At 39.8% G+C, this 144,179-nt stretch overlaps 1 protein-coding gene across 9 annotated transcripts; it reads right to left on the minus strand.

Moving 5' to 3' along the window:
* Positions 1–29,945: 29,945 nt before the first annotated feature.
* On the minus strand, positions 29,946–118,350 carry NETO1 (neuropilin and tolloid like 1). Of its 9 annotated transcripts, none has more exons than XR_008443742.1 (11): positions 117,457–118,350; positions 110,779–110,832; positions 108,060–108,200; positions 98,711–98,959; positions 63,808–63,849; positions 63,572–63,699; positions 55,076–55,304; positions 36,274–36,387; positions 32,940–33,498; positions 31,691–31,779; positions 29,946–30,462 (listed from the first exon to the last, which is right to left on the minus strand). XR_008443742.1 is itself a non-coding variant. In XM_054017178.1 (11 exons), the coding sequence occupies exons 1-10, from the start codon at positions 117,482–117,484 to the stop codon at positions 31,705–31,707; spliced, it is 1,602 nt and encodes a 533-aa protein (XP_053873153.1). In that variant the 5' UTR covers positions 117,485–118,350; the 3' UTR covers positions 29,946–30,887; positions 31,691–31,704. The 9 variants fall into 9 exon arrangements, 6 of the variants coding, with proteins under 6 accessions (XP_053873153.1, XP_053873154.1, XP_053873152.1 ...); XR_008443740.1 differs by having other exon boundaries at positions 29,946–30,887; XR_008443741.1 differs by having other exon boundaries at positions 29,946–30,920.
* Positions 118,351–144,179: the final 25,829 nt, after the last annotated feature.

Genomic DNA, 144,179 nt, shown 5'->3' on the forward strand with positions numbered 1-144,179 from the left:
ATATTTCTAAGCTTAGTGCAAAACCATTGGGGCATTCTACAAAATTTCATTCATGCTGATAATAAGGATATGTTGGACTGCAAAGGAATGGTCATAAGGGAGGAAGAAAAAACAGAAAAATAATGCTAGTAGAGAATGATTTTCTCAGAAATCAATCATTTGGATTATATTCCTTGGAAGTGCTTTTAAAAATTGCAGTCAACTATTTTTTATTTGCTTATCTTTTTAATAGTAGCAAAACCCACCTAAAAGACTTTGCCTCCTTTAATCATATCTCATTGGTACCAATCACCATCACTTTATATATATATATATATATATATATATATATATATATATATATATATATATATATATATATATATATCAATTTAGACAGTACTCAAATACAAGCTAGATCCTTTATAGAGCAAATAAGACAAGACACAGAGCTGGCCCAAATGCTGACCTATGTAATTAGCTTCACCACAGAAAGCAATCATCATGCTATTATTTTTGTAATCATTTTTCTGTGGAACTAAACCAATCTTATTAACCTATTTAGTAAGTAAACTTTCACATTCAGTCAACATGCTCTCAGTGCAAGGAGTTTCTTGGCACCCTGCCAGCCAGCACAGCATACTTCTCCCTGTGTGCCTGGCCAGCTTGTGGCGATATTAAAGAAGGTACTAACAGTGATTCCCCCAAGTGACAGTGACCCCCTCATAATTTGTCCCCCACACTTTAAAATCCAACAGTTTCACCAAGTACAAAAATCTCTTGTGTCTTCTGTTAAAACTTGTAAGCTACTGTCTGTAGAAACCATTGATTGTATCTGTCCTGTGAAAGATACTTTATTACTATGTAAAACTTACAAACAAATTAATTGACTTTGTTCTTGAAGTAATTGATACAATGTAAATGAACACTATAAACCGTTAAGTGACTTTCACTTCATAGTAACAGCAACGGCTTCTAGGAACAGACCCCCACCCTTTGTGATTAAAGGGCCGGGAGTCTCAAATGAATTTAGCACACACCCCGAAAGTGGTGGAGACAGTAAATTAAAATATGGTTAAGATATGGAATGTATGTTGATGAATGCTTGATGTACATAAATGGTTAGGGAGGTGCCAGCCTAGAAAGGAGTATCCATCGGCCGAAGAATGTGTCAAGTAGGACCACCAGACAACCCCCTGAGGGTAAACTGGGATCCACCCGATCACCTGGAAGGATGAGAAACACAAACTTTGGACAGTGTGGAGCCACCAGGAATCTGCCACTTTGGACAGGAATGTGCCATCTGCTGGTTGAGTCAGCAACAGCAGGATGAAACAGTTCCCATAGACTAACATAGGAATTAATTCCTATAAGAATGGACTCTAAAGACTGATGACTTTGAGTCTCTGGTTCTGCTGCCAACCCCCAGGAGCATCAGGTGCACCTGACACAGACTTGGCTCCATCCTCATGGCCAAGATACCTGGCCAGTAACTTGGTATGAGCAACTTCTAGGCTGGTAACTATAACACCTATACAGAACTTAAATGACTTAAATGAACGATTGTGTAAATGAATATATATATATATATATATGTATGTATGTATGTATATGTGTGTGTGTGTGTAAGGAATAAATAGTGATAGGAATAAGTAGTCAAACAACGTTGTTTACTTTTATCTTTTGCTTTATCATTATATTTACAATAAATGTGGCATCTTTGCCTTATCCCTCTTAATAAGATCCTGCTGGTTTTTATTCTATTGGTATAACAAGCTTGGCTAACTGATGCTGAGCTGAGTGGATCTATGGCCCTGTCTACACACAGTTCTCTTTAAGATGGCTGGCTCTCAAAGTGCTACAAGAATGGAGCAAGTCCTGCATCCCGGGGAGCGCTAGAAACATATTGTGCCCAATGACTGCAAATTTGCAGTAGTTGTGGGAAAAATCTTCTGGCACCCTTCTCTCCCGTGCTCTTTGTCTGAGCCGCTGGGCAAAATTTGGCCATATATTTAAAAGTTTATTTTGGATCTATTACTCTCAGAATGAGGAGCAGAACTTTAAGTTCCCCCCTCCCCCCCTAAAAAAACACCAAGACTCAGTATTGTGCAAGTTGCGAATATAAATAGATATGCTGCTGCCTGCAGCTGGTTTAGACACCAGGTGTGAAATATGGGCCCTACTGAAGTTAATGGCAAAACTCTCATTGACTTCATTAAAGCCAGAATTCCTGATGTATATAGGAAATTTGAAGAAAAGATTATGTACATTTTACAAAATAAATTATACAATTTACAATGCATATGACTTTCAGTGTAAGGTACATCACAATGTAGGCAACCAGCAGCTATGGTACTATACAGAGACAATCACAGTTTACTAGTGATTGCAAATTACATTGGGCCAGCAATGGAGTTGATACACAAATGAATGGTCTGACATGATTAACAGAGGTGATCAGATGAGATTAGGGGACCATCAATTAAGTGTCGCCATTCTACTCATCCTTTAAGTTTCACTGATTGGTCTATAATGACAGTTTTTATTTTAGTTAATGTTTAAATTTAGACTGAATAATCTACAATATTTGCAATGATTATGAGGTTATGTTTGAACATATATTATAGATATGTGGCCTAATTTTCATGCATGTTTGCTGCACAATTACCTTTATTACATAAACAAGCCAGATACCAAATGCACCTAATTAGCCATTTATACCAGATTTGGAAACAGAAGCTTTGAGACAACCTTATCCATGCTAAATACAAAGCTGCAGCTTACCAGTGACCACCAGTATAAAATACCCCAATCATACATTTGTAGCTCAATGATTGGTGCCTCAGAGATATCATTTGCCAATCTTGGATTTAAAGTATCATAGCATCCTAAACTTGCTGCCTTTGAGCCCAAATTCACTCGAGATGCTATTTCTTGGAGCTACCCTGGACAAAAAAGTGATCACTTCAAATTCAGTCAACTTTTAGGTGAAATACAGTAGCCATTCTGCAATACTATACCCATGGTTTTACAAAACAAAGTGAAGAATAATTTTTCCTGTTGAAACTGCAAAGGAGACTTTTAGATGCAGTACAATAGATTTAATACTTGGAAGTTATTCAGGATATCACAGTGAAAAAAACTCTTAATCTTGGGAAAAGCCTAATGTAGGATATAATTATCACAAGTTCTCAGGTCTCCAGATTAAGGGCTTATTTGAAAGATGGAGGAAAATCAAAATGAAGAGTAGTGGAGACCAAATAATAAAAAGATTACAGTGTAAAATAACTATTGTGTATAGTACAAAGCCATATATAGATGTGAATCGGGACAAATGTTCATTCATTGGGAGACAAATCAGTAGCTTCTTTATTATTTCTTTTTGTTGTGTAGAATAAAGGTATAGAATTTTATCTCTGTTATAACAGTGTTAGGATCTGAGAGCCATGTACATGCAAATAGGACTTGTTTGTCAGAGACGAAAAATGTTCTTGCAAGCAACTACCATGCTAATTAGAAGCCATCTGGGTTCATGAAATAACATAATACTTCCAAGATATACACAGGCCAAAAAGATGCATTTTTCGGTTACACCAATAGAAACACTTATGCCTATATATTAAAGCTCTGATAATTAATATACAAAATTAACTGCATCCTGTTGCATGTTCACTGGGCCTCTCAAGGAAAAGAAACAAATGAAAACTATTGACATGCTAGTGTCAAACTATAAAAGACTGTTCAAAATGAACAGCTACTCAACAAACACACATTTACCTGGCAAAATCACGTTGGCACGTTACATCTTTTATCTTCCATGCAGCTCTCTCTCTCATACACAGTAGGGCTTCTGAAAAGAAAATGCACTATATTGATGCTCATACTTATATAACACACACTTGCTAGTGGGTTAAAGTCCCCTCTGTGTCCAGTGTACAAAAGATGTGAATTTATTATACCCCTGTGACACTCTGCACCCCATATTCACCATAGGGGTATGATTATGAAATGCTTATGACATAATTATGATGCACGTTGTACAAAATGTGTCATGTAAGGTGTCAACGGAAAAGTTATGATTTGCTGAATATGATTATCCTATTTGTATGCCTGTATCATTTTGGTATCTGTAGTATGAATATTGACTATGCATCTGTATTTCAAATGTGCTTGCTCTGGGTAACACCCACAAAGCTTTACTTCTGGTCTGGCCAGCACATTGTGAAGGAACTATTCAAGTTGAATGGCCCATCAAAGAACACTTACCTCACAATGGATCATGGAAGAAGCCTATCCACACCTGATGGACCTTCCTGAGGATGTTCTAGCTAGAATATGAATATTGACCCCTGCTAGGAATCAGCAAAGCATGTAAGGGCATGGGACTAGACCACATGATACTGAACTCCATTTTGGTACCTGTATTTTTCCACAAACTAGGCTGGAAACTTAGCTTGGAATAAAGGGGTTCCCGCCCTATGGAAGAAACTATAAAAGGGATCTCACTCCCTCTACAACTCAACACCTGGCAACACCTTAGGAACAAAGACTGAACTGGGGGAAGTGCAGGTCCCAGGCAGGAAAGAAGACAGACCTGCGTGTGTATGAAACTACTTGTACGATCTAACAGGGTGAGACACTGCTTGATTCAAATCCTGTCTAGTGTATGAGACGTAAATTGTGATTTTTGCTTATTTATTAGGTAATGTTCTCATCTGTACGCTATTACTTATAATCACTTAAAATCTATCTTTCTGTAGTTAATAAATCTATTTATATGTTTTACCTAAAACAGTGTGGTTTGAGTGAAGTGTTTGGGGGAAAACCTCAGCTCAGTTTAGTGCATGTCCATTTTACCAGTCAGGCTTTTATGAGGGCAGGATGGTACAGATCTGCGGTCCGAAGGTGGGGAGCTGGGCATATTTTGGTTAGAGCCTCTCTATTGTTGGTTCATGCAGTGGCTGGCATAGAATTCATGAACACAGCTGGGTGTGCCCCTGCCTCTGGATGTTTGTGTGAGGGCAAGCTTGGAGGGCTTTGCAGCTTGTCACAATGTCACAGTGTGAGAGAGAACCCAGATTGATAAAACAGTGGGCTCAGCAGTACCCCAGTTCAAGGTTGTACCTGGGGGAGGGGGAGAGGGGACTGTTACAACCCCTAGCTATAAAGCTTTAGCCAGTTGATCCTTTTAGCTCTGAAGGTCCCATTTCAATCCCCAGTGTATCAGCAAGATGGCAGCTGTCCCATGTTCAATACTGATATTTGTTTGCAAATGTCAGTGGGGCTGATCAGACAGTAAATAGAAAAGAAGACAAGAAAAAAAACTACGATTTTTTTTTTTAAGGAAACATGTCAGAGAACAAAAGCTTTTAAAGTTACTTTACTTATAGTTACCACATTTCAGGACTATATAATTTGAGTTGACTTTTAAATATCTCCTTATAAAACTGTACTTTCAAAGTGTGATATACAGGGAAACTGAAACAATTTGTCTGACACATATCCCTCCTTAGTCCCTTGAATTTTCAAATTTTAAGGTAAAATAACCCTTTAAATGGAGTTGCTGTAGACTATCTAGAAAGCGATTATTAATCTACATTTCAACTAGTTTGTGATGAGACCATCACAAATAGCTTTGTTAGCCAAGGAACACAGCCTAAATCACGGTTGGTAGATTTCACCAGGGCCTGAGGAAATGCATCCTAGAATACTAAAGTTTCAGAGTTGTTAGGCTCTAAGGTGCCACAAGTACTCCTGTTCTTTTTTTAGAATACTCAAGGAGCTGACCGAGAAGATATCTGAGCCCTTTAGTGATTATTTTTAAGAAGTCATGGAAGATGGGAGAGATTCCAGAAGACTGGAAAAGTATAGTGCCCATCTATAAAAAGGGAAATAAGAAAAACCTAGGGAATTACAGAGCAGTAAGTAACTTCTGTACCCGGAAAGATAATGGAGCAAATAATTAAGCAATCAATTTGCAAATATCTAGAAAATAATAAGGTGATAAGTAACAGTCAGCCTGGATTTGTCAAAAACAAAATCATGTCAAACCAACCTGATAGTTTCTTTGACAGGGTAACAAGCCTTCTGGATGCAGGGAAGCGGTAGACGTGGTATATCTGGATTTTAGTAAAGCTTTTGATACTGTCCCTCAGGACCTTCTCATAAATAAACTAGCGAAATGCATCCTGGATGGAGCTACTATAAGGTGGGTGCAAAACTGGTTGGAAAACCATTTCCACAGAGTAGTTATCAGTGGTTCACAGTCACACTAAAAGTTGCATAACGAGTGGGGTCCCGCAGGGATCAGTTTTGAGTCTGGTTCTGTTCAATATCTTCATCAATGATTTAGATAATGGCATACAGAGTACACTTATAAAGTTTGTGGATGATACCAAGCTGAGAGGGGTTGTAAAATGATCTGGACAAACTGGAGAAATGGACTGAAGTAAATAGGATGAAATTCAATAATGACAAATGCAAAGTACTCTATTTAGGAAGGAACAATCAGTTGCACACACAAAATGGGAAATGACTGCCTAGGAAGGAGTACTGCAGAAAGGGATCTGTGGGTCATAGTGGACTACAAGCTACATATGAGTCAACAGTGTAACGCTGTTGCAAAAAAAGCGAACATCATTCTGGGATGTATTAGCAGGAGTGTTGTAAGCAAGACACGAGAAGTAATTTTTCCACTCTACTCCAAGCTGATTAGGTCTCAACTGGAGTATTGTGTCCAGTTCTGAGCACCATATTTCAGGAAGGATGTGGACAAATTGGAGATTGTCCAGAGAAGAACAATAAAAATGATTAAAGGTCTAGAAAACATGACGAATGAGAGAAGATTGAAAAAATGTCAGGAATGGTCTAGATAATTAGTCCTGCCACAAGTGCAGGGAACCTGACTAGGTGACCCCTCAAGGTCCCTTCCAGTTTTATGATTATTCTCTTTACGAAAAAAAAAAAGTATCCCTAAAACAACAACAAAAAGCTGCAATGTTGGAAAAGAATTTAAATGCTGAAGTCAGGAAATTATCAGAATTTGCACCTACAATATATAATTGTGCCTTTTTGGATTCACATCTACTTTTGCTGTATGAAATTCTTCAGCTCAGTTTCAGAGTTCACTTCTCAGTTGGTCAAAGAAAAAAACTTAAATGCAGTTTGAAGTTGTATTACTGATTTATTCTGGTTAACTGTAGTCTGCCCTTAGGGATTGAGAGAAAAGAGTTATTAAAATGTTTAATCACGATGACTCTTTGTAATTATCAGTAGGTGGTGACTTCTCTGGCTGGACAAAAGATCCAGTTCTCAATCTCGTATCCGGCCCAGGTGTTTCCAATTTGAGAGAAGTCATTTGCTGAAGGCATCAGACAATGTTTTTATTCAGTTTGGATGAAAGGCCCACTGACTCCTTTGGAAAAGTGGTTATGGACTTCTTCTTAGCATATGTGCAATGTGCCTAATGGGGCAAGTGACCAGTATTCATCATCAAATTTGGTCTTCTGGTTGGATCATTAGCTTCCCCAAGCTGGGATGGATACTGACGGGGAGTAAGATGTGAATGCTGATGTTATAGACTAAATCAGCATGGACTAAATAAACTTTCTAGGAAAAGTTAATGTGGTCCAGAGTACAAGCTGTCCTTTATATCTGACTTTTTCCATAATCCATTGAAGATACAGGGTATTTCTTTTGTATTTTTAAGTGATTATAATTACCATGAGTCTTACTTCCAGCTTTCACAATTTATAAATCTCCACATGCCAACCTCTCGGAATATCTCACCTCTGGAATTTTGACAAGTTTAAGCAACTGATAAACAAATTCAGCCTGTGTTCAGTTGGAGCTCCCTGTTTTGAAGTTATTCTGTTTGGTAGGGTGTAACCTCTTTGGCTGACATTGCAAAATTCTGCAATTCCTCTAATACACAAAGGTCCCTTGGGTACAAAGAGAATTGTGGAATTTTCTGGTCTTTATGTAAGACATTTCTACTCATTCAGTAACAGTTTTATAGTCTATGTAACTGCATTGCAATTGTGACAGACCCAGACCAGTGGGGTACAGGAGTCTGGTAGAGGACAAAGATACTGGTCACTGGATGAGTAGTTTTCTGTTCCCTGAGTGACCAGAGAAGGGGCTGCACTAGAGTAATCAGGAACCTGCTAGAACCAGTTCAGGCAGGCAGGCTAATTAGGACACCTGGACCCAATTAAGAAGCTGCTAGAATCAATTAAGGCAGGCTAATCAAGGCACCTGGGTTTTAAAAGGAGCTCACTTCAGTTTGTGGTGCGAGTGTGAGGAGCTGGGAGCAAGAGGCGCAAGGAGCTGAGAGTGAGAGGGTGTGCTGCTGGAGGACTGAGGAGCACAAGCATTATCAGACACCAGGAGGAAGGTCCTGTGGTGAGAATAAGGAAGGTGTTTGGAGGAGGCCATGGAGAAGTAGCCCAGGGAGTTGTAGCTGTCATGCAGCTGTTACAGGAGGCACTATAGACAGCTGCAGTCCACAGGGCCCTGGGCTGGAACCCGGAGTAGAGGGTGGGCCCGGGTTCCCCCCAAACCTCCCAATTGACCTGGACTGTGGGTTCTTCCAGAGGAGAAGGTCTCTGGGCTGTTCCCCAACCCACATAGTGAATCTCTGCGGCAAGAAAATCTGCCAATAAGTGCAGGACCCACCAAGATAGAGGAGGAACTTTGTCACACAATATAAAGGCATTTGAGTAATCTGTTTGCCCATTGGCTAAGCTTGGTTCAACACCAGCCAGATGTCATAGCTGAATAAATGATTAACTTTGGTTTCAGTTTCTATTTGTTCCCTTTCTTCATAGATGACATTGAATCACTTCTCCACGTACTTCTGATCCCCATGAATATTTACATCTTAATGAAGCAAATGACAAACCTTTAAAGCCATTAAGTTCCCTATGACATGTTTTGGCTGGGTTTACTTTGAAGATGTACACTTCACATTGACTTTTCAACATAATGTTTTACCCAACCTGAAATATAAAACAAATATACTGTCCACAGCCAACATTCATTACTGTGTTCATTATCTGTTATTCAATGCTATTTCAAATATGGAAAGATATATATTTTATGAGATATAGTCTCTTAGCTTCTGTTTAAAACTAACTCATTTTAAGGCTTGTGTGCAGAATGCTTTAAAATTTTAAATACTTAAGTCTCAATGTTTTAAATCCATCTAAAACTTCTGTACAATCATACTTTCTTAGTAATATTTAATTATTTCCATTCACCAACTGCATATGTTTTAAAAAAGTATTAAATTATTATTCCATATCTCTTAACAAGAGATTATGTGGGTAACTAAAATAAGACAAAAAGGAAGTTTAATGATAACCTTGCAGTTTAGCCAGTTATTTCTCGCTTTAAAATATCAGTGAATTTATGGTCAGATTGTGGCTAGCTCTGTTTAAATAGCCCAGGTGGCACAGAAAGCACAAGGACCCTTTACTTCCTCATTGTGCTCTGTGGAGAGGCAGCATTGCCATCAATTTCCCCAAAAATGCCAGGAAAGGGAGGTGTTAGATGGGCTGCTACGAAAGGGGGAGCATGCTGCATCCTTTCATGGGAGAATACAAGAAAGAGAATTACCATGGCCTTTCCTCAAGAGGAATTCTGGATAATGAGGTACCATTCATATTTAGACTCCCACTCCAGCAGGGCCCACCTACATACCCTGCAGTGTAAGCTGTGGATTTAAGAACATCTACTGTATTCTCTATTCCGAACTGGTCAAAAATATATGAATTTCCACACCACTTTTTGTCAAAATTTTGACCAGCTGTAGTCCCGCATTTTTTGCACCACAGAAGACTTGACACTTGTGTGGCGTTTACAATAATACTACAGATACAATGGTGATGCATACTATTAGTAAATAAAATGAACACTTCATCTCCACTGTGATCTAGCTAAAGCCCATTTTTAGAGTTAGCAAATGCAAAGGACTATTCCCCTTTATGATAGAAAAATCTAAGGATTTTATATTTCCACCCATCACTGTAGCATGAGAGGAATCATAAATCAAGAGGGTGTTTTTCTAGTGGGGTCATAAGAAAATAAAAACGGTCATACTGGGTCAGACCAAAGGTCCACCTAGCCCAGTATCCAGTTTTCCAACAGTGGTTAATGCCAGGTGCCCCAGAGGGAATGAACAGAACAGGTAATCATCAAGTGATCCAGGGTCCTGCAGAGCTCAGTTCTTGGCTCTATGCTATTTAACGTTTGTATCAATGACCTGGAGGAAATCATAACCGATACAGTTTGCAGATAAAACAAAAATAGGGGGAGTGGTAAACAATGAAGAGGACAGGTCACTGACACGGAGCAATCCGGATCATTTGCTAGCAAATAATAACCATTTTAATACAGATCAATGGATGTGTATATATCTAGGAACAAAACATGTAGGTCATACTTACACAGTGGAGAGGTTCAATCCTGGGAAGCAGTGACTCTGAAAAAGATTTGGGTGTCATGGAGAATAATCAGTTGAACATGAATTCCTAGTGCAATGCTATGGCCAAAAGAACTAATTCATCCTTGGCTGCATAAACAGGAGAATCTCAAGTAGGAGTAAAAAGGTTATTTTCCCTCTATATTTGGCACCGAGTGCGACTACTGCTAGAATACTATGTCCAGTGCTCGTGTTCACAATTCAAGAAAGATGTTTATAAATTGAAGAAGATTCACAGACGAGCCATGAGAATGATTAAAGGATTCATAAACAGGCCTTATAGAATAGAGTTGATAGGCTCAATCTATTTAGCTTAATAAAGAGAAGGTTAAGGGGTGACTCAGTTACGGTTTGTAAGCAACTGCATGAGGAACAAATATTTGATAATCATCTCTTCAATCTAGCAGAGAAAGGTATAGCATGGTCCAATGGATGAAAGCTGAAGCTAGACAAATTCAGACTGTAAATAAGGTGTACATTTTTAACAGTGAGGTTAATTAACCATTGGAACAATTTACCAAGGATTGTGGCAGGTTTCAGAGTAGCAGCCGTGTTAGTCTGTATCCGCAAAAAGAACAGGAGTACTTGTGGCACCTTAGAGACTAACAAATTTATTAGAGCATAAGCTTTCGTGGACTACAGCCCACTTCTTCGGATGCATACCAAGGATTGTGGGGGATTCTCAATCACTGACAATTTTAAAATTAAGATTGGATATGTTTTCTAAGAGATACACCCTAGGAATTATTTTGGGCACATTCTTTGGGCCTGTATTATACATGAAGTCAGACTAGATGTTAACAATGGCCCTTTACGGCCTTGGAATCTTTGAATCGATATAAAATCAATACCTGTCATAGACCAAATTGTAGATGGTCAGACCTAGTGGTCATAACAGTGGTGGTTAGGTCAGGAGTCAGTAGCCAGGAACTGGGGATAAGAGCCAAAGCCAGAGTCAGGAGTCAAGCCAATGGTCAGAGCCAGAGTCAATAGCCAGGGTGTAAAGTTTATTTATTGTCTATGCAGGGTTTATTTCTTTATGAGAGGCAGCCCATGTCCCGTTTATTTGCACTCGCGTTGTGAGCCAAGATCTATCACGGTTACTTACCTAAAAGACCATCTTCTATATCCAGATCCATGTTCCTCCTGTGTCCCACCAGAGCACAGTTGAAGGTCCGGATTTGACTGGTAGCTGTGGCAGATATAAGACACGTCCAGCTGTCTGTTCATCTCCAGCAGTGCACCAGAAATCATCTACCTATAAATAAAGTTCTGTCAGGAAGCTCACAGTTTGTTAAGGGTTTATAGTGGCTTCATTGCCTGTGAGAACAAACAATGAGCTGTTTTACAATTTCCTGTCATACTGTTAAATTTGTCTTGTCTCTTCCCAATAAATCCCTTTTAGGTTTTTACCTTAACATTGAGTTCGTATGTAGAGATACTATTCCTGAATCCAGAAAACAGCATTTCATTCCGTTTAATTTCCCTTGATAAGAAGGGATGGGGCATACAAGCAGGAACAAAAGAGGAACCAGAAACAGTACAGGAAGGCAGGACTCAGGAATCAGGTGAGAAGGCAGGGTCCAATGCAACAACCAGATACAGATTTATCTAGTTGCTCAGCAACTTCCTGTGCCTCCTTCTGGTTAAATAGTGAGTCTGAGCCTATTGGAGGGGCCAGCCAACTCCTCCAGTTTGGAGTTTCATGGGCAGGGCTATGGTGAGATGGAGTCCACCAGCCCATGCTCCTTGCGGATATCAGTGAGCTATCAGGTGATGGCTGCAATTTGAGGACTCCTGGGGACCTGGGTTGGAGACCAGTGCTCTCTTGCAATAGCAGCATCCCAAATATAATTCATGCTTCTGAATCCCAAGGAGACTCCTAGGAATTTTGGGCTCAGCAGATTTTCTCCCCAGAAATCTCCAGGCAGTGATAGAGAAATTCATCACCATTTCTCTTTCCCATGTATAAAGCTATTGTACAAGAAAAAAATCCAGCTTCTGGATTCATCATTCTCAGATTTTCAATTCTAGCCTGGTTGTCAAGATCATTCATTTTATACAGATATTTTCTCCTAAGCAATTAATTAAATATTTAGCTATATCCAACATGGAAAGTTGAAGCTATTTAGTTTTCAACATTTTGTAATATCTGGGGAAAGGATGCCATTTGTTTATGATGAACTTGCAAGGAGTCTATTATTTTTAGGAAGTAAATGCCTGATACAAACCACACTGAAGTCAAGGGAAAGACTTCCAATTGGCTCTGGATTAGGTCCTAAATCCATTCTCTTCATTAGAGCTTGTTTTAAACCCACCTGCCTTTCCCATAGCCCAGAGTACTTAAAATGGAGGCAGCTCTAACTGAAAGCTCTTTTTTTCCCATTATTATCTGTTTGAATTTGAAAAAAATGAAAAATAAAGACATTTTGGTGCCAGTTGAGTCTTATTTCCCAGTATTTGGCTAACCAGAGGCATTGAAATTCAATCATCCCCTCCATTTCCGTCACTGGCCTCAGGAACCCTGAAGAGAAAATAGCAACAAAGAGACAGAAGTTTCAGAGTAACAGCCGTGTTAGTCTGTATCCGCAAAAAGAAGAACAGGAGTACTTGTGGCACCTTAGAGACTAACAAATTTATTAGAGCATAAGCTTTCGTGGACTACAGCCCACTTCTTCGGATGCATATAGAATGGAACATATAATGAGGAGATATATATACACACATACAGAGAGCATAAACAGGTGGGAGTTGTCTTACTAACTCTGAGAGGCCAATTATTGGTTAGTAAGACAACTCCCACCTGTTTATGCTCTCTGTATGTGTGTATATATATCTCCTCATTATATGTTCCATTCTATATGCATCCGAAGAAGTGGGCTGTAGTCCACGAAAGCTTATGCTCTAATAAATTTGTTAGTCTCTAAAGAGACAGAAGGTACATCTACGTCCCAATGTATGCTTCCATAATCTGAATTTAAGCTCTGATCCTGGTAATTGATATATGTGAGTGGACCGTTTCATCCACAGAGAGTGCAATTCACTTTTATGGGACTCCAGCTAGGTGTAAGGTCCAACCACACAGATCAGATTGCAGGACTGGGGCATTAAAACATGTATTCATTAATAATTAAAATATCAATCCTTCATACGTTTACATGACAAGATATATGGATTTTCAAAGTTTTTCAATTGCCAGTTTTCTTTTCATATCAAAGTGACACAAATTCATAAATGATGTGAACTGGCAGGAAGATATTACTTGAAGCTTTAGAACTGCATACCATTGTTAAGCTTGACCCAAATTGATAGACATAATTGGCTCAAGAAGAAGGAGAGACTATATTTGTACTAATTTTCTATACTAGAAGATGGAATCTCTACTCAGCACTACGTAGAAAAGTAAAATATAACCTATAATGGCAGCCTAAGTTCTGTCTTTTCACTTGACTATCATTCCTTTGAAAAATGTAAATGTAAAAGGTTTCTTCATCCCCTTTTTTGGCTTAAAAACTAGAGACACCAGCAATCCTACAATATCCTTGGTTATACCCACTCATCATTGATCATCACCTGTACTTTACTGCTCATTTCATTTTCAATTGTTGATGCTCATTATTTCACAGTGGACATTCATCATACCTATTGCAAACAGAAAGTCACTCAATACTGGAGCATTTCTAAAAATCATGTTACCAATTATACTAGGAACTATAAATGGGAAATAACCTAATGCCAGTCATTGTAACTCATCTAGGGTGAAATTCTGGCACTGTCAAAGTCAATGGGAATTTTACCAATGATTTCAATAGGGCCAAGATTAATACACTTTCTTCATTCCAGCTTCAAATATTTAGGTTTTTTTTTTTTTTTTTTTTTTTGTGAATAGTAATTTGAATTAGCTATAACTGTGCAGATGAGAGCTACCTTAAAGCCCCAAATCAGAATATTTTGACATTTCATTCCCTGTAAATCAGACTTTATGTAATTAGCCTCTTACCAGCCAGCCAGCACCCAGGAGTCCCCGGTGTTCTGATTTTTCCAATGGTGTTCTCTTAAGAAGCTGTCAAAATGTATCTTGTTCAATAGATGAAGAGATGAATTTTCCTCTCAATGGAATATTTAATTATACTGGGGTGTTTTTCCTTTAAAAGAAAATATTATGAAGAAAATGGTATCTGACAAAGAAACATGGTACAGTAACTCCTCACTTAACGTTGTAGTTATATTCCTGAAAAATACAAATTTAAGCGAAACAATGTTAAGCAAATCCAATTTCCCCATAAGAATTAATGTAAATGAGGGGGTTAGGTTCCAGGGAAATTTGTTTCACTAGACAAAAGACTATATATATATATATATATATATATATACACACATACATACATACATACACACACACACACACACACACACACACACACACACACACAGAGAGTATAAGTTTTAAACAAACAATTTAATACTGGTGTTGCCGGCCCAAAAGGCCCGAGGGGGCAACAGGGTTCGTTGCCCGGTGTGCGTCGCACCAATAGACACACCAGGGTGGAGAAGCAAACCAAATTTGTTCAAGAGCTCTGAATAAGCACTAGGAGACCAGCATGTCTCAAATCAAGTGCAGCAAATACAAGCAAGTTTCCCATTTTATATTCCAAGCTGTTTGTGTGCAAGCTTTTGTTCTGTTCCCCCCCCCACACCTCCCTTCCCAACAGCAGTTACAGCAGGCATTACATTGTGGCGTGTTAGAAAAGTTCTCGTCCGCATGTTTATCTTTGGCCTTGCAAGATCTACATACTAGGCCTCTCCCTCCCCCTTCCCCCCTCGTTATCACTACTGCTTCTGCTAGTGTGAACGAAACTGCAGCTGTCTGCTAAAAAAAGCTGACCGTTACATATTCTGCTTCAGCATTTAGGCTGTTAGCATGGAGGCTGGTTAAAGTTCACAAGATGGAGTTACTGTGGCTCACTTAGACCCAGAGCAGGGGGGTTTCATCGGCACTTAGGGCCTTCCACCCCCCCCCCCCCGAGTTACCTGGTAGCTATGCCTAGTGACGCCAACAATTGTACACAGTGATGATGATTGTGAAGCTTGGTTGAGGTGGAGGAGTCAGAGGGTGGGATATTTTCCTTACTGCTAAATGATGAACTAGCAATTGGCTGAGAACTCAAGGGTTAACTCTCTCTCTACACAAGGCAGCAGGAATGGAGTGAGATATGCACATTTCCCTTAAGTACACTTCCTTGTTAATTAGATCAGCTTGCTGAGATGCAGCTACTGCAAGCTGCCTCCCTCCTGAGTCCTGTCTGTCCCCCCTGCTCTATGGAAGATGGGGTAAGTGGAGTGCAGGAGCAGGTGGGAGGGGGACACCCTGACATTAGCCCCCCTCTTCCTTCCCTTCCCTCTCCCCCTCGCTCAGCAAGCAGGAGTCTCGGGGAGCAGCTCCAAGGCAGAGGGCAGGAGCAGCACATGGCAGTGGGAGGAGGGGGACTGCTGAACTCCAGGCAGCTGCTGCACAGGGAACTTAGGGGGAGCGGGGAGTTGATAGGGGGCTGCTGATCCACCCTGGTTCCAAGCCCCCACCAGCTAGCTGCAACGGGCTGCTCTTCCTGCAAGCAGTAGACAAAGCAGGCGGCTGCCAAACGACATTAGAAGGGAGCATTACACAACTTTAAACGAGTATGTTCCCTAATTGATCAGCAACGTAACAATGAAACAATGTTAACCAGGATGACTTTAAGTGAGGAGTTACTGTATTACTTTTATGTACATTTTATATTATGTTATTACACACAAAAAAGGGTGTGGCATTGTTTTAATTAAAGTTTGCATCTGTTGTCATTTGGGATTATTTTGGGATAAATCAGGAGTGGTTTTGGCTCAAGATACCTTTTGTAGATTTCTCTCTCACATAGGTAGGGGTGTGTGTGTGTGTGTGTGTGTGTGTGTGTGTGTGTGTGTCTGGAGAGAGAGAGAGAGCACACACGCGAATATGAAGGCTACAAAGTTATCTTGCTCCCAGAAGCAAAATACCAGCCCTCCCACATACACACATGCTCATGCAGATGGTGACAAATTGCTGTAATGTGCTTCCTGAGGCTAATTCATCCAAACAGGCACACAGATTTATGCTGCACCAGCTGAAACCCAGCATCACCGAGTATACCACATAATTCAATCCACAGGCCACATAAGCATGAATAACTGTTTTGAGGCCCAGATCAGAGAAACATGGCCATATGTCTTATCATATGCATATGAAAAAAGGCATTTTTGGTCACTTATGCCATTTTAGCTTCCTGTGGTATATGAGAATACCAAACTGCAATCTTGCATCACAAATGAAGGGTAGGAACATTTTTTAAGACCCTTCCCTTAACATACGAGCATCACCTCATTCTTGCCTGAATTAAGATCTCACCATCTCTATCTCATCCCAGTTCAAGTTTCTGCAAAGCAGCGGGAAAACAAAAACCTCACACCATCTGGATCTGATGAAAACAAGACTGAGCTGTATGTAGTTTGCATACTGATCACTTGAATAGATACAGGTTCACATACCGTATATTTGCTTGAATAAAAGCCATTAATTTGCTTTGCTGTTGCTTACAGTTTTTTTTTCAATTTACAGGTTAAGGACATAGAAACAATTGGTGAGATCACTAGATTCAAGAGACTGCTTATTGAGCAAGGATTTAACAACTGTTTGCTTGAGGACTATCTATCATGACTAGTAAAATAATGTAGAGTTATTGGAAGACCTTAGGCTACCAACCCCACTTCTTTCTACTAGCCAAGTATTGTAAGATTCCAATTCCGATGTCACAAGGTTCCCCAGAAATCTAGAACCTCAATTTGTGACACTGCTTTAAATTCAGTCAGTCCAGACCAAATCCAGTCAGGTTTGTCCATGTAGCACAATAAATAGAAAACTTCTCCCAATCAGAATAGTCCAATATTTTTTCCAAATGGAAACAGTAAACATTTACCAAGCTGTCAGCTACCTGGAACAGTTCTGCTGGCAGGATTTCACAGACACATTGTTGTGTTTGAGAACTAGATGGTGTGGCAGAGGTTAAGAAAACTAGGAGCATAGGATTATAAATACTTGTCATGCCATAATTAATTTGAATTAGAGCATTATCCCTGAAGGATCATACTGAAGGACCAATGCCTCCATGAGTGTAGATGATCTGTCTCAATCTGTTATTTTAGGCTAATTTCAAAAATATCAATGTTAATAACAAATTTTACACTTTCAGAGCAATAACACTGGTCTACAATTTTTGAGAAGTTGTCTGTTTCAGAGATAAAATGTGCTATTTATTATGTATTTTGATGTGCTGAATTCAAATATGACAATTAAAACAACTGATTGGCTACTGTTTCTAAGATATTTAAGTTTTTACATTTTATGTCTATGTACATTGTGTAGATAGTAGAATTTTAATCATAAATTGTAAACCTAGGTCTTTTCATGTGTTTATGGTTGCTTTTCATGATAATATTTCACCTGTCCTGTTTATGTAACACTTTAAAAATCAGCAGAAGGGTTATATAAATAAAATTTATTATGAAACAAAAGGCAAAAAACTATTCTGTACATAGTTTAGTCCTATTCAGTGTCTATTCGGTGCTTCTTGGCTTGTCTCTTGTATTCATTCAATGGAGCATCTCTTGTCACTGTCCAGCAATAGTCTGCAAGCATTGATGGGCTCCATTTGCCCTGATAGCATTTCTCCATTGTTGCAATGTCCTGGTGAAATTGCTCGCCATGCTCGTCGCTCACTGCTCTGCAGTTCGGTGGAATAAAATCTAGATGAGAGTGCAAAAAATGTATCTTTAGTGACATGTTGCAACCAAGGCTTTTGTATGCCTTGAGGAGGTTTTCCACCAACAACCTGTAGTTGACTGCCTTGTTGTTTCCGAGAAAATTTATTGCCACTAACTGGAAGGCTTTCCATGCCATCTTTTCCTTGCCACGCAGTGCATGGTCAAATGCATCATCTCGAAAAAGTTCACAAATCTGAGGACCAACAAAGACACCTTCTTTTATCTTAGCTTCACTTAACCTTGGAAATTTTCCATGGAGGTTCTTGAAAGCTGCTTGTGTTTTGTCCATGGCCTTGACAAAGTTCTTCATCAGACCCAGCTTGATGTGTAAGGGTGGTAACAAAATCTTCCTTGATTCAACAAGTGGTGGATGCTGAACACTTTTCCTCCCAGGCTCCAATGACTGTCAGAGTGGCCAATCTTGCTTGATGTAGTGGGAATCTCTTGCACGACTATCCCATTCATAGAGAAAACAGCAGTACTTTGTGTATCCAATCTGCAGACCAAGCAAGAGAGCAACAACCTTCAAATCGCCATAAAGCTGCCACTGATGTTGGTGATAGTTTATGCACCTCAAAAGTTGTTTCATGTTGTCATAGGTTTCCTTCATATGGACTGCATGACCAACTGGAATTGATGGCAAAACATTGCCATTATGCAGTAATGACTCGTCTTCGATGAATCAATAAACAGTCTCCACTCATCTGGATCGTGAACAATGGTGAGGGCTGCCATCACACCATCGATGTTGTTACAGACTACAAGGTGACCTTCCATGAAGAAGAATGGGACAAGATCCTTTTGACAGTCACGGAACATGGAAACCCTAACATCACCTGCCAGGAGATTCCACTGCTGTAGTCTGGATCCCAACAGCTCTGCCTTTCTCTTGGGTAGTTCCAAATCCCTGACAAGGTCATTCAGTTCACCTTGTGTTATGAGGTGTGGTTCAGAGGAGGAGGATGGGAGAAAATGTGGGTCCTGTGACATTGATGGTTCAGGACCAGAAGTTTCATCCTCTTCCTCGTCTGACTCAAGTGAGAATGATTCTGGTGCATCAGGAACCGGCAGTCCTTCTCCGTGGGGTACTGGGCGTATAGCTGATGGAATGTTTGGATAATGCACAGTCCACTTTTTCTTCTTTGACACACCTTTCCCAACTGGATGCACCATGCAGAAGTAACAATTGCTGGTATGATCTGTTGGCTCTCTCCAAACCATTGGCACTGCAAAAGACATAGATTTTCTTTTCCTGTTCATGAGCCGCATGGTTGAATCTCCACCCCAGTGAAGGGACTGGACCTCAACTCCCCACCCTGGTGTACATTTTGTTCTCAATCTCTCCTGCTGAAGCTCTTCCGCTTTGCATAAGTATAGTCATATTAATTAGGTCCAAGAGAGAGAACGAGAGTGTTTTATAGCCTGGTGATTAAGGCACTCACCTGGGAGGCAGGGGATGGAAATTCAAATTTCAATTTTCAGGTGAGTGCCTTAATCAAAGGCCATACAGATGCTCTCACTCTCTTTCACGTTGTATAAATACTCTTTGGCTTCAACAGAAGTGACTGAGAGTAACTGAACCTACAACAGCTGGTAGTCTGGCATTTAGGATATGCACCTAAGAGGGGAAAGATCTGAGTTCAAGTCCCTGCTTGATTCAGACCTGGGTCTTCCACATGCTAGGCAAATATCCTGACATCTAAGCAAAAGGTTACAGGGGAATACACACTTCTCCAATTTGCCAAAAAAATCCAAATATTTTCTGAACCGAATATTTTTTCTAATTTGAGGGGTGAGGGGAGCATGGGTTTGCTGGTCAATCAATCAAACAAAAAAAAATCAACAATTCACGCAGCTCTATTCAGCAGTGTATATCTCAGTTTATAGTGGCATTGCCTATCTCAAGTTTGCACGGATGCATCTGTACCTGTGTTTTGTCACCAATGCCTGTAACCACAGCAAATCTCTAGAGTTAATAAGGACTAAGTGAAACTCAAAAGAATTCACTATTTCAATTATTATACTCGGTCATATTATGACATGTCAGTAGTAATCATGGATCTTATTCTATTACTGGCATCTTATGAAATAATATAAAAATAATATAAAATTGCGGGAGGGGCCGGGGAGACAAAATAAATGTTGAAACAAGAATTTAGAATCTCAAAATGATTTTTTAATCAAAATGATTTTTTTCCAGAAATTCTGCTTCAGAGGAAAGTTGGGAAATCTCTTTTCATTCCACTTCAACCTAATTTTGTTTCTCAAAATATTTGTTTCCTGTGAGCCAGAACTTCTGAGTTTTGATCAGTTGCTGCCCTGTTCAAGTGGCGTACCCAGCCTTGTAGGGATTCCCTATTGGCAAGAGGTAAGCTCAGACTCAATGGTTCAGGTCCTCAAAGTGATTAGCACCTTGCTTTGAGGATCTGGGCTAAGTCAAGGACATTTTTGAAGCACATGCAGAATTGTGCGGAGAGAGGGGAGACCATTTCATTGTGCTTGCAATCCCCACTGCCAATCGACCATCAACCTTTCACATGCCACAGATCCCACTAATTCCTGGCCCTCCAGCCACAAAGGGTATGTCTACACAGCAGAGAAAAACCCACAACCGGCCCATGCCAGCCGACAAGGGCTCACGGGGCTCAGGCTGTGGGGCTGTTTCATTCCTCTGTAGATGTCTGGGATCAGGCTGGAGCTAGAGCTCTGGAACCCTCCCACCCTGCAGGGTCCTGTATAGACTGTCCAAAGACTGACTGCCAGTATCTGTTCTTAACTCCTCCTCTCCAAGCAAGAGGAGCCACCTCTATGATACCTTCATTTGCCCTTCCCCAACAGAACTGTAGCATGCCCAGGGGTTCCCTGGTCCCTCTCCAACTGCTTCTTGTAATTTCTGAAGTGATGAGTCTCATGACTCAGTGATTTAAGTTTAATGGAGATGTGCTGCCTACACCTACTGTTACAGGTCAGTGCTGTGTTACCACCCCACTATCAGCCTTCCTAACTTATAGCTGGAGCTGTTGAAGGGTTTGTACTTCTTAGGAATGGCATAACTGACACAACTGATGCAGTGTTTGGAGCTACCTTAAATGGGGGATATGGCTTTACAGGAGTAGTGAGGGTTGGAAAATATTGCCACCTGAGCACTCATTTTTGTCCCAGTATTGCTTTGGGCATCCAGCACTTGGAGCAAATTTTCAGAGCTGAGCATCACCCATTTTTGGCTTTGAAAATTACCTTTTGGGTCTGAGCACCCAATATGTATGATGCCTCTGATTTTCAAAAGTGCTGAACAACCACAGAGCCTATGAACTTCAACTGGTGCTCTCTGTCTCTAATATCAAGTTCACTCTGCACACCCAAACAAGAAAATCCCCCTCCACTTAAATGTTTCTTGAAGCCATTCTCAATTGGCATCTGCTAGGTAGCTTTGCGTGACAGTTTTTATAATTAAGTGGAACTGGGTTAGAAAAACCAAAGCCAATGACAAAGGAAAATCAATGCTGATTGTATTTAATCTCAGTTTTGTATAACAAATGTTTTCTGAATATTATTGCATTGTAATTGGATAAGTTTTTTGTCTGAATGGAATGTGAACAATATCCTCAGCAAATGGACTGGTAAATCCTTTTAAGTTATGGTCTTTATCCCAGCAGATGAAATACATTTTGTAATGCCTAGTGTGAAATACCTGGAAATGGATGAAAGCCTTTGCATCTCTCTGTTCCAACTTCTGCGAGTAGTACCAATCCAATCACTTGCAGCACTGGCTTGGGAACACTTGAGGTTTTCAGTGAGTGGCTGACAGTTTATTGCTTTCTGGTGAATGCAAATCCATATTAAGGAACCCATGTGTCCTGGAGGCATGCATAGTGAGTGACAGAATATCAGGCTCCAATACTGGTGTGTCTCTGTAAAATTCCACTGGATAATACTTTCACTGATTGTAAACAGTATGTAACAGAACATGTGCCATGAAAGCTGACAAGTTCCACAGCACTAACATATGCCCCAGAATTTTTAAAGAGATTTCTACAGATTGAAGTGCATTAGCATCCACAGTATTTCCAGTACATGAATGCTATCTGGAGATCTTTGCTCAAACTTTAGTTTTGAACACAAAATCTTATTTTTAAAAATAAAAGTTGCTCTCTGCCTCACAATGGCATGTGCAAAATGGCTCAGCACGCTGTGCACTCAGCGCAGGGCCCAGGTGTCAGCTGCAGTGTGCATCTAACTATGACATGCGAGCCCACTAATTACAAGATCATTGTATGCACAGTCCATGTGTTCCTGCTTATATGTGGTCAGGCTATGACCAGTGTGCCTTGCCTTCCACCAGCCCAGCTTCACAGACTATGTGTTTGGGGATGCCAAAGATAGAAAGGTGGTAGAACTGACTTTCCCCCTTCTGAAATTATATTAATTATTGTGGGCATTGTGGTCACATCCAGGAGCCCCAGTGATGGCCTATGACCCTGTTGTGCTAGGCACTGTGCAAGCACAGAACAAATGGATGGTCCCTGCCCTAAAGTGCTTACAATCTAAACTAAGTTTATAGGAATCTGTTTGCTATATGGATGTAAGGGGGCTGCTTCTGTGAGGTGCTGAGAACACTTTAGAATGCTCAGCACTTTCAGAAGGTGTAGTCCACCTCACAGGATTGGGTTTAACAAAGCTAACTGGAGGGATTAGAAGCCAACTCACCATCTGGACCCAAATTTTTTCCCAATTCAATAGGAGTTTTGAAATGATTTCAACAGGCTCAGAAGCAGTTCCTTTGTGTCAACATATTGTAGAGTGTGTTCATTACTTACCACATTTTACTTTTTTTTCTTGTTCCAAGCCAATACAGTGCCTTTCTTCCTCATTCTTCTCTTAGGTTGTGCTACTATCTCTTCCTGCTTTGTTCCTGTAGCCTGGCATGATGGGGTTGTTTTCATACAGGAGAAATACATCTACAGAATAAGTCTAGCAGGTTGAAACTTCAGTATTTTTAGCTGTGTTGCTAAGATTGTGAATGCCCTGGCTGGACCATTTTCCATATTGGGAAGGAGCTTATTAATATATTAATATTCAACATGAAGGTTTACACCTTCCAGCCACATCCAGCAATTGTCACTGTCAGAGGTAGGGCCCAAACTAGATGGGTTAATTAACTATTTGCCATTGTGGCCACTGCGAATATCTGAGGTTCTGTGTATTCTTAAAAGTAAATGAAAATTCTATGAGGCGACTTTAAAGATGTTAAACTGCGTCTACATTAGATAGTAAGAGGAGTTCAAACTGGGTTAGCCATCTTGAGATACCCAATTCGATTTTTAATATCTTAGGAAGACCAGGCCTGATCAGGTCTGATTCTCCGTTACCCTACCCATTGTGCAGTCACCCACACATGTGCAAATTGGGTTTGAGTTACTAATGAATGGAAGTGGGTCTGGTCCTGGAAGATACCAAGCACTTTCTGAGGGCCTTCAACTCCACTGACATCAGTGGGAGTTTAGGGTGCTGAGCAGCTCACTGCATTAGGACAGAAGAGCCTGATCTTATGCCTGCTGAAGTCAGCTGAAGTCAATGGAAAGTCTCCTGTTTACTTCAGTGGGCACTGGATTCATTTTTAGTAAGTAACAGCTTAAGTTGGGTACCTCAATTTAGGGGAAATAAGTTGGGATAATAATCTTTGCATTTTGTCATTATGGTCTTTTACATTTTATTAGTGTCCACCTGCTAGTGATGCTATAGTTAAAGCTGCTAAACAATTTCTGGTATGACCCTCTGTTTTCACTTGCTCATAAAAGTTTTTAAAAAAATATTTGAGGGCTGAAATTTAACATGCTTTTTCCTCAACTGAAAAGGGTTAGTATGGCAGGTTCCACTGGACGGTGACTACACAAAGACCATCTGGCCATTTTTGAGAGACTGAAAGACTATGGATCTCCCAAATTCATTAAAAAAATTGCTAGACATTCCTGCTCCCTACTCCCTCAAGCCACTCCAAACAGACAAATATTTAAAACTTGAAATAAGATCTATAAGAAGCGCCTGTTGAGGTTTCTGTCAATCTTTTCATCAAAGCTGATTAGATGAAAAGGTTCTAAGTGAGAGAAAAATTATTTGGCATTTTCACAGTTCTATTCTGTTCTGCATAGGTTCCATACTATCTGAGACCAGATCCACATACAGACTTATATTGCTATAACTATGTCACTGAAGGGTGTGAAAAATGCACACCCCTGAGCAATGTAGTTACACTGCCCTAACCCCCAATGTAGACAGCGCTGTGTTGGTGAGAGCACTTCTCCTGTCAACATAGGGTAGGTGGCTTAACTATGATGATGGGAGAAGCTCTCTCATCGGCATAGAAGCATCTTCACTTAAGTGCTACAGTGGAACAGCTTCATCAGTACAGCTGCACTGATGCAGCATTTTAAGTGTAGACCTGCCCTGAGTAGCCCCATAACAAACATTTTAATTCCCCTCCTGAGTCTAAGGGACATAGGCTGCTAGAATGATTTGCAAAAGGGATATTTATCTTATAGAAATATACACAGCAGAAGTCTTCCTTAAAATAAAATAAAATTTAAAAGTGCTGACTGAACACGGGGAACGAAATCACAATTTTTAATTTTAGCACCTATCATTTTAAGGTCTCCACAATTACTACTACATTCTGCTATGTGATGAAATTTCTTCACTTCCTTCTTTCTCAACTGTCAAGATGCATCCATTGTAGGGCTTGTCTATAATAGAGTTGTTTTTAAGCTGATTGCCAATTAACTCAAATTAACTAATAGTTGTATGTGCTAGTTTGGATACTGCAACATCTCTAAAGCTAATAAGACTATTTCTGTGAGTAAAACCATATGGAAGTGCTTATAGAATCAGGGCCTAGACCAATGTTGTACATATCTATATAAAAGCAATCAGATTAGGCTTTGGGTACAAATTTATCTTGCAGACAAGTCTTCAATATATGAATTGTTTCATTACTGCCTAGATGCCAAATATGCCAAGAAATATCAGACAAAACACACCACTAGTGTGTTCCATTGAGATTTTAGCGGAACATCAGAACAAAGGAACATGAAAACAAAAATGCGGGAGAGCAACTAATAATGTCTCCCTTGGCACGTGAAACACACACAATGCAGTGGCCTTAGCGCTGAGAGTAAAGAAATTAAATTAATCCAATCAGCCAGAGAACTTCATTTGAGCTCAAATACTTAAACAGTAAGGGTAACCTCTTGTTCTGTGTAGCATCAAATTTCATTTTTAAGTATGGTCTATGGTGTGTGTGTGTGTGTGTGTGTGTGTGTGTAAGTAAATGTAGGACTGAGTACTTCCCTCAATCCACCTCAGAACCCTCTCTAATGTCAATAAGATATTTAAACAAAGATCTGGGGTAGAATATGGCTTTTATGCAGTAACTAAAACTTTCCATTGTTATCAGTATTTGTTCAGTATCTTACTGCTGCATTCAGTATCACTCAATGAGAAAATATGCTCCCCTTAAGATTACTGCTACCTCTGGTATTGGTCCTCTTCCTTCCCCATTCTCAGGGGAATAGCTAAGCAGGGGCTATGCCACTGAATTGGTGGTTTTACAAGTGAATGGAGAGAGTAGCTCAGTGATACGTTCCGTGACAGTTCAAAGTCCTTCGGTATGGAGCAAGGAAATCAAAAGAACAATGATGCTTCCTCACTCCCCAATATAAAATTATATTCTGCACCACACCAAGAGAAGCAAAACAAAGTCATTAACTTGTTTAATTTCTTTATGTCCAAACTCAAACATTCTTTTCATTATAAATATCATTGAACTCAAAACCACAGGATCCAGAGACCAGAGCTGGGTTTTTGTGGTACTCTTGTGCCAGGGCGTGTCATGGTTTGGAAGTGTTTTGGAAGTTTTTTTGTGTGCAATTGCAGCTGTTAGATTTGTTCTTCATTTACACAGTAGAATTTAGGGGCTGGAGCAAAAATTGGAAAGAACAGACGGTGCAGTTTACACTAAGATTCGTGGGTTAAGGAAACAAAAAGTTTCCCCTGCAACAATAATGGCAGCAACAATACTGCTGCTTTTCACTCATATCACAATAGTAAATCTAAACATTGATTTATAGCAGACAGAGGAAGCCCCCACAAACAGTCATGCATATGCACTGTCCCTTGTATGGGAGCTTAATAGATCTGACAAACAATATATTTAAGCAAGTGTTGCAGACATGGACATTGCCAGACTGCGTGGTATTGTTGACACATCTTCAATTACATCTGAGCCTTGAGCTGTCTGTGCACACACACACCAGGTCTTTTAACTCACCTGAGTGATTTTCCTAGCGACTTAAGTGTAGCACAGACAGCATACATAGTTGTGATGTCCCAGCCTCTGGAGCAGAGCAGGTCCTTGGGTGGTTTAAACCCTGACGTGATTGATTTCTGGTGCAAGGGAGGCCTACTGGGTGAGGGTGGCAGTTAGGGCTCCCCGCCCCCAAACTGGAATCTGAGGACTCCTTTCCCACTCTCTTTTTTCCCCAGATTTGGGCAAGTTGGCTTTCCTCTGCAGCTGCTGGTTCCAATTTGTTGGTGATGATTGTTTGGACATTAGAGGGAAGAGAGTTGGCTTCTCTATGACTTTGGTAGCTGAGGTTAACTGAACGGGTTCACTCCTAACGAAGCTGAGTGCTTCACGTTAACTGGGCTCCTCTTGCTGAGAAGCAAAATGGTGGGGTTTTCCCCCTCTCCTACCTCTGCAGAGAGAGCTGGGGGGAGAGGCTGCATCTCCTTCTGCTGCTGGAAGCTGACTCTCTTGCTTCCCCATCTCCCCTCCCAAGCACTGTGCTGATTTGGGCTAGCTGCCCAGGTTTGGATGTTCTTTACCTCGTGTAGGCTATTCTGGGTGTTAGGCTGATTGTTTAGGTATGTCCATCAGGCTCCTATCCCAGCAACAACTTCTCTCTTTCTCTGCTTCAGCTCCCACTGAGAGCCTGGGTCTCAATCACACAGGTTAGGCAGTTTCAGCTTCCCCAACCACTGACCCAGTGCTTCTGATATGGGAACTGCTTTTCTCAAGAATCTCCAATGGAAAGTGGGTTAACAAATAGGTTTACATTTATTATTATATATTGTGGTAGCCTCTGTGGGTCCCAGTTATGAATTGGTAGATGCAGTAACACATGTAATTAAAAAGACAGTCTGTGCCTCAAAGAACTTACTGTCTTAGAATATAATAGAGAAACAAGAGGTGGAAACAGAAACAGGGCAAAATTAACCATGATATTGTGATGTTTAGTACAATAAACAGCAGTCACAGCATCTCGATTCCCTAGTCATTCTCAATTGTTCTGTAGGCTTCCCATTAGAGGTGAGTTTTAAGAAAGGGAGTGAAGGAGATTAAGATGTTGGCTTTACAGACTTTTATGGGGAGCTACTGCCAAGTGCAAGGTGCAGTATGGGAGAAAGCATGAAGACACTTGTGGAAATATTTGTCTAATGGATGATGAAGACTGGCATCATGGGCCAAATGAAGATAAGGCCAGGGCAACAGCTTGATAATAAATTGCAGTTTATACACAGGGTAAGGTGGAGCAGCAGAATTTTGAAGTGACCCAAGAGGGTCAAAATTGCATTTGCTGAGTCAAGAAAGGAGGAGGTAGCAGTAGTCAAGATGCAAGATGGCAAAGTCATGAAGGCTTGGATAGCAAGGGAAGAAAGAGTGGAAATGAGAGCAATGCTGAAGGAGACAAGGTAATGGTCAGAAAGGGAATTCTATAGCAGCAGTGGAGAGTGGGCCGGAGAGCTGATCCCAGTTTGTAGGTTGTATGAGGAGGTGAGGGTGAGGAGATAGGCTTGGGGTCAGATGGGAAATTTCTTTGTACAAAGTTCGGAATTGCACAATTTTATAAGATCCGTGATAACTCAGAAAACTCTTCATTTTTGCTACATTAACTGGAAAGTTCTTGGGTGTCAACAGGGACCTATTATGTAAAGAGGGAGAGAGGCCAAGCAAACACAAAACTAAGAACTGATCCTTGTTTGCAAGACAGTGCTTCTGCAAAGCACAACAAAAGCAGATCTATACACAATTCTGAAATGTTCAGTATTTTGTTTTGTTTCCTTCGTGCTGGAGGGTTAGACAGCATCTTAACACAGTCACTGATGTGTTAACCAACTTATTACAGGAAGTGAGTGACACCTACACGTCTTCCCAACACCCTACAGTAGTTACCCAGCCTATCCTCCCTTCATTGTTACTCTGCTTGTTCCCCATATCTCCACCTTTCTTCCCTCTGCATTTCCTTTTCTCCGGCAACTCTCACTCCTACCCCACTAAAATAGTCAGCACTGAAATAATAATTTTTGACATTTAACACATCACTGTTAGGCTCTAGAGATAACACCCCAAAGATATTCATGGAGGATGAGATAAACAATCACTCTGAGAAGTGTGACTAAGTTGTCTGAAGAATCAGGGAATCAGATGGAATCCATTTACACCTTGCTTCTATTTGGATGGCTTACATTGCAACCATGAGTCCTAGAAACTTGCTTCTTTCATAGTGACTTATTTTATTTTAATGAAAGCTGAGATTCTGTGGACTTGGAACATGTTGTTTGCGCCAGGGAAATACAAGGGGTGATTGGTTGACACTATCACCTAAAAGGAAGTACAAAGCACTACAGCCAACAAAAACAAAACCCCCTCAACACTATTGTAATTCCACTTGGTACAAAAAAACCACCATGAGAAATAAGCAAGTTGGGTTGAAATCTTGTCTATATTAGAAAAATTGCACCGGGTTAACTAAATTGATTTAATTAAACTAGTGCAAACCTAAAATGTAAACACACATAAATCAGTTTAACTCTTGCTTATATCAGTATAGCTTACATCAGTAAGCTAGAGTTAAGTAAACTGATTTACCCAGAAGTTAAATCAGCTTAAGTGCATCTACATTAGGGTTTTACACCACTTTAACTAGATCAGTTTGAATTCAATTTAGTCAAACAGATGAAACTTTATTAATATAGTCCAGCCCTCAGTCTAGTTCTGAGAGGACAAGTTTCAAGTTCATAAATATCTCCAGTGCCACACTTAGCACCCTTGTAAGTATTAGCAGAGAAGCATAGGCAATCTTTCACTGCTCTTCTTTGTGTTGTACTTGTATTGTGGATGTTCTATATACAGCTGGTTGAAATGTTTAGACAGAAGTTTTCTGTCAAAAATAGGCAGTTTTGTCAAACATCAAAGGTTTTTGTGGGAATATACTGATTTTGATGAAACTTTTGAAGGGAAAAAGGTGAAACTTTTTGTTTTGGCAATGTCAAAATGTTTCATTTCATTTTTACTTTTACATAATATGAAAATATTTATTTCAATATACTATATCATATTTATATATTATATTTAATATTCCATGTATATAATAGAACCTTTTAATATATTATAAAGGGTGAAATGTTGGAGGGCAGGGGTGATTCTAAAGTATTTGTTTGCTTTGATTTTTAGTTCCTGAAAGTGGAATATTGAGTATAACCTTGTAGAAACAGGTTGGTAAATTTCTGTGTAAGGTTGTTTTGCTTCAGTAAATGAAAACATTTTCTTAAAACTCAAGGTAAGAAATTATTATACATTGTTTTATGTATCTTTATATAAAAAGTTACAAGTAGCAAGCATATGACACAAAGAAATGGAACAGTAACAACAGTAATTGTGAATGCATGCTTTTTACAATGTATCTAATAAAAGAGATTTTTTTTGCCAACTCAAATATTCAGTAACATACATGCAGATTATTTTCTCAGTGGTCAAATTCAGTCATTTTGCTAGATGCATATCCAACAAACATTTCTATTGAAGTGATTATGAATGGCTAAATACCTGATTTCAATAAATTGTTCCTGAAATTGGGTATCTTACTTCGTAATCAAATTTAAAGAGAGGAAAAAAAGAAAAAGAAAAATGACTAATAATGATAATATTTAGAGTCTTATTGCCATCTAATAATTTTACTCAGTACAGTTTGCTGAACTTTATCATATCATGATATCATGAGAAAAGGTGATCAGAGAGTCCATAAAACCTCTAGCTGGTGTTTCCATGGTCCATAGTTTCACATTTCATTGTAGCATGTTCAAAATCACTCAGGAGCGCACTATTCTCAAGCAGTCTATATAATGAAAACAATGTACATATAACAAAAGTTCAATGTATAATCATCTTCTTTCACGTATTACACAATAGACAAGCTGATAAAGACATAAATGTATTAACTGAAATAATACTAACATAAAAAGTAAAACTAGGATAGTTTCAGCCAGGAACTAATTTCTTCTTCAAGTTTCCAGTAAATCTCAAAATGTATTTAAAAACTAAGGAGCACTTTGTGGCCAGCAACGAAATTACAAAAGAAACATGTTATTATGCAATGGGAATATCTTGCTGAGGAAGTAAGAAACGTCTATAACTCTTAGGTTTGGATAAAGGCAGTGGAATGAAATTTAGAAATATATCCACTTTTTTTCCAGACAGTTGAAATAATTCACTATAGATTTTTCTTTTCACAGTCCCCATGTTTGTGTAAATAGTTCTTCTCTGAAAACAAAACACAGTTAAGACATTTTCTCCCTATAAAGGAAAACATAGGTACACAAATATATTTATCTATGTAAAAAACATTAAAGCATTTACACTTTCTCCCTACAAAATAGATATTTACACTTATAAACATCTGTATAATAATTGTATATATAACAATTGTGTATAGCCTATAATCTAGCTGTAACTTCATTATGAAAGTTGAGATGATATTTATTCAGATAAATGGTGGTGGTAATAAATTAATTTCCAATGAACAGCCTAATAAATGACAAGTAAAATGATCTGCAAATGGTAAATATTAAAATGACACCACTGACTCCCAAAACTAACAAAACTCTGCCTCACCACACTTGACTGTTGAATTATTCAAATGAATTGACATCAGGTAGCTTCATATCTTCATAACTAAAATAAGTTAGGCTGCCAGATTTTACATACTGTATCACATGACAGGACTTTTAAAATGTAATTTTCATAAATGAAACATGAAACACCACATCCATGCAAAGCATCTGTCTTTATAATGTGCTTAAAATGCAGATCATAGTTAGCAGTGGGATGTAACAAAGCTATCAAGTATAAGAATTTTAATAGATGTAATGTTTAGTTTATATCATTAAGCAGTCATCTGCAATTTTAAATTCTCTCTATATATACACATTAAAAACTGACTCTCTATATACAAAGATTTTACCTCGCTAGCATATATCTTAAAAACTATCAAACTTTTTCAAATAAAACAATATATAATGGAATGCAACAGATGGTGCACGTGGCATTCATGTATGTTTACTTACCTTGAATTTGTCTTTTAGACCCTAGTTGTGTTGTACTCAGACTCATGTTTGCTTAGAGACCCAATGAGGCAGAACCTGGAATGTTATGGCTATTTCATTCAACATAATAATGTTTGCATAGAAAAAAAGAAATATATGCATATATACACTTAATAAAAAATATATATCTTGATAATTTCATCAATTTGTACCAATAGCGTGAAGCGATTTACACTGGCATGCAACTAGATTAAAGTAACGGATGAGTTTTTAAGAGACGTAGATAGCTTAAATGTGCATGCGCAAACACACACACACACACACACACACACACACACACACCATGTAGGGCATATAAAACACAAAAGCACAACAATAATGTATGCAAGGCAAAACACAAATACATATAAAAAGTTTCTGAGTACTCTTTTCCAAATAAGTCATTCATAAGTGTTTCTGTTTTCCTTTTTCTTTACTTGTAAACTTTTAATCATTCTTATTTACAGGCATTCAAGATGCAATACACAGTAAAAATAGCTTCTGTATTTAAATAATGCCAGACTTTGCTTTTTTTCATTGATTAGAAAGACTCTTCTCAACAACATTTTTATATGTAAATATATAAGAATATTCTATAAGCATTGAAATGTCTCATTTTAAGTGGGTGTGAGAGAGAGATATTAATATGACAAGCAGCAATCTCCTGGTTAATAACAGAACAAGTATTGTAATTTTTCAAAATATTGTCATTCAATTTATAGAAAACAGTGTTTCATAAGAAAGTGGGTTTCCTTCTCTCTGAAGAGTGTTTTGCATTGGTCTGTCATGCACCAAAATAGGTCAAAATTCCCCTTTTTTACCCATTTGGATGTTACTCTTGGATTATGGACAGTACTCAAGGCCACCTCTTAGCTATAAGGAAACCACATGCATGTAGTTCTTTCAAAAAACTAGATTTTATCAAAAACTTCTTTGGTTTAGTAAACATTGTACCCACTCTTAGTTGAGAGGTAGGGGGTGTGTGTGTGAGAAAGAAAGAAAGAAAGAAAGAAAGAAAGAAAGAAAGAAAGAAAGAAAGAAAGGGGTGAGGGGCTTCAGGAAGGGAGAAAGTGGAGATAGAGAGAGGGGGGAAAAAAGAGAGAGAGGAGAAAATATAATGGCCTAACCTACAAATAAAAGAAACACATAAAAAAATGAGGAAAACAAGAATATTTTAGGGGCAATCAAGTCCTTATGCAATAGTCTTCATCAAAAATCTATTGATACTGACCGCTGGACAGATTTATCATGTCTTGACAGCCTGTGACTTGTAGTTGGTACCTCTTCAATTTCATCTATCTCAGACGCATCTGCAGCATCTTGTGAGTAGCTATGCTTCATGACAAGGATATTTCTCCTGTTCGTGGGCTGGATGAGGGGCTTTACAGGCTGGGGTTGTATTTCTGTCAAGATAGAAGCATCTCTTGTGCTGAGGTTACTACGGCTGCCCTTAGTGCTAGACAGTTGTGATCCACAGTGATGGTCATGAATGCATTTTGAAGATGATCGCCGCAGTTTATGATAATTTTCAAAGTCATCTGCAACATCTGCAAGGTCAGCTGCAGCCCCTGTCCCTCTAAGAGTACATAACTCATAATGAGGAGGTTCAAACACCTCCTGGAATACTGTTTGATCAAAGTCTGTTTTCCTTTGGACAAATTTTTTACGAGGTTGTTTGATCTGTACTATAACAGAGATAACAAGGAGGATGATCACAATGCAAGAGGTCACCCCAATTATAGTCCCACTGGTATTGGTAAGTTGGTCCAAAATGTTAGCCTTTCTTTTTTCTGTGTAAAGAAGAAAAGCACAGCATTAATATCCAATTTAAAAAGAAACACAGCCATCACAGTTTTGATGCTTAGCATAACGTTGTTTCTATTCTGTGTTTGAGTTTACAGAAGCAATTTTGTAAAAACAATTAAAATGTGGTATTAATAAAAGATAAAGCAATCATATAGAGATACCACAACCTTTCCCCTTTGCCAAGTGATAATCAGGATGTAACCAAACTCAAAGATATGAAAGGCTAATTTCGTTTTTAAACACTGTCTTCAGTTTCATCCCCAAATCCCCATTGTATTCCAAAACAAATCATGAGTCTGCTACACAACACTTCTGTTTTACTTCCATCTCCCCTCACTAGATATAGGAGATTGGGAAATGAGATCAATGAAAGCAGGAACAGTTTATGGGGATTTAAAAATAAATATTTATTTGCATTTGGAACTCATCTGAACTCCTAATATTAATGAGCTGAGCTGATGGTATTCAAAGATTGAGCTGAATCAGGAGAAAATGGAGGAGTTAATCAAAATAAGGTTTCCAGGAAAAATCCTCTATCAGCCATTATTTATTTTATTTCCTATAACCGGCTTAATGAGTATGAGCCTTCAGAACACCACTGGCCCCAACTCAAAGGTTGATCCTACACACTATCTGTACCTTACTATGGGCTGCCAAGTGCCTATCTGGCCCATTGTTACTATAGGGAAGAAAGAGAAATTCTCCCTGCCTGCTAAAATACCTGTCCCAGCATTCAGTGGACTCTCAGAGAGGGAATTTAATTTCATCTCCCTTTTCTATGTATTTCTCTGTGGTTTGCTTCCTAATTTACAGGTGCCTGGGTGGGCTGATGATGGAGCTCAATGGGAGTTGAAAGAGTTCAGCACCTCTCACTAACAGGAACTTTAGGTACATGACTTTCAGTGGGAAATAGTGAATAAGGTTTAACTTTTAATTCAGCCTCATGTCTACTGTTATGCATTGGTGTTACTTCAAAATCAAAAGCATTCACAATAAATCAGCAACACCCACTGCTTGGCCTGCAAGCACCTTTTCTTGTGGCCTTCATGGTATTTAAAGTGATGCTTCACTCCCCATTGGACTGCTACTGTAAATTGGTTCCAGGGTCCTCCAACCAAGTGAAGAAGACCTGGCAGCAGCACCAGATTCAAAAAGCAGAAGCACCACAATCAGCCTATTTGTTTGCTGGATCCAGCAAATCTACTTCTCTAGTAGTAAGAAATATAATGGGGAATAAATAAAAACATGAATTAGTGGTAACGGTACAGCTTCAGCATGGAACGTAGACAGTGGGAGATGAGATTCATTCTAGAAATTAAAGGGAGGAGTGGGTCTCCCCCCTCTTGTTTTTAACTTATGAAGAAAAAAGAAAAGCGATATAGCTTTTCCTCAACTGTAAGCCTAGCTTCTGCAAGGAATATTACTCATTTTAAGTGCCTCATTGTGTTCATTGCCGGTATGAGTTCATTTACATTTTATTTTCTTTCTTTGCTTGTCAGAGGATTTTACAGACTTCAGTGGACTTATAAGCTGACTGTTAAGCCACCCTCATTTTTTCCCCTTGATTGGTTCCTAAATTTGGCTTATCCCATGTTTCCAGGATCAAATCTGCAGTGACAGAATAAGCAAATGGTGTCCACAGCCTCAAAGGAGAGTTAGTTACATTATTTTTTCTGAAGAAAACAAATGCTGAATTTTTCAAAAGTAAAGGGAATCTGACATAGGCCACCTGGAAATCAATGCCACCACCTGATCAGGAGTGCCAATATCTCTCCATGACACAGACATCATGCCTGCTTTCCTGTATCTATTCTTTACATTTCAACTTGACTGTGAGATTATACATGGATTTGGCTACTTGATACAGAATTACTCCTGCTGCGCCTGGGGTTTCAGTGCTGCTGTTATTAGCAACAGGCATCACAACTGGAAAAACTGATTTCAAACATGATAAGGGATGCTTTTTCCCTACTTCCCCAGCCATCCACATTGATGTCAAAGTAGCTAGTGATAGCTTAAACCAGGGATTGGCAACGTTCGGCACGCGGCTCGCCAGGGTAAGCACCCTAGCGGGCCGGGCCAGTTTATTTACCTGCTGACGCGGCAGGTTCGGCCGATCGTGGCCCCCACTCGCCGCGGTTCGCTGTCCCTGGCCAATGGGGGCGGCGAGAAGCGGCGCGGGCCGAGGAATGTGCTGGCTGTGGCTTCCTGCCGCCCCCATTGGCCCGGGATGGTGAACTGCGGCCAGTGGGGGCCGCGATCAGCTGAACCTGCCGCGTCAGCAGGTAAATAAACTGGCCTGGCCCTCTAGGGTGCTTACGCTAGCAAGCCGCATGCCTAACGTCGCCGACCCCTGGCTTAAACCTTTCTTTCTCCTCCTAGCCCACTTCATAAAAGAGCAAATACACCTTTATGCCCCACCTCCTGCCCCCTACTGTAAAGGTATCTATGACATGGACTCCAAAGCTGAACAACAGACTTTAAACCTCACATATACATGAGAGACAGCCAATGGGTCACAACCTATATAACCAAGTTAAAAGCAAAGCAAAATGGCAACATTTTATGCAGGTTCACCAGTGTTTTCATCCCTTTACTTTTTCTTGGTTGCCTGCTGTAGACTGCCCCCTATTTGCCCTTGCTTGAAGCCTTAACCCATAGGTCTGGCACATAGGTTAATAAGTCACTGAGTATAATCATGCTGTTCCCTACATAGTTAAATATCTTGACAATTCCAGTTTTATATACCTATAAATTACCTTTACAGTGGTTCTCATCCCAAGGATACACACAGTTCTGGAGTCCATTGCAGACCAATGTATTATTAATACACATATTACTATGGCAAAAAAATGAGTTGGCTTCACAGGGGGCTAAAAACAAAAAGAAGGAAAACCAATATTAAGCAGTAAGTCACTCACCTTTCAATACTAAGAACACCTAGGAATGACGTAATCTTAAACAGCAATTAACTATATGACAGAGGTTCCTCAGAAGCAGTAATTCTTTATTATACTAGTTGTACCACTCAACTCTCAAATCATTCACAGCATACTAATCTGGGGCACAGGATTTCTCTCATGTTTAAGATGGATGGGATTACTGCCCAATTTTTTTTTATTCTAATAAATATTTCAGTTTAGAATGTGTAGAAACTCAGTTCTAGATAAAATACTGATATTAATGCTTTAAGAGATTGATCTACCGATGTACTTATTTGACTTATATTACCAGCATCTGAACATAGCCATTCCACAGGAGATAAAATACTCTGAATGATAAGAAAGGAGAACTACAATGCAAATTCGTCCTTCTGATAACACATGTACAAAGATTATAAAGCTCTATGAGCCGGGGTAGTGCATAGTTCCCCTAAGGTGCATAGGCTGGTGGGATCAAGTCAATAATACTACTAAAGTCTCAAGATGAAAGTTGTTCTGAAGGCCATATACTATCAGTTTGCACATGCAAAATCAGTGCCATCAACAGGAATTGTACATGCTTATACATGAACTATGCCGTTCAACTGCTGAAAGTCCTCGTGTATTAGGCTGGTAAGAATTCTCCTTCAAAATGCTTTAAAATGGTAAAATTAAAATATTTAATGCTACATATATAAAATGTCATTTCAGTAACATTTCTTTTATTAAAAGAAGAAATTCAAAGAATGTTTTAGCATTTTTAATGGCAATTGTTTAGTTATATCAGAGTAAAACCAATATAAACACATTAGTTTAAGCAAACGTTTGTGGTCATATAACACTGAAAGCATTTGCTTAAAAAAACTGAAAGTTGTTAAATGATCTAATCATGTTGATTAATCTGAAAGGATTGTGATGGTCACAATATTGACTTTAGAAGTCAACTGCTGTTCTCATGAGAGCATGTGTCCTATGCTTTTTTTAAGTAGGATTTATGGTCACACACATGCTTGGTATTGAGACAGACGTATTTTAGAACAGTTGCAGATTTACAGACTAAGAACAGTACAAAGGATTTATACTGTGGAACTTCATGACTTTCTATATCACATAAAAAGAAATCCACTTTTTAAAAAGTGCCTAACTGCAGATTTCCATAATTGACTGTAACGGCTTCTTCAGAGCTGTTACAGTCTGTTAAGCAAATAATAAATGTTATCAAAACTTGTACATTTCCCAAAAAAATACAGTCACCCAATAGAACATAACAGCTATAATCTGTATTTTCAATTTTAGCACATACACCAAAAGCGACTTAATTAGCCAAGCAGATTATAATGACTCCAATAAAGCAGGTATGCTCCATCAGCTAAATAATATGCCTTTTAAAAAAGCATAAATATGTATCTGTCTGATCATAAATATGTATTTCTGTGATATCACCTTAATGTTTTTAAAAGGTCTTTCATGTTTACCCTCAGACTCCCCCTCCCCCCGCTTGTTTTCATCATCGTGTTGCTCTTAAAAAAAGCCAACCCTATAAATTGGTACAGTAAAATGTACAATACTTGTCAAAGTACAGCTGGGTGAAAACTTGCCCTACTTGGCTTACATGGACTCCAGAGGTTGGGGGATCTATTCTTCTGTTTGAATCGTTGAAGGTTCCACCCCCATGACCATTTGAGTTTGGAATTTAAACACCACATTTCATAACCAAAGTTCAGCTAAACTGAAATGGCTGGATTTCACCTGGCTTCCACAGAAAACCAACAGACCAGAGCAGCTTTGCTAAAATTTTAGTCCAGTTTGTTCAAAAGGCTGGGAAAAACTTCCCAACCTTGCCATGGCCCCAGGCTGAGTTTTAAGTTTGTTACAAGGAGGTTGATATTCTAAATTAGACAGAAACACCACAATAGCTGATCATCAGGCTTGAGAGCAGTAAGAGAGAGAGACTGTGTTGCAGTAGCATATACCTGCTGGTAGGGATGCACACCTATCAGCAGATATGTGCTACTGCCGCAGTCTCTCTCTCTCTCTCTGCTGCTACTGTTGTGTGGAGCCACCTGGCGGTGAGGGCTGGTGGAGACACCATGTTATGTCAAAAAATTGCCTCCATCTGAGATATTATTGCATTTGTACATTATAGCATCAGTCAGAGATCCCAATCAAAATAAGGAGTCCTATTGTACTGGGAGCTATACACTGTATATATACAAAGACAGTCCCTGATTCTAAGAGCTGATGCTCCAAGGAAAAAAAATTCACACAGCCAGTCATGCTGAGGTATGTGGATATATGGCAAGGAGGAAGTAGAACACAGGGGAAGGGGACCAAAAAAGAATAGATTGGGAGAGAAGAAAACAGGAAGGGAAAGGAGAGACAGTAAGAAGTTTGAAACAACAAATTAGAGTAATCAAAACCTGTGGTGAGAAAAGAACAGCAAAGCTAGTCTCAGAGCATGGAGAGAAAGGTCTGAAGCAGCATTCTGTCCCTGAGAGTGTAGAAACACTTAGATGCCTATGTCTTGTTCTGGCCTTAGTAAATCCTAGCTGCTGTGGTCCTAAGCACCAGAGAGGAGACTAATGATGGAAAATCAACCCCAATAAGGGGAATTTGAGGAGTGGTTTGAGGGAAGAATGGGATGTCACAATGCACAGAAATAGAGGCAGATCCAAGTGTGAGAATGGAGGGGGGGGGGATAAAGAGTGCAAGGAGGAGATAAAAGCAGCATTAAGGAGAGAGAGAGGAGCATGGGGTACACCAGAAAAAAAGCTAGGCAGAAGTGACAGCTGAGATGTAGGCAGGGCTGGAAAGGGGATGACAAGAATTTTATATAGAATGAAACAGGAAATCATTGAAGAAATTCAAGGATGGGAGACAATATGGTGAGAGAAGCAGCAGAAGATAATTTCTAGCAGCAGAATTTTAAATAAACTAGAGCGAAAAGAGGTGAGAAACATGGAGGCTAGAAATTAATAGGTTACAGTTGTCAAGGGATAGACAAGACAAGCCTCAGTGTTTCAGGACAGGGGTTAGTCTATGGGGTTGAAGGTAACAGACAGATCTAGGAGGAGTACGTAGAAGAGACCTTTAAACTGGACAGGAAGGACATCATTAGTGATGCCCCTACTGATGGCAGTTTCAGAAAAGCAGCAAGGGTGAGGAACAGGTTAGAGGCTTTCAAAGTGAGAGTGGGACTTTAGTGTATTAAGAACCAGTATGTTAAGAAGCTTAAAAGTGAAATGGAGGAGGAGCTGAAAAAGGCAGAGGAAACAAGATCAAACTAAGGAAAAGAGAAAGGAGTAAGAGGTTGAGAATAAAAGAAAGAACAGCTGAGTGACGGAACTATGGAGCAAGGAGGAAGCAGGTGGAGGATAGGTCATGGGGTTAAATGTGTAGAAAAGAAGGACAGCCTCAGAGCCAGTCTAGATGAAGATGAACACAGTAACAGCAATCAGAAACCCAAATGTAACAAATTCATAAATCTAAAAAATAAGAATATACACCATGTTTCAGATGTTTAAAGTAGTCAGCTTCTCAATATGATGCCCTGAACTTTGGGAAAAGCGTAAAACAGTCAATTAATCTTTGGGATTTTTTGATTAGCAATTCTTCTGGGAGCAAAGGATGAGATCTAGCAACATTGAGGGTTTATCAGTCCCCCAGTACATAGGGGAATTTGCTCCAAAGTGACTTCTGCATTTTAAAGAGACAGAGCAGTGAAACTCAGCAGAGGAGTTTCTGAGCCTCACTACTCCAGAATGTGGGCATCTCAGTCACTCCAGAAAGTAAAAGAGAAGACTAGGGCTGACTGGGCCTGATATGGCATCCCCTGAATATAGTGAAGAGATTTAGCTGGTCATTAGGGTCCCCTGAAGAAGATGGCACAGAAGATAGAATGAAGATGGCATCAGGTAGAGTGAGATGGTTGATCATAGGGTTTGATGAGATGCCTGAAAGTTTCAGAAATTGACGGTGAAAAAGATCAGAGTTCAGGTTGTGTGTTACTAATGTTAGGGGAGATTTTAAATTCGGGGGTAGAGTTTTATTGCTCACAAAAAGTAGCTTTTTATATCACTAGCTACAGCTAAGTGCAATGTGAGAAAACATAGCACATGCTTCTCCACACAACTCTGCAAATGCTCCTGCAAAATGCTTGCTATTCCAGACTGGAACCTCTCACAGCAGACTTCCAAGTTAGGTGTGATTTCATTAGTTCCCAAATTAAACTTGAATAGTAGACTGACATACCCACACTCATTTTTCCCCTGCATCCCAGAAAAGACTGAGATAAAGATCCCAGAGGAGATTGGACTAGAAGTTCGTAATGTATACTCATTTAGCACAGTGATCAAATTATAACACAACCCATCATATTAGCTAACTTGCTCTATTTTTCTTTTGTAACTTTAAAACTTTACAATTTTAATTCAAAACATAAGAAAATTCTAGTTTTAAATAGTCCATATCAAACTAATGCACCAGTTAAAGGCAGTTTTAAAACCAATACTTTTCCCAACTGCCATTTGAATTGCTGCCCAGTCATTTAAGTATTATTTCACTGCAGTGCTACAGTGTATGCCATGTTACAAACACAGAGAATCTTTGCTTTCTGCTTGATTCACATCCTCTCAGCTATTGAAAATGTTGGACACAAGATGGTGCACTAGTATCAGAGGATCTAAAAACACATTCAACACTCAGCATATGAAGTAAATGGGTGACTTCGCAGAAAGAAAAAAAAATAAACTGTTTCTTCTTACAGCACTCGTTAGGGACAATAACTAAAACCCCAATATATAAAAGGTACAAAATGGCCTCTCCCCTGAAGGCCTAGTGTTTGGGGGCACTCATCTGCAAAGTTGGACACCCAAGTTCGAATCTCTGCTCCCAATCAGGCACCACCTCCTTCTGTTTTGTAAATCGAGCCTAAGTCCCCTTGTGAATCTACTCTGTTTTCCCCAAAAAACTATTCAGTAAATTTGTGTCAAATTATTAAATATTTTGGTCAACATCAAACCACACTTTTCAGCAAATAAACCAATCGTCCAAAATTTTTTGCACAGCTCTAATTGAGAGTCATTCCATATGCCCAGTTTACATAATACAAAACAAATTAAAGCAGTATTTTTTTATTTGTTCAAAGCCTAATTTGCTGCTTTTACCTCTAGATAAGGTAAAGTAAAGCAAACAGTCCTCTCAGAAAGAAACATTTTATATATAATTCAAGCAACTATGATTCAGGAATAGCCTAAACCTGTACTACAACCCAAAGAGTATATGATACACACACATTTATATGCAGTATATTTGATGTCTATGTAGAATGTGAGTGAAATATACTATTTACCTTCCCTTCACCAAACTTCTCTAAGTTTACATGGCTATTCTAAAAAACAAACACTGTTATACAGCAGTGTCAAAATATTTGTACAAGGTCAAATCCTGACTTGTCATTGAACAGGGGCGGCCAGAGCTTCACAACCGAGCTGAGCTCAGTTACCATGGAATGGGTAGTGAATTCTCAGAGGCTTAACCCTCTTCAGGAAAAGCAATGGAGCAGCTCGGCCTCATCCTCCCCGTGCCATATCTCTTCTCCTAGGATATTTCTTCACTGCACAGTTAACCCAGACTCTTACCTGTGTTCTAGCCCAAACCTCCCGCCTAACTATCCACACAAAAAAGCCTCTGACTCAGGTTTGGAGGTGCTTTAATACTGGGCCAGCTGGGGGTGTGGGTTAGAATCTGTGCTCTGCTTTAAACTCAGACTGGAACCCCCCACTTTGTGGTCAGGATGCAGGCTAAATAACTGTCCTCCAGCACTTTTACATAATTCTCCTGAAGGACAGACCAACTGGTTCTCTTGTAACTGATAGTTGACTGGAAAAGAATCAAAGTCTTAACACAAAGAACCATGAGATACGCCCTGAGACACAGCTGAATGTAGAAATAATGGTAGGGTTTTGCAATGGGATTCCTATACACAGGTGCTCAAACCAAGGTGCTGGTCACCAGGGTGATCTCTGCAGTGAAGATGAAAGCCCAGAAGCTGAGCTGGTGACTCTATCCCCCACTACAGCACATAGCATTGGGGGTGTTGGGAATCATGGAATATCAGGGTTGGAAGGGACCTCAGGAGGTCACCTAGTCCAACCCCCTGCTCAAAAGGCCAATCCCCAGACAGATTTTTTGCCCTAGAACCCTAACTAGCCCCCTCAAGGATTGAACTCACAACCCTGGATTTAGCAGGCCAATGCTCAACCCCCTGAGCTATCCCTCCCCCTGAAGTGAGTTCACATTTCACACAACCCCCCCCTTGAGCATCAAATAAGTCACAGCACCGTGCACAAGATATTTACATTTAACCAACAGCTCAATTGGGGCTGTTTATTCCCCACTCCTCCTTACTGGAGAAGGACGACTTTCTTTTTGCAAGATCATGAGAAGAAAAATCTTTCAGGTATTCTTTCCACCATCCTTGAAACAGTGAGTTAAGGTTTTTCCTTCATACTCCGGAGAAAAAATGCTATACATCTTCCACTTCATTTATGCCATTCAAATTGTTAAAATAGCACACACTACAATACACTTGTTTTTAATCATGAAGGTGATATAACCTGTACTTTCCTTTCCTAACATTAATGACAGCATACTACCAAAAAAAAAAAAAAAAACCCCAAAAAAACACAACCCAACACCTTCATTGCCCTTAGGAACTTGTCAATAATAATATTTTACTTAATGCAAATCTGTCTTGTTTATGGCCACCCTGAAGCACCTTTAGTCAGTTTACATATTATTTTATTATTGGTTTTATAGTACTCAAAGCCCCAGTCAGGGACAAGGACCCCATTATGCTAAGTAACGTACAAATACAGGACAGAAATACTGTGTTTGCCCCAAAGACTTTACAATTTAAGTAAAAGGGAATTTTGCTAAGGGTTAGCAGTAGATATACATCAGTGCTTAGGGTTTTTTTTAATTTAATTTAATTTGTAACTGTTTGATTAACATTAAATAATGTGGATTATGGTCAAGATTCGGCACTCTTACATGATAGGTCAGGTATCAATTTTGATGGCATAAATAGGCCCAAAGAGTCAAAGGTGTTAACATGATTCTGTCCAACACTTTTAAATAAGAATCACGGTTTGGTATACGAAGGCCTCAGCCTGCTTAGTGCCATGGCAAACACATCATGACAAATCCTTTTAACCCTTTAATAAAGATACTGAAAAAGAAGGAAAAACAGTTCAAACCATTGTAATGTCAAGTATTAACTAAGGTTTTCATTTTAACAACACCCCTTATTCCCTTTCCCTCCTGTTATGGAGAGATTTTAGAAGGAAATCCTTATAATAGTTTGAGATGGTGTTAAAGGTGATAACTTTATTTTTTTGCGTGGGAGGAAAGATGAAGTTATTGGAGATGGGATGGAGATGTTGTTATTCATGCTGCTGTTAAAGTTCAGTCCCAGTTTCTAGAAGACAAAACAAAACAAATACAAAGGGAAGGGAAAAGACAGTAAATGCAGCTTTTGTCTCTGGTGTTGACCTATTTTCAACCTTACTACTGGAAAGCCAGAGGCACAGCACTCAGCCTTAAGAGCCACTCCAGGGCCTGGGAAACTTGTACCAGACTCAGGCTATTTAGAACATTGCTTTTAGCTACCTCTTTTTCTTTACAGGCGTCCAGAAATGTTGCAAAATATACAGTCATGGCTGGCTAAGCCAGACTCTTATTAGACAGAAGGCACAAGGCGAGAGATAGGAAAGAAGAAATTAGGTAAGGAAGAAAAAGGACACATGGAGGTGAGGGAGCAACAAAGTCTCACATCCCAGATGCTGTTTGGGATTTAGCAAGAGCTAGAGATGTCATCTGACTCTCTGGTCAGAACATCCCTCAGGATTAGGCTGAGGAAGGTCCAACATTGTTACAGTGTATCTTGGGGGTTCCAGGAGATCACAGAAATGGCAGCCATGATGGTGAAGCTCAATCTTTGCATTCGCTTCCATCAAAGTTTCTTCCAAAGTCTCCTTTTTGGAGAACCACAAAAGGGAGTGATGGGTGGAATAGTTCATCTTTCTTTATTTTGTCAACCAATTAGACCTATTTTCTAACACACCAATTTTGGTTCATTGACTTCCAGTCCCACATTTGTCTTGTTTATCAGGCATAATTCAAGGGCTATGTTAAGATCATATCAGTAGGCCTTTTTGTTTAGACTAATTCAGTCTGTCTCCCTTTTACACCTTTTCCCACCAGCATTTATTGTTATAGAGTATTGTGACACTTTATAAATCCACTTTCCCAGAGCTGGCTCATGAGTTGGATAGGCCAATTATCACTACAGCCATTCCTTATTCCATTAATAGTCCCATGGAGACCAATAGAACTATGTGCCGCATACTACTTAATGTGGGTTATGGTAGCAGAATCATGTCCTGAGTAAGGAAATGGAAAATCCTAAAAGGACAAACTCTGCCCTAAGTTATGTGCATGCAACCTGACTGAAGCCAATGGTGTTGCAAGAGTGTAAATCAGGGCAGAATATGGCCCATAAGACTTGAAAATGCTCCTCAGATACATCCCTGATTCTCTCATTGAAGTCAACTGGGAAGACAGAATCGAGCCTATTGTATATTAAAGTATATGTTTAATAGCATAACTAGTAACCCAAAATACTGCAACAGGGAATGCAGCTACATGGGATAAGAGAGTGAAACCTCATTGAAGTCAAGGGGGTTGCATCAATGTAACTGTCAGCAGAACCTGGACTCTCATCTCTCACTTCCTGTGTACTCCCACAGTGCAGAGTCAACACTTCAGCATCCATTACACTGGTCTACAATTTTTGAGAAGTCGTCTGCTTCAGAGATAAAATGTGCTATTTATTATGTATTTTGATGTGCTGATTTCAAATATGACAATTAAAACAACAGATTGGCTACTGTTTCTAAGATATTTAAGTTTTTACATTTTATGTCTCTATATATTGTGTAGATAGTAGAGTTTTAATCATAAATTGTAAACCTAGGTCTTTTCATGTGTTTATGGTTGCTTTACATGATAATATTTCACCTGTCCTGTTTACGTAACACTTTAAAAATCAGCAAAAGTGTTATATAAATAAAATTTATTATGAAACAAAAGGCAAAAAACTATTATGTACATAGTTTAGTCCTATTCAGTGTCTACTCGGCACTTCTTGGCTTGTTTCTTGTATTCATTAAATGGAGCATCTCTTGTCACTGTCCAGCAATAGTCTGCAAGCATTGATGGGCTCCATTTGCCCTGATAGCATTTCTCCATTGTTGCAATGTCCTGGTGAAATCACTCGCCATGCTCGTCGCTCACTGCTCCGCAGTTCGATGGAAAAAAATCTAGATGAGAGTGCAAAAAAATGTATCTTTAGTGATATGTTGCAACCAAGGCTTTTGTATGCCTTGAGGAGGTTTTCCACCAACAAACTGTAGTTGTCTGCCTTGTTTCCGAGAAAATGTATTGCCACTAACTGGAAGGATTTCCATGCCGGCTTTTCCTTGCCACGCAGTGCATGGTCAAATGCATCATCTCGAAGAAGTTCACGAATCTGAGGACCAACAAAGACACCTTCCTTTATCTTAGCTTCACTTAACTTTGGAAATTTTCCATGGAGGTACTTGAAAGCTGCTTGTGTTTTCTCGATGGCCTTGACAAAGTACTTCATCAGACCCAACTTGATGTGTAAGGGTGGTAACTTGATTCAACAAGTGGTGGATGCTGAACACTTTTCCTCCCAGGCTCCAATGACTGTCGGAGTGGCCAGTCTTTCTTGATGTAGTGGGAATCTCTTGCACAACTATCCTATTTGCAGAGAAAACAGCAGTACTTTGTGTATCCAGTCTGCAGATCAAGCAAGAAAGCAACAACCTTCAAATCACCATAAAGCTGCCACTGATGTTGGTCATAGTTTATGCACCTCAAAAGTTGTTTCATGTTGTCATAGGTTTCCTTCATATGGACTGCATGACCAACTGGAATTGATGGCAAAACATTGCCATTATGCAGTAAAACAGCTTTAAGACTCGTCTTCGATGAATCAATGAACAGTCTCCACTCATCTGGGTCGTGAACGATATTGAGGGCTGCCATCAACCATCGATGTTGTTGCAGGCTACAAGATCACCTTCCATGAAGAAGAATGGGACAAGATCCTTTTGACGGTCACGGAACATGGAAACCCTAACATCACCTGGCAGGAGATTCCACTGCTGTAGTCTGGAGCCCAACAGCTCTGCCTTACTCTTGGGTAGTTCCAAATCCCTGACAAGGTCATTCTGTTCACCTTGCGTTATGAGGTGTGGTTCAGAGGAGGAGGATGGGAGAAAATGTGGGTCCTGTGACATTGATGGTTCAGGACCAGAAGTTTCATCCTCTTCCTCGTCTGACTCAAGTGAGAATGATTCTGGTGCATCAGGAACCGGCAATCCTTCTCCGTGGGGTACTAGGCGTATAGCTGATGGAATGTTTGGATAATGCACAGTCCACTTTTTCTTCTTTGACACACCTTTCCCAACTGGAGGCACCATGCAGAAGTAACAATTGCTGGTATGATCTGTTGGCTCTCTCCAAATCATCGGCACTGCAAAAGGCATAGATTTCCTTTTCCTGTTCAACCACTGGCGGGCGAAGATTTGTTGCACAAGTGTTGCAGCATATGTGTGGGGCCCACCTCTTGTCCTGATCTCCAATTTTGCAGCCAAAATAAAGGTGATAGGCTTTCTTAACCATAGAAGTTATACTGCGCTTTTGTGATGCAAAAGTCACTTCACCACAAACATAGCAGAAGTTATCTGCACAGTTCACACAAGTACGAGGCATCTCTGCTCACTTTAGCTAAACAGAAATCTGTCCCTTTGCAAAATCAAACACTGACAAATAAGAGAGCACCACACTGTATGTCCTATATCAGCTCTAGAAATCAATTTGTTCAGCAGAGTGATGTAAGCTTCGTTATGATTGCATCATCCATGACTTCTAGGAATAACATGATGCAATTCATATCATGTATGATGCAATACCAGCTTCAGATTGCATCATGCATTGTTTTGCCTAAAAAACAAGTACTGTCCAAACCCAGTCATAGATTTATTCATAGATCCAGTCAAAGATGTATTTTAGTCATTTCTGGTTTAAATTGAGATCCCTTCCCTTTATAACTCACTTATCCTCCGCCATTCCCAAGTCAAGGGTCGTATATCCTGACCCAATAGCATATCTTGAAAACTAGAGCCAATCAACCATTTTAAGCATCATCTTCGTTCTCAGTGACCCAGAATTAGTAAAGTTTGACTACATTTATTTCAGAAGCATTTTGGCTGTAGAGCAGTGTTATTGATTTGATCTTTGGTTTAGTTTTATAAATTGGGCTGGAAATGAGAAGTTTCTCTCTTTTGCGCCATGCCTGAGAAAAAAACTGTCTTTCCATTTTCTCCAGCTGATGGATGTAATGAATATTTTATTTTTCACCATCTGCATAACTCAAAAATAGGTGAACAGATTTCACTCAAATTTCTTAAAATGCTCCAAATATGGAAAATTTCAGCTTGGAAGAGGAGAATTTTTCAGAAAGGGGGGAGTTTCTGAAGAATAATCTCTGTGCAGCCTCAACTACCATATATGCACACAAACATGTGGTTCAGAAATGTACTGCATATCTACATACACGTTTATTGTAATACACACATGCATATGGACTATTTATATTGACACACACAGAGTCTATGTCTAGATCATGACATTTGATTTTTTTTTCCAGAAGAATTAGATGTTATAACCTAGCTCCTGGGGTTTGATTGTTTTGCACAGAGTGTAGGTCGAGAGAGTGCATACAAAGGTGGCTTAATTTATCCCCAAAGGGACAAAGATCAGTTGAGGATCAGTCTAGCAAAGGGTGTCCCAAACATTCCCTCTTTCTCCTACTATGCTAGTGGGAAGGAGTGAGAGTAGCAGGAGTTTTGTCTATTTACCACTAAGTTCTTCAGCGCAGAGACTTTTTCTTACTATGTACATTTTACAGTGCTTAACACACACTTGGTTATGAACTAACATAATAAACAATAAAGTCCCTACACTGTCTCTATCCCATTGGAGGATTGCCTTTACACTGGGCAATCCTTTTTGGGCAGGCTAGTTTGGCTGGAAGGACGGATTTGGCTGGTAGCACTGCACAAGTAAATCAGGTCCTATATTCCACTGTCAGAATATGTTTGGGTTTAGAGAAGGAAACTAGGAAGAATTGTAGAGCCTCCTTTAAGACAGCCAAACATAATAGGTCTTCTAAAAGGCTCAGTGCAATCCTTTTTTAAACCGAGGATGGTGATAAAGGGAGGTGAAAGAATGATATTTTCTGATGGGGGTTGGATGAAGGAGATTCCCTTATTGGCAAGCATGTCCAGTGCACTCAGGATTATGGATAGAGGGATGCAGTACTAATAAATAGCTGTCAGAAGTGATAGAATGAGCATCTTGTCTGTTGTGCATACAGAGGGATTTTCTCTTATCCATATATCTAGGTTCTGAGAGTCTGCTTTTAGGTTAAAGTGTAGGTGTGGCTATTCAGAAGCAAAGCTCACTGAAGGGGCTGTAGCTGTCTGTAGAAAGTATGTCTGTCATTAATCAGGCTGGAGATCACTGTCAGAGTTAAGGTAGGTGAAGTGAACAGTCAGTCAGTGGGGGAGAAAACACCTATAGTATTTATAAGGATAGTTCAGGGGAAAATAATTTTTCAAGTCTCACCTGAACATGCAAACAAACATCTTTTTTTTTTAAAACTTTGTTGCCCTTTCATTACGCTCCTGTTATTCCAATTTTAAATATAAATTAAAATTTATATTTAAAGTATGCTGCAGTCACTGACCATCACATTTAGGAATTATTAAGTACTATTGGGGCATGGTAAAAGGGCATTTTAAAATGAAGTCATATTTTGAAAGAATACAAAATGGGATTGGACCATAGCCAGATGAATTGAACAGACAGAGCTTAAATGGACAAAACTCAATATTTGATACAGCTGATGATTCTACTCACTGAATACTGAGTTAATATTGAGTTAATACTGACGTGTTAAGAGTCATATTAGAATCAGTCACTCAGTTCTGTCGGTACAATCCATTTAGACTCGCTTTGTATGCCCTTACTTCAGACACTAGTGTCCAATTGTGATACTACTGTCATTCCTCTGCAGAACAATAGCAAATGTTCAGGGTCTTGCAGGACTGCTTCCTACTGGAGGAGAAACCAGTGATGCAGAGTTTGTGTATATTCTAAAGCATAAACTTGTTTTAGTTACACATATACGCCAGTCCTGGTACACAGGTACTTAAACAGCATGCAGGCAAAGCCTTCTTTCAGATTTCTCTACCTAGAATTAATGCCCAGTTCCCAGGGAGCTACTGTGACTAAATAATTGATTCTAATGAGAAACTGAGGCAGAAAGCAAATTCTCCTGCTACTTGCAAACCATCAGGACCACTGCCATTACGCAAACCCTTGCATAACAAAAACATGCAATTTGGAGGGATAGCTCAGTGGTTTGAGCATTGGCCTACTAAACCCAGGGTTGTGAGTTCAATCCTTGAGGGGGCCACTTAGGGATCTGGGGCAAAATCAGTACTTAGTCCTGCTAGTGAAGGCAGGGGACTGGACTTGATGACATTTCAAGGTCCCTTCCAGTTCTAGGAGATAGGATATCTCTATAAATTTAATACTATCACATTATATGGTCCAAAGCGTGAACATTGCACACTAAGAAATGGAACGTGAAAGGCTTTGTGTCACAGTGCCACTTGGTGACCCCTATCATAATATGTAAGAGCATTCTACTTTGCCACTCTTTCATCATTTTATTTTGTCTATGCACATGTGAAATTAATAATAATAATGTGAAACCCTTACTAAAGTGAGATCAATGAGGAAGACCCATGGCACAGTGAAATGCCACCTGCCCAGCTAAGGAATTGCCTTTTTTCCCCTTCCTTCTTGGCTCTGAGTGAATAGAACAGCTATTTCTCGCTTAGTCTCACAGCGCTGACCAAGGTGTCCCCTCCGATCCTTGTGGCTTCCCTTTCCCTGATCTTTATGTTGCGCGCCTATGAAAGCGGCAAATCTCATCCTCTGTGCGTGGATGATCTCATCATTTCCATGTGCTGCTAAAAGATTTAGACTTTTCATCCCCACATGTTGTGTCTTATAGTTGGCATATCAGATATCTGCTTTAACTTTGAACTCAGACACAACAATCTTCTATGTACATAACCATCTCTGGACAACTGATGTGGTACATGTATCTGATGGCAGAATTTAGCCTTTAATGTGTCCTAAGATTTTAACATGTCAGTGACAGTTTAGAGGAAATTGACCAGTTAATATGACATGGAAAGATTTTAAACTGTCCTGCCAGAATATGGTTTAACACCTGATGATGTTTATTATAAAGTGGCTACTCACCAGTTGTTTTTTTGGGGGGCAGGGGGGGAGAAGAGGGCTGAGCAATGTTTACGGAACTGTTTCCAGGTTTCATGGAATACAAATTTAAAAAAATGTTTTTCCATGGCTATGATTGAATTTCAAAGCCTTGTAAACATATACTGTATTTTCTGGCGTATAAGACTACTTTTTAACCCAGGAAAATCTTCTCAAAAGTCGGGGGTCGTCTTATACGCCGGGTGTCGTCTTATAGGGCGGGTGCTGAAACTTCCGAGCCGGACTGGAGAATCTGCGGTCGCTGCATATGGTGGAGGGAGCTCAAAAACAGCCGCGGCCGCATCCCCGCCCGATGACGAGGTGAGGGGGCGCCTCACCGGGAAGGTGTAAGTGAAGGGCGGAGCAAGCTGCAGGCATCCGGGACGCCCGGGGTATGGAAAAAAGATAGAGCGGCGCTGTGCCCAGAAAAACACACCTCTTTCACCCGTCTGGCCCGCCCTTGTATCCTATTACCGTACCTCCTTCTCTGCCTCTCAGATCTCGCTCCTGAGGACTGCAGTGAAGCGGCGCAGGCGCACATGTGCGAGATCTGAGAGGCAGCGAAGGAGGTAATAGGATACAAGGGCGGGCCAGACGGGTGAAAGAGGCGTGTTTGCGCTACCGCTCTGATAGTCTTGGAGACAGGGAGGGCTGGGCAGGCAGGGAGAGCTGACCAATCCAAGCAGGCTTTGTATACAACAACCAGCCAATCGCCGGTAAGGTACATCGCTTGCCGTGATTGGCTGGTTGTTGTATACTGGGTACCACATACAGTACAGCACCAGTATCTGTACCTGTTCATACAGTATAGCACCAGTACATACAGTACAGTATACAAATGTCCAACAGTCAAAACCCCATCATGGCTCCACCAGCAAGAAGAAAGAAATATGAAGCCAGTTTCAAACTTAAAGTTGTAAACTTTGCCATGGAACATAATAACTGCGCTACTGCAAGACAATATGGAGTAACAGAAAAGATGGTTCGGGACTGGAAAGCAAATGAAAAAGCATTAAAGAGTATGCCAAGGGGTAAGTGTGCATTAAGAAGAGGCACTCCACATTGGCCAGAACTCGAAAAACATGTAGCAGACATGGTGAATGAGCATCGCCAAAACGGCTATGTAGTGACATGAAATAAAATACATTTGTTTGCACTTCAGTGGGCCAAATCTAACCCAGATCACAGCAACAGATTTAAGGCCACTGTATCCTGGTGTACTAGATTCATGGGAAGGCATAATATGGTACTGAGGCAAAAGATGAAAATTGCCCCAAAATTACCTGCAGATCTTGATAGCAAAGTAAATAGTTTCCATCAATACGTAATACAACAGCGCACTAAACATGGCTATGCGTTAAGTAGTATTGGAAATATGGATGAAACTCCAATGAATTTTGATATGGTTGGAAATAAAACTGTCCACCAAAAAGGTGAAAAAACCATTTTAATTAAAACAACAGGACATGAGAAGTCCAGTTTTACAGTGGTACTAGGATGCACAGCTGATGGCGCCAAACTGAGACCAATGATTATTTTTAAAAGAAAAACAATGCCGAAATTCAAGTTCCCTGTTGGTTGTTTTGTACATGTGAATGAAAAAGGCTGGCTGGATGAAGAAGGGGTAAAGCTATGGCTTGATAATGTATGGAGCAGGCGACCAGGTGGACTTATTCAAAAATGTAGTCTACTGGTGTGGGATATGTTCAGGGCTCATTTAACTCCCAGCCCCAAGCAAATGCTTGCAAGACTAAACACAGATGCGGCAGTTATTCCTGCAGGATTGACATCGTTGGTACAGCCACTGGATGTGTGCCTAAACAAGCCATTTAAAGATCGCATTCAAGAACAGTGGAATGAATGGATGGTTAGCGGCGAAGTCATTCACAAAAGGAGGAAACATGCGTGCTCCACAGTTGGATGTTTTGTGCAAGTTTGTCATAAAAGCCTGGAATGATATTGATGCAGAAACAGTAATCAAGTCTTTCAAGAAGTGTGGCATATCAAATTCATTAGATGGTATGGAGGACGACTACTTGTGGCAAGATGAAGAGGAAGCCGAAGCTGAGACCACACCATCTGATACGGAATTCGATCCATACGATGACTGCCTTACAAATGTATCACAAGATGTCATTGATGTACTTATGATATCAGATGACGAACAGGAGGATTTTGAAGGCTTTTAAAGGGAAACTGTCACGCCAGCAAAACCTGTAAAAATACCGTAGCTTGCAGTTATGATGGGCTTTGCTAACTCGCCAGGGACTTGCCCGGCACTTGCTCTCTCTCTCTTGTTTGTTATCTTCCTCCTATCATCATCAGTTCCAGTTTGGTTGACAGCTTAGAAAACAAACAGCATGGCAGCTCCCATGGGTTTATTGTCTTATCCTTCCTTTCAGCTTTAGAGTGAATTAGGAAAAGTTTAATCCACTTGCACTGTTTTATGTTTACATGTTTGATGACAAACAGCCTTATGTTTATAAGTGACAGTTTTCCTGCTAAGTACCTGCATGTCATAAGCATTTGAATTAAAATTACCATATTGAAATCAAATCTGATATTTTTTTAATTTTTTTTTTGGTGTGCGTTGGAAGAGGGGTAGTCTTATACGGCGAGTATATCCCAAACTCTATATTTTATCTGGAAAAGTTGGGGGTCGTCTTATACGCCCAGTCGTCTTATACGCCGGAAAATACGGTACTTGTTCAAATCTTGGTCATAAATTGATGATCGTATGCATTACTCTTTGGTTCTTTAGAAGCAGTGAATCCTCAATGCCTATTTCTCTGTTTCTAAGGTAACAGAGAAAGATTTTTTTTTCTTTTTTTTCCAGTGAATCAGACCTTGAATATTCAAGACTTCTCCAGCCAGGGAAACAAAGCAAAAAGCGGTAATATCTCAATAGAGGATTCTCTCTATATTTTAGACACAGGCTTGATTTATAGACTAGAGAAACACAAACTACCCTTAAGGCTGCAATGTGAGAGAACTGTGACAAACACAGTTGCAGGTCAGTAGAGCGTCAGGAATTTTTAATCAGAGTCAAATTAAGGAATTACAAAGGCTCACCGCTACTGTCTCATTGCTTCATCATAGGGTACATACAGAATGCAGATGAAGAATGTATTTGATGGGATTATGCACACATTCTAGTCACTGATTGCATTCTGGTAAACCAAATCTTTTTATTTGTGGAACTTTGGCTATCTGGCTTCATGTTATTGCTATTGCTTATATTCGTGTTACCTACCCTTTCCTCCCCAGGACACTTATTACTTACTTCACTGTACTGTACATCAGATGTGAGATGCAAAGCACTAAAGATTATATTTTTGAATATAGCATTAATCATCATTTATAAATAAATAAATAAACATATAGTTTCCTAAAAAACAACCATGTTATTTTCATTAATCAAAAACATATGCTCTTATCACAACTGGTTTAAATTAATCATTTTTGGTAGCTGGCAGTGTTGATTCTATTTTCCTCTTACTTTGAGTTGCTGTTTTTATTCTACAAATTAAACAACAAGAAGCTGCCAAAAATGAATATTATTCAAATTTAAGTTTTTGTATCTTTTATAAACCATAACTTCATGTAAAGTTTCTGGATAACTTCTATGGTTACTAAAAAATTAAATCAAAGGATTTAAACCATCATCCCTTACTTAACAGGAGCTGATGTACCTGCTTGTTAATATATACACATCATCTAGTGATAAAATAATCATATTGCAGTTCTCCAGTGCCCTTCATCTTAATATATCAAAGCACTTCGTAAACAGTCAGTGATTAGGCCGCACGGAAACCTCTGTTCAGTTTGATCAGCCTCGCCTTAAATAAATGAAAACTGAGGTAGCCAGAGGTTAAGAGACTTGCCCGAGGTCATAAAACAACTGAGTTTTAAAATTAATATCCAGACGTTCTGCTTCCCAGTCCTGTAGTCTAACCACTATCTCACTAATCATCACACAGTGTAACATATGAAATAAAAACCTGGTTTGCGATTTTAATAGTTTGTTAAGGAACTTCTTTCAGTTCTTACTCTGTATGAAGAAAGTGTCATTAACAGTTTATGAGACTTGTATTATTTGACATATTGAAACATAGAGTGCTTAGAGTCTTACGTTCTTGGAAAGATGTGAAGAGCATCTGGAATCGGCTGTTTCGACTGCCTTCGTCTGCCCACATGCGGATTACCCCAAGACCTGTACGCAGCATCACATCATTAGCAACAGTGCTACAAAATTTAGCTTTTAAATCCTCCACCGAGCTACTTCCATCATAGACAGCCACAAAATTCCTTTTGCATTCATTTGAATTCTGCATTTCATAGTCCAAGAAGCGTAAATAGATCTACAAAAGAACAAAACAACAACAACAACAAAGAACTGTATAAACCAAAATAGGAACAAGAACAATTAAACAGCACTTCTCCCTGTGGTGAAAAATAGACACTTGAACTATATTCAGATCACGACCTTTTTGTTATTAGAGGTGACAAAACACAGGCCACTTTTATTATTTTTGCATTAATACAGTAACTGAGTACTGTTTATTCTTCATCACATTTTGCCTTGTTCTAAAGTCTAGTCCAGAGGAGGTCCAAATGCTTCTCTTTTTGCCTATTCTGAGACCCCCGGCTTCCAATTTAAACTCCTAAATGTATCCCTTTTAGGAGAAGCAAGTGTGTCCTCTAATCATCCAGCCTGATGACATGTCAGAAACTTCTTCCTGTACTGACACAATATTGCTCAATTACTCACCCAGCAAGAAGAATAATAAGGCAAATACTTGCAGCTCCCTCCAGAGAGTCAATGTGTGTCATCCTTGTGACATGGCTAAGCTCCACTGACTCAGGAAGTGAGAATCTAGAAACCATTCAGAACCCAAACATTAATCTTTTCATGTTTCCTCAAGCAGTCTGGTCACCATCTCGGTCTTTTTCAACAAAGCTCTTATTAAGTCAACAGGGATGAAACCAACAGTGTTCCAGAGAAATTAATCTAAAACCCTATGAGGCTTTAATAAGAAAGGAATATCTTTTTCTGAACTTTAAGCCATCTTATCAAATGTAACTAAAATAATCATCCTGCCTAAAGAATCCAGTAAATTTGTTTATTAATTTTAAGGAAAACTTATTCTCAATTAAAATCTATATGACCTCCAATAGAGGAAGCCATATTACTGATTTGATAGCCTTTCCTAATAAATTAAAGCAAAATCAAACATACCAGTATTACAGAAAGTAAATTAGAGGTTAGGCAGGCACATGATATACAACTAGACCATACAGGATAACTAGCACACCTTAGGAAAATATTGAAGAAAGCTAGATTACAGCAGAAATAGTAAAAAATAAAAATAAAAATCAACCTACACATGTATTTGAACCCAATGATTGAATGTATTCCAAAGCTGCATCTTTATTTTGAAACAAAAACAAACAAAAAGGACCCCTCCGATTGAAGTAGCAATCAGCATTACTTCTCTCTCCAATGAACTTTCTGCACAAAAGAATCTCGACTTCAAACAGTTCTTCCCATGAAAAGACAGAAGGGGAGGAGCACGATCTCTCTAGTTTTGTGGCTTCAAGCAAGTCTATAAGCACAACTCCTCCCAGACAACATGGAGGAATCTAGATGTCATGGCACTCATATTTCAAAACTCCTATTGCTTATGTAAGCAGAGTCAGGATGAGCTCTACCCTGACATCTGGTGGTGAATTATGGCGAGTGTGGAAAAGAACTCCAGGGGCTGATCTTGTTTGCATAGGCACACCCACTCGCCTGGCATGAAACAACAGCAACTCAAAGTGGTTACTTTGGCTGGTGTGGGATCCCCAGTTTTCTCTATTATTGGGGCAGGAAGAATAAAGTTTTGTTACCCTGATTCTGTGAATCAAGGCCAGTGGAACTGTTGTATGACAGAAGGACTGAGTGAGTCCTTCACCATTACCTAAGCAGCACTTGCTTGACAAGGGGCATGGGTTACAAAACTCAGTAAATTGAGAGAGGATGGGAACAGGTATTTGTACCTGATGGTATGGGCTAAAGTTATTAAGAGCTGAGATCACTGAGTGCTGTGTTAACTAGTGGGGGAGCCTGAAGCTATATTGCTAAGCAGCTGGTGGAGCAATTTGTGGGGATAACTGGAGGAGCAGCGAGCGGCACGGAGCCTTTCGGGGCCGGTTGGAGCGGCCCAAGAAACGGCGAGCGGAGCTGTTTGAAGGGACGTCTGGAGCGGCTCACAGGTCGGTGAGCGGAGCGGAGCAGCTTGCAGAGCAGAGAAGTTTGTGGGATGGCAGGAAGTGGACTGGCTCGTGGTGACTTTATTGCCTCAGCAAGCAGAGATCAAAGGGGGGAGGGGAGCGCGGCTGGCTTACAGCGAAGTTGAGTGAACCATCATTCTGCACTTGCTCAGCCTATAGCTGAAAATGGGAATCTGTGATAAGCACTAGGATAGAAGCACAGGCAGGACTGAATCTCCATTTGTGTGTGGGCCTTTGGTTGACACTGGTAAAATATAAAATGTCCCAGGATATGTATGTTGGGGGACAGTTCTAAATGGCAGCTTTATTTTTTTATTTGCAGCAAAATGTAGAGGTCTAAGTATCTGATTGTGAGCCCTGGGAGCAAGGGGTAGGTGTGACCGCGTGGTGCTGCCACCTGGGAGAGCAGCCTGAGGCAGAAGCCTCCGGCTGGCATGATATTCCAAGCAGGACTGAATCTCCATTACACAAAACTTAGAGAAGAGAATGACCTGGAGTCATTCCCTTTTTTGTCCAGGCGCCCCCGACCGACCTCACCAAGGCCAGCCAGGAGCACCCATGTCTGCCCAGGCACCCTCGACCGACCTCACCGAGGCCAGCCAGGAGCACCCATGGGACGATGATGACGGTTACCAGTCATACTGCACCATCTGCCATCCGCAAGACAAGGCAAGGGGATGCTGCTGTGTAGCACTGCAGCACCGCGTCTGCCAGCAGCATCCAGTAGACATACGGTGACAGTGAAAAAAGGCGAGAAACCATTTTTTCCCCTTTGCTTATATGGGTGGTGGTGGTGGCTAATGACATATACCCTGAACCACCCGCGACAATATTTTTGACCCTTCAGGCATTGGGAGCTCAACCCAGAATTCAAATTGGTTTTCGGAGCGTGCGGGAACTGAGGGATAGCTACAGTCATCAGTCGCCCCTCCCTCCATGAGTGTCCATTTCATTCTTTGGCTTTCTGGTACGCTTGTCTCAGCTCCTTAAGTTTCATGCAGCACTATGTTGAGTCCCTGTTGTGGCCTCTGTCCATCATGGCCTTGGAGATTTTTTCAAATGTTTTGGCTATTTCGTCTTTTGGAATGGAGTTCTGATAGAACAGATTCATCTCCCCATACAGAGATCAGATTTAGTATCTCCCGTACGGTCCATGCTGGAGCTCTTTTTTGATTCTGGGACTGCATGGTCACCTGTGCCGATGAGTTCTGCATGGTCACCTGTGCTGATCAGCGCTCCACGCTGGGCAAATAGGAAATGAAATTCAAAAGTTTGTGGGGCTTTTCCTGTCTACCGGGCCAGTGCATCCGAGTTCAGATTGCTGTCCAGAGTGGTCACAATGGAGCACTGTGGGATAGCTCCCGGAGGCCAGCATCATCGAATTGTGTCCACACTAACCCGAATTCAAACCGGCAATGTCGATTTCAGCGCTACACCCCTTGTTGGGGAGGAGTACAGAAATCGATTTTAAGAGCCCTTTATGTCGACAAAAATGGCTTCGTTGTGTGGACGGGTGCATGGTTAATTCGATTTAATGCTGCTAAATTCGATCTAAACTTATAGTGTAGAGCAGGCCTTTGTATCCAGTAGTCTTTTACAAGCTCCAGGCTTCTCTTTGCTAGGAAGACTCAGCATATCTGTAAGAGGAGCTATAAACAAGCAAGAGAGTCACCAACAAGCACCCAGTCAGATCTCTACAGGCCACCAGCAGATGACTGTGAATCCTGGGCAACTACTTTTCTTTTAAAAGGCCAGATTGTGAGTGGCTCCTGGCATTCCTGTGGAGCAAGGAGAAGCAAACAAGAATCCTTCCGCCTCCTTGCATGGTTGTGAAGGGCCTCTCAACAGTAGCAGCCCATATGCTCTGGAAGCATATGCCCCTGCCAAAGTAAGACTCTGGAAAAAAAGGGGTGGGTGGGATAGACAGAGTCATGCCACTTCTGTACTGATGACTCGTACACTGTGGAGAACAATCTGTCACATGCTACTGAATAGAGCAGATTGCTCGCCCCCTGTGCACAAGGAGAAGCACAACAGAAATTGAAGCACAATCCCCACCAGTGCTCGTCCTGCACTGGTGTAGTTCTGCATAAACTCCTGCTCAGGATGGAGACGTAAATGTTTATCTTACTTTCCTATGCTCCTCCACCTTAGACGGGTACTATGGCTACAAGTTATGGTAAAGGAGCTCTGATAGGGAACCCCAGAATGCCTTCATCACATCATTGCAGTTAATAACTATATTTGTACCCCAACTGCACTCTCCACCAGGAAACAGCATTTGAAAGCATGGCTGAATCTTTCACACCAACTACTCTCCCATTCCAAAAAAATACACAAATACATTATTGTAAAAGCTAAATAATCATAGTAAGGCTAGTTTAGGGGTAACAACTTTCATTCCCAACAACAAAATCAGGGGCAATTTTCATCACTTTTACATACTACCATTCTCACAATATGTTGTAACACTCAGTGCAATTTCTTCATCCCTTCACTATAGGCATTCACTTCACATGTTCCTCTATTTCTGATGGCTTCTGTTTTAAAGACCTCCAGTGGCCTACCATCCTTTAGTCTTATAAAAAAAACTAGCCTGTTTCTGAAAGTAGGTTAATATGGCAGCAGACAAGGAACAAAAAGCATGGTAATGTGGATTTTCACCTCCCTGTTGTTTACAAACAAGCCAACAATCTGAACTTCATAAATGAAATATATTTGTTTCCTAGTCCCAATTCTGTTTTCAGTCACAGGACTTCAGCTCTGGCATTACCGGTGTATCTGGGAGCACAGTTTGGCATAGTAAAGATAGATTGGTCAGAAATCAACATTGATGCATTGGATTCAAATAATTAGCTTAAAACTGTATGTCAACTGTGCAAAAGAAAGAGCAGCTCCAAAAACAAAATGCAGATTTGTACATTAAAGCCAAGGAGGACCTGGTCCTGTGAGTTTCCACTCTCAATGACCATCACAGGAGTTGAGTGCATTCAGAACTTCACATGAGGAAACCAAGGCTTGATCCAAAGCTTATTGAAATCAATCAGGGCCGTTCATTTGACTTCAGTTGGGTTTGGATCAGTCCCACAATGCTTCTCAAGATCAAAGACCTACATTATTCAGTGCATGACTAAAAATTGAATCCCAATTAAAAAGACTCTGACAACTTGGTATCTGGTCAGCTAAAAAAAAGAGCTAAAAGTAATCTCAGGTACTAGACCCGCTCCTTCATGCCTCTACCAATTTGTGTTGCTTTATGATTATATATTTCTATATTTCTCTAACCTGATGTGTGAAACACCCACACGAATAGTGGAAGCTGGCTAGCAAACTGAATATGCTGGAAGAAAGAGTAAAACTGACTGTGCTATCTAATTCACAATGCTCATGATCGAAAACCCCAGTCAGCAGCAAGATTTTTACTGAACTTTGGGTCAGGCTTAAAGTGATCCAACTGAAAATGAGAATTTTTTTCTTATTTTTCTAATCTCATTTATTCTGATTTTAAGTGCTATTCGTAATGCCAGAACATAAGAAACTTTCACACAAAAGTTAACGGAGTCCTTTAAAATAAATGTAAGGCCTGCTCTATCCTCCATTCAGGTTTGGGAGTTTTGCCATTGATTTCAATGTGGAATAACTAGGTTGCTAGTATTTTAAGTAAGCACTTGCACATGACCATATTAAGCATTATGAGGTTTTTCTTACTTAACAACACAATATGCTATAAAGTAGAAACATAACCATTGTGTCTTCTTTTTCCACATTTATGTCAGAAAATGTCAATGAAACTCTTTTCTTCAAACCACCAATTCCATGTTATATTGGAGGGTGGGGAAAAATGTACCAGCACAGTTTTAGAGCATTAGTTTTTACAGAGCATTGAGATGTCGCTGCAAATGCCAATGCTATTAGCAACAAAAATGATAAAGCTTCACTGCAGCTGTGGCATATATAATTTATATCCCCTGATCGCATTATGGTTTAAATAATTGTCTTGTCACCTTTAAGTTTGTATTTTTATCATAATAATGAAAAAAGAAATGTTGGCTAAATTGTACTGTTTTTTATTTAGCTTTGAAAGTAACGGAAAGCCCTGACTGAATATATTAAAGGAAAAGAGAGATTGTAAACTATGAATAATATATAACTTCAGTAAAAAAGTCAGATTATTATCTCTTCATTGTGAATCACTTTTGATGAGTTCTTCTTTTTTAATCATTCACCAAAGATTTGGTCTGACAATGTGATTGATTAGGCAGGTTAGGAAAAGCTTCAAACCACTTCCCAGAATAACTGCCTTAATACTTGTGTGCAGAAAATCAGTTCTTTATAAGGCACCAAAACAAAGTTCATAATAAAGAAAGTATTTGTTCAACTGCCAAGAATAATGTATGTGAAAGAAAAGCTCCTTTCAGTCTAGATCTGACTTCAAAATCCTGTACACCTGTCTCTCTGCTGCAGCTAATTCCCCTGGTGTCTAGGTGGTGTAGGTGGGCCTATGCCACTCTCCTGTGCAGCTCCTGGAATAGGAGCGTATCAAGGATGAGGAGGGGTGAGTGGCTGGAGCACTTTGCATTCTGGCTATTCTGAACTGTGGAACAAAACAAAGGCATCGGTGCAAAGCTGCTATAAATCAGAGCAGCATTGGGAGCTGCCCTAACTTATTCTGCAGGTTATGCCAGCTCCAGAAGCAGCCCAGAATTAGTGAAGCAAAAATGTCTTTTTTTTACGATACACCTATCAATAACTAATTTCACAGTATGGTGCAATAATCATTTTCAGTCTACACATTCAATATCAGTCATAGCTCTTAATTCTGGCAGAGAATGGGAATCCCGTCTATTTAGTGGAAAACCTGTATTTATATTGCAATTATATGAAAATAACCTAATAAATAGGAGCTTAAAGTGGGTATCTGCAATAATCCTGTTCCATCCTTTGCCACACAACTATTCCAAATTTCCTTCAAACTTTCATTGAATAGAGAAATGCTGCCACGAATCTGTCATCTAATTTTATGTAACTCTTGGGCAACTTTTCATTTTGGGTACTGAATGCCAAATGTTATAATAGATAGGTACATTGTGTTCATTCTGTTCCGTAATAACACACAAAATGATCTATCTCTCAGCTTTCCAAAGTTGGTGTGCACATAGACTCTAGTTTGCAAAGCCTGGACTCTTTGCAGTTCTGCTGAGGGGGTAGTGCCCTCACATCACTGGTAAAAGACATTTTTGGAACCTCAACTGCTGTGCTGCCTTTAGAAGATGTGTATGAAAATAGGTGATGAGCGCAAAGTTATTCCACTCCAGAAGAGAGGAGAAATGGTGTGCTAGCCATCTGTAATTAATCCAAGTGTTCACTGATGAGTAAGCTGCAAAAATTATGTAATGGTGGCTGAAAGATAAAACCAAAAAAAAAAAAATTGTTTACGGTTAAACCCTAACTGAATGTTTTATTACTATTTTGTTTCATTTTAACCATTTTTTTTCTTTTTTAAAATAAAACTAGCTAAATTTCAAAACATTGAAACACTGGCTTGAAACTAAAAGTCAAGATGTTTCATTTCAAAAACATCAAAATGAAACATCTTGACTTTGAAAAAAGTCATCAAAGCTATTAGTTAAATTCAATCCAAATTTCTGAATATTTTTTGTTGATCTCAAACTGGGTGAATCAACTATTTATCTGAAAAAAATTGTCCGGCTCTACTGAGTTGGGCCTGGACAAATGAGACACTATAATAAAACCAAAGAAGGGACCCACTGGATTAAGGGGGAACATCCTTTTTCTATATTTTATTTGAGAAACAATGACAAAACCATTGACAACTGTGGAGGAAAAGTAAGAATGGGGAGTCTATTCATCAGTGACTCATTCTCAGAAGTATAGGGCTCAGACTAAAGATATATGAATTTACCGTGGCTCTGTTTTCACTAATTTCTAGAACGACAAACAGAAGATGATACTATTGGATTTGGCAATGTTTTTTAAACATTACATATTCTGACCACATGATCTTAGTGTCAACATAAAGATGGGATATAAAATATGGAAAATAAAGGGATACATCACCTCACAGTTAACGAGCTCTCCTGATTCTTTAAAGCTCAGAGTAAAGACGTGTTGGAGAAAATTACCCATTATGCTGCCCACATTGTTATTTATAGCAAATGAAGGTTACTGTGACAGTGAGGTGACAAATTACCTTCCAATGCTGAAGGAAAATAACAGTTTAAAAGTTCAACACTTAGAAATTGCTAAGCAAGACCCGTGTGTACAAAGAAATATACACCATATTCGTATTCTTAAATTAAGTGCCAAATCAGTGAGCAGATGCAGGACTGACCTTGGATCGTGGTGGTGCTCGGATGTACCATTTACAGTCAACCGCCTCCGTATCAGAAGCTTTTCCTTCCTTCACAATTTGCACAGATTCCACAATTCCTTCAGGTCCTCCCATCTCAAACTCACAAACTGAATAACAAAATACCACAAAAATGAAACCTGAACAGCAAGCAAAAAATATTTTCTACAGCAGAAGGCAAAGTCCTCCAAGTTTTATGAAATATCTAGCATACCAACCTGGCAATGGTTTCAAAACTCCCAGGTCCTTAAAGTCCGGATCTTAAAAATTTAGAAAGGAGAAAGTCAGTCTCGTTCAATATTTTGGTTATAACATTTTGTTGAGTTTCATTAGAATATTACAAGCAATTGTGGGAGAATCTCTCTACACTTATTTCCCAGAAACTTTTAAAGACCACAGCAACAATTGATAATGCAAAACATGTTGCCAGTTTATATTAAGCTCTTTTTATTTTCCATTATGAAAATCTGCTATAGGCATAATTTTCTTTGTCTCCATCCCAATTTCTTATCACTAAACACGAGAGATGTTTTCAGGATACACCAGTGGGCAAGAGCACCAGACAGCCATCCCTTTGGTGTTTTGATGCAGCAATCTAATGCAAGTGGTTATCTTTCCAGACATTGCACACCGGATCCCTTTGCCTACTTCACAAACCCTTGCACAGCATGGTTACCATAGCTAAAGGAACTCACACTGCAGTTTATGATATCTGAATGATCTGTGACCCCAATTGATAGTGCACTAGTTGAGCCACTGTCTTTGCCAAAAATCAGCCCTGTGGCTGTTAATAAATAAATACCAGTTTGCCACGGGATACATTGAGTGAACAAAGTTAATGAATATAATGCAGCTTGCTGTTTTAGTGCATACACACACAACTATCTTTAATCTCTGAGAAACTTTGTATCCTATTTATAGCCAAGTGCATGATTTACGTAAAACGAGATTGGTCTCAGCCCTGTGCCCTAGTAGACAAGTGTCCACATTATACAAATCAGCATTTCACAAAGTTTGGCACAGTCGAAGACACTGTTCAAGAGAAGCCCAAAACTGAAATGTGAAAGGACTAAAATATTTCAAGAGAGGATGATCTCTTGAGATCAGATTAGTTATTGTTCAGGAATCATAGTGTATCACATCATCATTCTCCTTGACATGCATATTCCAGCTTCCAATAGGCTGTCTCTTTATTTCATGAGAAAGAAAACAAGGGAAAAAAAAGGTGCGGGTCTTGATATTTTTGTCAAAATTCATAAGATTTGGTCTCCCCAGATTGGTGACAAATACTTATGACACACACTTTGTCACAACTTCTCCTGGACTTTTTAGAATTCTGAGCCACCTTTTGCCCAAGACTTCATTGGAATAGTTCAAGATATAAGCCATGATAGAGTTTGAATCTATGTATTCAATAGATTTTATTTTATTGTCTCAGAATTAGATCACTGTATCAAAAGCTTAAAAGCATGAAAAAATGTCTTCAGAAATATGGAAATGCTTTGCAATTTCTGCAATGCCATCTCAACCAGGGCTAGTCCATACAAGGAGAAGAAGAACAAGAAAGAATGTTCAGTATATTGGATCAGTTACGATATATTGGCTTTAAAAATTAAATGTGTAAAATCACCTTGTGACACCATGTGTCGGTACACTTTAGTGTGTGTTTCTGTTCTTTGCAATGATCTTTTGTTGTTTCAGAATATAGGTCTTAGTTACATGCCCATAAACTAAAGGGACTGCAGATATATCTGAGCAGACAATCAGCATTAACTGTTAAGAAGACATTTAAAAAAACCCTCTAAATTTAATTAAACATACCAGTACCTATAGCTGAAAGCAGGACATTTATATAACTGGAATCTATTTAATTAATCTACAAACTCAACTTAACATCCGAAACCACAAAGTAATATGTACATTTCAGTTTTCTCTAACAGATGGTTTTAAATCTTCATGGGCTGGATTCTCAGGTCTGCTGAGGCAACTTTAAGGCAACTTTGTGTTGCTTATGTGGTGCACTGTGCCAGGAGAAGGGCAGTAGAGAATTCTTCCTGTACCAGTTAACTCTTGAGTGGCAGAGGTGACTCTGTCACCTCCTGCTCCAGATGCCCCCTCACAATGTAAGGAGGGGAGCAGCATGATGTAGGTGGGAGAGGGCCTGGCAAAGATGAACTCTGCTACACAAATCCTTGTAGGCATAAGTTACGGCTGCCCCTATGCACACACATTTTGCTTAAGGGCTGAGAGGCTCTGAATCACAGAGCAACAACAACTTGCCCGTGGACCCTATCTCAAATGGAGTGGAGACTCAGGTCCAAGCGGTTTTATTCATTTTAATCTACAAGTGTGTGGGGGGGGGTATCTGGAATATTCATAAGAAGATTTAAATAAGTTGGGGCAGTACAAGTGTCCATCAAGGCCTCATCAACTTCTTGTCTTCAGTTAGCAACAGGGAGCACCACCATACCCACACATACACCCTTCTTGAGGGTTGCCACAGCTGCTCCCAGAATGAGGGTCATTCTGGTCATATGTTATGTTTGCTGAGGATAGGGGGCAGGCCCTTCAAGGCCTCTCTTGCCCCTCCCCAGAGTCTCTGACAGTTCCATACACTTTTACAGAGGTGGCAAGAGGCAGAAATGTGGCAAGTGGTGATAGTTTCCTAGGGATAAAGTATTCAATGAAGGAATAGAAAATATACTCTGACGAGCTAGGAAACAAAGGTTTCAATCTGTAAGCCCTTGACGGAAGCAGAATTGGAAGAATTCTTGTACTTTGAAGATTTCCAAGCTGGAAGGAAAAAAAAAACATTTTTTCTTTTCTTTTTTCTTGACCCTCCCCCCCGCCCCAACTGAACGTCTAAACTGGAAGATAATAGCATCGGTCTAAATGTGTCAAGATAAAGTGGGACACTTCTGTAGTTTCTTGATGTAAATCTCACTCCACATGCTATTTCACTAGATGACCTTGTCCTGTGTTACTTGTTCTTTCTTTTGAGTGGCTTGTAGATTTTAAGGCCAGAAGGGACCATAATGATCATCTAGCCTGATCTGCTGCATAACACAGGCCCAGTAATTTCACCCAGTAATTCTTGTATCAAGTCCAATCAAAGCCAGAGTACAGGCTCACTTGTTCCAACAGGATTTTAATTAACTCAGGTGGAAGTTCCTTCGGCTTGATTTTCAGAGACGCTGGAAACCTGTGGCTCCCATTGACATCTACAGGAGATGTGGCTGCTCAGGACTTTTGAAAGCTTTATTCTGAAGCTTTTCTGTAGCAAAATAATGAGGTTTGATTTTGAGATTAAAGAAAAACTAAGGTGCTCAAGTGCTACTCCACATAGGCTCCATAAAATATAAATATTGGATACACAAATACATAATAAATAAATAAAGCAACAACCTAGAATAGAAGTTATACATTATAGATGAGGCTGAAATTTGAACCATGTTCAAACAGTTTGTTATTTGAATAACAAATAGCTAGTAGATTTATTATTTGTTTTTGAAGTAATATAACACTAAATGGCTTATTTTAGAGGCTGCTGTTTATAATTTAATAAAACAGATGGTGCTTGTTTTATTATTAGTTCTGCTCAGTCAGAGTAAAGCAGAGCAGAACTTTTGTTAAGTTATTTATATACTGAGTGGCCAAACCTTCTGATTGGTGACAAACATCCTGTTGCTTGCAGCTGGAGGAAACAATGGGAAAATCCAGGAGGATCTACAAGGCAGCAAAACAGGATAGGATAGAGGAATCATTGAGCAGGTCCTCAAGGAATCAATTCTGAAGCACTTAGAGGAGAGGAAAGTGATCAGGAACAGTCAGCATGGATTCACCAAGGGCAAGTCATGCCTGACTAACCTAATTGCCTTCTATGAGGAGATAACTGACTCTGTGGATGAGGGGAAAGCAGTGGATGTGTTATTCCTTGACTTTAGCAAAGCTTTTGATACGGTCTCCCACAGTATTCTTGCCACCAAGTTAAAGAAGTATGGGATGGATGAATGGACTATAAGGTGGATAGAAAGCTGGCTAGATCATTGGGCTCAATGGGTAGTGATCAACAGCTCCATGTCTAGCTGGCAGCCAGTTTCAAGTGGAATGCCCCAGGGGTCGGTCCTGGAACCGGTTTTGTTCAATATCTTCATTAATGATCTGGAGGATGGCATGGACTGCACTCTCAGCAAGTTTTCAGATGACACTAAACTGGGAAGAGTGGTAGATACGCTGGAGGGTAGGTATAGGATACAGAGGGACCTAGACAAATTAGAGGATTGGGCCAAAAGAAACCTGATGAGGTTCAACAAAGACAAGTGCAGAGTCCTGCACTTAGGACGGAAGAATCCCATGCACTGTTGCAGACTAGGGACTGAATGGCTAGGAAGCAGTTCTGCAGAAAAGGACCTAGGGGTTACAGTGGATGAGAAGCTGGATATGAGTCAACAGTGTGCTCTTGTTGCCAAGAAGGCTAACAGCATTTTGGGCTGTATAAGTAGAGGCATTGCCAGCAGATCGAGGGATGTGATCGTTCCCCTCTATTCGACATTGGTGAGGCCTCATCTGGAGTACTGTGTCCAGTTTTGGGCCCCACACTACAAGAAGGATGTGGAAAAATTGGAAAGAGTCCAGTGGAGGGCAACAAAAATGATTGGAGGCTGGAGCACATGACTTATGAGGAGAGGCTGAGGGAACTGGGATTGTTTAGTGTGCAGAAGAGAAGAATGAGGGGGGATTTGATAGCTGCTTTCAACTACCTGAAAAGGGGTTCCAAAGAGGATGGATCTAAACTGTTCTCAGTGGTACCTGATGACAGATCAAGGAGTAATGGTCTCAAGTTTCAGTTGGGGATATTAGGATTCAGGTTGGATATTAGGAAAAACTTTTTCACTAGGAGGGTGGTGAAGCACTGAAATGGGTTACCTAGGGAGGTGGTGGAATCTCCTTCCTTAGAGGTTTTTAAGGTCAGGCTTGACAAAGCCCTGGCTGGGATGATTTAGTTGGGAATTGGTCCTGCTTTGAGCAGGGGGTTGGACTAGGTGACCTCCTGAGGTCCCTTCCAACCATGATATTCTATGATTCTATGAACCTTTAAGGGAAATTGGAATGCATCAGAAAGTCTCTGGAGGGGCAGATGTCTTGCAATCTCTATAAAGATAGCATGGAGAAAAGCATGAAGAATCTCCATGGCAGGGTGCAGGAATGCATTTGAGTCTATAAACTGAAAGTTTTGTTGCATATTGGGTTTGCTCTAAAAAAAAGATCATATTGAGTATTTACAGGAGCAGATGCCTTGCAATCTTTATAAAGATAGCATGGAGAAAAGCATGAAGAATCTCCATGGCAGGGTGCAGGAATGCATTTGAGTCTATAAACGGAAAGTTGTGTTGCATATTGGGTTTGCTTTAAAAAAAGATCATATTGAGTATTTACAGGAGCAGCAAAGATCTCTGAAAGGAATGAGAGGTGTCAAAGCACCTTTAAAGTGAATGGTGTTGCAGCCCATTTCACAATTAATGGAATTCCTAGAAATCATATAATACTCACTGGAAAGACTGAGGAGCAGAAGTACAGCTGTGGCTTCTTATCAGAGAGTAAAGGAGTGGATTTGAGATGTTTACAGTGAGTTGCAGGAGAACAAGAAAGGTGTGGAAGTTCATCGGGATCCATAAAGAGAGGGTGGGGGTTATTTATGGAATTTGTAAAAAATGGATTACAACTCTTACATAAGAGGTGTATGAGAGCACTGTGGATCTCAATAGGAGACGGGGAGGAGAACATTTAAGGTATTTCCACAGGCAGGAGCTTATCAAGGATCACTATAGTGGGCATGTCAGTTAATTCTTCAAAAACTTAAATCAACATCATCCTTTTTTCCAGACAGTTTAAGCAAACTGTAGCCTCCCGTGCAGCTATATAGCCACACACATGCACACCCATAGCAGGTCACTGCAGCCTGGCCAATAACTAAACTGCCTAGTTAATATTTTGGTCAGACAACTTATGAAGTAATGCCTGATTCACTTTTTTTTTACTCATAACAAAATAAATCTAGGGCCAAATCCCATGCGGTGATGAGTGTTTTCAACTCTCGCTGACTTCAGTAGATGCCAAGCACCCACAGCACTTCACAAGAGTGTTCAAAATTAGCAACTTCACACAGTTTCAAACTTCACATACTTATACCAAGAAGACATGATGGACAACATTGTTATTTACTTATTATTTAAACATATATGTAGCAAATTCTGCAACAAAAATGTACAATTACCATAATGTCATAATATGCAAGCAAAACGAACTCTCCAAAACATGTTCAAAATAATTCTGCACCAACTCAACATTCTGGAGGAAAAAAGTACAAAATATGCCCAATAGAACTTTCCAATGGATACACACCACAGATTCCACAATGCCTACTGTAGATGTTTCTCCACTGTGCTGAACTAAAACCAAAGTTTCACATAACACACACCACCACAAAGGAGACATCGCTTATGACAACAAGCAGCATAACACCAGATTCCATGTTGTATACAAATTTGAAAAACAAACATATTTCACATTACAGCACAGATTTCACAGACTTTCCAAATTCAAAAACAAACATTTGGTATATATTCTGGAATTTGTATAACTGCATGCTTTATGTTAATGTATGATGTATTTGGAGCATGTGTTGGGAAAAAGTTGGGAGAAAGTAGAAATTATTTTGCAACTGCATTATGGAATCTATCTTGCTTTTATTTCTACATTCTTTCCAACAAGAAAGCAACATATCTGGCTTCTTAAATGCTTGCAAACTATGACATTTAAATACAAGGAGGGGTAAACAATGAGCTAGGCCAATGGCTTGGAGTTGAAATGGTGTGGTCATACATTAGAATGTGTTGCTCAGACATCTTATGAAATACCTGGTTCACCATCTCTTATTTGTAAAACTCTAGGGACAAGTGACCTTCACTCCCATTGACTTCAGCGTGAACAGTTTGGTTCTGTTCAGGTAGTGACTAACGCCCTTCTGATAATCAGGGTATGGAAGACAGTTTCCTGCCTATCTGATGTGGTTGGGGAGGAGGGTGGTAAACACAGATGAATGGTCTGGTTAATATGAAATTGAGAAGCTACTTTAGGTAGAAACTTAGGGTATGGTCATAATGAGATCTTTTCCTTGAAGAACATTGTAAAGCCCCCAGTTGTCCAATCTTCTAGGCAGATAAACATAAACAAATATAGCAATTCACACACATCTAATGGCTTGAAAGGATGTTTCATAAAGCAACTAAGAATAAGATTCAAATCCCATATTGGAATAGGTTCTCTAATCTGTGGGAAAAGATTATCAATCCTCAGAGGAATCTTGATATTGTGGGGTGAGTAAAAATGGAAAAGCCATCAACAAGAGCAGGAAAGGCTGTTAGAGCCGCCAAGTGAACCTGATAACAGACCTGATTTTTTTTTAAATGTCAGCAGATAGTTTATGATGGTGGGAAGAGAAGAATGAACAGGAGAAATGTGTCAGCTGGTACACCAAAGATATCTCATTCACTTTAGAAGATGATATTGTCTCAGACACTGTTTTTTACCACCATCTCTTGCACCTCTATTGAACAGGAAGTGTCAATCATCAATTTACAGAACTTCCAGATTAGGATGAAGTGTCTGACTGGCATGCTGAGACAACAAATGGCAAATGATTGGAAGTTTCATTGATGGATGAAATAAATTCAAATGTCCAGCTTGATCTTGTTCGATACTTTCAAGAGTAATGGAATTGGTGGATATGCGTAAAGAAGACCATTTGTCCATAAAATAAGGAAAGCATCCTCCAATAATTGAAGGTCCGATCTTGAGAAAAAAATGCACTTTGGGTTGATGGCAGTGGCAAAGAGGTCCATTTCGGGAAACCCCTATGATTGAAATATGTTGCTGAAGATCCATGAGTCCAACTCACATTTGAAATTCTATGAGAAATGTCTGCTGAGGTAGTTGGCCATGTTACAAGGAAGTAGGAAGCAGAGATGACGATCTGGTTGGCTACACACCAATTCCAGAGAGTTTTATTGCTTTAGCACAAAGCGCCACCCTAGCATTTGATGCAGAACATGCAGGCCACATTGTCTCTCATGACCTTGATGGACTTGGCTCTGATCAGAGGGAGGAAATGAGTGCAAGAATTTTGGACTGATCTCAGTTCTAAAAGTGAAGACAAAACTCTTGTGGAGACCATTTGCCCAAGATAGTGTGTGACCCTAGATATACCACGCATCCTAAGAGGTATGTGTCCAATATTATAATGATGATAGGAGGAGCCATAATGAAAGAGACTACCACACAAACCTTGGAAGGGTCTTTCACCAATTGAGTGAGTCCAGAACCTGACAGGGAACAGACAGTTGCTAGTCCAGATTGTGATTCTTGGTTCATAAATTGAAGCTGTAACCAAAGCAGTACCGGTGATGCAATCATCTCAGGCTATGAAGGTACAAGCTGCCATAGGACTGAATAGTTGGAGACAATTTCTTGCTGAGGTTTGAGTACTTATCTGAATCCTTGAAATTGGATTTTTAGGGGTGTGAATCTGTCACACTGTCCAGTGAAACTCCGAACAAATCTATCTGACTTTTCAAGATGGAGTCAAAGGTCTAAATTATGGAACAGAGACCTTATAATTTGTATTGCCAATAGGACCTCTTGGTAAGATTGACTCCTAAGTAGCCAATTGTTGAGATAAGAGAAGATGATTATCCTTAGTTGACCTAGAGGGCAGCTACAACTACATGATCTTTGAGAACACCATTGGGGCAGAGGAGAGGCCAAACAGGAGCAAATGGTACTAGAATGGTCATGGTCAACTATAAAATTAAGAAACTTTATGAGAGGAGTGAATCACAACATGAAAATATACATCCTGAAGTTTGAGAGTTACAGAAAGGGAAATATAGCTGCAAGAGTCACCATCCTGAATTTCTGTTGTTCCACATAATTGTTTAGATGACTAAGATCTAACATTTGTCTCCATTCCCCATTCTTTTTTGGGGAACAGAAAGTACTTGGATCAGAAACTCTTTCCCTTGTACTGGGCTGGAACTGGTTCTATGGCTCTTAAGTGTAGAAGAGATGCAACTTCCTGTGTCAGCAACCAATCATGAGAAGGGTTCCTGAAAAGGGACAGGAAAGAGGGGTGATGGCAGGGAGGGATAGAAGTGAAATGGATGGAATAACCAGATGTTATGACTGCCAAACCCCATTTATCAGATGTTATTCTCTTGCATGCAGGTTGGAAATGGGAAAAATGGTATCCAAAGAGGGGGAAGGAAAGTGGAATGATGCAGCATTGGATTCCTGGAGAGTGGATGGTTTGGACTCTTGACCAAGCCATCAAAACTAGCATTTAGATGATGTGGATGGCTGAGATGAAGTAGTAGTGACAGAAGCAGACTTCCTTTTTTTGAATATTGTGGTCTCTTAGATGATAGTTCAGTTGGTCTATAGAAACTAGAGAAATGAGCTATGAGAGATCTCTGTGCTGTTTGAGACCTGCTAAATTATTTTATTTGCAGGTGTATAAATCCTAAGGCATCTAGGCATGAACATCAAATCCTTCAAGATATGAAGAAAGTGGTCCGTAGAATCTCAAAACAACTTGTGATCATCAGAAAGAAGATTCTTGTCAGTACTTGTACTTCCCTAGGGAAGCTGGACAACTAAAGCCAGGATGCTTGCTGCATCATGGTCATAGTGGAAGTGGACTAGGCTGCAGTATTGGCTTTATCTAAGTGGTAAACATTGTGTTATGCAGCCACTGTGTTTATTAACCACTTCTACAACCAGAGAATTTGGTGTCAGGTGTTAAAAAAAAAAAACAAATCTCAGAGTCCTTGGCCGGAACATAATATTTTTTGTCGGCACATTTACAAGTAGGAGGTGTCATATCAGGATGGTTTTAGCAGGCTCTGGTAAAGCTTCATTTACAGGAAGGGCCACATGTGCAGAAGCTGAAGTATGTAAAATGTCAGGAGCTAATGAGGACAGTCCTGGACCTCCTCCAGAAGAATCTGCAGCATATCATTGATGCCCTTCATCAGCTCCTGGAATTGTCTAAAGGCTATGGAAGGTGGTCGAGGCATTACAGCCTCATCTGACAGTGATAAAAAAATATCTATATGAGGAGTTGCTTCCTTTTCAGCTCTCTCCTCCTACTCCTCAAAGTGCTCCTCCACTGGTTCTGGTAGGTGAGGTGGGAGTGAAGTCTGAGGAGAATGGAATTGCCTATGCTCCCTGCGAAAATGACTGGGGTCCCTTAGAAATTGATGACACTACATGGCCCAGAAGTCCCAATAAGGCTACTGGGGGGCCCACACTGAAAAGGAGGAGGCATCCACTGCTGGTCATACCATATAGACAGAAAATGAGGTTGTGTTCCCTCCCTTCTCTCAGAATACGTAGGAGAGTGATTTCCCACAATGTAGACAAGAGATCCCTGAACCAAAATATGTGAGTCAGAGGAGTCTTCCTCAACATATTCTAGGGGCGGTGATCACTATTCACCCTGGATAGTTGAAGTTGGTGAAGTAGTAGGTCTGAATGAAAAACGTGGAGGTGGTGACTCAGAAGTCCTTGGTGAAGAAAGGTGTTTCAGTACCAATACATAATGGAGACTCTCAGCTCCTTCAACACAAGATCTTTTGAATACTAAATTCCTGCTATACCAATGGAATGTCCATGACTCACTGGAATAGCCTCCCAGCAGGAATGTTTAAAGCCTGGGGATCCCAGTTTACCCCAGAGAGTAAAAGCCCAGAATAACCCCTCAAACAGAGAAGAACAATCAAAGGGAAAACACCAACAACAAACGCCATCTATAGCAACTAAACTAAGCTGAACTATGCTATGAAAATCTCAGGCTAAAGGTTGAGGGTGGTTCTCCTGACCTACCCTATATAGCTTCAGTATGGGCCATGAGGATGTGGAGAGGGCATGTGCAGGCCAAACAGGCACTGCTACTGAAAATCACTGGTGAAAGGCACAGCAGGGCACATAATCATAAGGAAACTACTCAAGGAAAAACTGTAACTTACTGAAGTTGCTAGTTGGGTTGTCACTTGCATATAAACAAAAATTGAACCAATTTGTTATTCATTTTTAAAAGATAAGTAAACCATATCATCTAGTTTCTACATGTAAAAACAGCAGGATGCTAATGATAAATTAGGAAACCATTCAATTTGACTCATTAAATCATGAGCTAAAAATAAGCATTTAATTTTGCCCTGATTGAAAAACTGAAAAGCAATAAGTATTCTAGCTTATATCAAGCAGCTGGTAACAAATTCCAGTAGTTACATGTACTTGTCTATCATGGAACTTAGAGAGCAGGTCTTACGTACAAATGCTCATAGTGAGATTAAATGTTTGGAAATAATTTTAAGAGTAATCTGTTCTACACTCTCCAGTGGAAGTATCATAATACTCCTGTGTAAAAATCACAGAGCTTGCGCAATTCAATATAGAATAGTAGGATTATTTTAAGATATTTCATGTTGTTGTCACTTGGCATTTGAGGATACAAAGAAAATACTGCCTGTAAAACTGATGACAAATTCAGAAGATTTTAAGGGACAACTGAAAGCATGTTAAAGCAATCTCAGAAGCAATTCAGATATAGCAGAAGAGCCCTGAAAAGAAAACATCTCTTTTGTGAATTGTACAAATAAGGGGACTGAGCTGTACTATAAGAAAGAGAAAAAGCTCCTGTAAGTAAAGCAACCGCCCACCCACCCACTAATTTAAAAACATCACCTTCTCAATCTAAATTCCAACTGTTATTGGTGTGGGATGTTTTAAAGGGAATTTGTTCTTATGGTTCTTTCCAGTTGTACAGTCATACTTTAATTCCAAGAAATACCCCTGCATGTTAGTGTATGGTACCAGGAAATCTTCACAAGAAAGAATGTTGTGCTTTTACTAAGAATTCATCCTAGAGTCCTTATGGAATTACCTGAAGCAATCTCAGAACCATTGGCAGTTGTCTTTGAGAACTCATGGGGGACAGGTGAGGTCCCAGAGGACTCGAGAATGGCAAATATAGTACCTATTTTTAAAATGGGGAACAAAGAGCATCTGGGGAATTATAGAGCAGTCAGTCTACATTGATACTTTGAAAGATACTGGAACAAATTATTAAAAACACACAAACAATTGGTGAGCATCTTGAGGATAATAGAGTAATAAGGAATAGCCAGTATGGAATTGTCAAGAACAATTCATGCCAAACCAACTTAACTTTCTTCTTTGACAAAGTTACTGGCCTAGTGGATGCAGGGAAGCAGCAGACATGACATACCTTGATTTTAGTAAGGCTTTTGACATAGTCCTACCTTACATTCTCATAAGCAAACTAGGGAAATGTGATCTAGATGGAATCACTATAAGGTGCATGATTGAAAAACTACTCAAAAAAGGTAATTATCAATGTTTTGTGGTCAAATTGGGAGGGCATATCTACTGGGGTCCCACAGGGGTCAATCCTGGGTCCAGTACTTATCAATATTTTCATTAACAATTTAGATAATGAAGCAACAAGCATGCGAATAAAATGTGCACACAACAGCAAGCTGGGAGTGGCTGCAACCACTTTGGAAGACTGAGGGTGAGAATTCAAAACAACCTTGACAAATTAGAGCATTGGTCTGAATTCAACAAAATGAAATTCAATAAAGACAAGTGCAAAGTGCTACACTTAGGAAGCAAAAATCAAATGCACAACCACAAAATGGGGAAATAACTAGTTAAGTAGTATTACTGCTTAAAAGGAACTGGGGATTACAGTGGATCATAAACTAAATGAGTCAACAATGTGATGCAGTTGCAAAAAAGGCAAATATTCTGGGGTACATTAACAGCAGAGTCTTATGTAAGACATGGGATGTAACAGGCCCATTCTACTCACCACTGGTGAGGCTTTAGCTGGAGTATTGTGGTCCAATTCTGGGTGCCACAATTTAGGAAAGATGTGGACTAATTAGAGAGAGTCAAGAGGAGAGCAACAAAAATGCTAAAAGGTTTAGAAAACTTGGCCTAAGAGGAAAGGATAAAAAAAAATCACTGTACTTGATGACCTTTCGAGATCTCTTCCAACCCAACATTTCTATGATTCTCTTCAACAGAAACCCTGGGAAACGTCTAAAATCATTACAGCTGGTAATAACCATAAGCTGGTGTTTCATCTTTGTTTCCTGTGTACCATGTCTAAGATCCGTGTTGTATGCTGGCCTAGTAGATGTATCTTGCTAAAGGAAAGAGACACACACCCAGCACTTTCACAGGGATATCTTAATTTTGTCTTTCTTTTTGGGGTGTTTGAAGTGTCATTGAACAGAGAGTACAAAGATTCTCTTTGTTTATCGGAAGCATAACAAATGAATGCTGCAAAGTCCTGTGGAAATGAAAATGATTTGATATGTTATGTGACAAATTACGTTTCATTAACAGAAACACAGCCCATTACTTGTGAATGACAAATATGAAACAGTTATTTTAAAAAGACTGAAGCAATGCTTTTATATATTTATTTCATCATATTTCTTATGAAATTGTCAAAATAGCTCCAACTTTCCATTTAAAAAGGAGCTTTTAAACTTCCAAAATAAAAGTGTTGGCCTCAGTTTGATTTCCTTGTCTCACCTTTCCTGATCTTGACCCACTTTCATCATCAAAAACTGAATTGCATTGTGCCCTGACGTACATCTTGTACAACTCCACTGACTTCAATGGGATTATACAGACTGCGTCAGGCAGCATTCAGTCATATACATATAGGGTGGTGGGTTTTTTTATTATTCTTGGTCCTTTGATATTGATGTTTCTAAATGAAAAATTCGAATGGTATGAAAAAAAAAATTATTTCCTCTAGCCAACTCCTCAGCTCTGTTTATTTGACCACCTAATGCAACTATATTAGGCTGACCTACTCAGGCCATTGAATCAATTCCATGGGGACCAAGTGCAGTGTGGATTGCAGGGGCAGTAAGATCATGCCCTAAGGCTCTTGAGGGGAAGAGAGTGGGACCAAGTCTGGGGTCCCCAACATTAGATCAAGACCAAAAATATTACCTGGGTGGGGCTCCCTTGGGAGATATAAATATTTAACAATGACAATAACTTGTATTACCATAACACTCAAAGGCCCAGTTCAGGGATCAGATCCTCTAATGCTACCCACTGTTCAAACACATGGAAAGATGGCCCCATGCCGAAAAATGTGGGGCCATGTGCCCTTTCATCCTCTGATCTACTGATCGGTGTTATTGGTCAGCCTTAATGAGCCCAAGACTCTGTTCTACTTCAAAAAACTGTACATCTACAGTATAGCAGCACAGCTACGGCACTGCAGCTGTGCCTCTGTAGCATAGATGCTTCCTACACAGACAGAAGGGAGCTTTCCATCAACGTAGGATGGTGTAGGGAGATAAAAGGAAGAATTCTTCTGTTGGCCTAGCTGGGTCTACAGTGGGGTTTGGTCATCCTATGTTACGCAGGGTCTGAACATTTTTCACAGTCCTGAGTGAAGTTGCAAGTCAACTAAAGTTTTAGGTGTAGATCAGGTCTGAGCCAGTAGATCACTCTTGGGACTATACAGCCCATTTTGTCTCCCTGACTGGCAATCAACAGAGGAGCAAGTCACACATGTGAATACTGGGGAGGCACTGAACATACTGAGTATCTCTTCAAGATAATATCCCACTTGTCAGGAGTCCTGGAGTAACGGACTCTGAACCTGGTCTTGGAGAATGTTGGACAACCTGAAAGGCCGTATACAGCCATATCTAAATGGCATTAACCCTTCAGAATGGAAGACATTATAGAGTATGGCTGAACTTCAGCTGTTCTAATATCGCGAAACCAACAGGGCTCAGGATTTGGCTCATTCGCTTTTTAGGGACAAACTCTAGGCTTCCCTAAGAAAAGTGGCATGGTTGAGGTGGGAATAGTGGTTCATTAATGCCTACATATCCAGCACAACAGGCATCCTACAGTACAGAGATAAATGGCACAGGGTGGCTGCCATAGCCATCTGCTAGGCATTGCTTCTCTAAGATGGATCAGTTTGCCCAGGAGTTCTGCTAAAGTCTAGCATATACTGCTGGTAGCAGTACATAGGTCAATTGGACTGACAGCTGGGCATTTGCCCTAGCCTGTAGATCGAACTGCCAGGGACACACTTTGGCACATGAGCTACATATGGCCTCATAGGAAATTACTGAGGTTGTTGAGTGGATTCTGCCTGGTTACTTTATTGGGAGGAAAAGGCAGGCGCTCTCCCAATTGTGCTTTACAGAGAAGGATTTAGACTTTGGAAAACATTAATGGGAACCTATAAACAGCACAAACCATAAATTCATCACAATGCTCTAATTCCTTTGAAGGGCTATATATGAACATAATTGACCCATTTTAACAGTTTAGAATAGCCAATTATATTTACGAATATCTGGGTGGGTTCAAATAGCACTGCCTAATCTGGTGCTGACCCTGTAATGAGACCCAATCCCAGAAGGGACAAGCTGAGGTGCCAGTGTGATGTTTCCTGATCATGCGCCAGTGCCATGTCATGGGGAATAAGAGCAGCTTCATACCAACTACGAGCTCTGTGGTAAAAATGGAGCCTCAAGGTGAATCGAGAGACTTCACCTAGCTTCTCAGCTTGAGTTGGGCACCTCACAGTTTTCCTCCCACACTTTAACAGGAACACTGATGCACTATTCCCCTAAGTCAAAGCTGGTATCTGCATTTGTGGAGAATGTCCCCTTATTCTCACCCTAACTTTTCACCTAGGAGGCATAGCAGAGCAGCTCACAATGAACATTTGATCTGAAGTGAAGGGTCCAGTTGAATAGCACTGCAAGGGATCCCAAATGTGTATGAACCACCCCGATTACAATATTTGCATTAAAGGTATGTATATTTGCCTCATCTTATGGTAGTACAATATACAGCATAGTTGATTAAAATAGACATATTGCTCCTGAAAGTAGGACCAAGAGAGGTGGTGAAGACTCCCTAACTCCTGCAGACCTTTGGACTCAAAGGCACTTTAAGAATATTCATAGGCGAGAAAATACTTGTTAATTATTTCAGTGTGTAACAAGGTTGGATTTTAAAAAGTTACAGTACGTACTGCACCGTAGAACCCTCTTATAACCAAGTTATTTCATACTCCCCAAAACCAGCATCATAGGCTGTGCAGGTTTACTCTCCATCAGGAATAGAAATCTGCACATGCACATCACTGAAGAATTCTGTACTGTCATTCTACTTCACTGAGATGTAAATTCTCTCCTCCCAAACACAATATCTTAGCAGAAGAGACAAACTGTTATTCAACTCGATGAGTCCATCTCTAGTTCTCAACACATGTGCCCTTTGCAAGTTGAGGGAGGAAGGTTTAGCCAGCCCATACAGTGAGCTACAAGTGCAGCTTTAAAAGCTGTGGACTGAAGAATCTGCAGAGGAAAAGAAGCCCATTCTCATAGACTCCAGAAACATCTGCAGGGAAATCCAGACCCTCTGCACTGCTGTTCCTGCTGTACCCTGGCAGTACAGCTTTCTCAGAAGACATGCCAAGGCTCTCATTGGCTCTCTCCCCTATCGTTGGTCACTACCCATTCTGCTACTGTATAAATTTCTTCTTTAAATCATTTGGTGATTGAGAGGGCCCTGTAGCAGGAGTTCTCTTGCATATCTCCCCAAAGCTTAGAAAGCTCCAGCAAGAGAAGGAGAGCACAGAAGGGTTTCCATAAACTATAAAGGGAGAGGATCTGCCCGGAATTCTTTTTGACAAAATGCCATTTCATCGAAAAGTGCCAATTTGTCAAAACAAACTCTTTGCAAGAAAGGGTCCCTTTCAACAAATTGTCTGACTCCAAAAAAATATTGAAAGTTTACAAATTCATGTAGACATTTTCTAAATGAAAAAGTTGTGGTATTTTGGTTCAGAATTACTTTTTATTTTGGAATGTAACTTAATTTACACAATCAATAGGTTAAAAAGAAAAAAGGTCATAGTCAAAAGAAAATATTTCATAATTATCAAAATGAAACAGATCACCTCAGAGATGGCCACAGCTTAAGATGAGACATTGGACAGGTGGGCCATGGCTCTGAGGTGGCACCGCGCATTCTCTCTCTCTCAGAATACTTGGCTGTCTGGGTCTTGCTCACATGAGCAAGGTCTCCCGGATCGCGATATGTGGGACTGGAAAGGAATTTCCCCCCAGTTCAGACTGGCAGGGATCTTGAGGCTTCTTTGCCTTCCTCTGCTGTGTGAGAGTGCAGGTTATTTGCCAGTAAGGTGACCAGATGTCCCAATTTTATACGGACAGTCCCGATTTTGGGGTCTTTTTCTTATATAGGTGAAAATATCCAATCAATGTGCAGCTGCAGTCAAAAAAACTAACAGAATGTTGGAAATCATTAAGAAAGGGATATATAATAAGATAGAAAATATCATATTGCCTCTATATAAATTCATGGTACACCCACATACTGCACTCAGATCTGGTTGCCCCATCTAAAAAAGGATATATTGGAATTGGAAAAGGTACAGAAAAGGGCAACAAAAATTATTAGGAGAATGAAACACCTTCTATATGAGGAGAGATTAATAAGACTCGGACTTTTCAGCTTGGAAAAGAGATGATTAAGGGAAAATATGAGAGAGGTCTATAAAATCATGACGGTGTGAAGAAAGTAAATAAGGAAGTTTTATTTACTCCTTCTCAGAACACAAGGTCACCAAATGAAATCAGAGGTCACCAAATGAAATTAATAGGCAACAGGTTTAAAAACAAATAAAAGGAAGTATTTCTTCACACAACACACAGTCAACCTGTGGAACTCTTTGCCAGAGGATGTTGTGAAAGAAAAAATTATAACACCATTCAAAAAAGAACTAGATATTGTTCATGGAGGACAGGGCCATCAATGGCTATTAGGGATCGTGTCCCTAGTCTCTCTTTGCCGGAAGCTGGGAATGGGCGACAGGGGATGGATCGCTTGATAATTGCCCTCTTCTGTTCATTCCTTCTGAAGCACCTGGCATTGGCGAATGTCAGAAGACAGGATACTGTACTAGATGGACCTTTGTTCTGACTCAGTATGGCTGTTCTTATGATCAGATACGTGGCTATCCAGGATTTTATGAGTTGATTGTACTTATGCTCATTTTGGCCACTTGTAAATCCATGGGAATAGTCTGGAGAGAACTCATAATTAACTTAGCATGGATAATCTATCTACAAGGTCACTGTTGTTATCCCTATTTTACAGATGGGGAAACTGAGGCACAGGGAGGGCTGTGACTTGCCCCAAAAAAGAATTCCATTTGCAAACACCATAAAATGGCAATTGTAGGACAAGGCCATTTTTTTCCAAATGACAATATTCATAATTTGTTTGTGTACTATTCATCAAAAAAGGATATAGACCTCTACCCCGATATAACGTGACCCGATATAACATGAATTCAGATATAACGTGGTAAAGCAGTGCTTGGGGGGGCGGGGCTGTGCACTCCGGTGGATCAAAGCAAGTTCGATATAACGTGGTTTCACCTATAACCCGGTAAGATTTTTTGGCTCCCAAGGACAGCGTTATATAGGGATAGCGGTGTATTTAATAAAGTAGCAGATTAGACAGGCAAATTATCTGCTTTTTGGTAGTGTTTACAAGGAAACTGAGGAAGGAAATCCATTTTCATTTTCAGCATCAGGTCAAACATTCTAGCCCATCAGCGCACTCAGGAGTTTTAAGTGTAGGTCAGCAGCTTATCCAGTGGGAAGGCAATAAATTAAATTTCACTCGACCAGATCAGGATTTTGGCTGCCAAACAATAGGATTTTTTCCTAGCTTGATCTAAAAGTCTCATTTAAAACTACAATAATAATTTCACTTTTAAATAAAACATTTAATTTAAAAGCATGTCACAAACTCTTGATCCATACATAAAACATCATTGTGATACATCCACCAAGCTCACAGCAAGCTATGTTAATGCTAAATATTGTTATTATTATGGTATTAGAACCTACAAATACAGAGATTCTAAACAGCCAAACCTGGCATTTAAACTTCTAAGCCACCCTCCACCTAGTACACATTTCATATACATTATAATTACAATGTCTTATTTCAAAACTACTTTATACTGAAGTTTATGGCCAGTATCAGTAATAACAATTTGCCTAATCCCTATAATGAAATCTATATATGACTTCTAGAACAAAAAACTTTTCCAGAAAATTGTCCTCTATTCCCCTTTTTTAAATGTTCATGTATCAGACAGAAAACAACTACAGTAAAGAAAGAGGGGGGGGGGGGTTAAGTAGTAATAGTATCATACAATCTTTTATTAATCCACATACTGCAACCAGCAGATCTGATAACATTGCCTCTGGAGCTTCAACTACTAGATAACATCTGGCAAATGATGTTTGTAAGTCCTGTTACACAACATCTTCTGGCTTTTCAGTGTCATCTAGGGGACTGATATGTGACTAGAATAACACATTTTACACTGCCTGCTTTTGCCATGTTAGTAAGGATTTTTAATAATAGATGTGCCAGGGTGATTTTTTTTTTAATATTAGTTCTTTAAGATTCCTTGGTAGTACAATTTTTATAATTTTGTCCAGGAATTCAAAACTGTTAATGCCAAGGCCATACTAGGTATTAGATCTAGTCTTTCACTATCAATGTATTCACATAATCTTGCTAAATCTTTAACATGTAATGACTTTTGAAGCAGTCTTTTTAAAATGCCGGTCAGGAACATTTTGTAAATTGCTTATATCTTTGGCATTTTTATAGGAATTGCATTCCCTTAGGATGGCTTTTTGAGTTGTTTAGTAGCAAGAGCTTTTATTAACCTAAACATTGCAATATTTCTGCTAGTCTAGTACATATTTTAGCTTGTACACTACATTTCACTAAAGCTTAATTCTCACCAACAAATGAATTGCAGCACAAATATGCAAGACACTCCTTCCCTTTGAATAGCAGACCATGATCATGAAAACAGTGCAAATTTCACACAATTAAGTCCAGTCATCGGAGCCTGACACTCTCGATTTAAAGAGGTAGCAAAATTATTTGTTGTATTGATTATGCTATGCATTTTTAACATTAAATGGCTCTCTAAGAGAAGGACTAATGCTGTTGACAGTTATATTACAGGTTTTATTTGCATACCACTGGAATATTCTGAATGAAAGGTTCTGTATTAGTAGCTATAGCAGTGTATTATACACATACAATTGTCAATTCACTTTTTAGTCAGATTGGAAGGACCACTCAATTGATGAGCAGTAAGCACATAAAATGGGTTTGTAGATGAACAAATAGTTTTTTCATTCATCCATCCCTTCCCTTCCGGGGTCCATGTTCTTTTTGTTTTTAAAGAAAAGCTTTCCTGTGAGACAAATTCAAACCTGGCACAAATGGGAACCATTCCATTATTGCCAAGTGGATTGTACCCACCATGCAAGCAGTGAACATATTGTTGTGAGTTTTATACTTTGTCACAATGATTCATGAAACTTTATGAAACTCATGATTGTATTAACATATTAATTATTTTTAAATTATTTTGCCAAACTGTTGTATTTCAACAGTAAAAGATACAGGGCCACATTCAACTTGACTGAAAGTAGGTCCAACTCAGTTGCTGTCAATGGACTTGCACTTACTTACATCAGAGAAGAATTTGGCCAACCTGCCTGTCTGGAAATCCGCACAAGGCACTTTGCAACCAGTGAATTTGCAGTGCTCCAGCAATGTTTTTGTACACCATGATTTTAATTAGAAGAACTAGCTACAGAAAAGCTGGAGGAAGGCTTTAAGAGGGCATGAAGAAATCTGCATGCCTTATCTAATAATCACTAGTCCCAGTTTTGATGCTAGCTTTAAATACCTGGGTATATTTTTGGCCTTTAAAAAATTATATTTCTACTTTGAATTTTTGTTTAAACTTTAGAATGTGTAATTACTAATATATAAAACAGGGATTTTCCCCCAAAAGGTTCAAATGAAAAACAAACAAAAAAAAACACAAAAAAACGTACACAACCATAGAAGCATCAAAGATATAGATTAAAAATAATTGGAGAAAAGAAGTCTTCCTAGATGTCTGTACAATGCTGAGCACAAGAACTATGCATAGTATGTAGTAAATTATGAATAAATAAATGATAGAAAATAGGTCATCTAGACCAGCCCCTTCTAAATGAAGGATTGTTCCTTGCAGTTCAATATATTCGGGTGCTTTATCCATTCCAGTTTTAAATATCTCAATTGGCAATGCAATGTTATTCCAAAAAATACCATAGCAAGGGAAAGAATATAAAAGTTTACAGCAAAGCTTATTTTATATTCAGCTCACAAAATTCCAGCAGACGGGCAAATAAATAAACACAAATTGTTGCTGTAATGAGTATCACTTAATTTTACAAATACTGTAATAAAAGCTGATGTACTAACTATGTTTAGGATTAAAAAAGCAAAAACTAAAACAAATAAACAACTAAGCCTCGCAGTGAATTTAGCTATAAAAACAGTTGCTGTAAATGCCACCTATTTGCATGTAGAGAACAGAGACATTTCTGAGATCTCTTTCAAAGGCTAGGATTTCTAGAAGAAGGATAGCACGTGAAGACAGACAAATCAATAACTTCTGGTGATTCATCCACCAAGAAAATTCTATTTGCCCTCTTATACACAGAATAAACTGAAAATGAGAATATGGAAATGCTGGGGATTGAATGATTAAGTAGAACAAGACCCTGTTAATGTATGGTTGGTGAATGAAAAGGCAAATATAGTATGGATATATATCAATCCATGTGATTTGAATAAGGGCATAAAACAAATTATCTGACGGAAACCATTCAAGAAATGGTAGCCAAGTTCTCAGAAACAGAAACATATTTTCAGAATTTGGGCCTTAATTGAGTCATTTGTCCTACTCAGCAAATCATAGAATTATAGAATATCAGGGTTGGAAGGTACCTCAGGAGGTCATATAGTGCAACCCCCTGCTCAAAGCAGAACCAATCCCCAACTAAATCATCCCACCCAGGCTTTGTCAAGCCTGACCTTAAAAACATCTAAGGAAGGAAATTCCACCTCCTCCCTAGGTAACCCATTCCAGTGCACTGAAGTGCACAGCAAAGCACTGAAACCAATGTGCTAAATCTCAGTGACTTCAGTGGGAGTTAGGCACATGCCTAATTTTAAGCACATGTTCAAGTGCTTGCTACATTAGTGACTTGGTTGTTTTAAGCTTAAGAGAATGCTCCTTGGTTTTAACCCCAGGTATATAAAAAAAGCCTTTCTAGCCTGTGTGTTAAATTACAGCAATTGATTTTCTGATTTGCTATATGGGCCTCAAAGGGCACAGGATTTAGGCAAGTTTTACGGAGAGCACAATAATGACACCAAAGAAACTAACAGTTAAAAAAATCATTGTACTGAATGTAATTTGAGCAAAGATGTTTTAAATAGAGCTGGCTATGAAACTGTTTTCCTCTCCTGACAAAATTTTCAAGATTTCATTTTTTCTCCTGTTCCACATTGGGATGAAAAACGGGGACCTTTTGCAATTTTAGTAAAAAACCAGAGAGAGAAAGCCATCCATCCCAGAATAGGCAATAGCCCAGTGGTTAGTGTACTCAGCTGGGATGTAATACACCTAAGTTCAAGTTCCTACTCTGCTTGATTTGGAGTATAGACCTGAAGACATCCCAACTGAGGGCGAGGCTATTAACTTTTTGGGGAGCCAAGGCCTCTCTCAGACAAGAAATTACATATTAGGTCTGGAAAATCTTCCCAACAGAAGTTTTATCAAAAAGGACCTTTTCCTGCAAAAAAGTTTTGGTTTTGATGAATTAGAATGTTCTGATCAAAAGCCATAATGTCAAAAAATTTCAGACTATGTCTAGTCTTAATTTTACAACCCAGATTAAAGAAAAGCAATTTTTGAAATACCAACACTCAGCATGTTAAAAAGATCTTCAGATATTTACAGGAACAAAAAATGATCTGCCAAATTTAATTTCAAAGATACCTATAGCCAATAAATACTGAAAAGAAACAGTGGGAAATGACATTGCCTGGCATTAGGAAGACATACTATAAAAGGATGGCAGACTCTAAGACCCTGTACTGAGGTGATGTCTGTAGTGTCATCCTGATATTTGGTACTTGACTCTTGCATGAAAATGCAGCGAATTACTGCTGTCATATTAGCAGATAGATCTTGCTAGCTACACCAGGGTTTGAGAGAGCTGTGTCTGGACAAAGGGCACTAGGGTTGGGGGGAGAACGCATTCTTAAAACTTAATTGAACTTAGTTTGGGACCACAAACACTGAAACATATTCATCACAAAGGTATGTTTGTTTAATGGCACCATAGCAGGGCAAACTTAATGCTGTCTGGATGCCTTAACTATACATTTCCATACTCAACATACATGGCACTGGTGAGACTTCATCTGGAATATTGTGGGCAATTACGGTCTCCCATGTTTAAGAAAGATCAATTAAAACTGGAACAGGTGCAGAGAAGGGCTACTAGGATGATCAGAGGAAGGGAGAGCCTACCTTTCAAGAGGTGATTTAAGGAGCTTGGCTTGTTTAGCCTCACCAAAGGCTGAGGGGAGATATGATTGCTCTCTATAAATACAAAAGATTAATCAACACTAGGGAGGGAGAGGAATTGTTTAAGGCCCAATGTTGGCACTAGAACAAACCAATATAAACTTGCCCTCAATAAGTTTAGGTTTGAAAAGTAGACAAAGGTTCCTAACCACCAGAGGAGTGAAGTTCTGAAACAGTCTTCCAAAGGGAGTAATGAGATCAAGAAAATCTAACTTGTTTCAAAACGGATCTTGATAAGTTTATGGAGGGCATGGTAGGATGATTTCCTACAATGGCATATGGTCCATCTGCAACTATTATTAGCAAGTATTTCCAACTGCCAAAGATGGGATACTAGATGGTAAGGACTCAGTTACTATAGAGAATTCTTTCCCAGTCATTTGGTTGGTGAGTCTCACTCACAAACTCAGGGTCTAATTGACTGCCATATTTGGGGTCAGGAAGGAATTTTACCCCAGGTCAGATTGGCAGAAACCTGGGAGGTTTTCACCTTCCTCTACAGCATGGGGTACAGGTTGCTTGCTGGTTTGAATTAGAGTAAATGGTGGATTCTCTGTGACTTGAAGTCTTTAAATCAAGATTTGAGGACTTCAGAAACTCAGCCAGAGGTTATGGGTCTATTACAGGAGTGGGTGGGTGAGGTTCTGTGGCCTGTGAAGTGCAGGTCAGTCTAGATCAGGGGTCAGCAATGTTTGGCACGCGGCTAGCCATGGTAAGCACCCTGGTGGGCCGGCCCAGTTTATTTACCTGCTGACGCAGCAGGTTCGGCTGATCGTGGCCCCCACTGGCTGCAGTTCAGCGTCCCGGGCCAATGGGGATGGCAGGAAGCTGCGGCCAGCACATCCCTCACCCGCGCCACTTCCCACCGCCCCCATTGGCTCGGGACGCCGAACCGCGGCCAGTGGGGGCCACGATCGGCCGAACCTGCTGCGTCAGCAGGTAAATAAACTGGGCCGGCCCACCAGGGTGCTTACCCTGGTGAGCCGCATGCCAAACGTTGCCGACCCCTGGTCTAGATGCTCATGATGGTCCCTTCTGGCCTTAAAGTCTACAAGCCTACATTTGGCTCTCTTTTGAGTTTAACTTAAAAGCTTTGAATTTTCTTGATTAGTAATACTTGTGTTTGGGACAGTAACATCCCTGTATATTTTTTTACCCTCAAGTTACTGAGATGTACTCTCAACCTTAACTCCCTGCTCTTAATATATATTAAGTTTGAGTACGTCTCAGTAATTTATAGTTGGATATATTTATGGAGAGAAAAGGCTTGGCAAGAGGAAGGATAAATTGTACTTCCACCCTCACAGATGAGTTATGTGGTTAACTATATTAAAGATTGTGAGGTGCTCATATACTGTGGTAATGGGTAGATATGAGAGAGAGCAAAACATGATATATCCCGAAATCTCCTACCAGCCAGGTAAAAGTTTGTTTAAAAATGGTTTGGGGCAAATCCTGGTGCTACCGAAGTCCATGTAAAAGTTTCTGTGAATATGATTTGGGTCTTGTCTTTAGTACCATGGGAACTCAAATGTAGTAGTGAAGTTGAAAGAATTACATTTAGTGGATACTTCAACAGGTTGGTAGGCAGAGCCACACTAATATCATTAGTGAGATTGATGAATAGGATATTCATGTGATGAGGCACATACCTATTACTGCTTCCAAATTTAGTTGTGTTTCATGTTGAACCATTTTGCAGAAAGGTTTTTGCAAGGATCCCCAAAAGAGTTAAGTCACATTGACAGTAACTGAGCCAACATAGGCAATTTAATGAATAAATTAGTGAGGACGATATTTTGATAAAAGGAGAAAGCTGAACAAAAATGCTCACTAACAGTTATCTAAATATTGAAAAATGTAAGGAAAGGACAAGAGATGCCCTGGGATGAGCGCTCACATAACTATATTCTTAAATCACGCACACTGTAGGGTCATGAAATCCCAGAGAAAATGTAGCAAAGTTTAGAAAACAAATCTGAATTTGACAAACATTATTAATTGATTACTACACTAAATTCATGGGCATTTCAACACTATCAAACAACTAGCAGTGACAATTATCTTTATAAAAGTCACTGTAAACAGGATGTAGAAAATCAGAAATTTTGACTGCTGGCAAAAGACTTCCAATTCTCAGGTGTGGAGTTTTAGAAATTTTCTAAGTCTCACCACAGTTTGCACACATCACGTCCTTCTCAAAATAACCATGGAGTAATAGGAACTCCAAAATAGCTACTCAAAGTGAAACATTTGTCAAAGAAAGCTAAACATGTCAGTAAGGAGCCATAGCTATCCTTGTTGGATCTTAAAAACTGTCATGGTTTCAGGGTAATCACACCGGTATTTTGATAAAATGTTCCACCAGGGGCACCCACTTTAGGCTTCTGGCTCCCAGATGTCTCTTCTCTTGGACAGAGACACACGTCTCACTCCCTTCTGACTGGTGACTTTAAAGCTGCATGGCTCCCCACCTTGCTGTGATACCCCAGCAAGCCAGATTGCCAAAAAAGGGCCAGCACGTGTGCTTTGTTTTCTCTTTGAGGGCTAAGACCAGTTCTAAGTTACCAAATAGCTCTTTCTAAGGAAGTACATTAATTTCTAAGACAAAGAATTATAGAGAAAATAAAAACCCTACATGCATACTAAAAATCTCACCAGAGGTTACCTCAACTCCAACCTGGTAGGTTTTAGTCCTTCATAACCCTCATAGCTGTGTTTTCTATGGTTACAAGTTACATCCCTCTTAAATCCAGAACCAGAACTTAGAGTGGTCAGATCAGCCATTTCTTTACACTGCTTTGATCTTGGCCTTCTGTAACGGGTAATCAACAGACAATGACCCACTCCTCTGGGCATGGTTTCAAAAGGCTGGGTACTTGCATAACCAGAGTTGGGGAAGTTGCATTAACCTCTCTCTAGGGATTCCCCAGAAAAATCCACTTAACACTTATTGTTCCAAAAGTCCATACTTGTCTGGCACATTTTCTGTATAATCTTTTGAACTCCCAGGTTCCACATCTATCACATCTCCCACCTTGAAAGGTTACGTGCAATCCTGACACAATAATACCTAAACCTAATTCAAAAAGATCTTTGTAGCATATTGCAGGAGATTATGTGTCTGTCACATACATCAACAGAGGAACAGACGCTAATGGAAACGTGAACAGTCTTTATGTCCCACAAGACCTCAGCTACTCAGACCTAAGCAAATACCAGATTTACTAATATAACTGGAAGAAAGATAAGGAGATACAAAAAAAATATCTTTGGCAGGCATACAAAACCACTGTCTTCTAAATGGACAGCCTGACAACCAGTCCATAAGAAAATTGAGTGCAACAGCTTAAAATGAGCAAGAGATATTACCCTCCTTTGCTCCTGCAGAAGGGCCACAATCATGTGTGTAGAAAATAGACCATCAGAAGTACAAGGGCAACTGTCAAGCCTTACTTGCAGTCTTTGCGGCATCTGGGATATCTGTTGATACAGGACATCAGAGTGAAAACTCAACTTCTTAAAGAAGTCATAAGTGGGGAAGGAAAAAGAACTGCCTGAGTTCCAGCAGAATCATTGCAGACATCCACATCACCAAGTGTAGAATTACCATACACCACAGCAGTACCAGGATGAAACTACAACATAATCATCCTGGAGTAGTTCTGGTAAGGGTTATTAGAAAAAAGAAAAACTTGCCAGATATGGGAATGATGTGAACTGTAACTAAGTGACTTTGAAAAGTATTCAGAATCTATTAACCAAATATATGTTAGGTTAAAGGTATTGTCTTAGAAGAAATAAAGTAACTTTTAAAAAGGGGAAGGGGAGAGGTCAGGAACGATAACTAATAACTAGAGTGGGGGTGACCATGCTAATACATATTAAGCCTCTGAAAATACTCATTAAGAACTAGGTTTTTTCAGAAGCCTGAAAAAACACACTGCACAGGCTTCCCATGCAGTTGATGCTAAACCATTCTTACTTGCTTATTAAACATTGGGGCAAAATGAGAGTCAATGAGAAGACACAGCACAGGAGAGACATGGTTTTAAAACAGAGATGAGCAACCCACAACATTAAGCTGTGTATCCAGATTTACAAATCAAACTTACCACAAGCCCCTGAGCTGTTCAAATCTGGGGTTTAGGTTCAGGCCCACCTCTAGTTTGAAACTGTACTTAGCTATTATGCACTTGACTGACATTCGTGCAGCAGGATGCAAGTGATGTCACTTCCTCCCCCTGTATCTCTCCCCCTCCCCCCCACACACAAAAATGAGGGAAGCAGTTATGTGGTGAGCAGTATTATGATATTTTGAAACAGTGACAGAACACTGCTGTACCCACACAGCTCATTCTAGAAATTGGATGTTTTTGAAGATACTAGATGTGTTTTCAGACGTATTTCTGAGTTCATTCAAGAGTTATTCTCTTTTGAAGTGTCAGACTGCTGATCTGAGGAATGGGGATTCTATTCCTTTGTAGGTAGCACCGAGTAACATGGTAGTATGGTTCCATATATTAGGCCAAACTCTACTCTACTCCCTAAGTCTGGGAAAAGTCGGGTATCATAAGAATCTTAACAGAAAAATGGTCATACTGAATTAGACCAATGGTCCACCTAGTCCACTATCCTGTCTTTCAACAGTGGCAGATGCAAGATGCTTCTGAGGGAATGATCAGAACAAGGCAATTACTGAATGATCCATCCCTTCCAGTCCAGTCCCAGTATCCAGGAATCAGAGGCTTAGAGGCATCCAGAGCATAGCCATTGATAGCCTTATCCCCCATGAACTAATAGAATTCATTTTTCAACCCAATGATACTTGTTGCCTTTCTCTGTACCTTTTCCAATTCTAATACATCCTTTTTCAGATAGGTCAACTGGAACTGCACACAGTGTTCAAGGTGCAGGTGTACCATGCATTTATTTAGAGGCATTATGATATTTTCTGTCTTATTATCTATCCTTTTCCTAATGAACACTGAATTTCACCTGCTATTTTGTTTCCTATTCACCCAGTTTTGTGAGATTCCTTTGTAACTCTTTGCAGTAAGCTTTGGACTTAACTAGGGTGACCAGATGTCCCGATTTTATAGGGACAGTCCCAATTTTGGGGTCTTTTTCTTATATAGGCTCCTATTACCCCCCACCCCCGTCCTGATTTTTTACACTTACTGTCTGGTCACCCTAGACTTAACAATCTTGAGTAATTTTGTATTGTCTGCAGACTTTGCCACCTCACTGTTTACCCCTTTTTCCAGATCATTTCTAAATATATTGAATTGTCCTGGTCTCAGTACAGATCCTTCGGGGACCCCTGCTATTTACTCCTAACCTTTGTTTCCTGTCTTATACCCAGTTACTGATCCATGAGAGGACCTTCCTTATCTGATTTAGGTATTTCTAAAACACTTACTATATTAGTGTTTGAGTGCAACAGAGGCTTTCATGCCCATGTTTTATTTTTAAACCCAGCTCAAGTCAGGGAGAATTTATAGTTCTTCCAGACCTTTAAACTTTCGGGAACACCACTCAACAACTGCTGGGACTTGCTGTATTGAGAGGCCCTTTTACACAAGGAGAAGGGAGGCTTCTCCTGTGGGTTTTTGTCTGCTGCCATGAGGCTGTGTAAGGGCATCTCGGGATCAGGCCCTGTATCTATACATATCATCTACATTAAGCAGTGATATAGGACCTGATTCTGCAGTTGCTCCCCATATGGGCCAACACTACAGAACACAGTGAGATTCATACAGAACTTGGAGAAAAGTCTCTGCAGGTGAATCATGATTTTTATTACAACATGCAAATACAAAATGCCTTATTCATCAAAGTGAAATTCACTCCCTTGTGGAAAGCCATCACAAGGTCTATGCACCTCAATCTCTCTAAACAGGATTTAAATGGCACTGAAGTAGTGTATTGTCCTTCTGCAAATGTATAACCTGAAAAAGCTATTTATAACCATTTGAATTTCTGTGCATTAGAGTACTGCAAATCTTTCCAAAATGAGATTAATACAAATTCACTCATTTTTCCCCCCATCAGAACTAATTTGCAGTCCCTGACATTCAAAAAAAAAAAAAAAAGTTTGGGTTCCACTTAACCCATTTTCCGTATTTCCATACTCATTGTGAACCTTTGGGTGATGAACAGTTTCATCCAGGTTGCATGGCTTTGTGATGGCTCTTTATTTTTCCAGAAACTGATTGGAATTAGTGGCTCTCAAGATTTCCCTTTAAGAGCTAGACCCAGCTTAGCTGAACAGATATATTAGGGGGAGCTGTGAGCAGTTCTGAGACAACCACCTAAACAGTAACACCATACTCAGAGTCGCTGAGCTGAATATATATAAACTATATATTGTGATCTTCCTAAAGTCCTGACTGAGTTCCCTTGTGAAAAACCCCAAAACTCCACAGTGGCCATACTGAAAAATATCCTGGTTGGTTTAGAGTCAGAAAGGAAAGAGGCACATCTAAAATATGGAGAGAGAAAACTAAAAATAAAAAGCCGAAAGAAATATACACATACACAAACTTGAAAATCAGTATGGAGGAAGACTACATAGAGTAACTACCTAAGATGGCATAGAAGGTGCAATGGTGGTGAAAATCCTGCCCCTGCTGCACACAAGGGTGAAATTCTACTGAAGATTGAGTTTTGCCGTTGACTTCAATGGGACCAGGATTTCACCCAAGGTACGGAGTGAGGTCGACTACTTTGCTGTAACTTGACATTTGCTGGAGCTTGTCTTAGCGCTGTAGTCACTGCCACAATGTATTTAGCCTTGGCCTAGAGAACAGTGTGAGAACCATAATTCCATACTTGGGGGGGGGGGGGGGGGAGGGGAGAGCGGGGGAGGCGGAGAGGAGCTGGGCAAGAAACTGTGGAGATGTTGGAAGGTTAGGTTGGTGAAATTAACTATATTATAGCATCAGGAAGGCTGCAGATCTCAGAGGCTTTGTCTATACTAGGAAATTGCATTGTTTTATAACAATGTTAGATGTTAGCTAACTAATTGTTCCTTGTAGACAACGATAAGTTAGTTAACATCATGCTATTAATGTGTCTTAATGTAATAAGGTTTTCTAAACAAGATGAGTCCAAAGAAGTGCACAGCCACAGCAGCTCCAAGGTCGGGGTGGAGAATGGGTCTGTGTGATGTAACCAAACACAGAGGATAGATGAGAGAGAATTTCAGAAAAGGTACACTATATGGAAGGAGGAAAAGGCTTTGACGGTACAACGGGAGCCATAGATGGGAGTAGTCAGTGATTGTCTGACCATGTTAAAATACCACCCTTTAGGAAATCAGCGGGTAGTCTGTACAGGGTGACCCCACCAAAAACATATGCACAAGTTGAGACACCTTTCCAGACAATAGCAGCTTCAACATGCTCAGGGCTCTAAAAATTGAGTACAACATTTATCATTCAGTTTTCATGAACATTTTGCAAACAAACAAAAAAATTTAAAAAAGAGTGAAAACACTGGTTTGTGAATTTGGAAGAACTCCACAGATTCACAGTGCTCCATGTAGGCCTAAACTAAAACAGCTAGAGAATTAAAAAATAAAATTGAAAGAGTGGGCAATGAGTACATTTATTTAAAAAATATATCTTACATGTCTCAAAATGCTTCAACATTTGTATAACCACCTTGCATTCTGTTATCTCAAATATTTAGTCATAAGACATTTAACAGAAAAGCAGTGTAACTTTTTTTTTCAGCCCAAATATCTGAAATTTCAAAAGTAAAAAACAAAGAAATAAACTAGGAGTTTGTACATATGACTTCATTAATCCACATTTTGCTTTTCTACTATTTCTTAGAAAAGATTTATTTGCAAAATGCAGTAATTTGAAAGAGTTCTCTCAGTTAGTAGTGAGAAATAGACAGGCAGGTCTGTGTGTACCATCATATTTGTAGTGTGCTTATTTCTGAGTTTATTCATGCTGAAAGCTTTACATTATATTTGTAATTTCAGAGTACTAATTAGAAGAAAATAGCTACAGTTCCATTTAAATAGTATGACAATGGTATCATTTGTCACAAGATGCCAGACCACCCTCTCCCCACAAAAAAAAAAAAAAAGAAGAAGAAAAAAGCAAAAACTGTTAATGAATAAAATCCACAAGAGTCTTCTGAAGTTTGCACTGGAACCTTTACATTAAACAGCTACAGCAGAGTCTGTGTGCAAAAATTTAGGTTTCCAAATACCTCCTGGGCAGCTCTCTCTCTTTCTCTCTCTTGAATCAAAGAAGTTGGAGACAGAAAAGGTCCAATACTAGTAAATTATTAATCCATTCCTCCGCCAGGATTGTTCTATATCATTTCCTTTCTAGTACTTCATCCAACCTAGATTTAAAATATCTCAACTAATGGGGCTTCTATAATTTCCCCAGACTAATAGATTTTACCATTAGGAAGTTTGTTTGTCCTGATATTCAGCCCTATTTCTCTTTTCTTAACTTAATCCCTTTTGGCCTGGTTACACACCCTTTAGACAACCTAAACAGTTCCTCTCCCTCCTCATGCATACAACTTTCAAGTAATTATAATCAGTTGTGTTTTTATTATTTAGCCAAGTTAAACACAGTTCTTTCTTTCAATCTTTCTTTATAAATCAGTCCCTACATTATAATCACCTTTGTTTTAGTTCTCTAAATGCCCCTCAAATTTGTCTGCATTGTTTTGGTACTGAGATGCCCAGCACTGAATGCAGCATTCTTGAGGCAATCCAGACGTAAAGAGGAATTTTAGTCTCCCATTATCACGTGAAACCTCTGCACTGAAAGCTCTGATTGCATCTATTGCATTTTCCACCAAACCACAATGCAAGCTCCAATCTCATTTGCTGTCCATTATAATCCTGACATCTCTTTATGTATCAATGTTTTCCAAGTGTCCCTCTGTTTAAATCTCTTTGTTTTCTGCTGATTTGTTTGCAAGCCTTGTTGTCAGTTTTCCCTTGATCCTTACTTTGTAAAAAAAAAAAGTGAGTATCAGAGACAGTTATGGCACAGGAAGAGTATAATTTCAGTGACATTAGAGGCTCAGATGTGCAATTTACAGAGGCACATGAGCCAGCCACTCCTCCCTTTGCTCCTCTTTAACACTCCCCTGGGGTTGTCAGTCTTTATGGCTTACCCACACATTCAGGCTACAGATCTTGAGAAATCCAGCTCTGATCCCTCACACACAAACATCGGAAGTGGGGAAAAGGAGAAAAAAATTCACCTTTCATGGAAGCCAGCCCTGTTGCATAGTATTATCACACCCTAATCACCTCTCCAAGTTGGTAATAGAAGACCTATAATCCTCAACCCTACTTCTCCTGTGTTGCTGATGAGCTTCTCTCTGCTTCCCCTCCTCAGTCCCAGTCCCCCAGCTAAAAACATGAGGTAGATCTGATTTATATATATATATACACACACACACACACACACACAGTATATAAGTTCAAAGATGTAGCTTCATCTTCATCCAGGAAGACAGGAGTGGGAACCCCTACATCCCACTCTTTTAAGTTATAACTGACTATGGATCTAACTATCCCTGACCTTCAAAATACACAAATCAAAGGTAAGGAAGACGACAACACTATTCTGAATTGTGTCCAGATGAATTATACTTTTATTTATGGCCTGTATTCCTAGACTCGCTTATTTTTTCCAAGTGCTCATATAGAAGGCTATCAAAAAAAGAGCTATTCCACCTGAAGTCTGGAGTAATTTATGCTGCTACAGCAATTTACTGGCATTGATTTTTAGTCAGAAAAAAAACTCACATCAGTGGAAGAGGAATGAGGAATAGAACATGATACCTGAAATAGGTTTTTTTTTTTTTTTTTTTTTTTTTCAGTTGGGAAGTTTTTAGATGGAATAAGTTGTGGATTGTGCTAACACCATCCCTTTCAACCAAAGCACCATAGCTCCTTTGAAAGATGAGGAATATGGAGATCTAGAATTAAGTACTTTTTCTGAAGCAGGGAGGTGAGGGAATATGCTAGAAGCCCACATAGCCTCTGTTACTGACAGATCACAGCTAATCCAATTTTTAAGAGAGAAGCACATGTGGCTCTTCAGTAAAATTTCAAAGGAATATTGTTCTGTCCATTCACAATTGTTTATAGAAAAACAAACAAATGGCTATATACGCCCACCAGCTTACTGAAGAATTTCCCACAGACATCAATAAGTAGTCCTTCTATTGTGTATGTGAAATTCATGTCCTGTAGGTACATTTTCCCCTTCAAGAGACAATATCCTTCCGCTTAATATGTAGTTGAAACCCAGTTAATTGTATGTTATCTCTTGTACTTGTTTCAGATAAATAAAGCTGTGTAGAGCCCTTTGAGGTTAACTCCTGCTTGCTTTAGTTACACACAGGTAGTCCTATTAACTTCTATGGTACCACTGGAATAAGGAAGCAAGCAGGATTTGTGTCTGACTGATTTTGCTCATGTTCTAAAAGAATATTGCTGCACCCAATACAATTTAACTGAAACATTGGTTACATAATTGACAAAATTACATAAATAATTACAAGTACAACCTCTCTGATCAAACTATACTAAAATATGAGTCATTGCTCCATATGTCAGAGACCCTATAGAATGCCATGAAATCCTAAAGACTGCAGTGCAGTGCTACTGCAGCCAAAAAATAAAATAAATAATTTTTTTTATTGTAATGATCTGAGGCAACATTTAACTGGAAGCATGACTAGAAATCTTTATTTCACTCTAATAAATTAAACAGACAAACTGACAAAGAAAGTGTAATTGTACAACTGCAAATGAGATTTGGAAACATCTTTCGCTGGAACACTTAGCTGAACACATTATTCTTTGGATCTTAAACTTCCTTCTGGAATGCAAGCAGCAGTTTGCCAGTTATCTCCCCTAATAAGCAGAGGTATAGGGTAGTCCCTCTCCAATAAAGCAAAGTAAAAAAGCAGTGATGTAATTTTCTGAGAATTCTTTTTTTTAAATTAAAATACTTTTTATTGCTGATCACTTCGAAGGAAAAACAAAACAGCGTAACGATCAAATATAAACTGTATACTTCCTGATAAAGGATTTTAAATGATTTCCTATAATAGAATTCTGTTGAAAACAATGTGTTTTACAATTACACAAGTCCTTCTGCTCAAGATGTCTAGCTATCATAAAAAATGTACTGAAAAATAACCTTTGTGAAAAAAGCTGGGTGTTGTGCAAAATGGATAAACAAACTGGGCATCAGGAGTTTAAATAAAAAAATATAATTTTCTTTGAAATTAAAATATATTCCCATTAAAAATATTGAAGTGTGTCACAATTCTACATTACCACCAAAGCAAGCTGTAAAAATCAAACCTTTTGCCAAAAGTGTAACGTTTGTACTCACCAGGTGTGAAATTATATCGAGCAGAAAAACCCATAGATTCCAGCTCACCATCAGCAAAAAATTTAATCCACAGGAATCTGCCACTAGATTTTATCATAGGTGGATTTTGCTGTCCACAGAAACGTCCAATGATTGGGGAAAAGCCAAAAGGTCCATCTCGCACTTCAATGTGATCAAATTTACACTCCCAAGAAGGCTCTACAGAATATTTTTCATCAAAGTGTAGCTCAATACATTGTCGAGGGGCAGCTAGAGGGGGAAAGAAAACAAAATTTGTGCAGTTAAAAATTGCTAATTTTTTACTTTCAGAAATTTGATAAATTTATACATTCTAGTTTTTCTATAAACTATTACCTTTTTTTTCTAAATCAATGGTTCTGGTCAGTATCTGAAAATTATGACATCTTCAGTAGCCTAACTACATTTCACTACATTAATTTACATGCCTATTCTTTTCCTTTGAAAAAGCATTTCCAACACTATTTCTTAAGTAAGCTAAGAAAACCATCTATGTAGAAAAGCAAATTATGACTTGGCAATAGTTCGTTCACAGAGAAGTTCTGAAGGAATTCAATTAATGGGTGAAAATGTCTCTTCAGACAACTTAAGGAAGATCTACTTATTTTTTCAGTGCTTATGAAGATGAGGAATTCCTTTTCCAGAACTAGAGTATAAACTAAAGACAAATTCTGTCCCCAGATGCGCTGAAGTCAATGAGAGGCCTGTGTATAAATCCTACAACAAAATTTGGCCATAAATAATTTTACCATCTTATTTGAAACATAACCTTAAATACAGAGAAACATCATTTATGAAACCACCCAAAGAGCAAGAAAATTAGTTACCTTAAACAATATGCTACTGGAAACCTTGAAGATACTTTAAAATGGTCACTTAAAGTATTAAAGAGATACTAAATTCATAGCTTTTTATGGACAATACGGATCATTTTGATCATCTAGTCCAGGGGTCAGCAACGTTTGGTGTGCGGCTTGCCAGGGTAAGCACCCTGGCGGGCCGGGCCAGTTTATTTACCTGCTGATGGGGCAGGTTCGGCCGATCGCGGCCCCCACTCGCCGCGGTTCGCCGTCCCGGGCCAATGGGGGCGGCGGGAAGTGGCGCGGGCGAGGGATGTGCTGGCCGCGGTTTCTCGACTCCCTCATTGGCCCGGGACAGCAAACCGCGGCCAGTGGGGGCCGCGATCGGCCGAACCTGACGCGTCAGCAGGGTGCTTACCCTGGCGAGCTGCGGGCCAAATGTTGCCGACTCCTGATCTAGTCTGACCTCCTGTAAAACAAAGACAAGAGAATTTCACCCAGTAATTTGCACATGAAGTTCAATAGATTGTGGTTGAACTACAGCATCTCTCTTAGAAAGACTTTTAAAAATCAAAGATTGCAAGTAATGGAGAATCCATTTAGTTGAGTTTTCCCAATTGTTAATTACCCTTACAGTTAAAAATGTGTGCCTTGTTTTCAATTTGAATTTCTCCAGCTTTGATTTCCAACTACTGGATCTTGCTATGCCTCTGTTAGATTAGAGAACCCTCTACTATCAGACATTTTCTGAGACAATTTTATTAAGTTCCTCTTATTACGTCATGTCCTGGATTCTACACATACAACTCTCATTGAAGTCTAAGGATATTTGCATGCTTTTTACAATCAGAACTTTAGAGCCAAATTCTGGGCCTAGTGCATAATTTGAGTATGGAAACTAAATACACCTCTACCCCGATATAACGCGACCCGATATAACACGAATTCGGATATAACGCAGTAAAGCAGCACGCTGGGGGGGAGGGGCTGCGCACTCCAGTGGATCAAAGGAAGTACGATATAACACGGTTTCACCTATAACGCAGTAAGATTTTTTGGCTCCTGAGGACAGCGTTATATTGGGGTAGAGGTGTACAGACAGGATTCTGATCCTGGTGTATCTTTCACCCCTTTATCCACGGGAAGGGTTCATGGTGGAGTGACAAGAAAATGTTAGAAAATAGTTTCACAAACAAAACCTAAAAAACACACAACTTTTTAGTCATTTAAAAAGGAGAGCTTTTGAGAAAGACTCACTACTCACTTCAGAAAGCAGGCTAATTACAATTACTACATACTAAGGAACAATATTCAATAAGAATCACTTGTGATTTGAGATATTATTCTATTCATAAAGGAGAGGCACAGCTATAGGAAAAAATATAGCACAATGTATGAGAACTTAATTATATGAGAATCTGAGAAAAAAGTTCATATGTAGGTTATAGTTATTTAAGGAGAAATATTCTTTATGGTGAAATATACTGACGTAAATTTTTCATCTAAAAATGTGCTTCATGTTTACTGTGAAATTATTTAAAATTGAAAAAACTTACCTATCCTCAAATTTGACATTTACAATCAGGAAACTATTAATTATAGATACACTCACGCACACTTTTTTCAGCCTATTACCCCTGTGCAGTAAACAACAGGAGCAGACCTATATCTTTACCTAGAAATGAACCGCGTTCACAGTTCCTGGGAATGAAAATCTGAATATGACAAAGACTATAAAATTGAAACAAAATCATGTTTTAAGCTATTGTTTGTAAAGAAAGTTTTATTAATCTATTATGAATAAGGTCAAAGACAAAGATCTTTTCAATTATAGTGATGAACAGAATAACTTGAAAATATCATTAATTAATTTTGTTTAGACTTTTTTTACCATTGACTTCACATAAGGTAGGGTTTATATCAATATTTGTTAACTAACTGTTATGCTAGAGCAGCTGAGAGGAATCAGCACTTTGAAAAATCGGGACCATATTTTGCATGTTAATGTTGGATTTAAGGAGATATTTAGAGACCAACTCTCAATTCATTTATGGACTGCAGGATCAGGCCCTGGCATTTTTAAGTTGACTGTGTGCCTTTAAATCACAATAAAAATGGTCACTGATAACTTGAACAACATCTTTTATCCATGTTATTCATATGTAATTCTATTAAACTTCTTGCAACTTGTTTAAAAAACAGACAATGAATTGTTAATTCAGGTAGGGCCAGGTTCTGACACCTTTATTCATGTTTCACAGAGCTTCTGCATGCATGGCCACATTTCCTTAATCGGCAGTGCCCCTGAAGACAAGGATCTGGCTCTATGTGGGCCCTCCGCTTTTGTTTCTGGGAGCATGACATTAATTTCATGTATTGTTTGTTTTTAATTAAACTGCCTATGTTAGAAAACTCTTTCTCCATCACGCCAATACATCCTACGAGAAATCTTGCCAGTGATGATTCATAGTCAAACAAATGCTTGACCAAACATTGTTTGATTTCCAAGGATTATTAAACGTATTGTGAGAGAAACTGCAGGGAGGATTCTGACTTACACCAAGACCTTTTTATACTGCTTTGTCATTGATAAGTAAATTACACTGCCAAAGTGGTGTAAAAGGTAACTGAGAATCAGACCTGCAGTCCTGACTCCTTTAAAACTCCCATTGGCGTCAGTGGGAGCTCTGCTTGACTCAGGAGTCCAACATTTAGTTCACTCTGTACAACAGCATTCTGAATCTTATATCAATATTGGTTTTAGGATTTGAATATTGCTACTGTTTATTTTCCTCTCCTATTTATTTTTAAACCGAGTCTAGACTGTTTTGTCTATCTGAGTGTGTAACTCTGAATAGAGATTGCGCAGGGCCCCATTGCCTCCTGGCTTGTTCAGGGAGGCATTGTGTTCATGCTGAATTCTTCTGTGTACAGAACATGCACGGGCTGCTCTAAGGATGGAACATCTACTATTCCTATTATGCCCAGCCTACGAGATAGCCCAGTACAGAGGAGGACAGAGCTTTCACCCTCGCTTTCTCTATTTGGGATGCAGCACTTTGTGGACTCCAAACTGCAAGGACTGTGATTATCCCTAATTCTTGCAGGGGGTATGCCAAGTTAGGAAGGGGTCCCATTCTCCTGTCCAGCCACACAAAGGCCAAGAACAATTTGGCCCTTAACTGTTTCAGACCGTATTATATTTTGCTTTTAAATGCATCACCTTTTTTGGATACTGTGCTTAGAGTTAAAGATCAAAGTTTCAGGCTGATTACATCCCATCTGAGCAACAAAGTGATCCAAATGTTCCTGAAAATAGCTCTGGATGATTGAAAAAGCCACAGCTCAAATCATTACTTCTGGTTAAATACTGAAGGGCAAACACAAGAGTATGATTTCTACAAAACTTCCTTTTTGCTTATAGCAAGCAGGTTTTCTAGGAAGCCCTTTCTGTGTCCTAGCTTACTGCACAGCAACACAGTTTCTGCTCTCAAACAGACCCATCACAACTATTAGATGATACTTTCCCTCACAATGTACAGGAAAACGTACTAGTTACTGTGAGGGTCAATCTTGGAATTCCCAGTCATGTGAAAGTCCACTGATGGCCATAGGAATTTTGCCTATAGTTACAGTGTAGGCAAAAGATGGAAGTAAAAACACTGCTGGTGTCTCATCAAATCTTAAAAATCTTCTTTATTAAGCTTCTAATTATCTTTCTTCTGAGACTTTTAATACCATGGAAAGATTGCTTAAAATGCTTGCATGTCTTGTCATCTCTTTAATTTAATTAGCGTACACAAGTGCTGTCTTTAGATTTTACATTTGCTGGGGAAAAAAGACATTGGTTGCTAACTAGTTCTAACAGTTGCAGCAAAACACACACAATTAAGGTTTTAATTCTGAGCAGCTGTTAGTCTGTGTAACTGACAACTAAAGTTAAGAAAAAAAATCTGTTTAATTTAGCAGATTGTCTGGAAATGAGACAATGATCTAAACATCTACCCCTCAGAAATCTGAATTGCTGCAGGACTAATGGATTTGCTTAATCCTTGGTATCTCCAGTTGTTCAGATCCTTTTTTTTTTTTTGGAAATTAAATTATGAAAACATGAAGCTCCATGAAATATACTATGTAAATGCACTTATGTTGTTACTCAAGCAGACTGTTTTTAGTATAGTGAAATATGACAGCCCTACACCATTTATATATAAAGAAAGAGTATACAAGAAAGTTAATAATCTTTGGGAAAGCATGGATGGCCTCCAACAGATCTACCATTAATTTTCTATTGATAATAAATGAAACATGCAGGCAATATTAACACCCAAATATATATTGGAAGATTTAATTGACAACTCTTCTCAAGTTCATAAAAATGATTCCAGGCACTTCCTCCTTATATTTATAAATACACATTTAATTAGAGAATTATTGAAGTGATCTAAATACACAAGTAATATTCTATACTTCTAGCACAAAAGTTGAAATATATTGTATAACATTTGGCTGTGTCATTCTCAGAATATATTTAACACAAGTAAAAGACTTAGTTCTTGAAGGTGTACCATGTGCACAATTCCTGTTGAAATCAATGGGACAAATTCATTGCTGGCAAAAGCAAGTGCAGTTACTGGAGTTATTCCTGAATATGCCAGCAGTGAATTTTGACCAACAGGAGTTGTGCATGTGTGATGCACATGCAGGATCTATCCCAATATGAAATTAAGAAGCACACTGAACTTTCTTTGTCCACTAAAGAAGGCAAGACCACGCCCATATCACTAGATTTTATGGCCAAATGGGACTGGTCTGATCTTCTAGTCTGATCTCCATAACACAGGTCATAGAACTTCATGCAGAAATTCCTGCATCGAGCCCATAATCTCTTTTAGAAAACATCCAAACTTTAAATCAAGATTTCTAGTGATGGAGAAACCACCACATCCCTAGTTGTTCCAATGGTTAATTACCCTGACTCTTAAAATAATTACATCCTATTTCTAGTCTAAATTTGTGTGGCTTCAGCTTCCAGCTGTTGGATGTTGTTACATCTTTGAAAGCTAGATTAAAGAACTGTCTAACAGACTCCCCCTCCCTCCCCCATTTAGGTACTATTGGCACCTATTGTGGACACCTATTCTTTATCAAAGCAATTTTAAAATGCTAAAAGAGTGGCATACATTTAAGATGAGCTACAGTATTTTGAAACTATTTTACAGCAAAATGAAATACCATTTCAGTACAACAGGACAAATTCTGAAGCTCTTACTCAGTCCCATTAAAGTCAGTGGAAATTTTGCCTCAGTAGAGACTTCAGGATTTGTGCTATTGTTTTTATTGCCCTATTATATTTTTATGTATTATTTATTATATTATTATATTGGAATTGAAAGAATACTTTTAAATATATTATTCTGTGAAACTCATTGTCACAAGTTACATCAGATAGGATAACAATGTATAAGGCACATAAGGGCTTTGAATACAAAGGCATAAATCATCCACAGAGATAGAGATTAGCTTGAACCTTCCCCTACGTGCACTTTATTCCTTACTATTCATTATAGGGATTCTAGCACTGTTGTCTGAAGTTTCTGGTAGTTGCTGCTGTTGAAGACAAGATACCAAATTAGATGGATCTTGTATGGGAATTCTACATTACTACGTCCTATTTGTAAGCTTTAGAGAGATTTCCACAGAATAGACAGTGTCATCTGCATGATGTGGGTTAAATGGCATTACCAAATTTACCAGCCATTCGTTCATTTAAAACAAACATTTCCCTTATATGCAGTGTTTTTGTAACCATACTGGTCCCAGGATATTAGAGAGACAAAATTAAAAGATATTACCTCACCCACACCTTGTCTCTAATATATACTGTATGTAACTTTAAATGTTCTTATCCATATCAATGTCTAATCTTTGTTTTGAAAACCCTCAACATCTTATGACAAGGAGTTTCATGGAGTAATATGATATTTAAAAGTATTCTTTCAGTTTCATTGACTGTCATGCTTATGTCTTGTAGAAAGAGTAAAAAAGGAACACACAATGTACTTTTTCTGTGCCATTATTTTATAGAGTGCTATCCTGTCCCCATTTATTTGTCTCTTCTCTAAGCAATTACAATTTTTTTCAGTTTCTCTTATTATGGAAATCTTACCACTCCTCTACTCATTGTGGTGCCCACCAGTTGACTTGTTCTTGTCCTGCCTCTTTATTTATTTTTAAGACCAAGAGAAAGAGCGAGACCAGGACTGACCACAGCATTGAAGGGGAGAGCTTATTATCATATTCCATAATGTCATCATAAGGCCTTAGCAATTTTTTCCCCCCTCTCGTTCCATGTACATCCTAATATTCAGGTTTTTGTTTGTTTAAAAGCAAACAAACAGCAGTTGTGCATTAAGGAGAGAACTTAAGTGTGCTGTATACAAGGACACCTAGGTTTGTGCTTTGTTTTGTTAGTTAGCTACATCTAATTTAGAACCCAGTAATGTGTATGAATTCAAATTATTCCTTACACTCTACATTCCACTGTATCTGTATCTTGCAACCTATTTGCCTATCTTAGTTACATGCTTCTCAAATTCCACATGCTTCTGCAGTTTTGACTGTCCTAAATCATTTTATGTAAACTGCATATTTTGTCTCAGTACTGTCCACTTCCATTTTCCAGATCATTTGTAAATATATTCAAATAATAATGGCCGATCCTTTGGGTACCCCATTGTTCAGAGAAAAGATAGTCTTGTGGTAAGGCACCAGACTAGAGCTTTGGTCTCACCTCTTCCACAAGCTTCCTCTGTAAATTTGAGAAATGGCACTGTGCCTCCATTCATCTCCAGTCCAATGGGGATAAGAAACCTCAAAAGGATGTGGTGAGGATGCATACCTTAATGTATGCAAGAAGCTCAGATTCCAGGAGCATAAGTATCACAGTAACTGAAAGAAGTGAAATAACCTTTTACATTTTCAAAACTGACCTACTTTTGTTTTTCTCTTAGCCAATTTCTAATCTATGACAGAACTTAACCTGTTACTTCATGACTGCTTAGTTTCCTTAACAGATTCTTGAGCAGGAAGAATTCTAGTTGATTCGAGAAGCCCAGTTTTCCTTTATAGAAGTCATGCTTGTTTGTCCCCATATCATATTCATCTTGGCATTTTATAATTCTCTCTAATTCTTGTTTTAATAAATTTACCTGGTAAAGTAAAGCTCCGTAGTCTGGCACTCTCAAGATCCTCTCTACCACCTGGTTTAAGAAGAGTTCTATGAAAGCTTGTCTCTTGCACCAACAGGAGTTGGGCCAATAAAAGATATTACCTCCCACACCTTGTCTCACTTATTTTTCAAAAATAAAAATATTGATACAACATTTGCTGCCCTTCAGTCTCCTAGTATGGTAGCAGATTTTTATAAGATAGCATACTATTAGCATCTCTGGGCCAAAATTTTTAAAGTATGTAGGTGCCTAAATATGCAGACAGGTGCCTAACCCCAATGAAATCAGTGGTATCCTAGGTGGTTTTCAAAATCCCATTAGACACCTATCTGCATTTAAGTAGATTTATATATCTGGCCCTCAGTTACTTCATTCTTATCTAATGTTTCTATCTATCTAGATAGTCATAGGACTGTAGCATCTTGATTGCCTTCTCAATTCTTACATGAAACTGATCCTTATGACTTATCAGTCTGTTCCTGCACCCACCTGTAAACGGACAGTACCTCAATCTTTATTACCTTCCCCAGACCTCATCTTTTCAAGTATCTTTGCTGCAAAGGAAAGAGTTCATGTAGCTTGTGTGTAATGCCCTTAATTGCTTTCTTTGAAACTTCCTGCTTCTAATGAACTTACATAATTTCTTAGCTGTTTTGAGATCTTTGGCTATTCATTCTTCTAAATCCCATGTTACCTGCCATAGCGTATAATCCTTTTTATTGGAATCACTTTACTTTTATTATTAATTCTTTTTTAATTACAGGCACCTGTTTGGGTTCAATAAGCTCCTTTCACACACATACTTTTTTGTTCAGCTGCATTGGGTTGGTTTTGAATCTTGCCTTCTTGCTACCCTTTTTATGTATACCTTCCATGATTCAGTTATTGTATGTTTAAGAAGCTTCCATGATGAGTCAAAGGATTTTAATTTCTTTTTATTCTAGGGTCTTTTAATGTGATGGTACTGACTTTAGATACAGTCAGTTCCCCAAGTGAGTTTACATAATTGCATTGTAGTCATTATTCGCTAGTGAGTTATCCATAGATAACCGTGTGTTGCTTCAGATTTAGTCAAGACTTCACTTGTGCGCACTACAAGTACCTTTCCCACAAAGCAATCATTTAAGATGTCAAGGAATTGCTTCTCTAAATCTTTTCTCCCAATTGACCAAACTATCAAACATATTTTCCAATGTTTAGAATTATCATACACAAATTCCCAGACACACATGAGATGAAAGACATTATTTGTGAAAAACCCAGTTAATCTCAGAAGAATGGGAGTCACTTGCTGGTCACCTTCTATAATGTAGATGCACTCTCTGTCAGGAGGATACTTGTTGGGGTAATTGGGAGAAGTGAAGATGCCTCCTTCTGCATATTTTGTCCAAGTTCCACACTGCACTGGTTTCTGCCCTTCTGAAGTGGTTTGCTTTTCTGCTTAAAATGGGGGAGGGGGAGAATCACATCACACAAAGTATTTAGTACACTTATAAACTATTTAAGGTAATAAGTTCCTATTAAGGGCCTAAACCTGCTTACAACATTGAAGCCAATGGGAGTTTGACCATTGACTTCAGTGGGAACAGGGTTGGGCTCCAGGGCTTGAATGGAGAAGTCCTTACTAGGCTGTCAAACAATTAAAAAAATTAATCATGATTAATTGCATTCTTAAACAATAATAGAATACTATTTATATAAATATTTTGGATGTTTTCCACATTTTCAAATATATTGATTTCAATTACAAACACATAATGCAAAGTGTACAGTGATCACTTTATTTTTTATTATAAATATTTGCATTGTAAAAATAAAAGAAATAGTATTTTCAATTCATCTAATACAAGTACAGTAGTGCAATATCTCTATCATAAAAGTTGAACTTTCGAATGTAGAATTATGTACAAGAAATAACTGCATTCAGAAATAAAACAATGTAAAACTTTAGAGCCAACAAGTCCACTCAGACCTACTTCTTGTTCAGCCAATCACTCAGACAAACAAGTTTGATTACATTTGCAGGAGATAATGCTAGGGTGACCAGATAGCAAATGTGAAAAATTGGGACAGGGGGTGGGGGAGTAATAGGTGCCTTTATAAGAAAAAGTCCCAAATATCAGAACTGTCCCTATAAAATCAGGACATCTGGTCACCCTAGATAATGCTGCCTGCTTCTTGTTTCTGCTGTCTCCTGAAAATGAGAACAGGTGTTCACATGGCACTGTTGTAGCCGGTGTTGCAAGATATTTACATGCCAGATGCGCTAACAATTCACATGTCCCTTCATACTTCAACCACCATTCCAGAGGACATGTGTCCATACTGATGATGGGTTCTGCTTAATAACTATCCAAAGCAGTGCAGACCAACGCATGTTCATTTTCCATCATCTCAGTCAGATGCCACCAGCAGAGGGTTGATTTTCTTTTTTGGTGGTTTGGGTTTTGTAGTTTCTGCAATGGAGTGTTGCTCTTTTAAGACTTCTGAAAGCATGCTTCACACCCCATCCTGATCAGATTTTGGAAGACACTTCAGATTCTTAGATCTTTAGAAATCTCACATTGGTACCTTCTTTGAGTTTTTCACTGCAGATTTGACAAGTGTGCTGAGTCATCATCCGAGACTGCTCTAACATGAAATATATGGCAGAATGTAGGTAAAACACAGAGGAGGAGACATACAATTCTCCCTCAAGGAGTACAGTCACAAATTTAATTAACACATTAATTTTTTTTAACAAGCACTATCAGCATGGAAGCATGTCCTCTGGAATGGTGGCTAAAGCATGAAGAGGCATACAAAAGTTTAGCATATCTGGCACATAAATACCTTGCAATGCCTGCTATAAGAGTGCCATGCAAACATCTGTTCTCATTTTCAGGTGAGACTGTAAACAAGAAGTGGGCAGAATTATCTCCTGAAAATGTAAAAAAAATTGTTTGTCTGAGCAATTGGCTGAACAAGAAGTAGGACCGAGTGGACTTGCAGGCGCTAAAGTTTTACATATTTTTGCTTTTGAGTGCAGTAACAAACAAACAAAAAAAATCTACCTTTGTAAATTGCACTTTCATGATAAAGAGGTTGCACTACAGTATTTGTATGAGATGAATTGAAAAATATTATTTCTTTTATCATTTTTACAGTGCAAATATTTGTAATTAACATAATATAAAGTGGCACCTTAAAGACTAACAGATTTATTTGGGCATAAGCTTTTGTGGGTAAAAAGCCCACTTCTTCAGATGCATGTAGTGAAAATTACAGATACAGGCATAAATATACTGGCACATGAAGAGAAGGGAGTTACCTTACAAGTGAAGAATCAGTATTGACAAGGCCAATTCAGTCAGGATGGATGTGGTCCACTCCCAATAATTGATGAGGAGGTGTCAATACTAAGAGGGGGAAATTGCTTTTGTAGTGAGAGCCAGCCACTCCCAATCCCTAGTCAAACCTAAATTAATGGTGTTAAATTTGCAAATGAATTGTAGCTCTGCAGTTTCTCTTTGAAGTCTGTTTTTGAAGTTTTTTTGTTGAAGGATGGCTACTTTTAAATCTGCTATTGAGCGTCCAGGGAGATTGAAGTGTTCTCCTACTTGCTTTTGTAGGTTACTATTCCTGATGTCTGATTTGTGTTTTTGTGGATACAGACTAACACAGCTATCCCTCTGATAACATAAAGTGAGTACTGGTACACTTTGTATTCAGCATAAAAATATTTGAAAAATGTAGAAAAACATTTTTTTTTAATTGTGATAAATTTTTTTGAGTTAATTGCGTGAGTTAACTATGATTAATCGACAACGCTAGTCCTTACTCAGAATAACCTCCCATAGCATTAGATGACCCTGTGCCTGCTCTTGCAATTTCAAATAAAAATTATTTTATAAATTTGCAATTTTCATCAGTTCACTTTATTGATGCAAAAAATACATACGAGTACACTATGAAATATTTAAATATCTAAACAGGTATCCAGAAATTGAGACTATACCCCATAAATAACATAACATACCTGTTCCTTTTTTTGTTGCCCCAGACAGATGTAGGATGATTAGACTTGCTACAACTGAAAGACAAAAATATATTGGGTACAACATGAGGTTACTGCCTGCAATTAAAGCAACTGGAACAATCTATCTCAAGATAATACAATTTAAAGATATCCACAGTATAAAAACAGACTGTTTTGTGGTAGCATTACAACATTTTAATAATATGTCTATTTACAATTTAAAAGTATAAAAGTGTATTTATCCTGATAAAAGTGTCTAGGTAAAGATTAAATATGTAGTTTAAAAGACATTTCCCAACATTTGGGTTCCCCCTCCTTCTCCTCACCCCCCCTTTTCAATCTTCAAATAAGACACTGGACTGCCAATATTTACTTTTTTTTGTATGTTCATGTTTTGGGATTCAATAAAAAGGCAAGTGACTACTACAAACACAGTGAGAAGAAAGACTGCTATAAAGGGTTGTTGCACAAGTCTCATTTCAAATCTGCTTTGTTGTGGCATAGACAGGTTTGGCCTTACGGTGGACAACATTGATGACTGCCCAGGGCACTGTGGTCAAGAGGCAAGGAATGGGGCAGGCCTGGGGTGTGAGGCCATGGAAGGGAGCTCAATGCAATGGGGAGGTATCAGGGCCTGGGGATGCCAAAAGACAAGGTCCCACTGCGTGCCATTTTCCCTAAGGCCAGCCATGCATAAAGAACTTTTGAAAATTAATGTGGTTGTGCAAGAAGGAGAAATCTTTTTTTCACATCATGACCAAAAGCATCCGTAAAGTCCCACTTACAGGAACTGTTCTGAGTGTGTGTGTTTGTGTGTGTGTGGGGGGGGGGGAGTGGAGGGGGGAAAATGGTAGATCTGGTTTATTTGAATTTTCTTACTGAGGCAATTGTTTCTTGCTGTGAGAATTTGCAACTTCTTTTGCTGATAAAATTAGCTGAATCTGGACCAAAATATCTGCATCCATAGCGGCAGATCAAATCTGGTGAAAACCAACTAAGTCTTTTTTGCTTCAGTTCAAGCTGCTGATGCTTCCTGAGTTTCTGGAAGTTGCACACTAGGAGTTAAATTCATGGCACTTTAGACTGGAGAAGGCTAGTAAGGAGATACTGCGGCTATTATCAGAAACACTGTCTCTCTTCAGAAAAGCAAGGGACAGTTTCTTTAAAGGTGATTGTTAGACCTTTGCTCAAGAAATCATCTCTTGATATTGACAGTTTCTATAGTTATCACCTTGTCTCGGATCATCTTGGGGGGGGATCATGACTCTACAACTGAGTAGAGAACAGCTTCAGCAGTACCTGTTATGCTCAGGTCTTTTCCACCCTAGTCCATTCGGTATTCATAGAATCATAGAAGATTATGGTTGGAAGAGACCTCAGGAGGTCATCTAGTCCAACCCCCTGCTCAAAGCAGGACCAATCCCAACTAAATCCTCGCAGCCAGGGCTTTGTTGAGCCTGGCCTTAAACACCTCCAAGGATAGAGATTCCACCACTTCCCTAGGTAACCCATTCCAGTGCTTCCCCACTCTCCTAGTGAAATAGTTTTTCCTAACATCCAACCTAGACTTCCCCAACTGCAACTTGAGACTGTTGCTCCTTGTTCTGTTATCTGCCACCACTGAGAACAGCGTAGCTCAGGGATCGTCAACCTTTGGCACGCTGCTTGCCAGGGTAAGCACCCTGGAGGGGCAGGCCAGTTTGTTTACCTGCTGTGTCCACAGGTTCAGCTGATCGCGGCTCCCACTGGCCGCGGGTCACCGTCCCAGGCCGATGGGGGCGGCGAGAAATGGCGCAGGCCGAGGGTTGTGCTGGCCGCCGCTTCCCGCCGCCCCCATTAGCCTGGAGTGGCGAACCTTGGCCAGTGGGAGTCGCAATCGGTCAAACCTGCGGACATCGCAGGTAAACAAACCGGCCCGGCCCACCAGAGTGTTTAGCCTGGCGGGCCACATGCCAAAGGTTGCCAATCCCTGGCCTAGCTCATCCTCCTTGGAACCCCCCTTCAGATAGTTGAAGGCTGCTATCAAATCCCCCCTCACTGTTTTCTTCTGCAGACTAAATAAGCCCAGTTCCCTCAGCCTTTCCTCATAAGTCATGTGCCCCAGCCCCCTAATCATTTCTGTTGCCCTTTCCTGGACTCTCTCCAATTTGTCCACATCCCTTCAGTAGTGGGGGTCCCTAAAACTGGACAATACTCCAGATGTGTCCTCACCAGTGCGGAATAGAGGGGAATAGTCACTTCCCTCAATCTGCTGGCAACGCTCCTACTAATGCAGCCCAATAAGCCGTTAGCCTTCTTGGCAACATATCCAGCTTCTCATCCACTGTAATCCCCAGGTCCTTTTCTGCAGAACTGTCACTTAGCCAGTCAGTCCCCAGACGTTAGCACTGCATGGAATTCTTCCATCCTAAGTGCAGGACTCTGCACTTCTCCTTGTTGAACCTCATCAGATTTCTTTTGGCCCAATCTTCCAATTTGTCTAGGACACTGGAGTGTAGGGACAGTGTCCGGAGTGAATCTACCTCTTCCCCCAGCTTAGTGTCATCTGTGAACTTGCTGAGGGTGCAATTCATCTGATCATCTAGATCATTAATGAAGATGTTGAACAAAACTGGCCCCAGGACAGACCCCTGTGGCACTCCGCTTGATACTGGCTGCCAACTAGACATCAAGCCGTTGATCACTACCCATTGAGCCCGAAGATCTAGCAAGTTTTCTATCCATGTTTTAGCCTATTTATCCAATCCATACTTTAACTTACTGGCAAGAATACTGTGGGAGACCATATCAAAAGCTTTGCTAAAGTCAAGATATATTGTGTCCACTGCTTTCCTCATACCCACAGAGCCAGTCATCTCATCATAGAAGGCAATTAGGTTAGTAAGGCATGACTTGCCCTTGGTGAATCCTCATTGACTGTTCCTGATCACCTTCCTCTCCTCCAAATGCTTCAAAATGGATTCCTTGAGGACCTGCTCCATGATTTTTCCAGGATCTGAGGTGAGGCTGACCCGTCTGTAGTTCCCCAGATTCCCCTTCTTCCGTTTTTTCAGCCTGGGCATCATACAAAGACTGTACAGGTTTGTCTCCTGGTTATTAATGAAGATTGAGTATTCATCCTGATCATTTTAGATCTATCAGCTGTCATTGATACTGCTGACCATGAGAATGTTTTGATATATTCATGGGTCACAGTAAATCTAAATAAGGTTGCTTTTGAATAGCTTCCTTCCTTTTTGTCCTGATAACACTGGGAAATTGCCATCTACATCAATAACCCTTTCATACAGAGTTCCACACTGTTTTCTGTTTTGTCACATTTTGTGCTCAATGTGTAAATGAAACCATTAGGACAGTTGGAGAGAAAATATAGTCTGTGGTGCTTTCAGTATCCTGATGACACCCAGACCTGTATTTCTAGGTCTTCCGACCCGAGCCTTGCAGAGGTTTGTGGCAAAGTTTAGTCTCAAACAAAGGAAGACTGAAGTGATGAAAAACACAATGCACTGGGAGCATATCCACCACAACTGTCTTGTTGGATCCCCAGTTGCTACTGGATATTCAGGTAGAAGTTGCAAATGGTGTAAAGCATTCTTAATTTAGCAAGAAAATTGCAGCTTTTCAGATATGGATCTCTCCAGTCATCCATGGCCTTACTGCAACATGTTGTACATGTACTACATGTTCAAACCCCTCAGAATGCGGAGCTAGTGTGAAATGCAGCTGCTCATTCACTAAAGCTGTGTTCCATGCAGGAAGCACATCTCCATTGGTTGCCAGCTAATTTATGGATAGTGTAAGATGTTGGTTTAGACTTACAATATGAAGCTAATGGCAAAGGCTCTTTCTGTCCTCATGAATCCATGGCAATTGCAATCTAAGGTACTCAAGCCAATAGGTCCATGGATAAAATGGGAGGAATCTGCTAGCAGGGTATTGATGTGAGGGGACCCAACTCCTTAATATTTCCCTCCCTCTATCTGCCAGAACCCAGATATGGTGAAGTCCAGGTCATGCTATAGGGTGTCCCTGTTTCCCCTGGCTTTCCTGGAGCGAAGATCACATATTGCCTGAGGGTGAGGTTGAATGGCACATGTGTAAATGTCTTTTCTTCTGCGACAGTTTATAAGTTATTTATTTATTACTATTTTAATTCTAAGTGTATATATTTTGAGACTCTGGAGCTGCGCATTTTCTAAATGTGAATAAAATAGCATTTGAAAGACCTATGCTCTGCAAAGAGAATGGGAATCATTGATGAGTCAATGGAGAGGGAGTATGCTCTTCACCCAACCCCCTAAACTAGTAAACCTTTTAGCTCTCTCAGAAGACACTGCTTATTAGAAAATTAACAAACACCACCTTATCCTTATATAGCACCTTCTATTGGAGGACCTCAACACACTTAAATATTAACATCCCTGCTCTACAGATGTAGGAACTGAGGCACAGAGAAGCCAGGTGAAGGGTCCCAGGTCCCAGTGACGTTGTAGCAAAGATGAGTGGAGAACCCAGGTCACTTAAATCCCAGCTTTCAGTTCTAACCACTAGAAACAATGCTTTTTAATTCACTTACCTACATTGCTCCAAAATGGAGAGCTATGCTTACAACTTGGCATGATGGTATTGACAATAAACAGTAAAGAATAAACTTGGAATAAAATATAATAAAAAACAAGAAAAGCTTAAGGAGACTGCTTAATCCTGATATACTGTATCCAACACAGCTGTACTGTTCAAGTGAAATACTTGTTCCCTTTACTTTTAGTAGAGTAATTTGGATTGGGGGCTTTAAAGCCAACATCACAAAAAATACTTAGATTGCCACAAAACCCACTTCTTTCTTCAGTGCTTAAAGAATTATGGAAACATACCCCTTAAAACTTCAAGGCAAAGACTCAATAATATATTTCTGTCAAGCAGAAGAATGTTAACCAGTGGAGAAACTTCTCAAGATGAATATGCTTATCTGTCAATGGGTTAAATTTACTGGATTACAAACACAATATTTTGCAATAAACTGATTCCTTCCCCTTTTCCCCACCTCTTATTGCAGGACAAACACAATATTTCCCATATTTTTTTAAGCCAAAAGAAGAGCCTGATCCTGCAATCTTTACTCAGGCAAAACTGCTAGTCAGGGAGTTTTGCTGAAAGGAAGACAACAATATCAGCAATCATGTAGGTTTGGGGATTTTTAAAAATCAGGATCTCACCTAATTTCTTGTTGATCTCCCCTCTTCCCCCATTCCTCATCATCTAGTCTAATTGTAATTAGGCTTATTAGTGCTCCTCTGATTATGGACCTGTGCATATTTCCATTATACATCAATATTTGAAGAGGTTTATCATTTGGCCATAACAGTTGCTGGAGAATGTAACTTGACATGTAAGGTCTAACCCAGTAAAGAATTTTGAAAACAAGTTCTAAAAAATATTATTGCTATTTTACGAGTTAGCAATGGATATTGTTTCAGAGTACTGTTCCAGAGGCTTCAGTTTAAACCACCAACCCTTCACACCTTCTCTTATCTTGGGGGGGAGGGTAGAAAAATGACACTTTCTGGACCACCCAAAGTCATACTGTGCAATAGGCCCCATTGATATTTTCCACACAAGAACTCGTGTTTCAAATGGCCTCGGTACTGAGGCTTTTGTTTGTTTTACACAGGTCCTGTTTAGCGAGTACATCTTCTCGCGCCCCTTACTATTCCTATCTGGACAGGTTATTATTACGGAACGCGTACCATTGTCAGTGCGCAACTCACAGCATTCACGTAACGATGCTCTACAAGAGTAATATGCTCTCCTGCTAAAGATTAGCAGATTTTGGATGGAGAACGCTGCAGCGTTAGAAGAGATTCAGAACCAAGAGCAAGTCACCAGGGCTTTTGATTCCTTCCCATTGATGATTCCCAAATCAATAGAGAACATAGATTAGCATCCAGAATAAACCGTCCCTAACCCTGAAAATCGCATTTAAGGGTCTGATGGGGGGGGGGGGGAGTAAACTCCGAGTTGTGACTGAAACTATCCTTTAATCCTCCACATTGTGTTTAATTATTTTGATTACCATGGGCCAAACATAGATCTCTGTGACACCGGCGAGAATCCGGAGTACTGCCACTGAAATCAGTGGAGCTATTCTGGATTAACGTCGATGTGATTTAGGAGGAGAGCAGAATTTAGCTCCGTGTTTGAAGATCCCTCGGGTCTGTCATTTGAGGGTTCAAACCCAAGCCTCAGGGTTAACCCTGGTTAAAATCCCACACGCATGGAGATCTCAATCAAGACTGAAATAGTGACAGGTGGTATATCCTGTAATACCTATCAGTTCCTACAGCACCCTTTAGTGGCTAGTTTTGCACCGCCACTGGTTACTTTGAAAGCTACTATCTCTCTATATAATTACAGGTATACTCAGTCCTCCCTATTATCACCACAAACTCAATAAACGACTGCATGTGTCACTGCAAACGCCAGGCTAGATCTACGTCTTTCTTGCACCTCTTTCAATTATACTGCATTGAGGGCGGAGGGGGGGAGAAAGTTTAAACCCACGCCTTGAAGCTGTGAGCCTCCCAGTTTTAACCGTCCTACAATGTCTCCACCTGTGCTGTTGGAAGAAGGAAAAATAGTTGCCCCGCGAAGCAGAGCAGCTTCAGGAAAGATACTTACTGTGAAACAAACTGCGCCCATGGATCATGTCTGTTCCTTACACAAGGGGCTTCGATCTCCACTAATTCCATTTAGATACGGGAGGACTTCCAGTGGTGGGGAGAGGATGGAGTAGGAAAATTGAAGCCCACACACACAGCGAAGGGTAGTAGCAGCAGTAGCAGCCCTTCCTTTCTCTCCTCCTCGCCTCCAAATAATCACCGCCGTCTCAACCCCATCACACCAGAGCGATCATCATCAACACCCTCATCTTTGAATCATATCAAAAGCAGCAGGCGCTGAGTACGACAGGGAGTCTGCATAACTGGCGGCGACGGGCCAGAGAGAGAGAGACCGGAGGACAAGCACCTGGCAAAGAGCACATCAAAAGGGGCCAGGAAAGAGGCAGGGGCAAACGAGTAGGGGGTTCGCTCGCACAACCCCCTCCCCCCTAATCACCAGTTTCATACAAAACCAAAAGCCGGTCGAAGCATTTCCTGTAGGATTTCAAGCCCAACGTTTCCCAGACCTTTGGGTTCTTTTGATGCATTGAAGGAAGGATTAATGGGTCCGTCATCAGCTTCCTGGGCTTGCTCCTCTGAAGGGGTGGAGGGAGGGAGCCCAAAGGGGAGGGGGCAGGAAGATTTACCAAACAGGAGATTTAGTCATATTTGTGGGCAATGCAATCCTTATTAGAGAAGAAATCCTTTAAAATCGAACAAATCCATTTTTGCAAAACCCTCTCTCTGCGTGTTGCATGGTATCAGGCAGCAGCAGCAAGCGGCTGAAAGCACATTGCACCGCCTCAAATCCTCCCGGAGATGGATGGAGAGATAGAGAGATGGATGTACGTAGAGAGAGATCCCCTCACTCCTATAGTCCAGGGCGAAGAGCAGAAGAAAATCCCGGAGATTCTTCCATTCATTTCACGGCTGGGGGGAGGAGGATGCTGTAGATTCTTGAGGGGGGGGAAGGAGAGGAGAGTTTTTTCCTCCTTCACTTTATGTCCTAAAGAAAATGTTCATTGTTCCCCACCCCACCAACTGCATCTGTCAAAAGGAAACAAGACACGTTCCCTCTTTGAGCGGAGACTTCCCCCATTTACTTACACACACAGCACAGAGGCTGCAATAAAAGTTTAGCTGTTAATCCTTCGGCTGCAGATACGATCGCCTCTTCCAATCAACCCCCCGACAGGCAGGGAAATCTTTCACCCCCACTCTTCCCCCTCTTTTAGCGCCCTCCCCAGCCAGCTCTCAGCCCAAACACAGGCAGCAGGGGAGGGAGAGAAGGAGAAAATCTAGAGGAGAAGAGGACGACTAAGGAAGGTGGAAAGAAAGAAATGTAAACGCAAGGGAAGAGGGGGAAAGGAGCTGCAGTCTCCTCCCCCGCTCCTGGTCCTGCCAGCAGCGGGGAGCTCCCACCGCAGCAGTCCTGGGCTAAGTCAGCAACACCAGCTCCTTCTACACAGGGTCCTCCAGTCTGAAGGGAGGGAGATGAACAGGCTGCTGGAAAGGGAAGGTCCTGACCACAGTATAGCCAGGATCAGACAGAAAACCCCAACCCTCTTTTCCAGGTTGCCAAAAGAAAAATAGACCGAATGCAAAAAGCAATAGCCCCTAATTTCCGTACCTCACGCTCATGCCATCTGCAAAGAGAAAAGTGTTCACCCCCTGCCTTGAGGGAAAGGGGATAGAGAGACAATAACTAAACAGATTGAGGGTCGGCTTTGGAGTGGAATGGGGAGAGAGATCATTAATATTAATTAAATGTAAACGTCTTTATGTCTCCAACCGATGCAAATTTGCTGGTGCTTCTAAAATGCCCCATGAAGATTGATTTTGCACTTCTGTTTTGCGAGCAGCCTTGCAGAAGAACGTGGGTGGCTATTTCCCCAAATCAGTTGCCTCCCAGTTTTTCTGGGGAGGCTTTACTGCAACCTCTGTAGTGCCATGACTAATGCGTGATCTCGAAGAGTTAATTGTCCTTAAATGGCCGCACACGTTGCAGGGTAAATAGATTATCAGGTGCTGATGCGTGATATACTGACCTGAGTCCTTTAAAAAAATACGTATCTTTTTAGTAAAGCAGGTCTCTGTGTTACCTTTAGGACACCATTGAATCGCATAGCTGTTAAGCCCAAAAGGTGGATAACAAGAAACTTGATTTTACAGCAAACCAGCTGGATTTATCAACGATCCTCTTTTCCCCTTTCATTTTTTTCCAATTGTCCCGTGGATCCTCTGCTGTGTAATCTGGAGCTAGGAAAGTATCTGCCATAGAGAGTTAAATATGCAGTCTGTCAGCTCCAGCTCCATACACAAGAAGAGTGTGAAGTAATCTTGGCTGATGGGATTCGCACATCAATCCATCCATTTTGCCTGACTATGTATTTTAAAATCCTGCTGGGTGAGGAGGACACAGCAGCGAACTACTCGTATTAAGGAATACAGAGGAAACAAGACTGGCAAGGAGACTGTTCGCCTGATACTCACTAGGTTTTTCTGTTACTCATCTTACTAGAGGCAAAAATCAAGAAGGCAGTTGTTACTCTTAATAAATTGGCAACACTCGCACTCTCTGCTCGCTCTCCCTCCTCAATCAAAAAGAACCTAATCTGCGGTGTATTTGCGAGTCAGCTGAGGATCAACTTCCATCATGCAGATAAGCAGAGTCTTGCTTTCTTAGACAAGCAACATGTAGAGCAATTGAAAAGGGAGGGCTTGGAAACAAACTGTAATAAGGTTGTTTATAAGCAGATTGGCCGCATCTCCAGCAGGGCAATGCAGACATCCATATGGCTAAGTTTCAAGCTATAATTACTTACAAAAGGTTAAGGTACAAGTAGACACAAAACAGCTGATTTTGCTGTTCTGGGAAAATGTGCTGTGTCACATTTTACAACGCTAAGCTTCCATATTCTCCTTCTTGCTAGATGCATTCTTTATTTTGCCACACAGGTGTTGGTTGGTTTAAAGCTCCCTTAGCTTCTTGATCTGTGAAACTGTTTAATTTGAGAGCACCATCACAATATTATTGTTTATATAGCACCTGGTTTGGATACAGTGAAGTGTGAGAAAAAAGTAACAGGTCCCTGCTCCCAAGGAACCTTTAGGGGGAAGGCACAGAACAAATACAGAATGGCATGTGTTCATTTTAGCCAGAACACTGTTCAGAATAGCTGGGTTTTGGAAATTAACAGCAATGAAGTGACAGTCATAGTATCCCTCAACTACTATGAATCATAGAATATCAGGATTGGAAGGGACCTCAGGAGGTCATCTAGTCCAACCCCCTGCTAAAACCAGGACCAATCCTCAACTAAATCAATGGACTATCTTATGGTAGTATTTTCATTTCAGGAATTCTGCAATTAGGTTAGATGGTACAATAAAAGAAGTAGTATGTTTCTACAAATAGATTTAGAAAAATTGAAGCTGTTAGAGGAAAAAGTATACGTGGAAGTGTCATAATTAGAAGCTAGCCACAAATCAGTTTCTGCTGGAGTAGATTCTTTTTAGATAGCCTTGAAAGATGTAAACCTCGAGCCACTACAGTAATCTTCACCTTTTAATTTCCTCTCTTGGGTGGATGTATGTTTTATCTAACATTTTGCAGATTATAGCTGCAAAACCTATTATGTATATGTACCTAATCAGTTTAAGGAATGTGGTAACTTTACTGGGCCAGCATAACCTTTCATTACACAAGCTTTTATTTAAACAGGTAAATAGTTTACATAATAAATGCCTAATGTATTTATATTGGCCTCTGTCTGGACAGCCTATCAAGCCAAAGGGGGTGAGCAGTGGAATAATTATTGTCAAAAAGCCTGAGTGAAGGAGCCACACATAATGGCACTTCCCCACCCTAAACACAGAATCATAGGACTGGAAGAGACCTCGAGAGGTCATCTAGTCCAGTCCCCTGCACTCATGGCAAGACTAAGTTTTATCTAGACCATCCTTGGCAGGTGTTTCTCTAACCTGTTCTTAAAAATCTCCAATGATGGAGATTTCATGACCGCCCTAGGCAATTTATTCCCGTGCTTATTCTTCCAGCATGACTGTGAACCACTGATAATTACTCTCTGGGAATGGTTTTCCAACCAGTTTTGCAGTAGCTCCATCTAGGTTGCATTTCCCTAGTTTGTTTACGAGAAGGTCATGTGAGACAGTATCAAAAGCTTCCCCCCATCCACAAGGCTTGTTACCCTGTCAAAGAAAGCTATCAGGTTGGTTTGACATGATTTGTTCTTAACAAATCCATGCTGACTGTTACTTATCATCTTATTATCTTCTAGATGTTTGCAAATTGATTGCTTAATTATTTGTTCCATTATCTTTCTGGGTACAGAAGTTAAGCTGACTGCTGTGTAATTTCCCGGGTTGTCCCTATTTCCCTTTTGATAGATGGGCAAATATATTTTCCCTTTTCCAATCGTCTGGAATCTCTCCCGTCTTCCATGACTTTTCAAAGATAATCACTAATGGCTCAGATATCGCCTCAGTCAGCTCCTTGAGTATTGAGGATGCATTTAATCAGGCCCTGGTGACATGAAGACATCTAACTTGTCTAAATAATTTTTAACTTGTTCTTTTCCTATTTTAGCCTCTGATTCTGTCTCATTTTCACTGACATTCACTATGTTAGATGTTCAATCACCACCAGCCTTCTATCATTAACAGGGTAGAAAAGTTCTGCTGAATGTGGGATCAACATACAGCAGTGTTTGTTTTTGATGAAAAGTCAGTAGATTTAGATCTTCATATTCCAATTATGGGGGACCCTTTAACCATGGTAGTTAACATGTAACCAATCTTTAATAAAGAAATTTGGGTAGAAAGTAATTGTATTGTACAATGCAAGGTCAAATGTGTGTGTGTTCTCTTCTGATTGTTCTATTATGTAATTTCATAAAAACATAAAATGCTGCATCATTTATAGTATCAAGTACTACGTTACTGATAACTGCTTCTCCAACATCTTTGTAATAACTTTATGCTTAAATCTCCTGCCTCCAGTTTCCTGGAGTATGATAGATGAAAATTAATATTTTCAAACATCCTCACATCATCTCTTTAAGGTAGGAAAATAACTATTGTTACTTCCCAAATTGAAGCACAGAGCAGTTAATCACAACCTTATGATGAAACAGTGACACAATCAATCCATAACACAACTCACTGGTTCTTGAGTTTCAGATCTATGGTGCCCCTAATCTGAGACATCCTTAACAAAGGCATCTTAATCTGTAAAGCTTCACTTTACTAAACAGCACTAACGTAAGTGTAGCACATGCACACAAACCCTAATGTGCAAAAATTAGATTTAATTTTATTCATACTGGAATCATAGGCACCAACTTCTCAGGTGGGTGCTCGACCACCCCTTGCCCCTGTCCCACCCCCTCCTGCCCATGCCCTGCCCCATTCCAACCCCTTCCCCAAAGTCCCTGCCCCAACTCTGCCCCCTCCCTTCCCCTATTGGACTCCTTCCCCAAATCCCCGCCCAGCCCCACCTCTTCCCTGAGTGCGCCGTATTCCCGCTTCTCCCCACTCCTTCCCATAGCTTGTTAAGCCGTGAAACAGCTGTTTCATGGCAGCAAGCGCTGGGAGGAGAAGCAGGGACGCGGCGCGCTCAGGGGAGGAGGGTGAGGTGAGCTGGAGAGGGGCGGGGAGCTTGGCTGCCGGTGGGTGCAGAACAATTTTTCCCTGTGGGTGCTCCAGCCCCGGAGCACCCATGGAGTCAGTGCCTGTGACTGGAATTGTTCTTACCTTCTGCAATGAGGACTCTAAAACAAGCGCTGAAAATTATATTTCCATCTATTTATGAGTTACATTAGTTCAAATATGAAGATATAACAAAGCAGAACATACTGGAGGAGCTCATTTTCATATTTGCATAACTCCAAAAGGCATATATGAAAATGAGCTCCTGCATACATTTTGCTCAAACTTTTTTAAAAAGTCACATCTGGGATGAGACCAACTGAGAAAAGTATCAAAAGCAACGTATTTAGCAAAATTATAAAGAACAAAACTGGAAGAAGGAAATTGTGGTCTGGATTCTCTATTAAAATCTGTCCCCTTTCCTTGTTTTTTAGGAGATGTAAAGTGTCTGGGAATTGGCCAAATATAGCCAAAAGAGAATTCCCATGAAATAGGAGAAGTCCCAGCTGGGGGTAAGTGTGCCAGCTCTGGGCCTGCTGTCCCCTACCGCCTGGAGTTGGGGAATGCCAAGCAGGAGTCTGGCACAGAAGAGAATATGCTTCTATAATACACATTTAACTACAGAGTGTAGTATTTGCAGTAACTAAACAGAGTACTCTTTTGTCTATCTGTCTTTGAGATGTGAATGAAAAATGTTTTCAATGGGTCTTGGTCCATTAAGGTTGATTAATTGACTTATGGCCTAACTATATAAGTTTTAAAGACTAACACAATTTACAGGATATTGTATTTTATGCAGCATCACATGTCCATATTTTAATAACTTACTACATACTTGATCCAACTGTGCTTACTATTGACACAGCTCATTACAGCCTTGCTTGCATTCCAGTTCCAATGGGTACATTTGTATGAAAAAATGCCAAATGTCAAGTGGTGGTTGGAACTGGAAATTTTGTTTTAAAAAATAATTTGGTATAACTAGAGACAAAGAATTTACAGTAAAATTACCTGTTCTGTCCTATACCTTAGGGCAAAACTTACTATTCAATTAAGGATACAGTAGAGCCTCAGAGTTACGAACACTTTGGGAATGGAGATTGTTTGTACTCAAATCCTGCTTTTAACCATCTTAATTTAAATGAAGCAAGCACAGAAACAGATTCTTTACCTTATTTTTTTTAAAAATCTTTACCTTTATTTTTTAGTAATTTATATTTAACATAGTATTTTACAGTATTTTCTTCCCACCCCTCCGCTTTGTCTCTGCTGCCCGATTTGCAAACTTTTGCCCGGTTCCAAACGAGGTGTGTAGTTGACCAGTCAGTTCGTAATTCTGGTGTTCGTAACTGAGGTTCTACTGTACATAGTTTTTTCCACTGTTGCTTATAATACAATTACTTTAGTCTTTGACAAAAAAACACCTATTTTTATTAGGATAAACTACACTGATATAACTAATTCATATTACAGAATCCTAAAAGCACTTAATTGAAAAATTCAACTAATTTTTATTTCATCAGTTTTCTGGTGGGAATATCTTAATTACATTTTCCAGGGGATTGTTAATAGGATTTTATTTAAATTTTAGAACAAATACTTTCCCCTCACTCTAGGGAGAAAAAATAGGTCCTTTTTATTATATTAAATAAAGTAGACTGTTCATAGTATCATATGGTAGATAGAGGACTGTAGAAATCCTGTGGACCTGCTAAAAACTTCAACCTTCAGACACAGTAAATGGGACAGTGATAGACCAAACAGCCCACTGATTCTTGGACTCAAATTAGTTGTTGGTTGGTGCCCTGAAAAACACTCATTTCTACGCATATTGCTGAAGGCACTAGTTTGTACTCTTAACTCTAGGGAAAAAGAAGTTTGAATGGTACATGTTATTTAATTTTTTTTCTGCACCTAGAATTGCACCATTATGTGACAAAGTTAATGTAACTGGATGGTGTACCAGTAAGTATGTTGAAGCAATTGTCAATGAGGAAGGGTTCTATTCGTGTTGAACGGGTTGCATATCTTTGGTTAGTTTTTCAGCTGGTACATATCATATTAATGTAACTGGATGGTGTACCAGTAACTATGTTGAAGCAATTGTCAATGAGGAAGGGTTCTATTCGTGTTGAACGGGTTGCATATCTTTGGTTAGTTTTTCAGCTGGTACATATCAATACAGTTCCACTGAGGTCAATGGAGATGCACTGATTTACACCAGCTAAGGTGCTAGCTTCACTTTCCAGACACACAGCTACTTTAGACTTGAGGTTCGGTATTGTTGAGGAATGAGGCAGGGAAGAAAGAAGGAGATGAATAGAAGGGAAGAATTCAGAAAGGAATTTAGGTGCCTAAATCCAAAATGTAGATAATCAAAACTCCTGCTCAGCCTCTGCCTAACCCAGTAGGTACCTAACATCCCTGGGGAACTAAGTTTTGCTGGTGAAGTCCCCTAGGCACCTATATTTCTGTTACTGGGCATATGCAGAGCTATCTATGTCCTGACACCAGGGCACATAGTTCACGCCTAAGACCTGGAACGAGGTCTTCCCCTGCCTATCTTGCCTACAGAGCCCAATCCAATAGGCGTGTTCTGAGCAAGCCTAATGTATTGGACTTTGCACAAAACAAGGCCAAAGGAGATGGTGTCCCCCATAAATCTTTAGCCCAGTGTTTGGTTTCATTCACACAGGATGTGGGAGATCCAGGTTCAAATCTGCCTGATGTGGAATAAGGATTTGAACTTAGGTCACCCATCTCCCAGCTGAGTGCCCTAACCACAAGGTATTCTGGGGTGTTGAAGCTGTTCCACTTTGTATAAATGAATTAAATGGTTATTGTGGCCTAACCATCAGGCACTCACATGCTCTGCCACTCACCTGGAAAGTGGGAAAACCAAGTTCAAGTCCCCATTCCAATGGCTTTATTTATACAAAGTGGAGCAGCTTCAACAGGAGAGATTTAGATCCCTCTTGCATACCAGAATATCCCATAGCCCAGTAGTCAGGACACTCAGCTGACTGGCAGGGGACCTAGGTTCAGAGTCCCTGCACCACAGCAGGTAGAGGGGGGATTGGAATTTAGGTCTTCCAAATCCCAGGTGAGTGCTCTAACCACTGGGGTAAAGGTTATCATGGGAATACCTGTTCCTCCTCCATTTTTTGCAAGAAAGACCTTAGGCACTGAATTTTAGGAAAGGGTTAACAGCTATGAATATCAAGTAGAGATAGGAACCTCAGACCAGCCTGGATTTAGACACCTACATTCTGCAAAGAGATGGAGTTTAGGTCTCACCCCTCTCCTCAGCATTTTCTTTCTATTGGCTAGCTTAGGCAGCTCTCCACTCAGCTTGCTGGGCTTTGTACAAAACATTTTTAGGTGCCCATATCTCTGCATGCATTATATTGGGAAACCTGGATGCCTAACTTGGTATCATGGATTCCACTAGGTTGCAGGGTGCCTAAACATTAGGCATGACAATGCTGAATCTAAATCTCCTTTGTGAATAAAGCCCTGGGAGTCTTTCCATTGACTTCACTGGGTGTTGTCTCTGTGAGACTATTAAGGATGGTGTCACCAAATAAGGAATGCAGCACCAACCCTTTAGATTTCTACTCGAGAAAGGGAGACTCAAAAATCCGCAAGTCACCATGTGGTGTAGGGGTGGGCTCCACACAGGCTGTGTGCTGCACAGATATTCCTTGAGCTTTCAGCGGCTAGCACTGAGGTGAACAATGGAGGTAGACCAAGAGAGGTCTACCATGTTCATGTTTACCAAGCAAATGATAGGGTTGCTACAAGTGGGACCAGACCCAGTAAAATAGGTACACATAGGAGTAGAGGGAAGCTTCACGCTGTATCTCTGAACTCTTGCATTTGGTTGCAGGGGAAAGGGGAACAGATTTCATCTCCCTATCTCCACTGCACTGAAACAGTGTAAAAGCCTTTTCACACTGGCTTTACCCTGGTGAAAGGAATTTCACCCAAAGTGACAGCAGTTTGTGACAGGAACAAAATATGCAGGAAAGTTCGAAGACAAAACCAGAGGCAAACTAGTGACACAAAATATTGCTAATAGTTTTTCCCATTAAGAAGAAGTTTAGTTTTAAGCTGTTACTGAATTGTATATGTTGAAAGGATTTTTTCAAGCAACAGCCTAGAAAAAAGCTTCTTAATTAAAGCAGATGTTTGCCTTGTTCTGCATACATGAAGCTTTTAGGAAACTGATATGAAACACAGTGCTCTGAATAAGGTAAGCCAATATAAGTTATATTTTCCAGAAATAAAATGTTTGACAATTTTGTTGTGGTTGCAATCTCTCCAAGATTAACTATATATAGAATTATTTTATGAATATTGTTTACATGAATGAGTAGTTACATGATTAAACCTTTTCATAACGTTTTATTTAAAATGCTTGCTTTGATATACAGCTGCTATAATCTGTCTCTGTACGACAGCAAATTTGGTTATAAAAACTCCTTTTGTAGCACATATTTTCTGTAAAATGCAAACTACTTGGTCTATGGAGGGATAATCAGCTGTATTTCAAGTCCTTGTTGGAGAAAAATTTATTAACATTAGGTCACTAATGTTAAAATTAGCTTTGATTTCTATCTTTTGAACAACCTTTCACTCAAAGCTCACATATGCAAATTCCACCGAGGTTTTCATGTTTAAGATGAATAGTGCATATTTGTACATGACAATTATAGTTCAGCTTACTCAATGTATTCTGCATCAGCTTTCTAAAAATGAACAGCCTCCTGTTCAGATATTCAGTTGCAAAACTGCCAAACACTGTGTTAGTAAAACAGAGAAGCAATTCAAGAAGTAATTAATTCTAAGGCTCAGAGTAAACTGCTATTTTAATTAAAAGAACACTAAATACTAAAGTCCTGCTGCTCTCTACTTACAGCCCGAGAAAACCCATTTGAGGTCTAGACTATGTTTCTTTAAAAAAAAAAATTAAAAATAAAAATAAAAAATGTTCCAGAACCTCATGCTTACAAGCCAGAAGTACTCAACTAAATTCAAAGAAAAATTCTAAAGATAGAAGAGAAAATAAGTGTAGAGCATGGACCTGAACATGTTATCACCGAATTTAATGGGAGTTGAGAGGATCAGGCACAATGTTTCTTAATTATGCTATGGGACTTCTCTCATTAATCTCCTTCCAACTCACTATGAGCAAATCAACTGGTATATAGCCCTTCCCTTCAGGCCATTCACTCTACAGGAGGAATTAGTCCCCAATTGTGAAATTCTACTAATTGCTTTTTTACAAGTTCACAGAGAGGGTAAAACATAGGACAAGTCTTCCCTAGAAGCATTGAGTTAAAATGATCTCCATCCTGTTTAAATTACAACTGCTTCAGGTTACTCAAAGTGTAAGTTACACAGCAGTAATGGCGTCTGCATCCAAAGGAGTCTGAACGTGAGGGGGGAATAAGTTTCTCCAATTGACTAGGGGGCTCCATCTTATCCCAGTTATTTATGCCTAAGTCACATCTCAATTGGACTACAGCAATACAGTATACCTGGATACGAAGCCTTCAGTGCGTAGAAAACTCCAACTGGTGCAGAACACTGCAGCACATTCCCTTAGCAACACAGGCAAACATGAATGCATCAGACCTGTTCTCTGCTCTCTACACAGGCTTCCTCTAGAATCTCAAATCAAATGCAAGGTCTCTGTTTCTATCTTCCAAGTTCTCAATGGCCCGGGCCCAGGATATCTAAACAAATGAAAAACTCTGGATGAAGACAGTGGTTGATAATTTTACCTCTCTACTACAATGGGACATTCTACAATATGAGTAAAGCTCATCTGTATGGGAGACAGATATTTCTTGGGGGTCAGTCAGAACGGTGGAGTGAACTGCCACAGGAACTAAGCACCACCACAAATCTCACCATCTGCTGCTCCAAGTGGAAGCTGCATTTGTGACCTGCCTTCTCAAACAGAGCAACATGTGTGCACATATATATTATACAAATATTCTAAAACAAAAAAACTCCACTGCACACACCAGAGAGGAGGCGAGAACAAACACATGACAGATGTTAGTCCATTGCTTGATGTACTACTCATTGGAAAGCACCTTGGGTACATGTACACATGGGCTGGTGTGGCTTGGGCAGCCAGGCTGTAAAATTACCGTGTAGACATTGGGGCTCAGGCTGGATCCTGAACTCATGGGGCAGATCCCAGATCCTGGGGTCCAGCTTGAACACAAACCTCCACACTGCAATTTTTAGCTCTGCAGCCTGAGTCAGCTGACCCAACCAGCTGCAGCTATGCCCCGGGACTTTTATTCTAGACATACCCTCAGATACTATGGTGATCAGCACAGTATAAAAATCTGTATAGGATATACATAAACCTATGTTAACAGACCTTTAAGGTTGCAAAGTCAAACATTCAAAATTTAGGAAATGCCAGATGTAAAGTTACCTCTGAAACTGTAATTTGCCACCTGTGGGTGTATGTGTTATGATACAGTCTTTAATTACATAATCACTTTTACCTCCCCAACACAGGAAAAATGCATACTGGGAAAACAAATTTCAACATGTGGCATATTGGCACCCACATGCTTCATCAGCAGGGTTGGAATGTTCAGATCCACTGTAAAGACCTCTAACACTTGCGCTAACACAGTAACTGATGGCAGTAAGAGGTTGTAATCCTCAATGTGGGCCAGCACTAGAGGGGTATGGTACACTTTTCTAGTGAATTTCAGAGATATTTGTTGACAGCAGAGTTGGTCAGACTTGGGGGTCTTGGGTTCCATTCCAGGCTATGGAGGAGAACATGCAGACTCTTCTGCCCATTCCTCCCAAGCTTGACACCTTGTGTCCTGTCTGTTCCAACAGGTCCCTGTCCTAGTCCTGTCTCTACTAGCTTCTCACCCCAGTCCCATTCTCCTCAGGCTTCTTCTCCCAGTCCCAGTTTTTTTTTTGCCCAGCAAATCCTAGTCTGAAATCCTCCAGATGCCCAGCCCTAGACTTCTCCTCTCTCTCTCCCCACTAGTCTCCTTCCCAAGTTACTGCCAGTTCCCTCCCGCACTCATTCTCCAGTTGCACACCTTCCTCACATTCTCTGCCCCCACTGACTCCTAGTCCCTATCTCCCTTCATGGCCTTTTCATCCAATCTCAGTGTCCTCACCTCCCTTAGCAACCTGTCCCTGTCTCTTCACCCAGTCAGTCCCAATTCTCCCCCTGCATATTGGCTCCTTGTTAAGTCTGCCAGTCCCTGTCTCTCCCAGCTCATCATTTTATCTCTGGCTCCTACAGCTGGTCTCCTTGCCTAGTTCTCTACCCCTTGGACTCCTTATCCCAATTTTCTCGCCTGGCCCTCCCTTGTAAGTCTCTGTCTGGCTGCTGTTCCTTTGTATTTGAATCAAATAGCTGCTTCCTCCATGCTTCTGGGTGCCAGCAGCGGAGACACGGAGAGCACAAACACAGTGACAAACTCTTTGCTTTCAGTTCTGTACCTAGATACACCTGCAGCCCAGCTCTAGTCCTGACTGACTGACACCAGGAAGGGCAGAGAAGCTATATATATATATATATATATATATATATATATATATATATATATATGTTTGTTTTTAAAAGAATGTCAAAAAAATCTTCAAGGCCAGTTTGGTTATAACTTCAAGATGAGATTTTAGACCAACTTTTCATTTATCTAACTGATGCCCTTCCCTATGTAAAATAGTGTTGTTCATTTCAACTGTTTATTGTCTCTCAATACAACCTTGTAAAAAGCTCCCCAAAGGCTATATTAAAAAGAGGGGGGGAAATGAAATTAACTTTAATGGTATGACGTGCACATACAAATGGAAGGAAATTCTATTAATTCAGAAGTTTTGTTGTTAATTGTTTCTCTTCTGCACTACATGTTTACAGGTGTCTGTGATTCATTAAATGCATGATCCAGTGATCTTACAGTACCTGACACACTGCTATCTAGACACTATAAAAGTGAGTTAAAGACGGATTAAGACTGAGACTCTTAATCCTATTCTGTCAACCCATATCCTAGTCTGAATTTGCTTTCTTTACTTGATTTAGCACAAACTTGTAATTACTACTTGTGTTTTTTCACTCATGTTAACTTATTGGTTGTATGGAGGAATAACTTTTCAACTACTCTTTTAGTTTGGGATATTGCAGTTTATACAGGACACTGCTTTCTATTTGTATGAATGAACAAATAAAGTGACAGTAGGATAAAACTGAAATCACAATAGAGATGCTAGTGGGTTTTTTTTTTATTTCATACAGATGTAGTAAATGAAAGAGAGTGTTTGTTTCTCAGTGAAACTGACATTATCAAGAATTGTGTTCACAAGATTTGGCTGCACTCCAGAGTAAGTAGAGCTTTTCTCCGGAGTGCCTCTGACAACTGTGCATACATAATTCTTATACAGTGAAAAAGAGACCTTTTCTCGAACAGCTTATCTAACTAGCTAATCTACCCTACCTAAAGTACAGTATGATATAACCACAGCCCAGTTAGAAGAGTTCTTATTGTTTACAGCTAAACAAACATGCTTAAAACAGTGTATGTGCATCTTTGTTGACACTGAATAATTAATCATCTGAACTGTGGTGCTATAAACATAAAAAATTAGTAAATTAGAAGCATTTTTGAAGGATAGGTGGTGGGTGGAGTACTTCTGCAGGTTCCAAAACTTGAGTGTTTCACGGTTTCTAAAAAACAAAATGACAATGTTGGCTGGAGGAGGAAAAAGTGCTTGGGGTGAAATTTTGAATTGCTCTGAATGGATAGACATCACACAATGTACCAGAAATGGTGAAAGCATTTTTTTAGCCTTGATCTAACATTAGGATGTTTCAAAGACATCATAAAAGGAAAGCTTGAATGAGGCTGGATAATCATTTCCTCATTATGTATATAAGCAGAGAAGCACAAGATGGCCATAATACTTAAAGTTGCAGAATCCTGACATGCATCATAAAAGACCCCAAACTGAGGAAACTGCATGCCAAGATGGACTGGCTGAGCCATCAACTTATGCACCTGCTGAAATGCAGCCTAAAGAAGCAATATTCAGATCTTCCACACAGCTGTACTAGTCAGTTGATTGCATGGTTACCAGACTCCACAAGGAGATTAAATTATTATTTGAAGACCTGATGACTAAAACTAGGACTTGGATCATGGAATCTTTTTCCCCGGCTGCGCATACTGAGGGTACAAGGCGGGAAAAATACATTGGGGGAGAGCCATTCTGATAACAGTGATGGTAATAATTTTATACTAACTAAAACAAGCCTGTTCCCCTGACCTTGAGGTAATGACTGGTGACTAATCAGTCTTCTTTGCTTTGCATCTACAGTCCACCATCCTAGGGCAGGTGTTTCATTGCAGTTTGTCTCTGTATTCTATAGTGGTTTGAAAAATGAGAGGATAAGACATACATATAATGTATATGGCCAAATGCTGATGTGGGAAAAAAGGAACCTTACTTTGTCAGATGCAGTAGCATGATGTTGGAGGTACTAAATCAGAGTATTCTAGGGTATAACAAAATATAGTGTGCAAAAAAAATAGACTACTCTCTGCAGAATACTCTCAAGCAAAATATAGTACCATTCCTACAGGGAAAAAAAAGGCACAAAGCCTCTCCAGAAGTAATCAAAGAGACAGGCAAGAGTTCATTTACCAATTTCACCAGCTCACATTAGCCATGGAATCTCTTACCTAGTATTGAATGATATAGGTGGTAAGAATAAAAGCTCTCTAGAAATAGTGAAATATTGACAAAGAAAATAGGAAAAACAGTTACCATCAAATGGTCTGAGGATACATAAAAGTTGCCAATGATGCATTAACTTTGAAGAGGGCAAATATTAGTCAAGTTGGTCAAGAATATATAATGGGATGGATATCAGGACTTCGGTCTGTTAGGACTTACAATAAGGAACCACTTTATTTTCCAATATCTTATGAATCATCAAGGTTAAAAGTCAATGCCTCTGGGAAGCTGTCATAGAATCTTATCTCTAGTTCTAAGGGACTGCAAGTAGAGCAGACCTCAGGGTCAGATTCCAGGTTACAAGCAACTTTCAAAAAATAAATTCATTCTGAATTGGACTAAAACCAAAACCTGAATACGTGTCACTCTATAGCAGTGTTTCTCAAACTGGGGTCGCCGCTTGTGTAGGGAAAGCCCCTGGCGGGCCAGGCCAGTTTGTTTACCTGCCCTGTCCACAGGTCCAGCCAATCGCGTCTCCCACTGGCCGTGGTTCGCTGCTCCAGGCCAATGGGAGCTGCTGGAAGCAGCAGCCAGTATGTCCCTCAGGTAGTTGAAAGCAGCTATCAAATCCCCCCTCATTCTTCTCTTCTGCAGACTAAACAATTCCTGTTCCCTGTTTCCCTCTGCTGGACTCTTTCCAATTTTTCCACATCCTTCTTGTAGTGTGGGGCCCAAAACTGGACACAGTACTCCAGATGAGGCCTCACCAATGTCGAATAGAGGGGAATGATCATGTCCCTCGATCTGCTGGCAATGCCTCTACTTATACAGCCCAAAATGCCGTTAGCCTTTTCGGCAACAAGGGCACACTGTCGACTCATATCCAGCTTCTCATCCACTGTAACCCCTAGGTCCTTTTCTGCAGAACTGCTGCCTAGCCATTCGGTCCCTAGTCTGTAGCAGTGGATAGGATTCTTCCGTCCTAAGTGGAGGACTCTGCTCTTGTCCTTGTTGAACTTAATCAGATTTCTTTTGGCCCAATCCTCTAATTTGTCTAGGTCCCGTTGTATCTATCCCTACGCTCCAGCATATCTACCACTCCTCCCAGTTTAGTGTCATCTGAAAACTTGCTGAGGGTGCAATCCACGCCATCCTCCAGATCATTAATGAAGATATTGAATAAAACCGGCCCTAGGACCGACCCTTGGGGCACTCCGCTTGATACCGACTGCCAACTAGACATGGAGCTATTGATCACTACCCATTGAGCCCGATGATCTACCCAGCTTTCTATCCACCTTATAGTCCATTCATCCAGCCCATACTTCTTTAACTTGCTGGCAAGTATACTGTGGGAGACCGTATCAAAAGCATTGCTAAGGTCAAGAAATAACACATGCACTGCTTTCCCCTCATCCACAGAGCCAGTTATCTCATCATAGAAGGCAATTAGGTTAGTCAGACATGACTTGCCCTTGGTGAATCCATGCTGACTGTTCCTGATCACTTTCCTCTCCTCTAAGTGCTTCAGAATTGATTCCTTGAGGACCTGCTCCATGATTTTTCTTGGGACTGAGGTGAGGCTGACTGGCCTGTAGTTCCCTGGATCCTCCTTCTTCCCCTTTTTAAAGATGTCATTCTGATTACTTTCTTGCCTTTCCTCTCAAACTTAATCCTATTCTATCAAATTTTTGTGGCTATTCTCTGAAGATCTGTAAAGGTTACAACCCATACTGCAAGTTAAGCTATCTGTAAACTTTAGTTGCTATACTCATTTTGGATAAATCTCTGTGTAAATTTAGGCTGCAGAATAAACTAAGGAGACTATTCAGTGTTTGCTTGATGGATAATTGCAGTCTGAAGGGGAAAGCAACATTAAACTAATGCAGAGGGAAAATGTTATATCCCATTAAGGAAACATCTGTACAAAATATTTGAAACTCCATGATGAGAGAGTTTTTTTCCCAACAGGTTTCATTTGAAAAATTCAATGTACCAAATCTTTGCCCTAGCAGCACCCTTGATGTGGTGATCTCAGTAGCTCCTTGATCTATATAGGGTTGATCTGCAGGGATGCTTCTACTGTTCCTGAAAGGGGGCTCTCTGTAAGGCAGGGATATAGATTATATATCCATCTAACCCTCCTTTCCATTTCAATTTTTGTCCAGTGTGAAGGAGGAGTCAGTAACTTAGGACACTAAATGGGTATCATGGTCAAGAAAGGTGTCCTTGTAATATTCTAGAGATCACTGAGGAAGATTTTAGGATAACTTATTTAGCTAACCAGTAAAAAGTTATAAAGTAAACACAATACTTTTGCTGAACAAAAATACACTTATATGCACTAATAAAGAACACCTTTTAAAAAGTGTTGTAGCCTCACCCTCTTGATTTTTTTACTCCATGCATACTGTAAGCATCTAAGTTATCCTTCAAACTTTCATTCACAGGCTAAAAATCCCTTTAGTTTGGGTCCAGCACTTCCACCTGTTCAGTCTTTGTTCCTCAGGTGTTTCCAGGAGTCTTATTGTATGGGGAGCGAAGAACACCAGATGTCACTCCCTGCCTTATATAGCAGGAACTCTTTGCTCCCAAAGCTTGGTTCCCAGACCAGTCTGTGGAAAAATACTGACATCCCAAGATAGAGTCTAAAGACATGTGGGCTCATCACATATCCTTGTAGAGTCACAGCAGACATTACTCGGAGGCTGCCTGTAGCATTCTCAGGAAGGCACCCCAGGTGGGCGATAAGCTTCTCCTAAGGTCTATTGTTTTTTCCTAATGGCCAATTGCCCTGGATAGGCCCTTCCCCACCCACTATCTAGACAGAAAGCATCTTGTCTAGCGGGCATTACCCAGGTATAACCACATTTGAAATCCGGATACAAAAATATACTTTGGATACAAAAATGATATATGCACACAAATACAATAATCATATTCAGCAAATAATAACTTTTCCAATGACACCTTACATGACTTATCTTGCATAAATTATAATTATGTCATAAATCATCATAATATCACTGTGAAGAATATGGAGCGCAGTGTCACACCCACATTCCCAATACACATCCCAATACACATCCTCACGGCCTTACAGTGAGCTCACCTGATTTGTACAAGTCCTCGAGCCAACTATCCCTTACAGAGAAAGTCAATTCCATGGTGGAAGAAGAGGGAGGGAGGTTGTCTGCCCAGGCACAAATCTCTGATGCCCAGTGTAATCATCTGCTGCACGCTCTCACCGTCTGGTCATCCTAATTTCTTCTACTTTCAGTCACTCAGACTCACTGCATTTCCACTGCAGTCAACTTCAGCAGAGTTTCAGTGTCTGAAACTTCAGTCACCCTGTTTCTAGCCACATTGCAATAGCTATTTCACCATTCTGTACTGCTGAAATATGGCAAACCTACCCTAACTTCTGCTTTTTCAGCTATAAATGAATTGACAATGTAGTGGTTTTGTCAGCTAAATGCCCATTCTGGCCCAAAAGTTAATGGGAAAATTTGTATTGACTTTATTAGGAGAGTAGGATTGGTCCCTTGGGCTATGTCTACAAAGCACACTAAGTCCAGGCTCTGTGACAAGTTTGAGGCCAAGCCCCCTTTCTGTAGAGACACTAATCAGTTTGACTTGGGTCAGCAAGCACTGAGGACTCAGATCCTAGGACCCTGCTGGGGGGAGTCAGAGCCCAAGTCCTGTTGTGACTTGGGTCCAAGCCCTGTTGTGACTCTGGTCCAAGCCCTGTCATTTTGCCATGTGGATGCAGCTCAAGCCACATTCTGAGTCAGAATGGCTATGTAATGCAGCCTGGATGTGTGGTACAGTTGTGAGACTCGGGTTGAGCAATAATAAACACAGGTTTAATAATGTGGTGTGGATACTCAAGCAAAGGCTTGGAAACAGAGTGCACAAGATCAAGCTCTGGGCTTTAGTAGGCTCTGTAGATAGATCCTTGGTGTCTGCACTCAGCACTGTTTAGCTGAAAGCGTGCTTTGTTTAGTGTAGAAATTCAGCCTTTTGGGACAAAGATTTGCTACATCAAATGTCTGCCACAATCTGATTTCAGGAACAGGATTTATCAGAGCAATCAAATATAAATCTAACCAGGAGACATACTGGCACACACTGTCACTGCTGCTGTTGATCACTTTCTTATTTCTATTTAGGCCTTTGGCAACTGGTACCAAGCTAATGTTGCTGCTTCTGTGTCCTGTATATTTGGCATATACCTCAAATGACAATTTAATGGTCTCTCTTTCACTGGCGTATTCATATTTACCATTGATTTTAGCTTTTTCCCCAGGATATTTTACTAATTAAAATGGCATACTGTTGTTCTGTCTACACAAAGACAATTTGTTTTTCTTGCATAAGTAGCCATTTTTTTATAGTTTTTTCACGATTGTATGGAACATCTGCTATTGTTTTTTTTTTTTTTTTACCAGACACCTCATTCCTGATTCAGAATTGAAGTGAGCTCCAATTCACCTCTCACCAGAGCTATAGCAGAAGTTCACATTATGAGTGAATTTCTCTCCTCCAAGCAGATATAAGAGAACCCAGAAAGCACTAGAAGAAGGTTACAGACTAATAAAAAAGCCCAGCCACCAAATTGCATTTTTAAATGATATTTTCAGTGTAGTTTCCTGTTAAATGCTTATTAGATAATTGGATATTACAGTGAATAGACTCTGAATTGTCCCCAAAAGTTGCATTAACCCCTATCTCTCTAGAAATCTACAGCCCTTACAATCTTTTGAGAGGCTTTCATATGTGATTCAATCACTTTATAATTTATAAAACCAGGACAATATATTATTCTACACAGCAGATCCCCAGAAAGTCGCTGCCTAGATACATTATGTTTAGTAAGTGCAACACTGGATCTGGACTACAGTCTTGTATATCAAATAGTAGCATTTACAAACTGCTTCATCTAGAGCTTGACTTCATTGCAAAGTACAAAAAAAGTATAGTTTTCCTTTTTTGTCCTCTCTCCTTCAGCTATTTTATGGATATTTTTAATGGTGAATTATTTAGCATGTCTTAGAAATTACGGTTAGTTACATTTTATGAATAATTTTTGAATTATTCTAGCAATCTAATATAGTGGAGTACAATGGTCTTTTTGTAGTTTATTGATGGCATAGATTTCCTGTACTTAGCTTTTATGTAGTGAAGCTCACAGTGCAGACACCTTAAACCTACAAGTAGAACATGCAGAGGTCATCTCTAAAGAGTAAGAGCAGTAACTGAATAACTGGTGTTCTTCCAGAATGTTTTTGCTCTATATTCAAACTCCCTGCCTATCATCCCCACTTCTTCTGAGTCTCGGCTAAGAATTCCTGAATTAGTGAAAGGAGCTAAAGGGAAACTTATTTTACCTGTCTGAGAGAGGTGGTGAAGAGGTGGGAGTGGTGATTTGCCCCAATGGATCCTGCTATCTAAAAGATTCTGGAAACACAGCAGCAACCAATTCAGTGAGAGCTTAAAAGGGTATGACAGAATTGGTTTAAGGAAATTCTTATTCCTAATGATGGTTGTTATGGATCAGATGAAAACCATGGGGTAGAGGTGAAGAGAGGTAAGTGGAGTAACATGGTGGGACAACTAACTTCATCAGATTTTCTTAGGACTTGTCTACACGGTGCAAGAATGTGTACAACGAGGGTGCGATTTCTAAAGGTGCATTAATTAGGTCATGTAGACCCTGCTGGTGCACACTAAAAATTCCCTAATGTGCTTTAACATACTACTGTTAAGTACACTTTTAGTAAGCACCAGCAGGATCTGTGTAGGCCAAATAACCCACAACACATTAATGTGCTTTAGAAATCATGCATTACCACACTGTGTAGGCAGACCCTTAATGTCCAAAGTTGGTATTGACGGATAAAACCTGGCCCTGGGATTCAGTAATGTGTGCATTACTAAAACAAACTATGTTAGCTGTTGCTTAAGACATTTTGAATGCAGTCCTTTGGTTCATTCAAGCTTCACTCTATGTAGGACCTTGGGATAGAACAATGTCATCCTTATGGTTACCACTGATCCTGGGGCTGTTTGGAGGTAGTTTGCTCTTTGGCACAATTTAGAATAGCCTCAGGACTTTACACCATTTTAAAGCTAGGATTCCAAGCTTTCAGATTGTAAATGACATGGGTTCTTGCTCTAAAAGTCTGACGTAGTGGTGATTAAAACCATGTCATTTAACGAACAACAAGAGGGCTACCTGCAATAAATGATTATAAGGCTCAATGTTCCAAGAAGCACCAGGGCTATAAACTTATGTACATCAGTGGAAATTGGGATATCCACCTTTCCAATGATGTATACAATTAAGTTAATGCTGAAGGTTCACAACATAACTTAAAATGGTCACTGATCCTTCATACCAGGTAAAAAATATAGGTCATTTACCAGACAGATCAGGATGCTTTCAGTAAGCCAAGCATCCTCAACCAGTGTGTCTGAGGTGCATTAGCTTCAGACAGAGGTGGTACTTTGAAAAATGAATCAACTGGCAATGGCCTTGCTTACAGATGGATGACACATCACTTATGGAACAAGAAAGGAGCTGAACATTCATTGAAATATACTGCTGGTGGAGACTCGGATTTTTTTTTTTTAAACCAATTTTTGTTCTCCCAAATAAATGTTCCTGTATATATGTTTCAGTAGAGTAAAGGTGACATCCAGTGATTGCTAGATTACTGGCAGATGTATATTAATTCATAGAGAATTAATAACCTAAAATACAGCCTACCCTGATTATCATGCATGTGATGGATTTCATTAATGTTCAGAACTTTTCAGCTAATCCTACAAGTCATATGGGATTTAGTAAAATCACAATGATTGATTGATGAAGTTCACCAGTGACCAGCTAGGGTACGTTCAAGTCCAAACTGGGACCTGGATTCGTGTCCTCTGCTGACATTGCACTTAAGAAGCAGAGGGGTATTTCTCTATTTAAAGGTACTACACTCTGGTTTAAATCAAACCGAATGCCAGCTATACTTGGCAATAATAATGTGGTTGTCAGAGTATCCCCTGACAAACTGACCCCATGGCAGCTGATTACAAAGAAGTCATGGTAGAGAAGCAAATTGGATTTCATCCCAAAACAAAAAAGGTTCCTTTTTTCTGTCCTTCACAGTTGTGGTGTTGCGGGGGTGATGAAGAATTAGCTTCCTGTATCAGGGAAGTATTTTTGCTTTTAATTCAAGACATGTAAAGTGCACACAGATATTACTCTTATTGGTGCAGTATAAATATTGAGGAAATAGGAATTAATAGTTAAAATTCTGCACATTGTGGAAATTGGAAATAAGGAAAGAGACAGAATTTTGGCTCCTCCAGCCTGCAAGAAATAGCCTTTTTAAAAGTACATAGTAGGCCAGCCTCAGAACTATAGAAGCCCCTGTGGTACTGTGCATACCATACACATAGAGGTGTCATACTTGTGCATTATTATTATTATTATACTGGAATGCATGGAGTTCCAAGGGTCTGTTCTCCACAATACACATGCATGTAAATGCACTGCTTCCCATGCCCTGTCCCTTTACCCTCACTCTACTTCAGTGGAACCAGAACAGTTTCACTGTGTTCATGCCCTCTGCATCTACTACGCAGGGACTGCTCACAGTGAAAGTGTTTGCATCAGGGAGTACAAAGACCTCACAAGGCTGTAGTTCTTCTGATGGGCCATAAGCCAACAGGACCAAGGGGTTTTACCTTCCCCACAAAAACACAAGCACTTTCCCCTGCCCCCAACAGGAGAGCTGATGATCAAGTATGGCTTTGATTTGGTAGCTGAAGCAAAATGGGAATATGGAAGATGCAGAGCTCGTGTGTGATATATTCTTGACTTTTCTCCAGCTAAGGAAGCAAGTCATTGTGGTCTGCATAAACCAGAGGCTCCTTGATGTCTTCACCCTTAGCATTATATATAGTGAATTACAATAGTCTAATCCAGAGGTGCTAAGCACCTGGGTCATTGTGGATAGATCCTTATTCAAGATAAAATGACAATTTCCTGGTAAGATGAAGAGAAAAAAACATTTTTACCACTGTCACTATCTATATATCCAGGACTGGCATGAAGCCCCCATAAAACTCTGAGGCTTCATCAGTTGCTAAACAGACAAAAGTTGCCTTCAATACTTGGAATCATAAACAGGGCAATCTCAGGTAGGAGTAGAGAGGTTATTTAGCATGGTTCTGACCACTAATGCAATACAGTGTCCAGTTCTGGTGTCCACAGTGAAAGAAGAATGTTGATAAATTAGAGATTGTTCAGAGAAGAGCTCTGAGAATGATTAAAGGATTGGAAAACATGCCTTATAGAATATATTCAAGGAGTTCAACCTATTTAACTTAATAAAGAGAAGAAAGAAGGTTAAGATGTGACTTGATTACAGTGTATAAGTACCTACTTGTTCCCCATGTATTTGAGCTCTTCAGATCGGTCAGATAAAGATATAACAAGAGCCAGTAGTTGGGAGTTGAAGCTAGAAAACTTCAGACTGGAAATCAAGCATAATTTTAACAATGAGGATAATTATCCATTGGAACAATTTACCAAAATTGTGATGGATTCTCAGTCATTGGCCATTTTAAGCCAAGATTGCATGTTTTTCTAAGAGAGATATGCTCAGATTCAAAGATGGATTATTTTGAGAACGTTCTATGGTAGTGTTTCTCAAACTGGGGTCGCTGCTTGTGTAGGGAAAGCCCCTGGCGGGCCGGGCCGGTTTGTTTATGCCCCGTCTGCAGGTCCGACCGATCACAGCTCCCATTGGCCGCAGTTCGCTGCTCCAGGCCAACGAGAGCTGCTGGAAGCAGCGCGGGCTGAGGGACTTACTGGCCGCTGCTTCCAGAAGCTCCCATTGGCCTGGAGCAGTGAACCGTGGCCAGTGGGAGCTGCGATCAGCCAGACCTGTGGACGGGGCAGGTAAACAAACTGGCCCGGCCCAGCCCGCCAGGGGCTTTCCCTACACAAGCGGCGACCCCCGTTTGAGAAACACTGTTCTATGGTCTATGTTACACAAGAGGTCAGACTAGTTAATCACAAAAAAAGTCACTTCTGTCCTTGGAATCTATGAATGGAAGGAGAGGTCAGTATTCTGGGGACCGTCACAAAAAACTGTCCCTCTCTTTCTACCAGCAACACTTCAGTCTTCTCTTATTTCAGTTTGAGAGCTTACATCCTGAAGAAATTGCCATGGTAGTGATAATCCAAAATACTTTATTCAGAAAGCTGCTGGGGCTACCTAATGACTACAAACTAGCATTGTGGGCTTCTTTTTCCTAGTACACAGTTGCTCATGAGCCCACAGAGCTTCTACAGTTATAGCTACAGATTCTGAAGGATGATATCTGCACTTAGCCTGGGAGGAACTGCAGAAGTTCTCTCCTTCAGCTGCACTGTTGGGCTCTATTTGTATCATCTGGGAAGGTGGTGGCCCATACCAAGTATGACTCTGAAGCCTCTGCTTAGATGAGGGTAAATTGGTGCCCCCTGCAGGGTCACCCATTTTTAGGAATGCTTTGAATATGGGTGAAGCCACACAGCTCCCAAAACTCATCAGAAGAAGATGGAACAAAAAGGTAAGGAGAGGGAGGCCTGGGGGATGGAGATAGCTAGCTAGAAAGTCACTGTGTCATAAGCAGCAACCTACAATTGCAAACATTTGCATACCTGAGCTGATGTTCCCCAATAGAATGGAAGCTAAGCCCTCCCAGATTTGGGGCAGAGTCTTATTTCTATGTAGTTTATTCCAGTACAGTATGCACTTGGCATTACATGTAGATAAAATCCTAACACAAAATACTAAGCTAGCATCAATACAGGAGCTCAATACTGTAAAAGTAATAGTAACAATTATTTGCACCATTAAGAGTTTGCAGGACTGGGGTATTATGTACCTTTCTGTGGGCACATGTATGTTGCAGAAAAATCCAGACACTGGAACTATTAAGTCAGTCCCCAAACAAAAAATCCAACTTGCTAGAGACTGATCCAAGGGACCAGGAATTCAAGAGTAGCAGCCCCACCACTGTTATTTAAAATGAAAGCTCCATTACTATCTATAATAGTAGCATTTATATGCTATTCCTTAGCTGTCAGCCTCTAGAGAGCAAAGCTACTATGTATTAAGAGAAAAATATTGGATAACTACCTATAGACATATTTAAATATACACCACTTAATGAATAGCTAAACATCAGAGATTAAAGTGTAAGAACACACACTACTGTTCCAAATTCTTTGAATAGTATCAAGAACATGGTATTTTTTACAAGTTTTGATTTTATCATTCTTTTCTTTTATTTCTAATCATTCCTGACTGATTCAAGGATGTATGAGTAGTAATAAAAAATTAACCTGAATGTTAATGTAATTTATAGTATATTCACTTACAAGTTAATATTGGTACAGTAGGTGTGGGAACATTGTCTTACATGTAAACATTTTGAATATTAATTTTGTCTCCATAGTCATGGCTAATTTATCCTCTATTCAATAGATTTTTTTATTTTAATTCAGCAAAACAGTCCAAGAGAACAAAATTCTAACATTCTGCTTTAGAATACTTTGATCTTTGCATAACTGTTTACCAGTTCCTTCAACTTTATTTTACCATCTGTTCAGCCTATAAGTGGCTGCTTAGTGATGTTCTGCTTAATGATAGTTCAAGTTTTCTGCAACTTTTGTGAGTTTATCTTATAATATCTTCTTTGGACATTGTCCTTCAAACTAAAATGATTACTTCAGAACGGCAGGCAAACTTTTATGTCTCATTCAAAATATTCTGTTTGCAAGATAGTGTGGGTTTTGAAATTTGTGCAAAACAATGAATAAGTAATGGTTAATCAAGTTTATATTACATTTGATGCATTCATCCGTCAAAAGACTGTTTACAATTAGTGAGAGTTTCTTCAGTTGGAAACAAAAAGAAAAAACAGTACAATTAGATAATGGATCAGCTTGCTTAACAAAGCAGCTATGGGGAAGTCAGTAGAGGTGTTTGAGTCAAGATTAGTTACATGTATCAGAAGGATTCTGTAGACTCTAACGTAATTCCACATGATGCAGGATGTTGACCCTGATCACCCAAGAGGTCCTTATTATATAAGAGACATAATGATTACCATTAAAACTTTGATAACACCATACAGTGGTATCTGAGATTGCTGCAGGTTTTAAAACTGATCTCTTATCCATGTGGCAAATGTTAACTTTTAAATAACCTGCCATCTAAAATGAGAACTCTTATTCTATCTGATTGGTATTAAAGATGAGTTGGCAAAAGAAATTTG

This window comes from Malaclemys terrapin, chromosome 2, assembly GCF_027887155.1.
Source record: "Malaclemys terrapin pileata isolate rMalTer1 chromosome 2, rMalTer1.hap1, whole genome shotgun sequence".
NCBI lineage: Eukaryota > Metazoa > Chordata > Testudines > Emydidae > Malaclemys > Malaclemys terrapin.

Excerpts from the sequence above, each read along its gene's own strand:
- NETO1 (XM_054017180.1), bottom strand. The coding sequence starts at position 117,484 with ATGATCCATGGGCGCAGTTTGTTTCACA. Across the intron at positions 55,305-63,571 it reads GAGCACCACCACGATCCAAG|ATCTATTTACGCTTCTTGGA; the intron begins GTCAGTCCTGCA and ends GTTCTTTTGTAG. Across the intron at positions 30,463-32,939 it reads CATGATAAATCTGTCCAGCG|ACTGCTTGAGAATAGTGCGC; the intron begins GTCAGTATCAAT and ends TTCATTATATAG.